Below are 144,179 nucleotides of genomic sequence, written 5' to 3'. Positions count from 1 at the left end.
CAAACAGAATGTCATCAGCATGTTATGCCCTTAGAATCCAATCATCAGTGTGTTACATACAGTGTCTTTTAGTTGCACATTATTCATATGTACACTCAGTTCTTACCTATGCCATTCTTTTTTGGGGAACAAACACACAAAATATGAACACAATTTTCAAACTCCAGAAAAGAGCCATGAGATTTATAACCAAAAATACTAGTCGAGCTCATTGTAAAGATCTGTTCAAAACACTGGTGATTTTAACAGCTCCATGTGAATACATTTACCACTCTTGTACACATCAAAAATAGTATTGGCAATTACTGCAAAAAAAGCTCTGTCAGAGACCTTGCAATAAGAGATAGACTGAATTTACATTTACCAATAAAAAATAAACATAAAAAACAGCGTTTTCTACCAAGGAAGAAAACTGTACAATAAATTACCAAAAGAGAAATGGCAAAAATACATTTATTTAAAAAAGCAGTTAAAAAGTACCAATTATGTAATACATTTTATACATTGAAGGATTACTAAGACAAAACAGAGTAGGGGTTTGATAAAAAAATTTATAGAAATAAATAATAATGATTATAAAACACCCAACATTCCACATAACATCTTCACTTTACGTTTTTCTCCCTTCTTTCCTTTCTAGAAATACTTAGCCCCAAGCTATGCATAGCACAACAGTAACACATCTTCCTCCTTCTGAGCTCAACATCTCACACATTGTGGAGGGATGTTGACTCAGTTTTTCAGGATACAAATGGGAAGCTGCAGTACAGAAAATGGCCCAGAGATCACCAGTGTGTGTGTGTGTGTGTGTGTGTGTGTGTGTGTGTGTGTGTGTGTGTTTGTTTGTTTGTTTGTTTATGTCTGCACTGAGTGAAGTATTATGAAACAATATGTGTATATTGTGTGCTGTGATTGATAGTGAGATATGAGCGAACAGTGTGGTACTACATTATTTAATAAGTTATTTGCAGAAAAAGTATTGTATGCCAGGAGTAAATCTAATGATTGTCTCTAACTAGAAGTCTGTAAATATATGTGTATACGAATTAACTTATTTTAAAGTTATCTAAACTTGTAAATACTTTGACATGTCCTATATCCTTGTAAAAAGAGATCTACAGATGAATGAAGCTACTACTACGACTACTAGTACTACTACTACTACCATTGGAAACAGCCAACTCATACAAATACCTGATTGTAACAATCTGCGAAGATATGAAAGCAATTGATGAGATAAATGCAGTTATAGTGTAAGCAAGTGAGAGACTTCAGTGGTAGAATACTGTGAAATTTCTATCTACAAAGAGATTGCTTACGAATTAGTACAAAGGAAGCACAAGTAGTCATCGATTTCTCTGACCCACGAGCTATGGAAGCACTCAAATACAACAGGCAGACACTTAAATACAAACGCTAATTAATTCGCGGAATCCTGATTACTACTTTTATGGAAACAGTATTGAGGACTCTCAGAACATAGTGGCAAATATTTATTTAGAACTAGTGCGCAATAGATTCAGGTTTCATTGTAGTTATCAGCACCGTGTACTACCCGCTACACAACGATGTGGAAGTCACAGAACACGTTCACTAGTGCAAATTGTGTTTATAGGTCAAATGAAGCGGTCTGTATAACGGTTCTGAAGTTAATGCAGCCCAATGATACATTAATTTTGAGAATCAAGCCGTGGTCACAAGGGTGTACATTTGTGAACTATGCTGGTACAGCATTTCCCTCTCCCATGTATCGAGAAAACCAGTCACAGCTTCCGCTGTAAAGCACTTGAGCATTGTTCTGCAAAATGATGGCTGAGTTTCGCAGAAAGCGTCGCCGCTTCCAGTCGCGGAAGAGCGTTAAACCTTGAGGATACTATACTGAGGAGTACATGATGTTTCCTGGTTGGTGTTTCAACTTGGTGAGCCAGTTAAAAAAGACGTGAAGAAATACGCTCTAGGGTGGTCAATATAAGCCACTTCCGAAGTTTTCTATCGCCTCTCACGTTGTGAAACGTGAGGCTATGTTTTGAGCGGCATTTTTGAAAATAAAAATTGCGGATGTTTCTAATTCAAAATATATTGAACTTAACTCCATTTTTTGATAATATTTCTCTCTTATTTGATTTCACTTACTGATTATTGGTGTGAAATAGGATAATAATATAAGAAATAGATTATTAAAGCAAGATTTTCTCGTTTGTAACATTTTAATGACTCATGTATTATATATATAAGTATACGGCCATGTTGCACCAAAATGTGGAAAAAGCCTTGCTTTCAAGAATGTGCCAACCTCTTCATCTTGCCGCGAAGAGTGGCCGCATGATTTGAGGCGTCATGTCACGGACTGCGCGGCCCCTCCCGCGGGAGGTTCGAGTCCTCCCTCAGGCATGGGTGTAAGTGTTGTTCTTAGCGTAAGTTAGATTAAGTTAGTATAAGAAGTGTGTAAGTCTAGGGACCGATGACCCAAGTAGTTTGGTCCCTTAGAATTTCACACACATTTCAATATTTTTTGAGCATTCTTCATCTTACGAACAGAATTTGAATCTAATGTCTTCGATTATTTGTTCTATATATTATTGTCTCTGTCTTTCGTTACAGTCCCTTCTACATGGAAGTTACGCCATGTTGCCTGATCACATGCACTATAATCCTCTCTCTTTTTCTTGTCAATCTTTTACACATACTCCTCGCCACGTCTCAACTGTTTCGACTCTCTTCCTTTCAGGGGTTTCCACAGTTCGTGATTAGCTTCCGTACAACGCTATGCTCCAAAAGTACATTCTTGGATACTTGTTACTGAAAATAAGATAAATGTGTGATACTAGCAGACTTATAGTAGCGCAGGCTTTCTCGGCGAATCTCGCTGATGAAGTCTGCTCAAGTTACCAACCGCGGATCGGCCCAAGATGACGAGTAGGAAATTTGTCGAAACGTTGCCAGAGAACGACACCTTGTATCTGCTCATAACAATCGTCTGGCAGTAGACTTTTCTTGGCCAGGAATGCCCTCTTCTCCTATGTTAGTCTGATTTTTATATGTTCTCCTTGTTTCTTCTGTCATGTGATACTTAGCTTGCAAGGTAGCAGAATTTCTTCACTTCTTCTACTTCGCTGTTCCTACTTTTGATATCAGTTTTATCACTTACGTAATTTCTGCTACTTCTCTTTACTTTCGTCTTTCCTCGATTTACTCACAATCCATATTCTGCTCTCAGCAGACTCTTCACTCAGATCAATATGTCCTCTTTTTTAATGACAGTAGTAATGTATCAGAGAATATTATCTTTGATATTCATTCGCCCAGAATTTTAAACGCGCTTACGAAAGTACCTTTCGTTCTGTCATTGCTTCTTCGATGCATCGATTGAACAGTGGGTGTCGATCGCCCCTGTTAATCGGAGCACAGGTCTGGATCTTTCATTATTATTGTTCCTCTCGATTTTTGTACATATAGTATATGATTCCCAATAGCTAACATTTCTTTTCTATGAATTAATATTATCTTGACCATTTTGTGTTTTCCGACGAATTTTCTACGTCGACAAATACCGCGGAGGTGTCTTAATTTTTATGAAGTTCTGCTTGCATTATCAAGCAAAACGTCAGAATTGCCCCTGACGACTCTTCTGACCATCATCTAAGACAATCTCTGTTTAGTTTTTCAACTGCCTGGTGATACTTCATGCATTTATTTTCTTTTGCTTTCTTCGGGATTGTGTGGATGATATTTTCCCGAAAGTCTGATTCTATTTCTCCTGGCTCATCGATTCTTTACATCAGTTTTAAAGATTGTCTTATTGCTACTTCCTCCACTAATTTCAACAATTCCGAAGAAATGTTACCTATCGTTTATAACGTATATGGCAGCAAGTCTTCCAAAAGTCTTTTAAATTGTAATACTGTGTCACCTAAATCCCTTTTATAGCTACTATTTCTTCTTAGTTCACGTCGTTACATAATTCCTCAGTCTCGTAGTGTCCACCACACCCTTTGCACTTATTCGCCGTTTCCACTGCGTTTAACAATGGAATTCTTCTTGAATCTTAAGTTTCCAGTTTTCTATGTAATAACTCTCTTCTACATCTACATCTACATTTATACTCCACAAGCCACCTACCGGTGTGTGGCGGAGGGCACTTTACGTGCCACTGTCATTACCTCCCTTTCTTGTTCCAGTCGCGTATGGTTCGCGGGAAAAACGACTGTCTGAAAGCCTCCGTGCGCGCTCTAATCTCTCTAATTTTACATTCGTGACCTCCTCGGGAGGTATAAGTAGGGGGAAGCTATATATTCGATACCTCATCCAGAAACGCACCCTCTCGAAACCTGGCGAGCAAGCTACACCGCGATGCAGAGCGCCTCTCTTGCAGAGTCTGCCACTTGAGTTTGTTAAACATCTCCGTAACGCTATCACGGTTACCAAATAACCCTTGACGAAACGCGCCGCACTTCTTTGGATCTTCTCTATCTCCTCTGTCAACCCGATCTGGTACGGATCCCACATTGATGAGCAATACTCAAGTATAGGTCGAACGAGTGTTTTGTAAGCCACCTCCTTTGTTGATGGACTACATTTACTAGGGACTCTCCCAATGAATCTCAACCTGGTACCTGCCTTACCAACAATTAATTTTATATGATCATTCCACTTCAAATCGTTCCGCACGCATACTCCCAGATATTTTACAGAAGTAACTGCTACCAGTTTTTGTTCCGCTATCATATAATCATACAATAAAGGATCCTTCTTTCTATGTATTCGCAAAACATTACATTTGTCTATGTTAAGGGTCAGTTGCCACTCCCTGCACCAAGTGCCTATCCGCTGCAGATCTTCCTGCATTTCGCTACAATTTTCTAATGCTGCAACTTCTCTGTATATTACAGCATCATCCGCGAAAAGCCGCATGGAACTTCCGATACTATCTACTAGGTCATTTATATATATTGTGAAATGCAATGGTCCCATAACACTCCCCTCTGGCACGCCAGAGGTTACTTTAACGTCTGTAGACGTCTCTCCATTGATAACAACATGCTGTGCTCTGTTTGCTAAAAACTCTTCAATCTAGCCACACAGCTGGTCTGATATTCCGTAGGCTCTTATTTTGTTTATCAGGCGACAGTGCGGAACTGTATCGAACGCCTTCCGGAAGTCAAGAAAAATAGCATCTACCTGGGAGCCTGTATCTAATATTTTCTGGGTCTCATGAACAAATAAAGCGAGTTGGATCTCACACGATCGCTGTTTCCGGAATCCATGTTGATTCCTACATAGTAGGTTCTGGGTTTCCAAAAACGACATGATACTCGAGCAAAAAACATGTTCTAAAATTCTACAACATATCGACGTCAGAGATATAGGTCTATAGTTTTGCGCAGCTGCCCGACGACCCTTCTTGAAGACTGGGACTACCTGTGCTCTTTTCCAATCATTTGGAACCTTCCGTTCCTCTAGAGACTTGCGCTACACGGCTGTTAGAAGGGGGGCAAGTTCTTTCGCGTACTCTGTGTAGAATCGAATTGGTATCCCGTCAGGTCCAGTGGACTTTCCTCTGTTGAGTGATTCCAGTTGCTTTTCTTCTTGCGACGACCATTTGCATTTCGATTTATTCGCATGTTTCGTTGAGCCATTTCGCTTTATCTTCCCTGCAATCCTCATTTATTTCATTCCTAATCGAGTTACAATGCTGTAACTGCTTTAACTGACTTGACTGATCATTTGCGTTCTTTCTTCTGCCGTCGATCAATTGAAGTATTTCTTCCCCTACTCAATATTTCTTCACAATTACTTCCCTTAAATCCATATTTGTATATTTGTCTGTCTACGTTCTCTGATTGCCCTTTCAGAGATGTCCAGTCTTGTTTACGTGAACTACTTATTCTGGTTTTCATTACCGCAGTATCTACAGCCTTATATTACGTCAAACGCATATATTACTTTAGTCTCCCACCTTTTTTCACACTGATTCTTCCGGATGACTCTCTTACGTTTCAGTTTGCTCTCCATAATTACTAAATGATTATTTGTCCATATTTACTTCAGGATACGGCCTGAAATCTACAACTGAGTTACAAATCTATCTCAGTATTATGAAATCTAGCTGAAATATTCCCGTATCTCCAGGCTCTTTCACGTGTAACTCCTCTTGTAATTTTTGAACACTATTAAATGTTGAAATTTATTGCAGAACTCAGATCTTCTCTTGTGTCATTCCTACTATATTTAACTCTCTCTTCTATTCCCTCCCTTCTACAGAATTCCTGTCCCCCGTGATGTCTATATTTCCATCTCCCTTTACGTGACGACATCTCCGTTCAGTGTTCTCACATACCTTTTCTGTATATTCATCTCCTGCCTGTGGTTTCAGCACGTATACCAGTACTATACTTTTGGGAGTTGGATTGCTGTCGGTTCTGATAAGTATAGTTCTACACCTGAAGGATTCACAGTTACTTACTTTCCTATCTTTCCGTTTCAGATGCATACTACTCCCGTTACAGTATTTCCTGCTGCTGTTGTTACTACCCTACTGTTGTCTGACGGTAAATGCTTTTCTTTTTCATTCCACTGAACTGACTTCCATTACATGTAGAATACGTCTTTGCATTTCCACTGCCAGGTTTCATAGCTTCCCTTCCCTAAAACACGCTTCCACGTAACCCTTGCGTTGGTTATACGATTGTTCCTCATGGTCACCTCTCCTTTGGCAGTCTCCTCTCGGAGACTAGAATAGCGGACTAATCGAGAATCTTTTGCGAATTGTGTGGTCATCATTAGACTTTTTAAATGTAGGCGAGACTCCTTGTGCATATACACTACTGGCCATTAAAACTGCTACACCAAGAAGACAACGTGCTACAGACGCGAAATTTAACCGACAGGAAGAAAGTGCTGTGATATGCAAATGATTAGCTTTTCAGAGCATTCACACAAGGTTGGCGCCGGTGGCGCCACCTACAATAATATAATTGATATTCGGGCAAATACTTCAATCAAAATTGAGATTATCTTGAAAACATAAAATGAGATAAAGTTATAATATTCACAAAGAATTGCTGCTGTTTGTACGTACATGAACATTACATTTAAAATCAGCAGGAACGAAACTTGGAATACACTGCGAATTTAGTTCTGTTATCATGTCGACATAGTATGGAATATTAATAGCACCACATTCTTTTTTAAAATCGGATTCTGCTTTTATTACATTTGGGTAATATGTATGAACGTAATGTGTATGAAGTTATTATGTTTTACTGGTGGATGGTTTGGACATTTAGACGTATAATATAGGTTTAGTACTGTGGTAGGATATTTAAGCATACATCACTGTAATCAGGATGTAAAAACATGGATATAGGTGAGCACATGTGTTGGCAATGTTGGTTGACTGATCAGTTGTTTTGAACAAGTAAGTCTTCGATACCCGAAGGAAAAATTTGTGTTTCTGTTCAGTCTGGCCATTAAATATGTAGTCACATGCTGTATTTGTGTTGACAAATATTCCAGTTTCTTCAAGAAGGTCAAGTATCAAGCCTTAGTTGGTAAGGTTAATTATTTGGAGGTTTATTCTATGCTATCTGTAGAATGATTGTGTTGAGCAGGACAAGTGGCAAAGCTGGATTTGTTTAGGTTCTTTAGTCGGAGTGCATCCATGTTCTCTCTACATTTTGTTGTAAATCTTTCACAAGTTTCTCCCTGTAGAAGCTTGGACATGAGTTGGAAACGAGTTTGTATACTCCTCACTTCTGATACTGTTTTATAGTGGTGTAGAAGCTTAGACATGAGTTACAAACGAGTTTGTATACACCTCACTTCCGATACTGTTGCATTGTGTTTATGGTAGTGCGTATGATTTTATTCTGCGTTGTTTTGTTTGAGAAGAAGGTTGAAAATGTCGGCAGTTCTGTATGAAATCTTCCATATGAAAGATTTGTTTGTGGGTAGTTGGAGACAGTTGATTTAGTAATTCATCTTTCTTTATGTCTCTCACTTGCGCCCATTGGGTTATTAAGCATGCAATTGACCATTTCCTAAAGAATGCTTTTTACATTGGTCTGGATTGCAAAAAGGGTTATGAACAGTTAAGCTGGTGGTTGTTGCTTTCCTGAAAATTTCAAAGTTATGTTTTTGATTTTCATTTGAGATTTTTAAGTTATAATAATTAAGGCCAGCTGGTCTTTTATGTTTTACAGTGATTTGAATTATGTGGTGTAATTTATCAAGTTCATTGGCTACGTTTTCTATTTCTTCCGCTGTCCGATTGAACAGAATGAGGATGTCATCAACATAGCGTTTGTAATAATGTAACTTATCTCTAAGTTAGCTTTGAGTTCTAAAAAAGTTGTTTTCAAATTGTTAACATATATGTCCGCCAATAAGCCTGTAAAAGTGCTACCTGCTGTTAGTCTAGCTTCCTGAATTTAAAACTTGTTGTTGTACATGAAATTGTTCTGTGGTAATGGTAAGTTTCAGGATCTCTTTGGTACATGTCTGTGAGTACGTTATTTCTCACAATACTGATTGTTACCTTGACAGGTTGCAGGTAAGTTGACTATGTCATGAGATACAAATCTACCTGTGGTTGGTATTGGGAAATCTTTTATGGTACTGATCAGCTCATAGCTGTTTTTGACAAAGAAATTATTTTAATAACTTGGACTGTTGATGTAATTCACAGTGAGACGTATGGGACAATATAGTTTGTGGTTCTTAGGGTGTGATCTCAATTTTCAGTTGATGAGCTCATCACGACTTGGTTCTTTGCTTCTCTTGGTGTCAAGAGGAAGTTGCAGTTCATAAATTGCATTATAATTTTACCTTAGAATTTGAGAGTAAGGTCATATTGTATTTCATACTACTTTTTCTGAAAAAACACTTGAGTTTTGTTACTATAATTTGATTCACGTGTGACAACAGCTTTATTGCTGTTCTCCACACGGAAAAGAAGAACGTTTTTGGTTGAAAGTTTTTGTATATGTCCAATGTTCCCTATGTACATTATTGATCCTATTGCACTCTTTGTTCTGATCTATATTTCTCATAATAATATTGTTTGCTCTATGAGCTATAACATTTTATTCATTGTGTTTTAGTTTAGCAGTTGCACATACAAATTTTGTACTTACTTTTATATCTCTACTACTGTTATTATTTAGTACAGGAGGAAATACTGTACTGAAGGTCTTTGTTCAAAAGCTTTAATTCATTACTGCTGAGGTATATTTCAGTACTATGTTCTACTTGACTAGAGATTTTGGGAGGCTTCACTACAATCTTTGTGATCAGACCACTTATCATTTTATTATGTCTAAGTGAGATAATAGTTCATTGCTTGTTGACATAATTTGACACATAGCAGAAAAAGCATGAATACATACACTATGAGGTTATTGTTAAGGTGCATTATTACAGCTGTGAATTGAGAAGATTTGTCTTTTTGCAAACGTATTTCATTTCAGTTCTTAACCAAATTATTTCACATTGTGCTTCTGCTTTGTTCCCTAACATGCTTGGATTCGTTCTTTTATTCTGATATAGTTCGGAGTCAAGTTTTCAGCGACACACCTTTTGTGAAAACTTATTACAAAGATGGTTTTCGTTAGTTTATGTTTACATCTCCGAAATTGGCAAATTGTCCTAACCACATGATGTGGAAGCAACACATGAACTTATGCACCAAGGATGTTTAAGAACCCGTAGCTGTTTCTTCAATGTAAGTACAGGAAACTATAACCAGTCACTTTTTAGAAATAGCTATTGATTCTATATAGCTGTCAGGTTCATCTTCAGACACTACACTGGATATGACATGACTATTTGAGAGGGTAATGCTGGGTGCTGGTGACAAGAAAATAGAAAATGATTTAATGCATCGCCGTGAGTACTGTTTGTACATTCGGGAGGACCACGGTTCAATCCCGCGTCCGGCCATCCTGATTTAGGTTTTCCGTGATTTCCCTAAATGACTCCAGGCAAATGCCGGGATGGTTCCTCTGAAAGGGCACGGCCGACTTCCTTCCCCATCCTTCCCTAATCCGATGAGACCGATGACCACGCTGTCTGGTCTCCTTCCCCAAAACAACCAACCAGTACTGTTTGTATGGTGATTTGGATCCAAAACCGAATTCTTCACTTACTGGGCTAGTATGAACGTCTTTTTTTTATTATTAATATCCATCTATAACCTTCCATCGTGCTTGACAGTTGGTAAAACATCACTCACTTTTCGCTGGATATGCATTTATTTACCGATAGTTACGAAACTTTGCGAGTACCCATAATGTGTTGCTTCTCCTTCATTGACACGGGGATCTGTACCTCATTGGAAACTTCCACCCACCTTGCCGTTGTTCTGTAAATCAATACGTATTCCCTTTCATACTCTTAAAGACATGATGGCGTTGTCGTGCTATACGTTCTCTGGCACATTCAGTTTTTATTCAATACCGTTTTTCATTTTTTCAAAATATCGTGACGACAATATTTCAGACCGTATGTTGTTCCTGTAATTCGGAGGTCCATGAGGTGGGAAGGAGGAATCCATTTGCGGTGAAGTGATGTAGATATTATTGTGTTGGCAGAAGAGCCAACACCGTGTTGCTAGAGGAGGCCGAAATGCACGCTTTTAAGCTCACGCAGGCTGGCGTGAGGTCTGGAAAATGACAATGTAATTAATATAGCCAATAAGGTACGTTGCTGCTGGAATACTTAACTTTAATCCATAATTGGTGTACATCGCTCTTGACTGTACAGGTTTTACAATCTCAATATTAACTGGTAATGGCGCCTTGCTAGGTCGTAGCAAATGACGTAGCTGAAGGCTATGCTAACTATCGTCTCGGCAAATGAGAGCGTAGTTGTCAGTGTAGCATCGCTAGCAAAGTCGTTTGTACAACTGGGGCGAGTGCTCGGACGTCTCTCTAGACCTGCCGTGTGGCGGCGCTCGGTCTGCAATCACTGACAGTGGCGACACGCGGGTCCGACATATACTAGCGGACCGCGGCCGATTTAAAGGCTACCACCTAGCAAGTGTGGTGTCTGGCGGTGACACCACAGATATAAGTAACGAACGTGTGGTACAGTCAGCATTGTTTGTTCCGTAGCGTTCCGTCTCTACGGCAGTGTTGGCCTATTAAACTTCCTACTCTCTTACTACACACTAAGGTGACAATAATCATGGGATACATCCCAATACCGTGGCAGACCTGCTTTTACCGGCGTAGGGCAGCAACCCGACAAGTCGTTGGAAGTCTCCTGCAGATATATTCAGCCAGGATGCCTCTACAGCCGTCCATAATTACAAAAGTGTTGACAGTGCAGGATTTTGTGCGCGAACTAACCATGAATGTTCAATGGAACTCGTGTCGGACGATCTGGGTTGTCAAATCATTTTCTTGAATTGTCCAGAATGTTCTCCAAACCATACACAAACAACTGTGACCCGGTGACGTGGCGCCTTGTAATTCATAAAAATTCAATCGTTGTTTGGGAACACAGTTCCAAAGTATTCGAATATATCCATTTCCAGTCACTGATCGGTTCAACTGGACCAGAGGGTCCAGTAGGTTTCAAGCAAACATGGTCCACACTATTATGGGGTCAGCACCAACTTGCACAGTACATAGCTTGCACAGTACTTTGTTGAGAATTTGGATCCATCGCTTCATCAGGTCTGCGTCACGCTCTAATCCTACCAGCAGCCCTTACGAATTAAAATCGGGACTCATCAGACCAGGTTACGGTTTTACAATCGTCTAGGGTCCAACCGATAGGGTAACGAGGCCGTGACAGGCGCTGAAGGCGATGTCGTGCTGTTAGCAAAGGCACTAGTGCCGGTCGTCCATCTGCTGCAATAGCCCATTAACGCCAAATTTTGCAGCACTGCCCTCACGGAGACGTTCGTCGTACATCCTACACTGATTTCACGCACTGGTTCTTGTCTGTTAGCAGTCAGAGCTCAACGCAAACACCACTGCTATTGGTCGTTGAGTGAAGCTCGGCGTCAGTACGTTGTCGATGGTGAAAGGTAATGTCTGAAATTTAGTTTTCTCGGCACACTCTTGATACTGTGGAATTAGGATTTTGAATTTCCTAACGATTTACGAAAGGGAAAGTCCCACGTGCCTAGGTCTAACTGCGATTCAGCTTTCACTCGTGCTGCCATAATCACGTCTGACACTTTTTCACGTGAATCACCTCCAACAATACACTGCCCTTCCATACAATCTGTATTTGTGCCTATCGTTATACCATGCTTTTTGTCACCTCATTGTAGGCTCATACGTATCACTCCCGTAAGAACCGCGAAGACGATATGAGACATTACAACGCGCACATAGACAGTTATACATTCGTTTTTTCTTCTGTGCTCCGTAGGGAACGTTACTGGATGGTGCCATCGGAAGAACCCTGTGCAAGTGGTGAGAACAGAATAGTTTTAGTAGTTATTTCTCGTTCTTTATTGTGCTTTGGTGTCCCGATTTTCACGAAGTTTCAAATTAGCGGACAATCCAATTCAGACTTGGAAATTATTCCAAGAGTACCTGTATCTGTTATGTTATGGTAGGTTTCAAAATTTGACCGTTGAATATATCCTCCTTTTCCAGTTTGTGAACATGTAGCTGAAAGTTCGGTCCGCAGCTCGCAGTCTTGAGGTAGCGTTCTCGCTTCCCGCACACGGGGTCCCGGGTTAGATTTCCGACGGGGTCAAGGATTTTCCCTGCCTCGAGATGACTGGGTGTTGTTATGTCGTCTTCATCGTCATCATTCGTCCCCATTACGGTCGCAGGAAGGCAATGGCAAACCACCTCCGCTAGGACAATGCCTATTTGACGGTGCGGGTTCCCGCACCGTCCCCCACGCTCCTCGGAGTATGGGACCTCATCATCATCATCATCATCATCACCGTTCGAAAGACGTGTAAGTCATTTTAAACGTGCTGAAACCCTCGATATTCATTTTGTTACGCGTGATTAACAAAGGTATTGGATAAGACTGGGGTTGGTAGGTGTGAGGTTGGTATGTGTAACTGGATAGTTGAGCCAGTAATGACGATCCCAGAGGAGGGGGTGGATCCGAATTTAGAAATCCCTCTGCTACATCCTATCGGGAAGTTTCAAGCACCGCGTATTTCCACGCAGATCAAAGGGCACATTCTGGGAAGAATATCTAGGTAGTGGCAATCCATTTTTCCACATCATCTGTTACGTGGAGTAACACGTCTATAGAGTGCGGAAGAGTGGTTCTATCACATTTTGGACAGTAGGAGAGACAGCTGCTGCTATAACTGAAGCTACGATATCACTGTTTAGTGTGTCATGAAGTTCCACGTCAGCACACGTTCCACCGAAGAATGATTCAGTCTTGTATATTCTGCAGTAACGTGTCCACGATAAGTCGGATGCCATGCGACAACGTCCAAAGGTCGTTATGGCACCTCATCAGGGCTTTACGGAATAACGATTCCTCTAACCCTGTCAGTAAGTGTAATCTTCATTACTTATGTAATTACCTGTTCTATTCTGTAGCTCACTGCCCATGTAAGCCACGTTCGGCCCTAGGCAACGTAAGCATTCCTTTTCTGTGTTTATTTTAATCGAATAAGGAATTCATACACAATAGTGAATAATCTTACTTCATCGAAATGCTATCCGCAGCTACAGCAGAAGGAGGTATTTGATTCTTGATAGGTAATAACGTTCATTAGATGCCGTTCTTTGCAAACTTGGGTTTTTCTAAATCAGAATGATCAGCGAAAGGGGCCTGACGACGGCGTAACAGCCGAAACCCGGTTTGTAAAACAACAAATGTTATACTATGTTAAATCAGTGCCGTGCGTCTTCTTTCATTCGTTATAAAATAGTGTACCAAGGTATAAAGGAATAGTCAATCAACAATATGTGATACACTTTTAAATAAAAAGCCATTGTGGTTTAAAAAGTTCAGATCTTGTTAGAATGGTATCGAAATGGTAAATATAAGTTCAAATGGCTCTGAGCACTATGCGACTTAACTTCTGAAGTCATCAGTCGCCTAGAACTTGGAACTAATTAAACCTAACTAACCTAAGGACATCACACACATCCATGCCCGAAGCAGGATTCGAACCTACGACCGTAGCGGTCGCTCGGTTCCAGACTGCAGCGCCTAGAACCGCACGGCCACTCCGGCCGGCGGTAAATATAAGTAGAAACTACACTGCAATAGGGTATTTTTATTCGCATATCTCACAGTAAATTAATTGGCACCATAGAAAATGCAAACAACACTATCGTACCATAACATTTAGTTTGTGAGATGTGACCAGCGGGTTTTGGGTTGTAATCAAGGTTTTTATAAATAACTGTGTAGTTGCACTCTTTTATGAAATAATTAATTTTTTCACTTACTCGCTTAGTTATTTGGCCTTTTTGCGTTCCTTTATTAATTTATTTACGGAAGACTCAGTGGAATAATTTGATTATTCGCAAACACAAAAATAAAAAGAGAGAGTTGTAGTTGTCTGGGAAATAAGAGACATTAAGTGTTTCAGAGATTAACCACTTGGCCGCACCAACACCTATGGCGCATCTTCATCGAACGTTTTAAGTAATGTACTTAAGGTGTCAGAGGCTCTTCCATTGCGCGCTGCTGTTGCCAGTTCGGTATCCTAGACCGTGGCCAATGAGAATGATAACGTATGGTGGCCAGTGAGACTCACTCTCTCTTATAATTTTGGTTATCACAAATATTTGGCTATTTTCTGAAAACAATTTTTGAGGTTGCGAATAGGCATGTACTTAATACCACAACGTAAGCTGCTACGAGTGAAACGAAATATCAGCTAACTTCATTTATGGAGCTAAGGATATTACGGACGATAATCTCAATTGAACACGATGCATCGTGTTGACTTCCATCATTCGTTGTACGAACTGTTACAGAGAGGTGGCACACAACTCTCTCACTCCAACAACAATTTCAGTCAGACTAGTGTTCATATTTCAGGTCATGATATCGGTTTACCCCAGTACTGCCTTTGGTATGTGTGGTTTATGACTTCTTACCTGAGGAAATTGGGGACAGAATGTTCGTATAACTGCATGTGTAGCCTATAGAGAACTTGTACCTAAGGGGTTGTAATGGAGGCGATGGGCAACGGGTAGAAAGATGGATAACGGGCCATAAATGCTGTGTCCAGCCAACAGGCTGGTGAGTGATTCTGGGAAGCAGCGCTCTGTGGATTGTGCCTAGAGACGTACTTCGGGTCTTGACACTCTCCTCCTCCCACTTAGGGTCAGAGCAGGAGAGCAAAACATGTCTCGTGGGCGAGGCAACAGACCGTCGCGAAGGTGGCCAGCTGGCGAAAAGTGTGTGGAGGAAGCCTTTCAGAGAGACTGTGAAACACGTATGTTGTGTGGCGGCGATGGTGAGGCATTGCACAATCTCTGACCAGAGAGCATAGAGTTCAGTACAGTTGCGAGAGAGTAATAGCGCGCGAGAGTTCAGTTTGTTGCGAGATGCAGTAGTAGTTAGTAGCGAGCCGCGAGAGTATGCAGTCGGTTGAGAGTTTGCAGTGCAGCTGCACGTAGGCGGTCAGTGATAGTAGCGCGCGAGAGACAGTCGGGTTGTGTGAGAGGAGTTGGCGGGCGCCGACATGGCTCTGGTCAAGATTCAGGACGAGGTATATTGTTAAATAAGGTAATGAAGCAGCTTTGCGCACAGCTAATAATATAATGGATCTTAAGTGTATTTAATTTGTATATTGTTAAATAAGGTAATGAAGCAGCTTTGCGCACAGCTAATAATGTAATGGATCTTAAGTGTATTTAATTTGTTCAAGAATCGCCCCAATAATAATTTTGTTTTTAAACCAAGCATTTTAACAAACAATCCTTTTTGAAATAACATTTGCCTTCGATTTCCTTAACGAAAAGTTTTACTTAATTTCAAAGAATTTTTACGAAGCATTTCCTCCAAGCTATGGCGAAAAATAAGAGCAGATGCAGTTTTACTGAGGTAAGAATTTGAGTTTAATCAGGGCCTAAACATCGACATTTCGGTCTATTTGTGTTTTCATTGTCACTGAGATTTTATTCATTTATTGAATTGACTTACATTTTGTGGGACGTTATACATGGGTCAGATTGCTAGTTCTAACATTTAATTATTTTCTTTCAAAATTTCTCTGGGAGGTTACACTATTGTCTTTTTCTCTTAGATTTTTGCGGGGAGGTTACACTTGGCTCTCCATATATATTTAATTATTGTCATTTCAAAATTCTCTGGGGAGGTTACAACTGCTGTAATCTGAGCTTTTATGGAAACGATGGGACAGTCATAAAACTTCAAGCGTTCTCATGTTAGAAGCTGTTACGATACGGACAGAAAGGCTGATGCACGTGTTTAGTGGATTCAACACTGTAACTCCACGGACGCCAGGAAGTCGCCAGGTTCTTTTATCGAGCGGCAAAAACATATATTTCAAGAGCATGACTGTCTGGGAAGCTTAACAGCCTTCTTTCAGAAGTTGGAAATGGTCGGCCTAGAAAGATTAAATCAGTCCATAAATGAGGGAGAGGGACTGGGGTCACGTCTTGGTATACATTCTTTCTTCCTTTCTCTCTTTCTTTCTTTTTTTTTCTTTTTCTTTCCGGAACAGCGCCATGCTTACCATGAGAAGGCAAGAGAGATTTTGAGTCACTGATTGGCTCTTCTCAGGATATGCAAAGCAGTGGCTTGCTCCACCAATGTGGGAATCCAGATAATGTGTTTGATTGGCTACCAGAGCGGTCAAGAAGGGAGATTCAATGAGTAGAGAATATATCGCTTGATTTATGCTACACTTGGAGGAGAGCGTTTTTTTGTTTTTTGTTTTTTTTTTGTTTTTTTGCTACTTCGACTCCCGTACCGAGGGTTGGTCAAAAGTGATTGTGATCCTTTGCCTTCTGGGTCTCATGGTCCTCCCGTGAAGGAAAGCTTCAATTTTTCCCTGGTGGGTGAGGCTTTTGGTCTGAAACTTGTTGTGGACTAAGAGCCAGTGGCAGTGTCTAGCTGTATCGACAGTGAAGCTGTAGGTCATCTTTGACACATCTTGTGTCACGAAGGTGAATTTAATCATGACAAAGCCGTCTGACGTTTGACAATACCAGCATGCACCGTCGTACCTGTGAGTCAAAGTGATTTGGCCAGACCAGACGGATGCACCTCACACTGAAATCTGCCGGAATTTTAGGGCTCTGATTAGGAAGTTCCACGCGTTCTAAAGATCAGAACGCTAGTCCACGTGTTCGCAAATTTTCGTGGACGCATCACAACATTACAGCAGCGGCAGCGGGCAGCTCCTCGCACACAGCGCACCGTTCTCTGGTGCCGTCTGAATCAATGTGAAAGGATGAAGCATTGCTGTAGCGACATAGGGTTATTAAATGATATTCACAGCTCCCTGTTCTCTGTGTACCGTAGTTTGTGGTGCACATGGCCATAGTTGATTCCTTTTGAACAGAATTGAGACTCACAGTGGAACTACGTAAACAAAGTCAAACTGCACTGTAAAAGGGATTACTTCAGGGGACAATTGGTGTAGTTTCCATCCCAATGTATGCTTTCCAGTCAAGCACCACCCCCTTCTGATCTGTGTTTGTCATTTTCTTTGTAAGATTTATCAGATTGTAATTATAGAAGGTAAAGTCGAATGCACAACTGTTCTCATTCATACTCCCTCAACTATTCGCCGTTTTTATTTATTTATTTATTTTTGCGTATGAGAATACATAGGTACACCAGACATTCAAGGTTCCATCTTATTAAAGTAGTTAATTTGATCATCAGTCTGATTTCTGAAGGTGACTGCAGACATAGGCAACAAAAATACGGGAGTAAATTCATAATTTCATATTTGAAAAATTAAGGATGTAGCTCATGATTTCAAGGTTACTGAGAAGATAATGTTTTTCTTTATGTAGAGACCGTACCGTTTAGCATCACTCGGACTATTTATGATTAAAGCAATCGTTGGTTTGCATTGCTAACACCAACATGCAGCGGAAGAAAATTCGCCGACGCCGTGAGAAGACTTTAGCCACACTTTTAATAATCACTATTTATTTATCATTATGATGTGGAAACGATAAAAATCATCGCATTTGGAACAGTGTACCACCTAAGCCCGTTTCAGCTGCATCCGTCGCTACATAGAAGTCTTTATCCATTTGGGGATGATGTAATAACGGAGCATTTATCAAGGCATTTCGAATATCATCGAAAGCTTCACTACACGCTTCCGTCCATTGCCACGGAATGTTTTTCCGTAATAATTGTAACAAACAATCCTTGTTTAGCAGTTGTTGTGACAAAAACTTTCTAAAGAAAGAGGTGAGGCCCAAATATGACATTCGTTGTCTTTTATTTTGACCATTTTTAATGGCATCCAACTTCTTAGGGTTCGGTGTAATTCCTTCTGGCATCACGATATGTCCTAAGAAATCTATCTGATTCCTACCAAATTTAGGTTTTGTTAAATTGATCGTGACTCCATACTCAAGAAATTTACTAAACACTCGATCAATTATCCACTGTATCCAAAGCGGTTATGAATACACCTTCGCTAATATTGAGACCAAACGGCATCACCTTGAAGTGGTAACTCCACCCCAGGAAAATAAATGCCGTATATTTTCTCGATTCTTTTGAGATTTCCATTTGCCAGTAGGAACTTCAAAGGTCTAGGGAGGTTCAAAATTTCACCCCGTGAAATTTTTCCAACAGTTCTTCCAAGTTTTCAGGGCGGGTTCTTACGGGTTTTATGATTTTGATAATGTCGCGAGCATTAAGAACTAGCCGAATATAGCCATTCGGTTTAGTTACTGCTAACAAAGGACTCGAATATTCAGAAGTCGTAATTTCAATTATTGCCGGCCGCGGTGGTCGTGCGGTTCTAGGCGCTCCAGTCCAGAGCCGCGCTGCTGCTGCGGTCGCAGGTTCGAATCCTGCCTCGGGCATGGATGTGTGTGATGTCCTTAGGTTAGTTAGGTTTAATTAGTTCTAAGTTCTAGGGGACTGATGACCACAGCAGTTGAGTCCCATAGTGCTCAGAGCCATTTGAACCATTTCAATTATTCTCCAATCTGTCATCATTTTTATTTCTCTGGCCACGGCTTCTCTTATTGACCAGGATACCGAGTAAAGGTGCGATTCCGAACACGACCGCAGACCGCAGACTGCCCCGACCGGCTGCAGGCGGCGCCACTGGTTGCCATTGTTTGCGATGTGAGGCGTGCTGGACGCGGCGGCGGCGTCGTCTGCCGCCGTATACCTGCTTCGGCGGCAGACCGCACATCCGGTCAGGGAACAGTAGTGCCGCTGCCGCCGAACCGCATAGCGACCGGAGACTGCTTTTACTGGCCGAATATACTCACATTTGTGCCTGGCAAACATGTTGGTGGAGGTATATTAAACTCCTTTGCGGCTATTTTCTTGCCCAGAGCCGATTTCTGAAATATACTTTTATCAGACTCTTCCGTAAACGCCGACATCAACACTAATGAATTTACATTTTGCGTCCACAATAACCAGCAGAACAATTGAAAAAAAATCTTTGTACTTAAAAAACAGAGATCCACTTTTCTCTGGTGCCCTTATGCGAACATGTTTTCCATCAATAGCGCCTACAAAATTAGGTATATTGCATTTAAGCCAAAATTCTTCTTCAATACGTCTGAAATCTGATTTAATAGAAGGTGGCATCAACATGGGCAGCAGCCTTATTCTTAATATCTTCAAAACATTTTTAACAACTTTTGATATGTAAGATGGTGATATACGATAGGCAAATGATAAATACCGGTAACTTTCGTCTGTGGCCAAGAAGCTGAAAAACGAAAACATACAGCTAATATAATTTCCATTTACGGGTGATGACTGTAAGAAGAAGTGGAAATTTTTAAGGGACGGTTACCAGAGGTTCAAGAAGAAAAGCAAATTAGGAACGTGCTCTGCTGCCTCAAAAAATTTAAAAACAAAAAGACACAAACAGCTATCGTTCCTTAACAGTGTTGCACAACATAGATCTGGAGGAACAAATATAACATTGACATCATCACAGACAACTATACAAGAAAGCCAAGAAGACAGTGGAGATAGAACTCGTCAACTGGACCTTTCGGCATCACAGGAAGAAGATACGGCAGAAACACATACAGTAGGAAATAGTGGTGAAACGTCTGTGGTAACAAACGATGAACGTTATGTGCCAGCACGGAAAACAAAGCGCAGTAAAGTTCGTAGTAATGATGGTACAATATTACAAATGTGGAAAGAAAGGGACGAAATTAGGCAAAATTTACTAAAACCGTTTATGGAACACAAAGATGATGATATTGACTTATTTTTCCGCCACATCAGCACAGTTTTAAGGAGTTTACCTCCAGTTTATAAGGCAGAAGCCAACAGAAAAATTAGTATGATCGTTTCTGATTATGAAATAATGGCTGCACAGTGCAACACACATCAGCCAAGTGATAACAGCAGCCCTTCAACCTCCTCAACTCTCTCACAGTCTTGGAACTGCAGCACAATCTAATGATGTATAACATTTTGTGGACTTACCTCAGCGTCAAATATAATTCTTCTTCTGCACGTATTGCGTTTCTTGGGCACTGTGGCATTATGCCATTTTCATAAAACTGAGCACGAAATTAAATTGTATTTTATTTAAACGACAGTAGCTCCTGAAGATATTTTCATCACCTAACAAATGTCTTTTTATCAGAGCTGTGTAACTACCTTCTTCAGTTCTACTTTTATATAAAGGGATTACCAGCTTTCATCTTTTCCTGGAATGCAACAATAAAATGTCATCGCCTTCCTGTTCCAACAACAGCGCAATAACAGCGGTGGTGTTAACAGACATCTCGCCTCGCACAGTTGTTCCCGGCAACTGCATAGCTTGTCTGTCGCTGCGTTCCGCAGCGCACCGACTGCAGGCGGCAGCGTTGCCATCTGTCTTCTGCAGCCGCGGTCGGTCGCTGTCGCCGTGTTCGGAATCGCACCTTAAGGGGTTTACAAAACGTAGAGTGTGGATACGTTTGAATACAATAATCAAAATATTTAATAACGCCTGGTTTCTTACTAAACAAAGGCGTATATCGTTGCAAAACTTTTCTCAACTCGTCTTGTTGTTCGATAGACAGACATTCCGATTCAAGTACCTATCCCATGAAGCTTGACACATTTATCTCAGCAGCGTTTCGTTCCACACAAGAAACACTTCCCAAATGTAAAGCGTTTACAGTTTGACAGTCAACAGTTACATTTAGCAATATTTCCCCAAAATAAGTTCCCTCCTTAATAAAGTTACCTTTAATGGATAGGTTTTAACCATGAAAGTACATACACCCTCCATAAAATCTATCACTGCACAGTAGTCATACAAAAATTCCATCCCCCTTATACACGGCATTGACATCCGAGATATTACTAAGAAGGTGCATTCAGTATCTACCCCTTGTAGTTCTACCGTCACCCGTGTCTGTTTAGTAATGTGTTGCGCTTTTGCGCTAAACTCTCCTAAGAACGTGCAGCCCGTTACCGGTAACGTAAGTATCTTTCTTTGATTACTAACCATGTTTAGACAACTCATTGTCATTACGCTAACAGTCGCTCCTGTGTCTATTGCTTGTAAAATGTATCCAGTCTCGGTTGTTTCCTGTACCTGTTCTAACATAAGATCCTCACGAATATCGCTCTCCTTATTCTAGTCTAATATATTTATTAGCTCACGACATGTGCCTCCCTCCTCAATACCAATCACCCGAGGAAGGCCTAATATGACTGGTATTAATTTGACCAACTTTCTTTCGGGTCATCTGCTGCTCGTGCACCTCAACTACATGAAATTCGTTCCCCGGTTTTGGATACGAAACATCTGTAACTCTACCGCTTTCATCTGATAAAGGTATGGGTCTATTGGACCCGGAAGATGCACTTGGATGGTTTGAATTTCCCCATCTTACATTATGCATCGGACAATTTTCCGAATTCTGTTGATTCTGCTGATTCATAGGCACGTAATTGTTACTACAACCATTATCATAGTATTAAGGGTTCAATGGTTTCTGCCCCCCATAATTTCTCTTCCTATTAGTGATTACAACATTAACCCGCTGGAAATTTCCCGTTCCTGGCACTTGATTGTTGGTTCCCACCAACATTCTCTTTAGAATATCGATAATTTGAGTTCCTGTTCTGACTCTTATTTTGGGAGTGACCAAAATGATTATTACCATTCTTGGAATTACCGTTATTACGCCTGAATTCCCCAGACTGATTATTAAATAGGTTACCACTATTCCAGGCGTTATTACCACGGTTTTTCTTAGCATAATATTGGTTGTTATTTTTATTCTGCACTGTTTTGCATCACCCATTAGCATATCGATTGAATTGATCACTGAGAGGAACTGCTCGACTTCTGAATCAGAAACATAAATTAATTTCTCTCGAATATTTAATGTTAGCATACCTTTAAGCATTCGGATAACTTCTCTATTCGAAATTGGTTCTGTCCAGTAGCGCATTGTATTTAAGTAGCATTCGAAATACTGCCCGAGGGTTCCCTTTTTTTGAATTATAGAATTCTGGCTCATACACCTCCTTACGCAGTTTCTCCTGTTTGCCGAGAGACCAATATTTAGCTGAAATCAATTTCTGAAATTCATAGCAGAAGCTACAGGTCTCGCTAGCTTCAGAGGCCCATAACGCTGCCTCTTCTACGATCTTTGACAATATAAACTGTAAATTGTCGTATTCCGTCCAGCTACGAGGGAACTTCTAAATGAATTGAGGAACACCTTTGGGTGAATATTATTCTTTTCATTTGAAAAAGGGGGAAACTGTCGACTTTTAAAAATGCTATGATCATCTTTCAATGATGAGATGTATCCTTCCTGAACGTAAGGATCATCAGCCTCATCTGATTGGCTGTTAGCCTCCCACGGTTCATCTACACGTGTACTATGCTGCACTCGCGGGCGTTTTATCTCGCAGTTAGATTTTACGGTATTGCACATTCGTTCGTTTTCCTCTCTGAATTTTCCCACTGATTGTTGCTCGGAATACCGGGATTTATTAGCTGTTAATTTATAACCCTTAGTGCATTCGTCAACTATCTGGTCTCCAATTTGACGGAATTTGTCAACAAAAGTCTCTAACAGAGAATTATTATTTATCGCCTGACCCTTAATTTGACTTCGCGCACTTGCAATGGCCGAATGTACTTGTCCGTTAATTTTTACTGTTTTTGTCTCTATCCATTCGGATAAATCTTCTTCCAGTTCCTTTGTCTGATTTAACATATACGCGTCCAATTTACCTAACGAATTTTTCTCCAAATCAGACATACGATCCGAAAATCCTTCTATCATTTCCGTGACACAAATATTATTATCCGATAAGGCATCTACGTTTTCAGATAAACCCCCCAAATTTTTCTGAAAACCTATTGACCTTTTCGTCGATTTTATTGACACGAACAATAACCTCAACGCCTTCCTGTTCTCGTTCTGCTAATCTTGACTCTAGGTTGTCAAACTTAGAATCAACGTTAGGCTGTTGTTCAGCTAGCTTGGCCTCCCAAATTGCAGTTAAATTGGCCTGTTGTTCAGTAAATTTAATTTCTAAGGCCTCTTGCTGATCAGTGAATTTAGCATCTATAGATGCTTGCTGTTCAGTTAACTTTGCATCTATGCCAGAGAATCTATCCTCCAACGTCGCCTGTTGTTCAGCGAATTTAATGTCCATGTCAGAGAACTAAACATTTAAAGTTGCTTGCTGTTCAGCGAACTTAGTATTCAAGGTTGTATGCTGTTCACCGAACTTAACCTTTAAATCATCCAAAATATTCAATTTTTCCATTATGGCACTAAGGACATCTACATTTCCTGACCCCGTTGGTATAACATTCGTCATGTGCTCACTGTCAACTTCATCCTTCTTATTGGAAGTCTTGTCATTAGATATTGACCCGTGCACGGCTCGCGTTTATCCCATTTATTGTTTGTCATCTCCTCTTAGGGTACTGCCGCCTCGTTTTCTTATTCTATTTACTGGCCTCACTAACTTCCTGTCATACTTGCCCGTCAGCAGCGTCAGGAGCGTGTATCGATAAGTGCACTGTCGTATCATCTCTGGAGTAACCGATAGTATTTCTGGGTCGTCGTGTGTCTAGCAATCAGTTAGGGACGGACCAGCAGCAGTGAAGTCGGGGATGGAGCGCCAGTGCTCGCCAACCGCTGGCGACACACATGAACTGTCCGACAGAGGGAGATTGGAGCAGGATGACTGCTGGTTGATTGTTCGGTTGGTCGTCTCATCGGCCGACGTATATCTTGTCCTTTCAACGTTTCCAGGCCTGGCAGTTGGTCGGCTGGCGCGGAGCAGTGAGGAAATCTCCGCGGCGTGTGATTTGGCCGGGCCTGCTGGTGGCCTCTATGCGGTTTCGGAGTGTGTGGTGCTTTCCCATTGCTGTGAGGTTCGCGGCCCACCGATCCTGGACATGAAAGTTGAGTTTTGATTTAACCTACCGGCAAGTCATGACTGTTAACATTGTGTCGGCTGTTGGGATATTCCCGTGAGCAACAATGTGTGTTTTCAAGTTGAGAAATTTTAGCCATCCTCCAGTGGAGTTTAGGTGTACTTAGTTGTTTGAATTGAAGTGCACCAGCGGAATCATCTGCCTTGTGGCCGTTAGCATTCCGGTTACCTGCCCCGGCCATTGACATAAATTCACGCAGTGTGTTTTCCTCATTGTGTTGTAGCTGTCCAGCATGATGTGTAGTTTTACAGCTCAATGTGTAATCGGTTGTGGGCGCCAAAACCTTCTACATTGTTCCATTGAACCCCCTATTGTGTGTTGGTCAGGTGAGGTGGAGGTTATCGGAAGTGGTTCAAATGGCTCTGAGCTCTATGGGGCTTAACATTTGAGGTCATCAGTCCTCTAGAACTTAGATCTACTTAAACCTAACTAATGTAAGGACATCACACACATCCATGCCTGAGGCAGTATTCGAACCTGCGACCGTAGCAGTCGCACGATTCCGGACTGAAGTGCCTAGAACCGCTCGGCCACCGCGGCCAGCGGAGTTTATCTTCTCTGTGAGTCTGTTGACTATCTGTCGGTTGAGCTGTCGTCAGAGCGACAATGGTTGGACTGACGGCCTGACTCACCTAAGCGAGCGTTAGTGTTTGGATTCCACGCTGACCCTTTGAACTTCTGAGTGCCCTTGGGTGTACTACCTTTCCCTGTTTGTTCTTGTTGTTTGTACTTGTATGGTTTGTAGCCGATTTTTAGATTAAGGTTGTTTTGCCCTTAAGGCGTTAGATGGTTTGGGCCTTCAGTCTAATTTAATAACTGTTTTACATAAAGCCTTCGGCATTTTTAAAATTAATGTTATTGAGTCTTAAGTGTTTGGCCTACAGCCGATTTTGAATTTAAGTTGTTTACTCTTAAAGTGTCAACCCAGGGTAGCTGAGTGGTCAGCACGACAGATTGTCAATCCTAAGGGCCTTGGTTCGATTCCCGGCTCGGTCGGAGATTTTCTCCACTCAGGGACTGGGTGTCGTGTTGTCCTAATCATTATCATTTCATTCCCATCGACGCGCAAGTCGCCAACGTGGCGTCAAATCGGAGGAATTGCATCCAGCGAACAATCTAACCAACGGGAGGCCCTAGTCACACGACATTTCGACTCTTAAAGTGTCAGATTCTTTGGGAGTACAGCCTAATTATGGAAATTTCTGATTTTGGTTGAGTTTTAAGTTATTGGCTTTCAGCTGTTCTTAAATCAAAGTGGTCTTGTCCTTAAGGCATGAGACTGTACGTCGCGTTCAGCCACTAATTAAGTTCCGAAACTAAAGCTGTGTTTTTCACAATTTTTCTTGGCTCTTGTAATGTTTGATCAAATAAAAAGTTGTATGTTCGAGTGTAACTGACAGCCGCTTATTTTGGCCTCTTTCCACGATTTAAACTACCTGTTCTGTCCTGTTGTTTTACCAGAGCGTCTTAGAAATTTTTTTCATTACTTTCGGGCCCAGAGTGAGATACATTAGGAACATTGGTTTTATCTGACTCGGCAAAAGATTCTACCCCAACAATAACAATCGTTTGATTATTTTCATCATTGTCAGATACCTCACTTATATCATCACGCGATTCCTGTACACGTTTTTCGAAAGCACTGCTCAACCTGCTCCCTCTCTGCGACATGATTTAAAATTTGTTACCACTATTTACTAGTACCCACAATAGTTAGTGTCACAACCGTCACGCAATACTAATCTTACGATCTACTTGACACTAGCACAATGAAATTCTTGCAATTACCAACTAGGTAAAACAACAAAATTTTACCGTACCTGGACAGTCACTTATTTTGAGTAGTGATTTCGCCATTGTTGTCTGCTTGCGTGCTGTTGGAGTCTCGCTCACGTCACTGTCGGTAGCCGTGTCGCTGTCACGACCATCGTCGACCTCTGGTTCAGTTCTCCTACGCGTTGTGTCTAAATCCTCCTGCGGGTGGGCTCGTGCGTCTCGTAGGCGCGGAGCGTCGGCCCCGCACGTTGTTGGCGCCAAATAATGCGGTGTGTGTGTGTGTGTGTATGTGTGTGTGTGTGTGTGCGCGCTTGGGCTCAATAGAAATGGATGTTCAAGTCTGGTTGACACAGGTCGGCGCCCGCTCGATCGTGACAACTCCGATCTGTAGCTGTTAAAACAAACTCCTCGCTTTGTTTGGTTAGTTTCAGACACTATCTGCCTTTAACAGATACCCGCGTATCGATGGAGCAGCACACCGAAATGTATAAGCGGCCCTCGCTTATAATTGAAGCAATGGTGTTCGAAGGATGTCTGTCTTCTTTACTGCTACACACAGAAACTGTACCACTCAGTACCGTAACAACTTCCTTTACCTGAATAAATCAAATGTCCTTCGCGTGTTCGCGACGGCCTTATAAGCTTACGCGAAACTTGATAACAGTAGTTTTTATGCCCGGTTTGAAATGAATGTCCAAACGTAGATTAATATGATAGCTCGAATTATAAATTCCACCATTGAAGCCGATGCCACATTATAGTCTTGTTAGGATGTTGATTTGTGAAGTATTATAACGTCGTTAATGCGTCAATACGGTGCTAATTCAACAACTCCTACGTCGTAAATCCAGAGATAGTGTAGTCTCTAAAAAACGTACAGAAAGCGTCGTAATACAATGTTCAGTTACTGTTCCCTGTTAATATTGTCACTCAATCATCTTTAGCTTCGGCGTTCTATCAAGAAAATATTTATTCACAGTTACACAGTAAAGTTCAATTAAATGATCTAGACGGCATGAAGTATTAAAGTTATAGCTGAGTTTATTGAACTTCTGAATTATCTAACCACTGAACTAGAAAGCACACCGATCTGTCATTCAAGGAATTGAAATTACGATTTACATCAGCAATTCTGACTTTGGCTACAGCTTCCGACAACACGGTGTACCTGTGAATTCTTCATGATCGCATGTATATGTTTCCGACTCAAGTCTATTTGTAGAGTTTATGTCGGCGTCTGCTACATTGCTGTGTCCTTCAATGTTCGTGACAATCACAGATCACGACGTCAGAATTGATTATGTATCACACGGGTTATGATTTCCTCGCGTATAGTATCTGTTCCGTTGAGTGGCTAAACGGTAAATGTTCTATCACCTGTCTTCAGAACTTTGACTAATACGTCAAGACGATACTTGAAAAACTTTAAAATTCCAGATCGTTCTGAAACAATCTAATATCGGTCAATAAGCGTGCTTCTGCCGCGACGTCTACAAGAGAGCGAATTAACATCTCCATTGAATTGTTTCATTGTAGCCGCAGCGAACTTACAGCTAGACACGGCTACAACTTCTCTTGGGTAAACGATCACTTTATTTCGTCTGGGTTTTAACCTTCGTAAAGCATATATTTTGAATTCTTCATTTAGAGTTTCGTGCTTCGTAGATTAAGTGATCATCTGATAGTCTTTCATTTAGTTCTTTCCGTGAAATAGATGTTGTTAGTTCCCTAGTATTTCTGTTGGTCAAACTTTCAATAGTGTCAATATTTTGTTGCCAGTAGCTACCGGCAACGTCAGGATACTTAATTTTTATACCTTTTGCTGTCAAAAGAGATGTCATCAGGGGCTCTATATTTGGGGTGTTAAACTGTCCAGCTTACAGTACATGACCGTTTGTAAAATACATAGAAATTCTAGTCATTATTAAAATCTCTCTCTATCTGTCTGTCTGTCTGTCTGTCTGTGTGTGTGTGTGTGTGTGTGTGTGTGTGTGTGTGTGTGAAAACATCACATCAGTATCATTTCAGAAGTGTTTGATGATCCATTCCGTAAACCAGTAATTTGGACGTAGCCTCTTAGGAGCTACAGCGGCTTGTTTTTTGTCGCTCCCTCGGTTTAGATGTGATGCAATTCACTACTGTCATGTACCGAAAGTTCTAGACTTTTTGCAAAGCTGGTTTCCCCCGTTTGGTATCGATTAACTTGCTCGCTCAACTAAATCGCCGCCTCCCTTTAGAAGCCATAAATGCGCGCAAATTAAAAAAAATATTTCACACGAACCACGTACTTCTGTTCCGATTGTGGCTAAAAGCGGAAGAGCTGAAATTTGTCAGCTATTCGCACTAAGTAGTTTCATGAACGCGCGAGCACGCAGCTCGACAGGCTTCTGTTTCCTATCAAAGTTTAGTACTTTTCACAGGCTGCACTCTGACTGGGTCCGAGAAATATCTCTGTGTAGTTACTAGTGAAGTATCGCAGAGGTCAACGACTTTGCCTTGTAAGAGCCAATCAGAATGCTTAGGTCGAATTTCCGTTATAGTGTGAACCGTCACCGGAAGGAACGCCGTTTCCTTTGATACTTGATTGGTGCTGGATCGACACGAGTCTGCTGTTTTGTCATATCGCTGTGCTTATCTGAGTGAGATCACCATATGCTCTTGGATTAAACTGAGTAATCCATATTTGTTTAATCTCTGTGCCTTGCAGGTTTCATTATCTGAACGCTATTTCTCATGGAGTAATGTCTTGCATCGAGTAATTATTAAAAAAAACAATGCAACACAGTGTTCCTCTGTGTTGGGTTGGGAAACAGCGGCCCACGTGGGTATTTACGAGACGATTTCCAACCGTTCATTTAGGACTGCCTATCATATAAACACATTATTTCAACATCAGATGGCTTTTACAAAAAAGTAGCAACTTCCGTCTCCCCGATAAATTAAAAATTCCCTTTGTGTGAAATAAAACAGCATTGCCGGCCGGAGTGGTCGAGCGGTTCTAGGCACTTCAGTCTGGAACCGCGTGACCGCTACGGTCGCAGGTTCGAATCCTGCCTCAGGCATGGATGTGCGTGATGTCCTTAGGTTAGTTAGGTTTAAGTAGCTCTAAGTTCTAGGGGACTGATGACCTCAGATGTTAAGTCCCATAGTGCTCAGAGCCATTTGAACCATTTGAACCAAAACCGCATTGTCTTGCTTCCTCATGATCAACATCGACTTTATCCTGATTCTCTGATGGTATTTAGTGGTTCTTTGGTGCAAGTAACACACTAATTATACTATATGTTTTCAGCCCTACCGTAAGTATTTGCTGTTGCAATTTGTTGCCAAATGTAGTTTCCGCCAGCAGCCATAATCAGATCACACTTCTACGTAATTTCATCGATAGCTTTTAAAGTCTTGTGTTGTTATATACTTAGATTCAGACAGTTCATATTGCAAACACATTTTTAGTTCACTAGTCTTCGTCTATAAGATGTGCCTCACTGCATGAAGAATTCAGTAGCCTCGTGTTACTAGATACTAAGATTAATTACTCAGTTTCCTTCAGAAACACATTCGTGGAACCGACGTTTTACTTTCAAAAGGTGGACAGTTGGTCGCAAAAAAGAATAAACAAATAAACTTGCCTGAAAAATGACAGGGAATGAAAAGTTGTTTGAAAATTGCTATTAGATGTTCACGAAAACTCAAAAAGACAAGGATTAGCTTTCAAACCGTCTTGTTAAAATGATTAGTGCTGTTTCAGTATGACCGATTTTTCTGTTAAATTCATTAAACTAAAACTTTCAGTTTTCTACTAGACGTAACCGCCCAGAGAGTTTTAAGTGTCCATTCATATTGCTTCCCGCTGCCTATATCGGTACGGTGCTTCCTCTGGTAGCGTAAACATAACTGTTGAAGGCAGCAAGTAACGGTTAAGTACGCATTAGTGTTGGGAGTTGCTCGTGGCCGCGTATACTCATAGTTCTGGCTTCCGCGTCAATAAAATCGCCTACAAAGGATCGCAGTAATGCTGAATGACCTGATTTTGGAATAACCGACATATATGTGCTCCTGGGGAAAAGCGTGGGAACTGTTACGAAAATAATATTGACTTTTCGAGTAAACGTTTTTTCGTGGAGTTTCTGGATCACACGTGTCGGGATGGTTTCCTGACACATGAGCACGCATGAATTTGAAGCTTTAGTGTGACTGATCAATGCAACTGACAATATTTTGGAACTGTCTGAACGTAAGATTCATTATCGTAGCGTGAAGCCTCAGGAACAGGGCGTGTCTGTTAGGCAACTTTTATGAGCTCTGCACAACTCGACAAAAAAATACAAATTAAACCTGAAGACTATCAACAGTGCAGTCCAGAAGTGACGTTTCTTTCTCTGGTCTCAATGCATGCAAAGTTTCTCAGAGTTTTATGTGACTGATTTCGAAGTCTGCCTCTGTCAGCAACCCAATAATTGACTAATTACAGGAGGACGTGGCAGAGCGTGTCGGGACAGGTCAGGCAGAACACTGATCTGCCAAAACACTAATACCACTGCCCACCGCGACGTTGGATCCCGTCTGGTGGTGTTGCGAGCACGTAACGAGCTAACAAAAGCATGTAAGCGGAACATATGGAATGCATCTGGGACGCTGTCGGGCACCGTCACTGCGTAAGCAAATCATCGGCCCCTTATTTACGTGAATTAATGGCCTGTACGTAGACATCTAATACCATACACGTCCATAAACCTACCAACTAACACTGGATCCCTGATACGAAGAATCAGTGGTGTATTTCGTTCCAAAGACAAAGAAGCTAATAAACAGATACTCATAAGTAGGGAGCAAGGTAAAAGCATCGGTGCAATTAATTAGTGTAGGTTGCCTACATTCAGGTGCAAGTATGCACTCAAGGGCAAACCTACTGTCCTCCTTTGATAGAGAGGTTCCTAACCTATTTTTCTGCTAAGAGGATTAAGACCCCATGGGAATAATTCAACCTTTTTATTGACAGTCTATGACCCCCTGGGGATAATCCACTCTTTTGATTGACAAGTCCTTAACCTATTGTTCCCCTTCCCCTTTCCCCTCCTCATCCTCCCCACTCGCCAACCTCTCAGGAAGGCCTACAAACCTCCCACTCTCCCCCTCGCTGACACAAGCACATTTTTGATATCAATTTGATTGATTAATTAATTAAATCGATCAATTAATTAAATCCACCTCTGTGAAACAACCGAACCTCCCTCTCCCCTGCCCTCTCCCGGAAATTGGTGCGAAAGAGACTCAGTTGATCAATCATTTGGACAGACTTTGATTGCAGTGTGTGGAACTTTGTTTCAATAATTTGGACAATGTGTGTAATATTGTTTATTTAAACAATTTCAGCAATTCAAGACGGTGTTTGGAATATAGTTTATTTATTTAGTTAAAGAATTTGTGGGAAAACTGACTGTAGTGAATGAAATAGTGTTTATTTAAACAATTTACAGGATGCAGGATGGTGTATGGAATACATTTAATTCAAAGAATTTGTTAGGAAATCGATCACAGCATTGAATATTTAAACAATTGCGGCATTTTTCATTCTGATCGAGCTTGGAAACGCTGAGTAGGTTTAGTTTATATCTGCTGCCGAAGTCAGGGATGTCAGTGCTTTTATTTTCCTCACTTTCTGAAGCACACTGGTGTCTAATCACAGACGGGGATATCGGAACAATTAAATATCATAAAGTTGATGACATTTTCTGCAGATGGGCAAATTACTAGAATCTCAGCGACAAATTATTTTGTACAGATCGAGAAACGTACGGTAGTCATGTTGCACTGACTGTTAAACCCTGCGAAGCGTCGTACAGTAGATGCTGTAGGGGGTTTCCCGTTCGTGTCTCTACGTCAAGGCACGCAACGAAGGTCAAAACCACTATCCTAACTAATTACAGATCACGTTACTGAATACCACCTGTCACTGAACACATTTTGGCCTCTTCTGATCTCACAGCCCACAAACAAAGCATCAAGTGGTGGCATTCTGTTGATTGAAATTCCAGACTCGCTTTCTGCCTCTTTCTCCAGAGGCCATTCCCTGATTGCCTGTGTTAACCAACGTCCCGAAACATGCAGACGGAGGTTTGCATCTCTCTTCGGAATACGGTGTTCCTATAGAACACAGTGGCTAATGCTGGAGACAAAAGGGAGAGCCGGTACAAATATCAAGAATAGAGTGAAATAAGCCATTTGCACTAGCCTTTCAAATTTATTGTTTAACAACTTAACAGCAGTCCAATAGATCTCTTAAACCACTCACCTCCACCTTACGAATATCCTTCTTCAGAATAAAACATATTCATATTCATTGAGTATTCAATGAACTGTGGATGAAGCCCGGCCATCAGGCATTACATGCGTTGATCAAAAATGATAGTGCATTGAGAATGGCTGGTTTCTAGCTGAAATCTAGATCTACCAATAAAATTTCAAAAGGACGACTGATAGCTGAAATCTATCATTTACAAGTCAATAAAACATATTTCCAACATTTGAGTATCACGCACAAATATTATGCAAATCAAGTAATGAAAATTCCACCTCAAATAGATCGTAGAGCTAAACATATCCAGTGTTTGAGAGAACAAACACCATCCTCCACCACAACGTTACACTAAACGTGTATGGTGAAAAAAAAAAAAATGCTACCACTCACACAAACCAGCGATCGCGGGGCGCGTGCGATATGCCGTCTACAGCGTGACCTCCGTCCGCATCAGATACAGAGAGATCCATACCTAAACGCAAGCATGTGCACAATACAACTATCGGAAACGCGATGGGGTTTTGAAAACTGCTATAGGATTCCTAAATTGGTTCTCTCCGCTACATTCAGAAACAGAGAGGATGTTTCTAGTGTGTGATAGAACAGGGACAACAGAAAATACCACTGCAAACGTATCCACCGCGATGTATAGAGAAGTACTGAACATGACACACTTAAACCACGATCCAGTCCATAACAATAAGTTGTCACCACTAGATGTCAGAGAAACCTAAAAACACTCACACATCCCACACACTCACCTCCCAGGCGTCTAGACGCGCCGCTCCCCGTCCCCATGTACACCGCCAGCACCGAAGTAAAGAGGCCAGTGAAAATCACCGGCGCAGCCGCATCCGCAGTCTTAGACGCGCGTCAATGCCCGAGTGCACAGACCCCGCCCATGGAGGGCATCCAAGGATGATTGAAGGGTAGGAATTCGGTTGTTATCAATACGTCCAGCACAAACGTCCATCATTTTGAAACTTCTCTCACACAACACACACACACACACACACACACACACACACACACACACACACACGCGTTTCTGTCGCGCTCATCTAAGCACAATGGTCACTTCGCCAGCCCTCGCAGCCGCAGGCGAGGTCAATAAGGTAGGGGCATTCTTTGTAAAAGTCAGAGGCTGAGCCAATCCAGTACTTCCGGTTGCCGATTCCTCGTTACCGCACTTGAAGGCAGCCGCGGTACACTGCGAAACAAGCAACTGCAGATTGGACGTGTAGAGTACTTCTACACAATCCCACCCCCGCATAGACCAACCAGTTTAAAAAATCAATCTGTTTCAGCCAATCCGAGGCAGCGATGATGCTGACCATACACCTCGAATTTCTAACGCGAAATGTGACTTCCTGCGTTTATGCGACTTATTTTCGAAGGTAGAAAAATCAGAAAATACATTCGTTTTAATATCGCTACAGTATCGTTACTTGTTGTGAAAATCGCGTACAGTACTATGGCAGAGACTACGTTCCCTCTAAATATCCTTTCATCAATTAGAAAAATATCTTTCCTTGTCTGTTACGTCATGCATCACAGGACTACAATATTAAACTCATTTTTGGCTCATGATAAAATGCTAAGATCTACCACTGTCACAGGGCGTCCCCTCACTTTCGGACTCTCTCTTAAGGTCACCAAATTTGTCGCCACTTACAAAGTCTCTTAAGGTAATCAAATGTCTTGCCACATACAAAGTCTCGTAAGGTAACAGCACAGAGAAGCTCTAAATGTAAGTTTTATACTACGTATCACGTTATAAATTCGGTAACACATCTGATTTTATTACGATGGTTATCTCTCGTTGTATACATGGTCTATTGAAATATCGTTAAAAGATATCACCACAACGAAAAAAGCACCAAGTGAAGAACCGTACCCGTGGTACTCTAGCCATCGCCTCCACCCGCCAGGCGGTATGGCACTGATATCAAATTGATAGGTTAAGTAACATGAGAGTTACATTGGACGGCGAGTAATTTTTATTTTCCAGTACTCGGATTACACTCAACAGGTAGTTCAGATGGAAATCTCTGGAGGAAAGACGATTTTTTTTTTCCAGGAACACTTCTGGATACCTACATTTGAAGCTGCCTACAGAAGGATTGTACGGCCGGCACCATACATTGAACGTCAGGAGCGTGCTATAAAACACACGATCACAATGACTGTGTCACCGCCAGCCTGCATTAAAAGCGGCCTTGTTTCTACAGGCACGAACAAGACCGGCTGATCGTGTAACGCTTTCTGGAAGAAATGCTCTCACCGACTTGGAATCATGTTTCTCCATTCAGCCACATACAGGGTGTTTCAAAAATGACCGGTATATTTGAAACGGCAATAAAAACTAAACGAGCAGCGATAGAAATACACCGTTTGTTGCAATATGCTTGGGACAACAGTACATTTTCAGGCGGACAAACTTTCGAAATTAGTTACAATTTTCAACAACAGATGGCGCTGCAAGTGATGTGAAAGATATAGAAGACGACGCAGTCTGTGGATGCGCCATTCTGTACGTCGTCTTTCTGCTGTAAGCGTGTGCTGTTCACAACGTGCAAGTGTGCTGTAGACAACATGGTTTATTCCTTAGAACAGAGGATTTTTCTTTTGTTGGAATCCCACCGCCTAGAACACAGTGTTGTTGCAACAAGACGAAGTTTTCAACGGAGGTTTAATGTAACCAAAGCACCGAAAAGCGATACAATAAAGGATCTGTTTGAAAAATTTCAACGGACTGGGAACGTGTCGGATGAATGTGCTGGAAAGGTAGGACGACCGCGTACGGCAACCACAGAGGGCAATGCGCAGCTAGTGCAGCAGGTGATCCAACAGCGGCCTCGGGTTTCCGTTCGCCATGTTGCAGCTGCGGTCCAAATGACGCCAACGTCCACGTATCGTCTCATGCGCCAGAGTTTACACCTCTATCCATACAAAATTCAAACGCGGCAACCCCTCAGCGCCGCTACCATTGCTGCACGAGAGACATTCGCTAACGATATAGTGCACAGGATTGATGACGGCGATATGCATGTGGGCAGCATTTGGTTTACTGACGAAGCTTATTTTTACCTGGACGGCTTCGTCAATAAACAGAACTGGCGCATATGGGGAACCGAAAAGCCCCATGTTGCAGTCCCATCGTCCCTGCAACCTCAAAAAGTACTGGTCTGGGCCGCCATTTCTTCCAAAGGAATCATTGGCCCATTTTTCAGATCCGAAACGATTACTGCATCACGCTATCTGGACATTCTTCGTGAATTTGTGGCGGTACAAACTGCCTTAGATGACACTGCGAACACCTCGTGGTTTATGCAAGATGGTGCCCGGCCACATCGCACGGCTGACGTCTTTAATTTCCTGAATGAATATTTCGATGATCGTGTGATTGCTTTGGGCTATCCGAAACATACAGGAGGCGGCGTGGATTGGCCTCCCTATTCGCCAGACATGAACCCTTGTGACTTCTTTCTGTGGGGACACTTGAAAGACCAGGTGTACCGCCAGAATCCAGAAACAATTGAACAGCTGAAGCAGTACATCTCATCTGCATGTGAAGCCATTCCGCCAGACACGTTGTCAAAGGTTTCGGGTAATTTCATTCAGAGACTACGCCATATTATTGCTACGCATGGTGGATATGTGGAAAATATCGTACTATAGAGTTTCCCAGACCGCAGCGCCATCTGTTGTTGAAAATTGTAACTACTGTAATTTCGAAAGTTTGTCTGCCTGAAAATGTACTGTTGTCCCAAGCATATTGCAACAAACGGTGTATTTCTATCGCTGCTCGTTTAGTTTTTATTGCCGTTTCAAATATACCGGTCATTTTTGAAACACCCTGTACTTGCGTTGGACCCTATAGAGATGTCTTTTAATGACTACAGCAACTAGTGAATCATATTCGTAGCACTCTCGTATCTCTAAACGAGTCCCTTTTTCGAACCTATCTTCCACAATAAAATTCCAGCATGGGTTTACATAGTGCCTATCCATCTCATAACTGCTTCTCAGCCTCTGTCCCGCCATCCCCGCAGCTTTGCGCATGTGACCATTCCTGTGTATGCTGGATCTGAGCAGAAGTCAGAATCTCTGTAGCTACCACATTCTGCAACCCGTGTAGAAACGAATGGGTTGAGTTAATGCCGCAGGGCCATGTTTTGACCGCTCAGTGGATATGGCAACATGTTTCCGCAGCTCCACCAACCGAGTACGATGTCTAAGATCAGCGTCAAACGAAGCATTCTAATGCAACGCTCTATAGTATAAAAGACCGTACGAAACGTTACGGTGGTGTTTCTTATCCGGAAAATTTGGAAGTCTCCGAGGCACTGCTGTCAGAAGCAGACCTGCGTCCTTCAGGGTCCATTCACATCTATCACCCAAACATTCTATCATCGTTGTTCTGTACCATGGAACAGAGAAAAATTAGGAACCATAAAAGCTCCGCTAACTTCGTCCAACGGAGAACTCGATAACACTTTTACCGCGTCTCTCTCTTCCGATGTATCGAAAACAAACACCGTCTGAATGCCGACGTCGAGCATATGTTGTGATCCTACTAAATAAACACGTATTGATCCATTGAAGAAGGCGACCAGTGATCGAAGTCGCTTGCACTGAGCAGTGTGAAGTTTCATCGCCTGTACTGTAGAAGGACCATATCCCACAGATAATCAGTAGCAAGAGAGGATCCGTGTTTTGTCGTTTGATACATTTTTTTTCTGCTGTAACTCGTTTTGTACACTGCCACACATTTTGTTTTCCCGCCACAGACTTCAATGTCTGTGTCAGGTTCTAAACTGACCTTAATACGTTCTGATTCATTGCCTCTCACAGAAAACTAGACCTCACAAAACGTCTTAAGCATTTTCGTAAATCAACTGCGCCATTAATTCTAAAGTGGTGTTCTAGTGTCTGTGATCAATAGCAAGAAGGTAGTGGTAAGAGAGAACATAAATACAAGCACTGGTAAGGCTATACTGTTCTGTACTTAAAACAGGTTATAATGTTAGGGCGCTGTGGTTTCGCCCCTATTAGTCATGTAGAATGCAATGCTGTTAACATTTGAGTGTAGGAAATATATTTCCAGCGCATGGCATACAATCTCCTTGCATGTTTCTCTGTTATAAACTATAGTGACAAACTGTAAAATGAAAAAACTACTTCTTGAAACAACGGTTCTGTGTGATACATGCACAATCTAGCTTTCCAGACGTGTATAGCGCCCACTGTTCACATCCGATCATGTTGCAGAAATTATACTATGCTCGAATCAGTCCAATATAAAATGTTCCTTAGTAACAGAGAATACCTCTTACAAAGATAAAGACAAACGCATAGCAGCGGTGACTGACATGTGAAAAAACACTTCATGCATCCGCTAACTCAATAAACAGGACATCCGTCAAGCAGATGTGTACACGAGGATTCCAGTACCTCACACTCACCTGTCGCCAACTTTGAATCACCTTTGTTATGAAACTGGAGGCTCGATTTTATGCCCCAGATGCGGCAGGGGACTGGAGTACGTCGTATAAACCTTCGTTCGTTCGGAGGAATGTGTCGAAACAGGATAGACATGTTTCATCACACATGAGCTGGAAGTCCTCTGATGACTGAAATGTTTGCTGTTAACGATCGCAAGGAGACAGAGCTCTAAATCACACAGAGAATACGCAGTTGCACACGAGTTGAACGCAGGTTACGTCACTGATGCAAACCGACAGAACAACGGAAAAAATGGTCAAATGACCTGCAGCAACATCTCCCTCTCTCTCTAGAATGCATCATCAGTCTACCATTAAATCATACCTCGTGAAAACCCCATCTCAACCGATCACTCCATTCACTCTCGGCTATCTTTCAACGCAGATACAAGTAAGTTTAGAGGCAGATGGTTCTCTTTTTTTTTCCCCTCTCTCCAGGAAAGCATCAGAGACAGCAGACAACTCACGAGTGTCACGGTTACCACAATAGACATACAGTAGAATGTTGCCTCAACGAAAATGGACTGTGTCCCTGGTTTCCACTGCTTCCATATCAATGTTTTCTCGTATTCCTCTTACTGCCGCATACTGGTTCCCATGTACAAGAATTGTTCTGCACCAACCAGGCGACATTCAAGTGCTCACTCAACTTCCCCGCGCTCGATTTTCCCTCAATTTAGTTTTTTCCCCTCAATTTTTATGTATTTTCCGTCACTTTTCGTAATTTTATCGATTTTATGTCACTCCTACCCTCGCAATCGTGACACCTCATTCCGTATACTAAAAGTGCTTGTAGTACAGTCGGAAACAGCTAGAGAAAGTGCACTATTTCTCTGGTCTGGGGGCCCAGTGTACCACTGTACTCGAATGCATGCAAAGTGACTATCACATTAATTAATTAGAGTATCTATTTGATTTCAGTCACATGCCACCTCGCTGGTGTAGGCGATGGCTAAGGCACCATGAATATGGTTCGTCATTTGGTGTTTATCTCGTTGCGGCGATATCTTTTAACGCTATTTCAATTGTCCAGCTATACAGGGTGGGACAACCATCGTTAAAAAGTCAGCTGTGTTACAGAATTTACAAAGCGATAAGTAGTGTAAAACTTACATTTACAACTCTCCTGTGCCGTTACCTTAAGAGACTTCGTATGTGGCGAGACATTTGGTTACCTTAAGAGAGAGTTCGAAAGTGAGGGGACGTCCTGTGACAGTGGTAGATCGTAGCATTTTATCGTGAGCCAAAAATGAATTTAATATTCTAGTCCTGTGATGCATGACATAACAGATAAGGAAAGAGATATTTTTCTACTTGATGAAAGAATAGTTAGAGGGGATATAGTCTTTGCCATAGTACTGTACGCGATTTTCACAACAAGTAACGACACATTAGCGATTTGAAAACGCGCTTATTGAACGATTTTTTTATATCTTTGAAAATAAGTCTTATGAACGGGGGGAATCTTCGTTTCGTGTGAGAAATTCGAGGTGTATGGTCAACAACATCGCTGCATCGGATTGGGTGAAACAGGTTTTTTGAACTGGTGGGTCTGTATTGCGGGTGGGATTGTTTAGGTGTCCTCCAAACGTCCAAGCTGCAGTTGCTTGGTTTACAGTTCACCTGCGGCTGCCCGTAAGTGCGGTCACGAGTTGTCGGCAACCGGAAGTACTGGTTTAGCTCAGCCTTTGCCGTGTACAAAGAATGCGCCTACCTTCCCGATCTTCCCTCGGCAGCAAAGTGACCATTATGATGGTGAGCACAGCAGAAACGGATGTGTGTGTGTTGCATGAGAGAAGTTTCAAAATGATGCACGTTTGCGCTGAAAGTATTGATAACATCCGAATTCCTAGCACTTCAATCATCCTCGAATGCCCTCATGGCTGGGGGCTATGCACTCGGACAGAAACGAGCGTCCACGACTGCGGTTGCGTCCGCGCCGGTGAATTTCACTGGCCTTTTTACGTCGGCATCCCCCCTGCGGGTCCGGGGATTAGAATAGGCCCGAGGTATTCCTGCCTGTCGTAAGAGGCGACTAAAAGGAGTCCATCCCCCTCACGGGGGTAGTTAGCGCCTGCGTCCGGAGACGGACGATCTTCACGACCTATAATCGTGGTCTTTTTGGTTTTAAACTTCTCGTTTCTTCCTTCCTTTTGTTGGTCCCTTTCTTTGCTCTTCTCCACCTCACTGTCTTCCTTACTCTTTCCCTTGACTTCTCCTTGCCTTCTCATTGCCTTTTTCTCCTTGCCTTCTCATTGCCTTTTTCTCCTTGCCTTCTCATTGCCTTTTTCTCCTTGCCTTCTCATTGCCTTTTTCTCCTTGCCTTCTCATTGCCTTCTTCTCCTTGCCTTCTCATTGCCTTCTTCTCCTTGCCTTCTCTGGTCTCCGCCTCGGCGTTTGAGACAGTCTGTCCTCTTTCTCCCTCTCTCTCTCTTCTTTTTCCTCTTCTTCCTTCCTCCCTGTGCGTGTCTGAAGGCCGACCCACGCGTTCGCACGCGTAGCCGGTGACGGGGTAACGCGTAAGTCCCCGCCCTGGGTAGACATGTAAGGCACGCGCGTACCCCCTGGTAAAGGCCAGGCCCGGGGAGGGGTGATTGCCTGAGCTGATACCTTCTGACCATGCCGATTGGTCCCTCCGTCTGTTTCTCGGGAGGTGTGACCTGAGGTGTAAACATTCACCTAAGGCGGGAGTGCCCTCTGAGAGGGTCCCCACAAGGAAGGAGCGCGCCATCGGAGACGCTGGCAATCATGGGGGATTCCTCCGCAATGGATTCTACTCCATCGCTTTCGACTTCGACCCAAAAACGGAAACGTGACCAGCCAACAGTGACAAAAGTACTACCGCCTGCCCCACAGTTCCTCGTAGTTTCTCGCACTGAGGACGGAAAGGATTTTTCCTCTGTCAACCCTTTTGTTATTCAGAAGGGCGTTGATGCCATAGCCGGATCTGTCAAATCTTGTACCAGGTTGCGTAACGGCACCTTATTACTAGAAACTGAGAATGCCTTTCAGGCACAAAAACTGCTTCGGGCCACACTCCTGTACACGTTCCCTGTCCGGGTGGAGGCCCACCGAACTTTGAATTCGTCTCGTGGTGTAGTGTATACTAGCTCCCTCGACGGATTGACTGACGAGGAGCTTCAATCTTTCCTCGCTGAGCAGGGCGTGACGGCTGTCCATCGGGTCATGAAAAAGGTCAACAACGACCTTGTACCGACCCGGACACTCTTCTTGACCTTCGATAGTGTTAAGCTGCCATCGCGCATCAAGGCGGGCTACGAGGTTATTTCTGTTCGCCCCTATGTCCCGACACCTACGCGCTGCTACCAGTGTCAGCGTTTCAATCACACTCGACAGTCTTGTTCCAATGCGGCTAAATGTGTCACTTGTGGCAGGGATGCCCATGAGGGTGACTGTCCACCTCCGTCTCCTCATTGTGTGAACTGTCAGGGTGACCATGCCGCATCCTCCCGCGACTGTCCTGTCTATAAGGACGAACGTTGCATCCAAGAAATTCGTGTCAAAGAGAAAGTGTCAACCTCGGCTGCTCGCAAGCTATTGGCTAGTAGGAAGCCCACGCTGCTCCCAGCGGGGAAATATAGTACTGTCCTCGCCTCTCCTCGGACTCCCCGGGAGGTCGCAACCCAGACATGCGATCTGACCTTCAGCACCACGGTCGTCCGTTCGGCCAGTGCTAAGATCGCGCGGTCGACGTCTCCTCTTCCTCCCATCACACCACAGACACCAGCCACTTCCTCAGCTTCTGCTAAGTCGAAGACACCGAAGTCAGATGCACGGTCCTTCAAGAAGGAACCATCCCGTGCAGACTTCCTCCGTCTCTCGACCTCCCAGCCTTCGACCGATACTTCCACCAAACGTCCTTCCAAAAAGGCGCATAGGAAGCACAGTTCTCCTTCCCCGCCACGGCGCATCTCTTCTCCTGCGCCACCCAGCGGTTGCCGCCCCAGGCCGTCATCCGTTTCGCCTGGCCGCACCGCCGGTAGCCGTACATCTGGCCGTTCACCGGCGGAGGAAGCTCCCCCTCCCGGCCATCCTCCCGAGATGGCCGATGACCCTATAGACCCCATGGACGATGACTGTCCGCCTACTGATAGCGGCGGCAGTGCTCGCTCGAAGCCAGGCCCTAAGCGGCCTTCGAGGTGACCCCTTCTCTCATCTTCCTTTTGTTACGATGGCACTTATTCACTGGAATATTCGCAGCATTCGCTCCAACCGAGAGGACTTGAAGTTGCTGCTCCGCTTGCATCGTCCGCTCGTCGTAGCCCTCCAGGAAATGAAGCTACGCCCATGCGATCACATTGCCTTGGCACACTACACCTCTGTGCGTTTTGACCTACCCCCTATGGTAGGTATCCCAGCTCATGGAGGGGTTATGTTGCTGGTCCGGGATGATATTTACTACGATCCCATCACGTTGCACACCGGCCTGCAGGCAGTTGCCATCCGCATTACTCTCCCCACTTTTACGTTTTCCTTTTGTACCGTTTACACTCCATCGTCATCTGCCGTTACCAGGGCAGACATGATGCAACTTATTGCTCAGCTACCTGCACCGTTTTTGTTAACTGGAGACTTCAATGCCCACCATCCACTTTGGGGTTCTCCAGCCTCCTGCCCGAGGGGCTCCTTGTTAGCAGACCTTTTCAACCAGCTCAATCTTGTCTGCCTTAATACTGGCGCCCCTACTTTTCTTTCGGACACATCTCATACCTATTCCCATTTAGACCTCTCTATATGTACTCCCCAACTTGCACGCCGGTTTGAGTGGTATGCACTTGCTGATACATATTCGAGCGACCACTTCCCGTGTGTTATCCATCTCCTGCAGCATACTCCCTCTCCGTGCTCCTCTAGTTGGACCATCTCCAAGGCAGACTGGGGGCTCTTTTCTTCCAGGGCGACCTTTCAGGATCAAACCTTCACAAGCTGCGATCGTCAGGTCGCACACCTCACGGAAGTCATTCTCGCTGCTGCTGAATATTCCATCCCTCACCCTACTTCTTCTCCACGTCGCGTACCGGTCCCCTGGTGGACCGCAGCATGTAGAGACGCTTTACGTGCTCGTCGACGTGCTTTACGCACCTTTAAACGCCACCCTACAGTGGCGAATTGTATTAATTATAAACGATTACGTGCTCAGTGTCGTCGTATTATTAACGAAAGCAAGAAAGCCAGCTGGGCTGCTTTCACAAGCACCTTCAACAGTTTTACTCCTTCTTCTGTTGTCTGGGGTAGCCTGCGCCGGCTATCTGGCACTAAGGTCCACTCCCCAGTTTCTGGCTTGAAGGTCGCGAATGAAGTCCTTGTGGCCCCTGAGGCTGTCTCCAATGCCTTCGGCCGCTTTTTCGCCGAGGTTTCGAGCTCCGCTCATTACCACCCTGCCTTCCTCCCCCGCAAACAGGCAGAGGAGGCTAGGCCACCTGACTTTTGCTCCTCGAATTGTGAAAGTTATAATGCCCCATTCACCATGCGGGAACTCGAAACCGCACTTGGCCGATCACGGTCCTCCGCTCCAGGGCCTGATTCTATTCATATTCAGATGCTGAAGAACCTTTCTCCTGCGGGTAAAGGTTTTCTTCTTCGTACATACAATCGCATCTGGATTGAGGGACATGTTCCCGCATGCTGGCGCGAGTCTATTGTTGTCCCGATTCCTAAGCCGGGGAAGGACAAGCACTTGCCTTCCAGTTATCGACCTATCTCGCTTACCAGCTGTGTCTGTAAAGTGATGGAGCGAATGGTTAACTCTCGATTGGTTTGGCTGCTTGAGTCTCGACGCCTACTTACAAATGTACAATGTGGATTTCGTAGGCGCCGCTCTGCTGTTGACCATCTGGTTACCTTGTCGACCTTCATTATGAATAACTTCTTGCGGAAGCGCCCGACCGCGGCTGTGTTCTTTGATTTGGAGAAGGCTTACGACACCTGTTGGAGGGCGGGCATTCTCCGCACCATGCATACATGGGGCCTTCGCGGTCGCCTCCCTCTTTTTATTCGTTCCTTTTTAATGGATCGACAGTTCAGGGTACGTGTGGGTTCTGTCCTGTCCGACACCTTTCGCCAGGAGAATGGGGTGCCACAGGGCTCAGTTTTGAGCGTCGCTCTGTTCGCCATCGCGATCAATCCAATAATGGATTGCCTCCCAGCTGATGTATCAGGCTCCCTTTTTGTGGACGATTTTACCATCTATTGCAGCGCGCAGCGTACACGTGTCCTGGAGCGCTGTCTTCAGCGTTCTCTTGACCGTCTTTACTCCTGGAGTGTCGCCAATGGCTTCCGTTTTTCTGCCGAGAAGACGGTCTGTATTAACTTCTGGCGCTACAAAGAGTTTCTCCCACCGTCCTTACGACTTGGTCCCGTTGCTCTCCCAATCGTGGAGACAACCAAATTTTTAGGCCTTACCTTTGACAGGAAACTTAGCTGGTCTCCACATGTGTCATATTTGGCCGCCCGTTGTACCCGTTCTTTAAATGTCCTCCGTGTTCTCAGTGGTATGTCGTGGGGAGCGGATCGAACCGTCCTACTTCGTCTATATCGGTCGATCGTCCGCTCCAAGCTGGATTATGGGAGCTTTGTATACTCCTCTGCACGGCCATCCATCTTACGCCGCCTCAACTCCATACAACATCGGGGTTTACGACTTGCGATCGGAGCATTTTATACCAGTCCCGTAGAGAGTCTTCATGCTGACGCTGGCGAATTGCCGCTCACTTACCGGCGCGATATACTGCTTTGTCGGTATGCCTGTCGGCTACTGTCAGTGCCCGACCATCCGTCTTATCGTTCCTTTTTTGACGACTCTCTCGACAGTCAATACGGGTTGTATGTCTCTGCCCTGCTACCCCCTGGAGTTCGCTTTCGTCGCCTCCTTCAACACCTTCATTTTTCACTCCCTGCAACCTTTCGAGTGGGCGAGAGCCACACGCCACCTTGGCTCCAGGCTCAGGTCCGCGTTCACCTTGACCTCAGCTCGCTCCCAAAAGAGGTCACCCCCAGTTCGGTCTACCACTCCCGTTTTTTGGAACTTCGTTCGAAGTTCATCACCATGACTTTCATTTATACAGATGGCTCTAAGACCAATGACGGGGTTGGGTGTTCCTTTATAGTCGGGGCACAAAGTTTCCAATACCGGCTCCATGACCATTGTTCGGCCTTCACAGCTGAGCTCTTTGCCCTCTACCAGGCTGTTCTTTACATCTGCCGCCACCGACATTCTGCTTATGTCATCTGCTCAGATTCCCTGAGCGCCATCCAGAGCCTCAGTGATCCGTACCCGGTTCACCCTTTCGTTCACCGGATCCAACGCTCTCTTCAGCGGCTGGTGGACGTCGGTCCGCCGGTTAGCTTTATGTGGGTTCCCGGCCATGTCGGTATCCCTGGGAACGAAGCTGCAGATGCCGCGGCCAAGGCTGCGGTCCTCCAGCCTCGGACAGCTTCTTGTTGTGTCCCTTCGTCCGATCTTAGCAGGGTCATTTGTCGGCGCGTTGTGTCGCTGTGGCATGCCGATTGGGCTGCACTTACCGACAACAAGCTTCGGGCCTTAAAACCTCTTCCCGTGGCTTGGACGTCCTCCTCACGCCCTTCTCGGCGCGAGGAGGTCGTTTTAGCAAGGTTAAGGATTGGACACTGCCGGTTCAGCCATCGCCATCTGCTGACGGCTGCGCCGGCGCCGTTCTGCCCATGTGGGCACTTGCTGACAGTTAGACACATTTTAATGTCCTGTCCCGATCTTAACCAACTGCGCCTCGATCTTAACCTGCCTATTACTTTCGATGCCGTTTTAGCGGATGACCCACGAGCAGCTGCTCGTGTTCTTTGTTTTATCAATTTGACACACCTTGCTAAGGACATTTGATGAAGTTTTTTAATCCTATGCCTGTCAGTCTGTCCTTTATTGTGTTTTTCCTTTTAGTTGTTGTTGTCAACTTGTGGCTCGCGGTGCATTTTTAGAGTAGTCAGGGCGCTAATGACCATTGAAGTTGTGCGCCCTAAAACCACAAAAAAAAAAAAAAAAAAAAAAAAAAACGTCGGCACTGATGGTGTACATGGGAACGGGGGGCGCCGCGTGTGGACGTCTGGGAGGTGAGTACGTGGAACGTGCTTGTGTTTTCAGCTGTCTCTGATATCTACCCATTACAACTTATTCCTATGGATCTGAATCGTGGTTACGTGTATCATGTTCAGTGCTTCTCTATACACCGGGATGGACTCTGCCTTGCAGGGTATGAGCTGTTGTCTCTATTCTATCACGCAGTTCAAAATGGATCAAATGGCTCTGAGCACTATGGGACTTAACATATGGGGTCATCAGTCCCCTAGAACTTAGAACTACTTAAACTGAACAGAACTACTTAAACGTAACTAACATAAGGACATCACATACATCCATGCCCGAGACAGGATTCGAACCTGCGACCGTAGCAGTCGAGCGGTTATATCACGCAGTACGACCTTCTGTCTTTCCGAAGTTAGAGGGGAGAAACAGTTTGGAATTCCATAATGCTTTAGAAACCCATTCGTGACGTCAGATTCCGGATTCATAGAGGTCTCTGACATTTAGCCATGACAACTTGTTCTAGGCGCTTCAGTCTGGAACCGCGCGACCACTACGGTTGCAGGTTCGAATCCTGCCTCGGGCATGGGTGCGTGTGATGTCCTTAGGTTAGTTAGGTTCAAGTAGTTCTAAGTCTAGGGGACTGATGATCTCAGATGTTAAGTCCCATAGTGCTCATAGCCATTTGAACCATTTAGACAATTTGTTACTTAAAAATAAAAATAAAAAATAAAAGGTGCTGTCGGCTGCAAAGCTGTGTGGGCGGATCGTCAGCCGTGCTTGGATAGCTCAGTTTGCAGAGCACTTATCTGCAAAAGCCACTGTTCCTAGGTTCTAACGTCCTCACTCAGTTATAAACTGCCAGAAAATATTATCTTGTCATGTATATTAACTTCATTCTAGCACTCCATAGGCTTGGTCGTGAAGATGTGAATAAGGAGATTTCAGAACAGAAGTAGGACACACAAGGCCCTAGATGCTGTGTCCTAATCCAAAGTAGACAGCTGTCGTTTTTGTCCGATGACTTTTTAGCCCTTCGTCTGCTTACGTAACTGTGAAACAATGTTTTGCTCAGTTCCAATACCGGTACAGCAGGGTTGTAATAAAGCATAAAATAAAACACAGCTACACTCAAATTTTACGACCGTAACAAAATAACCCCTTGCAGCAGCCATAAAATACGGAAAGCCGGAACATAGAGAGAAACTCGTAAAATCACAAAAGATGCGCTTCATGAATAACGTAAATATGCTGAGACAACGAATAAAAGAAACACAATAAATGATTTACAATAATGACTGTCAAATGTAACAGGAAAATGCTACTGGCGAATTGAATTAGCTTGGCTTAAACTGTACAGACACATATTCCTAGAAATGAAAGCTGTATGAATGCTGTCCGTAAAGCATTTACCTGATACCACTGACTGATACAGGCAGTTTCGCAGATTTTCTCATCGTCAGATATGACTGTGGTTTGAGCAAATGCGTATCAAAGTCGGTAAGAGGACTATTAATTTAACAATGAACTGCAATCAGCACTGCCACGGATTTTGTCAAATGTCATCTCCACACTGCGTTAAATATTGAAAAAACAGGTGTAGGAAAATAAATTACAGGTAGGAACAGTGAAGTAGGTCTATCACATTGCAGTTGCGGTTACGAAATACATTGATCAGCAAAAACATTACGACTGCCTACTTAATAGCTTGTTCGTCGGTATTTGGAACGAAATACATACCTAATTCTGCGTATTAGGGATCCAACTACCACAGGCCCCATGCAAGCGCAGGAGAATGTCTCCCCTAGCGTAATATTGTTCCCGACGGCCTGCGTCCGTGGCGCGCTACGCGTTTAGAGCCGACATTCACCTCGTTAACAGCGTTTATGGAGACGACCAGCCATCTACTGTACAAGAAAAACATGATTCCCCCGAAGAACCGACACGTTTCCATAGATGGACGGCAGAACCCCGATCCTCTCGTGCCTACTGCTGTCGTAATTGATGAAATCGTTGGGTCAACATTGAAATGCTTGAGCTAGCAGGACAGAGCGGATTAGGTTGAGGAAAGCGGCCAAAATAAGTTGCTGCCAGTTGCACTCAACATACAAACTTTATTCATCAACACACAATATTACAACAAGGATGCAAACCACTCAAAATTTTAATCGACCACCTTGATTAACTTTAGATCGGCTGAAGGCCACACTCAAAATCCAAGACACAAGGTCTAAGCAAGAAATTGAAATACAAGGTTCTGCTGGAGGTTTCACCCAAGAATATTTTCTAAATCTTCAATCTAAACAGGCTGAAGGGCTTAGCAATTTAATTTTAACAGAACTTGGCTAGAGGCCGCATATTAAGCAATAAAAATAGTTTCAATCAAAAGGCAGACGGCCTTATCTTAAAACACTTCATGAAAAATTCGGCTGAAGGCCCCATATAAAAGAATAACAATCTCATGCCTTAAGGGTAAGACGAGAACATTAATGTAAGAGATATTGATACTCGGTTGAAGGCCACACATCAACCAAATTACTAAAACTCAGACAGGGAAATTACTATGTAACACACAAGGAACCGCGCTCAGAAGTTTCCATGGGTCGGCGTGGGATTGTAACACTAACGCCCGTTTAGTTGGCACAGGCAGCCTGTCCAAAGACTTCTTAAACTGAAGGCAGTCCAACCGACACACAGCCAACCGACCAATCAATCAACAAAATCAGTTCCACTCCACGCAACCAGCAAAACGACCACAAGATTTCAATACAACGATACACAGAATATTGGCGCCCACAACGACCAACAACACCTCAGCTGTCGAACTACATGCCATGCTGGACAGCAACAACACGACGAGGAAAATTAACTGCCGAAAATTACGTCAACGACCAGGGCAGGTAACCGAAACGTCAATGACAACAAGATAGAAGATACCGTTGTTCAACTTCAATAACAGGGAATAAATTAAGTTAAACTCCACAGGAAAATGGCTGGAATATTAGACGAAATGAATACACACACGTTGTTGCTCGCGGGAATGTCCCAAAAGCGACAACCAGGATCAAACGAAGAAATGTAAACAGTTGAGGCTCGATAGTAGGTTAAGTGAGGACTCAACTTTCATGTCCGAGATGGGTGGGCGACGAACTTCGTAGCACTCGCAGGCAGCACCTGACACTCCGACCGCACGTGCACACCGCTAGCGGCCCTGGCCAGAGTACGCGCGACGGAGACTCCCTTGCTGCACCACGCCAACCGACGGACTGGTCAACATCGCCCAGCCGGAAACTATATCCGCCACACCAAAGATAGTACAGCAGTACTAGTATCGATAACGCTGATGCTGCCACTCACGGGGAGGACAGCAACATTATCGCGATGACCACAGGAGAAATAAAACCACAGGCCTGAAACAGGGGTTTGACCCAAGACAAACATGACTCGAGACAGCCACGGCTCAAACATGAGAACACGTAGGGGTGATTTGCTGCGTATCTTCATGTTGAACAATGTACGTTGAACGGTGTGCTCCAAAATACTAGTGCGTGCACCAGCATTGTGTTCTTTTGGCAAAGATGCCACAGATCACCATCTATCCTACTTTACAGAACAGACAAGCCTTCGTACCCAATGTTCTGTGAAGAGTCACGGACGTCCAACTATTTAGCGCCAAGTGATAGTTAAACTGTCCTTCACCTCTCTCCGTAGATGCTCACGACTGTAGCAGGTGAACATTCGACCACATTCGCCATTTCCGAGATACTCATTCACAGGGTCTACGTAATAATAATCTGCCCGTTTTCAAAGTCGCTTATCTCAATGCATTTCCCGTATCTTCGCTAGGGTGATCCCCCGTCGTGTCTGCTCTGCTTTCATACTTTGGTACCAGGTCACGTGCCCGCAACGCTACCAGGTGGAATCCAACGTCGTGGTGGGCAGCGGTCATAATGGTTTGGCTGATCAGTGTATATAGTCTTCTTGGCTCGTTATTTATAAAGAATTACCGAGTTCAAACGTACGCAAAATATATGAACGGTTCACTTACTGTGTTTGTACAAAAATATGGGAGCGCCGCCAGATTACATGTCCGAACATAAATGCAGATGCGAGCCAAGCCACCAGGCATCGTTCTTTCATTTGATCACGAACGGCACCTGTGCAGTCTCCTCAGTATGTTTCAGCTGTCAGTGGTGAAACAGTATTTCGTGTAGTTTTAGAATTATTTCGTCGAAGTTCAGTGCGTTCGAATGTGGATAAATTGTTAAGATATTAATATTTATTTCACATTTTCATATAATAATATCACATAACACAATTAAAAGAAAAATTCACATCGCATATGTAGTTTCGCATTTTTGTATGACTAGTTACATTCACGTGTTCATCTCCCACTTTAAGTCCAAAAATTATATGAACTCTGTGGGCCACGGTCCACGTTTCAGTGTGTCGCTTTGCTTTCGAAAACCGTTTCCATTAGGGTATTACAGCGTTAGGGGCGTGTATATTGCGTTTCTTCGTCCTATTTATCAATCGAGTCACATCCATTGCAGTGTTCCATATCGCGACAAATTTTGGGAACTTGGAATGATGTTCAATTGTGCTCTCCGGATTACAATTTCCATATGTGTCCGACAATATAGAGGTGTGGAGTAAGGCTATGGCCTGCTCGCTCTTGTCCAGTTACCATATTGTATCAACTCGATTTCGCGCCTTCTGGTATTATTTGCGTCCCTAAATTTTCCCACAAGATTTTTTTTAACTATTCTGAGGTAATCTCAGTTCCCATTCCATATGAACTGGATTTCCTCTGAGGGCTGTAGCCATTTTACAAATCTTCCTTCTTTTATGATTCTTTGGTATGTAACTTTTATTGAGATAATAATTTCAAACATTGATTAATAAGTGCGGGGTATTGATCATATTAACCGCCGCTAGCTCTGATGTCGGGCAATATTTATAAAACAGTACAGCAGTTGGTGAGTGTGGTCCCTTTTCTATCAGTGGCTTAGCTCTATTGACGAGTAGCGCTGCTCATTTTGCGTGGAGGTCCGTTAGTCCTAGTCCACCCTTATCTAAGCTGAGGGTACAGGTCTGCAAATAAACATTCCACCTCTCCATATAAACCAATATTCCGCTTACTGTATAGCCCTCCCTAATTCCTTGTCTCTGGGAGGACCTGAGCTAAGTACGGCACCTCTGCGAGTATTTTCGTGTTCCTTATTATCACAATGACGCTTATCCCTCGGTGTCTATTTCTGTCAGTGAACCAACCCGATTATATATTCCACTTATTGATTGTATTATGACCCCTTCCGTAACCAGGGCAGCCGAAATGATTAGTGCTTTAAGAGGCACCGTATCGAAGATTTATACTGCACACAGGGAAAGCGAAGAAACATCGTCCGCTAAGTCATGAGTGATTGTGACTGACGGTTGGTGAAGAGAAATTTGACGAACAACAAGAGAATGACAGCGGCAAGAGTCAATGCAGAACTGAATGTTGCATTCGCAAATCCTGTCAGCACCAAAGCAACGCGAAGGCAGGTGCAGAAGCAGGGAAATCCGGGGCGAACTGTATTTTCGAAACCACTCATATCATGCAAATGCCCTAAACACGAAAACATGGTACCGAAGCCATAAAACCTAGACTGAGGAGCAATGGGAGGAAATAATTTGGTCGGATGAGTCTTGAGTCAAACCGTTTACAATTTATGGTCCAGTTTACGTCCCAAGACTGAAACACTGCGGAGTTTAGTGCTGATTTGGGCAGTCATATCGTTGTACTCCTTGGGCCCCATCGCTACTCTGCAAGGTCGCCATATTGCCAAGGCCATCCTAGGTAATCAGGTCCATCCCACGTTACAATGTTTGTTCCCCAATTGTTCCCAAGAAGACGAGGTCCCTATTCACATTTCTCACATCGTCCAGGCATTTGTGAGAAAGAGAAAGAACTGTCGCATCTCCATTGGCGACCTCAGTCACAGTGTGTCAATGTTATCGAGCCTCTGTGGTAAACTTCATTACTGTTACCTGAACTTGCCACTATTTAGTAGGAAGAATGGCATAAGATTACCTGAAAACCATAAAGGATCGTATTCATCCAGTTAGAGATAACTGGAAGATGTTCTGAATGCCAGTGGATTTCCTATACCGTATTGTTGTTCTTGTTGCTCTTGTTGTTGTGGTCTTCAGTCCAGAGACTAGTTTGATGCAGCTCTCCATGCTACTCTATCCTGTTCAAGCTTCTTCATCTCCCAGTACCTACTGAAGCCTACATCCTTCTGAATATTCTTAGTGTATTCATCTCTTGGTCTTCCTCTACGATTTTTACCCTCCACGCTGCCCTCGAATACTAAATTGGTGATCCCTCGATGTCTCAGAATATGTCCTACCAACCGATCCTTTCTTCTAGTCAAGTTGTGCCACAAGCTCCTCTTCTCCCCAATTCTATTCAATACCACCTCATTAGTTATGTGATCAACCCATCTAATCTTCAGCATTCTTCTGTAACACCACATTTCGAAAGCTTCTATTCTCTTCTTGTCTAAGCTATTTATCGTCCACGATTCACTTCCATACATGGCTACGCTCCATACAAATACTTTCAGGAACGACTTCCTGACACTTAAATCTATACTCGATGTTAGCAAATTTCTCTTCTTCAGAAACGCTTTCCTTGCCATTGCCAGTCTACATTTTATATCCTCTCTACTTCGACCATCATCAGTTATTTTGCTCCCCAAATAGCAAAACTCCTTTACTACTTTAAGTGTCTCATTTCCTAATCTAATACCCTCAACATCACCCGACTTAATTCGACTACATTCCATTATCCTCGTTTTGCTTTTGTTGATGTTCATCTTATACCCTCCTTTCAAGACACTGTCCATTCCGTTCAACTGCTCTTCCAAGTCCTTTGCTGTCTCTGACAGAATTACAATTTCATCGGCGAACCTAAAAAGTTTTTATTTCTTCTCCGTGGATTTTAGTATCTACTCCCAACTTTTCTTTTGTTTCTTTTATTGCTTGCTCAATATACAGATTGAATAACATCGGGGAGAGCCTGCAACCTTGTCTCACTCCCTTCCCAACCACTGCTTCCCTTTCATACCCATCGACTCTTATAACTGCCATCTGTTTTCTGTACAAATTGTAAATAGCCTTTCGCTCCCTGTATTTTACCCCTGCCACCTTCAGAATTTGAAAGTGAGTATTCCAATCAACATTGTCAAAAGCTTTCTCTAAGTCTACAAATGCTAGGAACGTAGGTTTGTCTCTCCTTAATCTTTCTTCTAAGATAAGTCGTAGGGTCAGTATTGCCTCACGTGTTCCAACATTTCTACGAATCCAAACAGATCTTCCCCGAGGTCGGCTTCTATCAGTTTTCCCATTCGTCTGTAAAGAATTCGCCTTAGTATTTTGCAGCTGTGACTTATTAAACTGGTAGTTCGGTAATTTTCACATCTGTCAACACCTGCTTTCTTTGCGATTGGGATTATTATATTCTTCTTAAGTCTGAGTGTATTTCGCCTGTCTCATACATCTTGCTCACCAGATGGTAGGGTTTTGTGAGGACTGGCTCTCCCAAGGCTGTCAGTAGATCTAATGGAATGTTGTCTACTCCGCGGGCCTTGTTTCGACTCAGGTCTTTCAGTGCTCTGTCAAACTATTCACGCAATATCATATCTCCCATTTCATCTTCATCTACATCCTCTTCAATTTCCATAGTATTGTCCTCAAGTACATCGCCCTTATATAGACTTTCTATATACTCCTTCCACATTTCTGCTTTTCCTTCTTTGCTTAGAACTGGGTTTCCATCAAAGCTCTTGATATTCATGCAAGTGGTTCTCCTTTCTCCAAAGGTCTCTTTAATTTTCTTGTAGGCAGTATCTATCTTACCCCTAGTGAAATAAGCCTCTACATCCATACATTTGTCCTCTAGCCATCCCTGCTTAGCCATTTTGCACTTCCTGTCGATATCATTTTTGAGACGTTTGTATTCCTTTTTGCTTGCTTCATTTACTGCATTTTTATATTTAATTCTTTCATCAATCAAATTCAATATTTCTTCTTTTACCCAAGAGTTTCTACTAGCCCTCGACTTTCTACCTATTTGATCCACTGCTGCCTTCACTATTTCATCCCTCAAAGCTACCCATTCTTCTTCTACTGTATTTCTTTCTCCCATTCCTGTCAATTTTTCCCTTATGCACTCCCTGAAACTCTGTGCAACCTCTGGGTCTTTCAGTTTATCCAGGTCCCATCTCCTTAAATTCCCAACTTTTTGCAGTTTCTTCAGTGTTAATCTACAGTTCATAACCAATAGATTGTGGTCAGAGTCCGCATCTGCCCCTGGAAATGTCTTACAATTTAAAACCTGGTTCCTAAATCTCTGTCTTACCATTATATAATCTATCTGATACCATTTAGTATCTCCAGGGTTCTTCCATGTATACAACCTTCTTTCATGATTCTTAAACCAAGTGTTAGCTATGATTAAGTTATGCTCTGCGCTAAATTCTACCAGGCGGCTTCCACTTTCATTTCTTACCCCCAATCCATATTCACCTACCATGTTTCCTTCTCTCCCTTTTCTTACTCTTGAGATCCAGTCACCCATGACTTTTAAATTTTCGTCTCCCTTCACTACCTGAATAATTTCTTTTATCTCATCATACATTTCATCAATTTCTTCGTCATCTGCAAAGCTAGTTGGCATATAAAGTTGTACTACTGTAGTAGGCGTGGGCTTCGTGTCTATCTTAGCCACAATAATGCGTTCACTATGCTGTTTGTAGTAGCTTACCCGTACTCCTATTTTTTTATTCATTATTAAACCTACTCCTGTATTACCCGTATTTGATTTTGTATTTATAACCCTGTATTCACCTGACCAAAAATCTTGTTCCTCCTGCCACCTAACTTCACTAATTCCCATTATATCTAACTTTAACGTATCCATTTTCCTTTTTAAATTTTCTTCCCTACCTGCCCGATTAAGGGATCTGACATTCCACGCTCCGATCCGTTGAACGGCAGTTTCCTTCTCCTGATAACAACGTCCTCTTTAGTAGTCCCCGCCCGGAGATCCGAATCGGGGACTCTTTTACCTCCGGAATATTTTACCCAAGAGGACGCCATCATCATTTAACCATACAGTAAAGCTGCATGCCCTCGGGAAAAATTACGGCTGTAGTTTCCCCTTGCTCTCAGCCGTTCGCAGTACCAGAACAGCAAGGACATTTTGGTTAGTGTTACAAGGCCAGATCAGTCAATCATCCAGACTGTCGCCCCTGCAACTACTGGAAAGGCTGCTGCCCCTCTTCAGGAACCACACGTTTGTCTGGCCTCTTAACAGACTCCCCTCCGTTGTGTTTGCACCTACGATACGGCTATCTGTATCGTTGAGCCTCCTCACCAACGGCAACGTCCATGGTTCATGGGGGGCATGGTAATCTGCTCTATTTTTGGTGTTTCCATATTTTTGTACAGCAGTTCTACCTTCTCGAGCGCCTTCGTCAAGTAATACTAAAAAATTTGACAGCTTCCAAAGTATAGCGCCAGCATGTCTAAGCGCCGACATAGCTGTGATCATTCACTTGCAACATATAAATCCCGACCGCATCTTTCCGTTGATACTGCACGGTTACAGTGTGTCCCGCACTGATGACTGCAACTGTTTAAGAGTAGGAGCTCTTGTCACTTTATGTTCCTTGGGGAGTGTCAACAAGTGCAACACGAAACGACAGCCTTTCATCACGTTAGCAGGTCAGGCGGAAAGCAGGACATCAGCGCTTTTGCGCGAACTGAGTGGTTAGCATCAGCAGAAGATTAGTAAAGCAGAATGACTGAGAAGTATCACGTCACCTAGTTAAGTGAAATAAGAAGCCGCGTCGCTAACCCAAGCAGGGTTCGATTACTGTTACGGAGCAGTCTGTTGGTATAACAAATGTGTTAAGTAAATAGGGCGCAATATGAATCGCTGATACATTCGTATTAGGAAAGCCTATGCGGTCGTCACAAGTGACGTTGGGTCAACACCAGCCGAAATTTCACACTATAAACGCTCCAGCTCTTGAGTTCAGGAGGTTGTTGGTCAGAAGGATCGATGATGTACATGACGTGCGTACTCGATTCCCCGACATGGTATTAACGCTGGATATAAGTCTGTTGTAGATTAGCTGCTCGTACTCAACACCGCCAACAGCCACCGGAGAGATGTCTTCCTCTCCGTAAGCACCAGTCACGAGTTCGGCGCTGCTGAGAGCTTCCAACGCAGATGGGTAGACCAGGGGTTCTTCCTTGTCGACTTGGGCCAGGACACCAGCGTTCCTGGCCCTTCAGTGGAATCACAGGGCCTACCTGCACGGCAGGCGAGGGTCGGCACACTTCTCGAGCATACGACAACTGTCATTGTGGTTCAGAGAGCAGGGATGAACCACAGTTACGGGAGGGGATCGAGGACCTCCTAGGCCGGCTTGTGTAGGCTACACACGCGCCACTTTCTTCGAGTGCGGAGGGTGGAGGGTGGAGACGCAGTTTTTAAACTTCTTAGGAAATCTGCGGGAATCATATTTTTTCTGTTATTACTATTACTATGTTGAGGGTTGCTGCATAGTGTCAGAAACAATGGCGTGCAGTTGAAAAGTACATGAGACGTGATCTGAATTGTGAAATTACATTCAGGAGACCTTGTTAGGTAGGTAGCTTACTGTTCCTTCTCAGTTGTTGACAGCAGATGACATTTGGAATGGGACTATTAGGTCGTATTGGTCTTAATTTCAAATTTACTGCTAATCCTAGCCCACCCAGCTAGCTCTACGGTCTAACCCGCTGCTTCCCGAGCGGGGGCGAGCTGGTCCCCGGCACGAATCCGCCCGGCGGATTAGTGTCGGGGTCCGTTGTGACGGCCAGCCTGTGGATGGCTTTTCAGGCGGTTTTCCATCTGCCTAGGCGAATGCGGGCTGATTCTCCTTATTCCGCCTCAATTACTCTGTGTCTGTCTCCACGTACGCGTACACCATTATTACTGTACCACGTAAACATTGGTTGTGAACCACTGAGGACTACGGTGGGAGGAAGCCTCTCCGTCGTCTCTAGGTCCCCGGTTCAATACACCCATACACTACACACTGTTAATCCTGACCGGGTGTGGGGCAGCAAGAATATCGTGACTCGAACGCAGCTGCTCACAAGCAAGGCGACTGTATCATACTGGTAGCGGAAGGGATATCGGCGAAGAGCGATAATGAATGACCTACAACAAAAACTACACGCATGTTACGTACAAGTCCAATTAAGTCATTATTTCAACTTCGTCATATTTCGATGTTCGTATTTTCTTGCTACGGTGTTAGGAAAACCTTAATATCAGAAAATGACGGAATGACTCTGTAAGAGTATTGTCATATTGCTGGCTTAGTTGTGGAGTATCTTTGAGGGCAGTCGCGTCTGTAGAGAGTCGAGCGCGGGACACGGAACTTACGTTATGTGTGTGTAGCTCTGCATGTCAGAGGCATTGTTAGTATGGAAATTGAAGTGTTGTTACAAGTGCTATTACAGTAGACTGATAAAATATGCAAATAGTTCAGAGGAAAGTGCATCAAGAAATAATTGAAAAATGAGCGGTGCTGCTGATGAAGTATTTGTGTACCCTCTCGATGTGTGTCGTACCGTACAGTACCAACCATCCGGGCTGTGTTCGGTCTCCCAGAATGAACTGATGTGAATCAGTAATACTATTTTTTACAAAAGAGAGCATTTATGTACCAGTGTCTTGTAGCGAGTGTGATAACGTGCGTTCGATCATCGCGTTCCGCGTCATCAACAATCAGCCGCGCCGCGACGGTTACGCACACGCTCGTACAACTGAAGAACCTTGAAATGTAAATTTAACCTTGTGAACAGTGATAAAATTTATTACTAGTGTCAAGGAGGACTGTTAGCAAATATCTGTGTAATCGTGACCAGCGTAAGAACTTCCGTGCGACCAATCGGCTTCCGCATCATCAACAATCATCCGCGCCATGTTCGGTACGCGTACGCTCGTCCAAGAGGACAGATCATCATCAAGACTGACAGTTGGGATAAACATTTACGACTTATAGTGTAAACAGTGCAACCTGTGATTTCCATATCGTCTCAAATACAGCTGTCCATACCAGACGTAGCACAGTCTTGTGCTTAACGTTGAGTGGCTCCCCTTATTCGCTTGCATATTTCGATAGATAATTTCAGGCAAGCCAGCAGCAGTGTGGAGCAGAAGAGTACGACCACCGCGGGATTATCAGGTACGTTGAGTGGACAGGGCGCACGGTCACGAAAAGAAGCCACCAGTTTAAGGTACCCATCCCCAACCATTCGTACCCCTGGGCGTGTTACAGCTCTTTCGTTGAGCGTATGCCAAGAACTAAAGCTTTCCTCTGCTTTCACCAAACTCAGTTTATGAAGTCACTTCGTTATTGCCCAAGGGAACAAATAGTATTCGTTATGTTATTGTAATGAAAAATAAAATGATAAATCCAAGATTTATGTTATATACTATACTCACTTATATTATTGCAGTAAAGGTTGAAGCTAACACGACACAGCACGTGACAGCTAAGGGTCTAGAAAGCAGAAACAAGTATTTCTATCTTTACCTTCAGATTACAAAAGTGTGTATATGTAATGTGTGAGATCTCCTGCTATACTCGCTGGACAGGACAGATCGTTTAATTTGTGGAAAGGACCCAAAATGAGTGGCTGTCAGTTGCACTCGAAGTTACTACTTTATTCATTTGACAACCATTACAAGAGTAAAGAAAATATTACAAACAGAGCAAGCCAAACATTAAGTTCTAAAACTAATTCCCAACTAAATGCGCCATTCAATCTCACGCCTCAAAGGCAAAACAACTTTAATTTAAAACCGGCTAGAAGCCATACATAAACAAACAACAAGGACAAATAAGAAAAGGCAGCACATCAAACGATGCTCAGAAGTTTCCGGGGGTCGGCGTGGAATTCGAACACTAACGCTCGCTTAGGTGAGACAGGCAGTCGGCCCAACAATTCTCAATCTGACGACAACCCAACCGACAGACAGTCAACGGACAAAGCGACAGGATAACTTCCGCTCCACCCGACGAGCACACAACAGGGAGTTCAATGGAACAACACAGAAAGCATCGGCGCCCACAACGAATTATACATTCAGCTGTCAAACTACACGCCGTGCTGGACAGCCACAACACGAGGAGGAAAGTACACGGCCTGAATGGCCAGGGCAGGTAACTGGAACGTTAACGGCCACAAGGCAGAAGATTCCGCTGGTGCACTTCAATTCTGAAATAATCAAGTTAAGTTAAACTCCTCAGGAGGGCGGTTAGAATTTCGCCAACTTGAAAAAACACATTGTCGTTTGTGAGAATGTCCTAAGAGCCCACAACGAAATTGAAACGACACAGTGTGAACACTTGGGGCTGGCTGGTAGATTAAGTAAAGACTCAACTTTCGTGTCCGGGAACCGTGAGCCACGGACCTCGTAGGAGTGGCAACAGCCCCTCACACTCTGACGGCGCATGGACGCCGCCAGCGGTCCCCGGCCAGACACGCGCCACGGAGACATCCTCGCTGCTCCACGCCAACCGACCAACTGCCCGCACACAGCACAGCCGGAAACTATAAGCGCGAGGCCAAAGATAGTACAAGGGTGCGAATATCGATACACGCTGCTGCTGCAACTCACAGAGAGAGAGGATAACAGCATAATCGCGATAACCGCAGGAGACTAATCAGAGAATAGTAATCAACGTTTAACGCAAAGCATAACACGAGCCATCCACGGCTCAATGTGAACGTATTCTATTTACACAGATTCTACGGGTTCCAATTCGTAAGATATGATTGTTTTCATAAAATAATTTATTTGTCCCTGTTATGGTTACGAATTAAGGAAATGTCATGGAGACGATCTGCATCGATACAGCAACACTTCCGACCTACAACAAAGCCAGCCCTGCTAAAGTTTGTTTCATAGTGTTGCTGGCTGAAATAGTGCTTCTTTCTCCACTTTAAAGAGTTTGTAGAAGGCGATAGTAGTAGGGTACCACTATTTCTGGGTAAGAACGCTAACACAGCACTCTTTTTCCGTTGTCAGACGACAGCTGAGACAATTTCGCAAGTCATATTCCGCTGAAATAGCACCAGCACTTCTGTATCTCCGAGACCATTTCAGGACTCATACCATCTGGCCACAGGACAAGACCAAGGAGGGGATTGGAGGACAGGGAGGGTATCTCCTTCCTGCCCCCCATGCCGCTGAAAATTGCGTGAACCAACTCCTGCTCTCAACACGCCCGCTCTGTATTCGTGGGAGCGAGAGAAGACTGCTGTTCCCGTGCAAGTCACATTACGTTTACAACAGCGCCAGCGCTTCCTTGTCTTTTTCAGAACAACGTTCCAAGCGGACAAGAAGGAGAAGGATATGAGTATGGCGCTGGCAATCATGTCATATCATCATCAGCAGTGCCTTATATCTAAGCCATAACAGGATTAATTACATCAGCAGCAGCACATCTGGCCACATGCCAAAGGTTGTAGGGGTCGGGAGAGAGAGAGAGAGGGAACATACCCCGTGCCCTGATCAGCCACCATGTACATTACTAAAGCCAGTTCGTGAATTTCATTTTAAGATATATATCATTTCCTGTGGAATGTTGAAGTGAATAAATAGCTTACTCCTCCTCTAATAGATGAAAGCTAACATTTGCCTATAAAATGTACGGAACAAAATAGGAATTAATACATCTTGAAAATGAGGTTTACCTTAAATACTATCCCATGAACTCTGATATGTGGAATAAAAACAAGTCCTGTTTCACATCTTACTCGCTCCTGTCATCCTCAGATGGCAGTACTGTAAAATTTAGCAATGTTTAATCTCTGTGCTGCAACTTCTTACTGCCAGCATCAGACTACAGCATGTTTGAGAAAGGCAACAGAGTCGTAAATCAATTACTTTCAATATCTAACATATTGAAAAAATTCTAAAATATCTGCAAACTACATTGGCAGCGCGAAAAATACAAAGTTTACATTTCTTGTTGAGGTTAATACATGAATCAAACGCCCTAGGACACGAATCATTATAGCAACATTGCAAAAAATATGTGTGCACTGTAGAAGACACCACGAGATCATCTCCGCGGACACACATACTCGACAAAATAACGCCCAAAATTCTAAAGTATGTAACCCCAATGCCCAGCACCAGTTAACATTTGAGAATGTAGGCTTAATAATTCTATGTCATAAATTTGACATGATCAGGCTTATAAGTGCAGAAAAATACCTGATAACAAAAATACTGCGCTAAGCAGGCAAACAGATGAAATGAAAGTAAATAATTAGGCCTACACTTGATGTAAGTCACAATCCACCCTCATGACACATTTCCGCATTTAAATTGTTGTTAAGCACCATTTTAGGAGGGACAAAAATAATGCCTCACATTATTCACTAGAAAAAAAAAATAGAAACGATGCTATTGGTTTCGAGTTATTCCTATTATTAGAGATAACAAATGCCTACTGAAGGCTATGAACAATAACAGCAGCTTTCGGTCATATCAATGGAGTTGAAATGCAACAGTGCACCAACTCATTATTCCCCACATGTAAGAAACCAAAAAATCTGCAAAATAGATCAGTAGCTCGTTAGTTGCGATGTTAAAATTGATGTTTGGGTTAATATATGTAAAGATGCTGGATGACTAAATATCAGATGTCATAATATTGTACAACTACATCTGTAATTAATTTGTAATACATCATTAATTTCCACATATTCATATATTTGCCAAATTAGTCCCAAGATTGTAACATATGTACCCCTATACAAGATTTCAACGGTTAATAACCATTGACACTTGAGAATGTAGGAATAATAATTTGACGTCATAAAACTAACCTAATCAGGCTTATAAATTCAGTAAACTTCATGTTAACTAAAAATACTGCACTAAGGAGGTAAATAGACTGACTGAATGTAAATAAAAAATGGTTCAAATGGCTCTGAGCACTATGGGACTTAACATCTTAGGTCATAAGTCCCCTAGAACTTAGAACTACTTAAACCTAACTAACCTAAGGACATCACACACACCCATGCCCGAGGCAGGATTCGAACCTGCGACCGTAGCAGTCCCGCGGTTCCGGACTGCAGCGCCAGAAGAATGTAAATAATTATGCTAATCTTGATGTAAATCACAACATACCCTAAGACTGAATATTTTTGCACTTAAATTGTTCTCAAGGACCATGTTAGAAGGGACAAAGACCTTTCACCTTTTTTTCCACAGTAAAAAATTTAAACCGATGATACTGATGGCCAGCTGTAGCTATTATTACAAATGACACAAGTTTACCGAGGCCTATGTAAATAACAGAAAGTTTGCCGTCAAAGACCTTTTTAAAGGCTTTATAGACTACATTTTTCCTGTACTGTCAGTCACAATATTCTGAAAACACATCATCAGCGCGACTTTTCGATGTTTACGATGCAGTTGTATTTATATATGTAAAGCGTGTATGTGGTCTATGAAGCCGTACTTCGATCAACTATAGCACGTGAAAAAAAAACTGTAACCAACTACAACAACGCAATTGTCTTATTAATCAAGGAAGGAATAATTTGCTTTTATTACGGAAATATCACTTACATTGCAGAGGAATGCCGACTGCTTGTAAACACATTACGAATGATGGTACCTGTGTGAGGTGCGACATTTTCAAGAACAGTATTAGACTCGATTTCTCGAATCTACAATCCATAATGCTGTCTCAGCTGAAATATGCGCTTACTATCAACGACTCTACCACATCGTATATGTTAGGACTTCCAATAGGCAAAGCTTAACCAAAATGGCTGCAAATATTACAAGGTATGGTACCTCAACATTGCTTTTGGACAGACGACAGTGCAAGTCTGCAGAAGCGAAGATACCAGTGTGGAAAATGGAGGCGAAATATTTTGATTACTGCAGCAATGTCAGTGAGGTATTACCAATAGTTGCCAAAGAGACGTAGTAGTATTCCATAATGGAGCAGTCGAAAAGAAAGTTACAAGTAATCGCGTACACTTCTAAAGAGTCTTGGAAATGTGTACAGCCTGCCAATACCATGTTCTTTAGCCAAGGAAGATGTAAAAACTGTTCTATAGTCGCATGTCTGGATACTTTATAAAATCTGTAAAGTTATCACCAATAACGTAGCCCGCTAGTGGGTTTGTGGTTTGACATGTATTGTCAGACAATAATCAAAAAAAAATCAATGCAGCACGATGGAATTATCCGAATGTGACGGAAATTGGGAGATGTGATGTACATGTACAGACAAACAAATGACCATAATTTCGAAAAATGCATTGATTTTTCAGAAGAGAGAGAGAGAGAGAGAGAGAGTTACAAATTGAGCGAGTGAATGATGCGTTGGTTCACCTCTGGTCCCTGTGCAAGCAGCTATTCGAGTTGGCGCTGTAGAATTGTTTCATGCACTGGGTGTCCTGAGGACAATTCTGTCAAAATCCAGAGATGGTTGGAGGGTCCTGCCCATAACGTTCCTAACCCTGTCGATGGATTCGGCGACCTTGCTGGCCAAGGTAGGGTTTGGCAAGCTCTAAGACAAACGGTACTGGGCATTTTCGTGCTGAAATGTAAGACCAGGATAGTTTGCCATGAGCGACAACAATACAGTGCATAGAACGTCGTCGACATATAGTTGAGTTGTATGGGTGCTGTGGATAACATCCAAAGGGATCCTACTATGGAAGTAAGTGGCACACCGGGCCATAAATCTGGACTTTCAAAATTTTCATCCCTACTGTCAGCTGTAATTTCGTTATCAATTCATTGGCAATCGGTTTGGACGATACACTTCATCATCGGTCCCTCTAAATATAGTGACTGAATTTTCCAGAAAGACGTCAGAAAGTTCCACATGAAAATAATTAGTACCTGCGCCTGCTGTAATAGCAAGCACCCACCGTGTTGAACAAGGATGGATATGGCGAAATCACTCCTGGTTAATTGGCCCTGTGATGGGCGACAGTCAGGTTAGTATCACACTTCTGTTGGGGTGTCTGCAGACACATCTTCGCTGGTCATCGAGGGTCAGTTCGAAGTGGGATCCATCGCTGAAGACTATTCCAGTCAAAGGGATTCCAGGCCGAAGACATGTCTCGTTGTCCCAAACATCAGTGGGATACCAATCTGAGTACAGTCTGCAGCGCCACTTTCTTCATTACAGGCCCAGTTCATCGTCATCCATGGCAGCCTACAGGACAGCGGTACTTCGGCAACACTCTCCTCCCTGTTTCGTCGCTGTTCATAGCAAGTCATCCTGGGCTTACCCAGCAATGTCGCTGTATTTCTTCCCAACTGATTATATTTGGAGCATTACGGTTAGGGCCCAGCTACCATCTTTAACCCGTGTTAAATGACCCGTTTACCAATTGCGGAAAAGATCGATATTGTGTTGACGTATGGCTACTATGATCAAAATACCCAAGGGGCGTGTGCTATGTATGCTGCTCGGTAACCTGGACGACATCATCCAAATGTCCGGACCGTTCGCCGGATAGTTACGTTATTTAAGGAAACAGGAAGTGTTCAGCCACATGTGAAACGTCAACCACGATCTGCAACAAATGATGATGCCCAAGTAGTTGTTTTAGCTGCTGTAACGGCTAATCTTGTTTCTCGCCTGCACCAATTTTTGGGGAGACGGGGTCCTGTTGTATGAGTTCCATTCGACTTCACGTCCATTCGTTTGTGACTCAGATGATTCAGTACTGGTGCGACTGGATATTTAATGTTGCCCTGACAATATTCAACTTGCTCTCGCCTTTTGCACCTTTTATGCACAGTCCTCGTACTACGAGAGCTTCTAGCTTTGCCAGGTTTTGTGGCTTCCTGAAGGGCTAAATTTAATGTGATTACTGATTGAGCCCCTCTTTTGGTTTATTAGTATTTCTTATTAATCGGCACCTGTGCTTTCCAGTGCCTCCATAAGGGTGATTTCCTGCTTTATTTTTTGTATGTGTTATTTGGTAGCTTAATTCCAGTTACAGTGGCCAAAGGCAGTTATTGAATTAATGTTATTTATCTTTTTATTGTATTCATGATTAGTTTGAGGGTTACCATGTTTTATTTAAATGTTGGTGACCACTATCTTTTTAATGTGATATTAATTGAAGCTTAGTCCTTTATTATTCTTCAAACAATTTTGTGGTGTTAACTTAGACTGAGACTTATTGTGGATGGCTACTTGAAAATCTGATTGAACTGAAATGTTTAATTAGTCATATGAATACTTGAGTCCAAAGTCAATTAAATTTAATTGTTGTATATTGTGCTGCAGGGAATTTTAGCAGTGGCCTTTATTTTTTATTTGTGAGGGAGTTGATTTAATCCTTTTATGTCTAATAAGTATACCAATTGTGTTATAGATTTCCTTGCTTAAAGTCTTGCGTAAGCAGCTCATGGGCGTGAGAATCTGTTTGATTCCTGTTTTATAGAGGTAAGCTCGTTCCTTCGCGGCTTATTGTAACATATGCCAACAAACGGCTTGATGGGCTGACTGTTATATGCTGTATTTGTTGCTGAGCCTCTGGCTGTAATTGTGACTAGCCAGTTGATTAGAGCCTGAGGCTGCCTTCAATTCTCGTGTTCACTTTTGTTGAATAGAGATCTCCGTTACGAGAGTTACAGATAAATTACTAATATTTTTTTGTACTTTCAACATTGCACCACAGTCAGCAAACGTGATAACCTGATAGTTTCTTATATATTGATACTTTTTGGTGTGTTATTGTAAGGGATTCATTTGTAATAGTAAAACCGCTTGTTTGGGCCTCACATATTTAGTGCTTTTTTTTTTAACCTCATCAACTTGCCTTAACTTGCGACCGACTTCTCTACAACTCACGGGCACGGGGATCTGTTGATGTTACACGCCGCCTTGTTGTTTGGGAACTGCTGTGGTCGCTCACTTCATACTTCGTATGCCCTACTGCATCGGCAACACACTTCAAGTCCAACCTACACAGGATGCCAGCATCACAGGGCGTATATTCAGCAGGAAAACCTACGTCATCTGTATTGTCAACACAAATATTTACCGGCGGCCATAACACACCACAATATCAGGTCTGCACAAACAGCCGCCAGGGACCGCTACCCTTTCGTGGAGGCTGCAGAACAGGTTCACCAGAGGTTGTAGCTAGCCCAGGAACTACTTTGATACGCCAGGCATGTGATCTCAAATACTTCCGGCAGATACATCAGACAAACGGGCTTTATAGGGCGGCGCACAGCTGGCAAAAGGCAGTTCGACGCACCGCTTGGAAGTATACAGAGCCGCCACCCCGGCAGCCATGGCCAGACCCCTCTTCTAGCTGACCGATGTCTTGCAGATGGAACTGGTATAGTCGACGAACATCTTGACATTGTAGAATTGCTTATTGCGACCGCTCCACGTGAAGAGTCGGGTCTTTTCTATTGTTATTTGTTATTTTATATTTGTGTTGATACGCAGATACGCAGTTGGGATAGAGACTGTTCTTCTTTTGGAGACTGTGTTATTGATTCGTTTTGGTGAGTCCAATAAATGGTTTTCGGACTTGTGTTTCCGCATTTATATTCTGCTAGCGCAGATACTTCAGTGGCGACGAGTTGGTTTAAGAGTTTCCCGCGTCTGCTCAGTTCTTGTCCGCTATGGCAGACTGTATTCCAGGTATTGATGAACCCACAGCGCGAGTCATAGCGCTGTTGGAACGTATGCAACAAACGAACAAGCTCATTATTCAGCGTTTACAGGCGATGTCCACCCCTTCCACCCTTTTGAGGTACCTCTGCAGGGGTCCCACCCAGCTTCCCCGCTTCTGGGGCTCCGTGCAGCACCCCATGCGTTTCCCAAATTCGACAAATCCGTTGGGCCTTGGGGCAACTACGTGCCTTACCTGGAGCAACACATTATTGCTCATGATGTCACTTGTGACGTTCAGCGTCGCGCATTTTTGTCTCGCCTATGTTGGCCAGGAAGTTTATCATCTTCTGCAACAGCTGCAAATACTGAACCTAATGGTCTCTCATACGAGGCATTGACGTCCAGCCTATTGGATTATTGTGACTCTCAGTTCCATACAGCGGCGGCATGTCGCAAGTTCTTCTGTTGCCAGAATCTTCCCGCGCAGTCATACAGGGAATGGATTGCTGCACTGCAAGGTCTCTCCTGTCACTGTCGTTTTTTCTGTAACAACCCCCATTGCAAGCAGCGTTATGGTTCGGCATTCATTCGTGATATGATTCTTGTCCATGCTGCAGATGATACCTAATGGGCTGATCTTCTGAAGTTGAAAGATCCCTCTTTAGACACCTATTTATGCATTATCCACGCTCATGAGCAGTCCTTTCGCTCTGCTTCCACCCTGTAGTTCCTGGCGCAGGTCTTCGCCACCCGCCCCTCGCGACGCCGGTTCACATCACTGCAGCCGCCACAGTGGCGCCGGATGCCCCCTCCTGAGGCTGCACCCGCCCTCCAGGACCAGGGCGCCGGTCTCCGTCTGGACCAAAGACCGCCGCAAGGGCATCAGCAGCAGCAGCGACAACGGTTTCCTTTCTGTCGTCAATGCTATGTCACACACCAGAGGCAGGATTGCTGCTTCTGGAGGGTGACCTGTTCTGTCTGCGGAAAGGAGGGTCACAAAGCTGAGGTCTGTCTTTCATCGTCATTAATGGCCATGGACCACATTGCTTTGGACGCATTCGACTCGGCAGCGGATGAGACGGACCCACTGCCGCCAATTTGCTCCATGCGAATACTCTGACTGTGCGAATGAATGGCACTCCTCTCCCTTTTCAAGTGGATATGGGGTCCTCCATCACCATAATCGATGGGAATTCCCACCATCACTTCATTTCACCATTGCTTTGTCCGTTCTGTACCTCCCTGAAGAGTACAGTAATGACATCATCTGACTACAGGTTGGTTCTTGGCTAAGGTCTAGTACCTCACTCACAATGTTACAGCCCGCAACAGGGTCACCTACTTATTGGGAATGGATCTTTTCCCTTACTGGGCCTTGAGATACATGACCCGGACCTGGCTGTCCAGTCATTGTCTGCAGAAAATCACTTGCAGCTTCTGGATGACCTCCCAGATATGTTCTCTGCCACATCTCTCGGAGTCTCTGGGTTTGAAGCCCATATCAAACTCCTCCTCTCGGCAGCCCCAAAGTTTCACATGGCTTGCTTGGTACCATTCACCCTCTCTGACAAACTACAGCAGGAGCTTCGTTGCCTAGAGCCTGAGGTATCCTGACCCCAGTCTACCATAGTCGTTGTAGTCCTTGAGAAGCCGAAAACCTCTATTCACGCTTCTGAGGATTTTAAGGCCACTGTCAATGCTCAGTCTGGACTTCTATCCCATACCCAAGGTTGATGACATCCTGTCCAGATTGGCTGGCAGAAAGGTGGTTGCCACAATTTATTTGCAGGACACCTACCTCTAGTTGCCTTTGGACGAGTCATCGAAAACGATCTTGGTAAGCCTTTTAGGCTCTTCCATTACAACCACCTCCAGATTGGGATCACCAGTGCTCTGCCTACCTTGCAGCACTATTAGGAAACGCTGACAAGAGATATTCTGAGCCTGGCTAACTACCTTGATGACAGTCGCTTGTATCTCCACCCCAGATTTGGGCTGGAACCTCCAGCGCCTTTTCCATGTTCTTCGTTTGCCGGTTTACATAGCAACAAGCAGAAATGTCGTTTTTTGTTCCTCAGGTGTGCTGCTCCGGCCAAGTGTTGAGCACTAATGGCATATGACCAATGCCCCAGTATGTGGAGGCTATTCAGCGGCTGCCGCCCCCCCACCCCCCCCCCCCTGAAGAACACCTTTCAGCTCAAGTCAGTCCTGGGTCAACTCAATTACTACCGCTGTTTTATCCCACATGCTGCACCTCTGGCAGAACACCTTCACTGCTCCTCTGTAAGAATGTTTCGTGGGACTTTTTGCTGGCTATCTGAAGTCTTCTCTCCTGATACTGGCTTACTTGTCCCTTATGATCCCACCAAGCCTCTCACCTTGGCTACTGATGAGTCAGACTATGGCTTGGAGGTCGTCTTGTCTCACATCATCGACAGAGTTGAGCGCCCAAATTATGTCTATGGTCACTGCTTCACCTTATACACTGATCACAAGCCTCTTGTCTCGTTGTTCAGCGCTACATCCGCCATCCCCATGAGGACTGTTCGCCGCCTCCAGCGCTGGGCATTGTTCCTTGCAGAATATTCCTACGACATTCGTTTCGAGGCCACAGCTCTCCATGCCATCTTCTATCTCGACTCCTGATGGATGCCGACCCTGAGTTCGATGTTGACCCAAGTGCCTGTTTCCACCTGTAAGATGCCGCTGCCAAGGCAGTAGCTGATTTGCCACTGGATGCCAAGCTAGTTGCACCTTGCACGGCAGATGACTCAACCCTCCGGGTGCTGATGCACCACGTTCAGCATGGCTGGCCATCAGACTGTCGTCAGCTGCTGCACCCGGAGGTTTGGACTTCTGACACCGTGCCAGGACCTGTTTGTAAGAGATGGGGTCGTCATCTTCAATGATAATTATCGTTGGCGGATTGTGCTGCAACCCTCCCTCCTCCAGGGGGCCTTGGAGCTCCTACAGTTGGTCATTGGGGGTTGTCTTGACGAAATAGATTGCCTGTCAGAATGTCTACAGGAGGGGTATGGACCCACATCGTGGCCTCATGTCGCTCTTATCAGCAGCACCAGTCGGCGCCCCCTCACCACCTCTTCCCATGGCCTCCTGCCCCTTCTCCTTAGTCCTGTTTACACTTGGATTTCATGGGCCTGCTCCTCGGCTCCTCCTGGCTTATCTTTGTGGAAGCAGGCAGTGGGTTTTCCTATGTCTCTGTAATTTTTCCTCTCAATTCGTTCGAGCAATCAATCATTCATGATAGGAAACACAGTCATAGCTCAGTCACTCCAAAATGATTCTGAAATTTTACTTGTTAGGATGAAATCAGGCGATGATTCTTCTTCTCTGCAGGCTCGTGCTTTGCGGCAGTCTGCTAATCTGTACAAATAAAATGCCTCGTAATTTTGGGAGCGTTGTATAATCAGTCGGGAAACCTCAGATCAAGCGGATATTTGGCTTTGATGAAGTTTAACCTTCCGAAGAAGCAATGGAGCTCTTGGATTATTAAATGCAGGTTCGTATCCAGTCTTTCGGAAGTCCCTTCTGATTAACAACTACGCAATATATCGATAAATATCATTAATTCCCAAATGTCACATACACACCTTTTTTTGAAGGAGCAATATATATATATTTCCTTTTTAATCGTACAGTTCGTATCAGTTATCTTCTGTGATAAATCTGAATAATCAAATTACAGTTCTTCCAAACCAAGCTCATGCTAATCGGCACGAAGACAATCCCGGAAGCCCCCTTTCTTTTTTTTTCTAACTACCACCAGAGAGAGTACTACAAAGAATACTTATGCGCTCATGGCATAGCTGTTGTATGAAACTATTTTGCGCATGGATTCTGCGAGTATGAAGATAGAAAATTTGTAAACGTCATTCAAGGGTAGAATTGTATCAGAATAATTCATCGAATATAAAGAGATGTTACAATTGTCCCTCGCAGCGAGCAAAGTTAATGTTAATACACTTTGCGAGCTAACAGGAAAAATTTGTTGGGTTGTTTATTCAAAAGAGGAATATTTTGAATTAATAGAATTTTACTATAGAAAGTATGGTTATCATGTTAAGACAGTAAGTTCCGAGAATACCTAAGCTGTAGCTTTTACATGTACCGGGGTATACCCGCATCCCGAGTACACAACCAGGGAACATGTAGATTGGTGTAATTACGAAAAAGGTCTACCCATTTGGAACTGGCCTTCACAGGGAAACCCTGGAAAACCCGGAAGAATAGACCCCAGCTCAGGTATTAAAGAAGATAGGAAAGCCTAAATCTAGTAATTCTGAAATATATAGAAGCTCCATAGATTAGATCAAAGGAAAAGTGCCTCATAGCCCAAAAAAATTTTACAATATTGCTCAAAAAAAATTTTCAAAATTCTTCTTTCGACGATGTAGCCGGCGATCTGGTTGTGAAGTCGATGGAACAGGAACACCGGGTAGGCGACGTACAGCGTTTGGTTGAGGCGGTACGGAGGACAGGCGATGACTTATGGTACAGGACAGAAGCTGGTAATGTCCCGTAGAAACAGCAAGATGATCTCCGGAGCAGATGGTCAGGGACGTGAACATGGAACAGGTTTAAAGCGGAATAAGAAAAGGTTTTGACCGAATAAATCCCTGGAAGAGAGTGGATTAAGGCAACGAAGTCCATATTTCATCGTTGAACTCAAAATCGGAGTGGCTTCTTATATTCTTCCATCTGTACTAGACTGGAACATCCATCAGTCCTGACAATCGTAAATTTTTTTGTAGTCCTCAATACCAAATTTGTTTTGTATTACAACTGCTGATTGTCCAAAACATTGCCAAATAGACTGTGGGCATTTAAATTTTGTTGTAGCTCATATCGAATGTATTCCTCTCAAAAAAGTTTTTAGATCTAATCTTCGGTTTGTTATAGTGCAGGTGGAAGTAGAGCATTGAATCTGTCCGAGGTTTGCTTTCAATTACGAAATTATGGATAAAATTTAAGTTTACACCTGATGAAAAATTTTAAACATAGGCATATGACACTGACTCCACAAAAGGAATAATTTGAAAAATTTTCATTATTCTTATAATTAATTGATTTATAGATCCACTTGCAAATAAATATTATTAATGATGACGTATGTTCATTTAACAAATCATCCACTTGCAGAATCTTCTTCATCCTCTCATGAACATTTATGGAAATATATTTCAACAATTATGTCTATAATATGAAACACACAAACTGCTATTCTTAAAATGTTAATTAAAATTCTTAAATTAATTCTCCTAGTAAAGAAGGCATAATGAAAAATCTAAAAATTATAATAATTTTCTCTCGCGCAGCCAGAGAGTTTCTTCAATTGTTTGCAACAGTGACATTATCGACTGTTGCTTCATTTTACAGTTCATTTGGTATCTTGCGCGAACAGCGCACATCATACACACAGCGTATTTACCGACATATCCCACACTGTTCAAGTTTCGCACGCAATTCTCACATAAGTGCAGTGTCTTGAGGAAATGTAGATGCACTTTCATTATATATCACTGTGGCTTCTGCTCATAGTACACACTTACAAACACTAGTAATTAACAAATTCTTCTACCTATCTTAAAATTTTTGAGCTAAACTATCACAGGAGTAATCTCACTGTCTCTTAACCTATCACAGGAGTAATCTCACTGTCTCTTAACCTGTCACAGGAGCAATCTCACTGTCTCTTAACCTATCACAGGAGCAATCTCACTGTCTCTTAACCTATCACAGGAACAGGTATGATCCAGGATTTGGTATATTTACAATAACATATGGTCCGGTATAAATAAGATTCCATTTCTTTATGTTCTTCATCAGTTTCGAGGAATGGATGTGTCGCCTCAATAAAACCTTTTCTCCAAGATGAAACGTCTGAATCCGGTGAATCCGTTTATCATATGTCAATTTCCGTTCTATTACCTTTTTAGTTAAATTGACAAGTGCGAGTCGAATCTTTTCCTCCCATTTTAAATTCTGGTCTTCATACTTTGGTAGATGGTTTATCCAGAAGTTCTTTTCAATCTGACTAAACATAAGCTCTGTTGGAGTAAAGTTAGTTGAGGTATGTGTCAGATTATTAAATATTTCTTCAAATTCTGACAAATAATCAGCCCATGATGTTTGTTTACTGTGACAGTATGTACGCATAAATCGGTTTAATTCTCGGAAAACTCGTTCTATTGGACTACCTTGTGGATGGTAATATGATGTCAAAATTTGTCGAATACCAAGCTGTGTTAATGTTTGCTTCCATTTAAATCCAATAAAAATTCTGGCATTATCTGTAATTATGGATTTCGGTAAACCTACATGCGGAAGAGTCACGCACCAATCTCACTACAACAGCTCTGGCAGTAGCACACTTTAATGGATATAGTTTTACATATTTTGTAAACACGTCAAAGAATCCAACAATGAATTTGACTCCTCCTCTTGATCGTGGGAGAGGGCCGCAGATATCACACGAAATTAACGCCCTTGGCTCTCGTGGAATAATTGAATGCAGAACATGCTTACTACCTCTATTATCCGGTTTTGCCTTTTGACAGAGTAAACAGTTTTGTATTGTTTGGTGCACTTTTCTCCGAATATTCGGAAAATAACAGTATGCTCCTATTTTATTGGCACATTTAATTACACCAAAATGTCCCCATGATAAGTGGGTAAACCAAATTAATTTTTCCTCATATTCCTTTGGGATACATACACACCACCGTGGATTGTTGTCCTTCCCACATCTGAAGAATAATACCCCATTTACTAATTTATAATGATCTAAACTAGCCCTTGTATTTTGTTTTTCCTTTAGCTGAATTATCTTCTTCCATCGAGGGTCTTTTCGTTGTAAATTTCCCATATCTCTACAAAGATGTACATAATAAGTCTTGTAGATATTGTCCTGCAACAGTAATACTGGAAAATCCGAAGTATTTACTGATTCTATTTCCGGCGTTAAACCTTCTGGGGATCTTGACAGTGCATCCGCAATAATATTTTCTTTGCCAGACACATGAATAATTTTAAATTGGTACTGTTGTGGTGTCATTGTCAAACGTGACAGTCTAGGATGTAATAATTTACATGTTTGCAAAAAGGTTAGTGATTGATGGTAACAATACACAATCGTTTTCGTACCATATAAATAATAGTTAAACTTCTTGAATGCCCAGATAACCGCAAGTGCTTCAAGTTCTGTGGTCGTATAGGCTCTTTCACAGGGCGATAACACTCGACTAGCAAATGCTATCGGACAGAATGTTGGTACCCCTTTTATTTTCCTTATTTGGAAGAGACAAGCACCTAATACCACATCCGATGAATCCGTGGACAGACAGAACTCACAATTCATATCAGGGTGATATAATAAGGATGCGTTAACGAGTTGGTCTTTAATGTCTCGAAAAACTAGTTCACATTCTTCAGTCCATTGCCATGGCACATCCTTCCGTAGAAGCCGGTTTAATGCCTCAGAATTCATGGCTTGAGTCTTTATTAAACGACGGAAGAACGATGCCATACCTATAAATCCCTTCAGCTGTCTTTTATTCCGTGGTGATGAAAAATTTCGAATTGCACTTATCTTCTTCTCGGTAGGCAGGATACCTTTCGCATCTATCATATGTCCTAAGAACTTAATTTGTGGTAAAGCAAAATGAGACTTTTGTAAGTTTACTGTAATTCCGGTTTTCTTGAAAACAGCAAAAATCCTTTCCAAAATATGTAAATTCTCTTCCCATGTTTTCGTGGCTATTAATAAGTCGTCAACCAACACAGTTATACGACTACGTAATTCTGGTCCAAGAACATAATCCAACGCTGAAATAAATATTCCGGCGCTAATATTAAGTCCGAACGGGACAACTCTAAATTGGTAACTTCTCCCAGCATAGACAAATGCGGTATATTTCCTAGATTCTTCATCCATTTGGACCTGCCAATACGAACTTCTCAAATCAACACTAGTTAAGTACGAAACATCCTGGAAATTTTGAATTAATTCATCTATATTTTCCGGATGAGTTCTTACAGGTACTATTATTTTATTAATCTCTCTCGCATCCAGAACTAATCTAACGTTACCTCCAGGTTTTGGGACGACTAAGAGCGGAGAACAATAAGGACTAGTTGATAGCTCAATCAAGTTCCATTCTAACATTCTATTTATCTCCCTTTGAACGGATTGTTTTAAACGCCAGGGGATCGGATAGTGCATGTAACAATAAATCTGATGTGGCTTCATTTGTAGGTGACAAATATACCCTTTAATAATTCCTGGTTTCTCATCAAAAATCTCTTCATACGCTTCTAACAAATAATGAAGCTGCTGCCTTTGTTCTCCGGTAAGCTGATTTGATTCACTAGCTTTTATCATTGTTGTTTGGTTAAAGTCCTCCTGTTGTATCAAATCCTTTGAAAGCTCCTCCCAACAACCGTTTGTAGTATCAATTAATTGAATTATGGCACCGCGACAATATTTCTCATGCACCGTTTCCTTTCTATTTAAATCCAGTGCTATCTCTTCTCCATTTAATCTAAATTTAACTATTCCTTCCAAAAAATCAATCTGACAATCGTACTCCTGCATACTCCCAATACCAAGAATACAGTCCACTAATAACTTCTCCACTACAAGGAACGTGCATTTTATTGCTACATTTCCCACTTTCATCTCTAATTGTGTTTGTATTTTGACATTGGGAGAGCGTGCTCCAACAGCTCCGATGATTTTGCAGTTCTGTACCGGCAAAATTGGTACCTTCTTCTTCCTAATAATTCTCCTAAAAAGGGCGCCTGAGATGACATTGGCGGAAGCGGCGGTGTCTAAATCACATTCGTTGGAACTTCCTCTATTTCAACAAATACTTCCGATACCGGAACACTCGATCTCTCTTTATGACACGTTATTAAATCCTTTGTTAACTCTTCAGTCAACAGCTCACCATCATTATATCTTAACAATTGTAATTTTTCTGTTTCGCCCCTAACAGATCCCCTGACCGCCCCTCCGGGGCACGATGCGGTCATGTTTAGTTTGACTGACTGTTGGTCCGATTGGTATTTGTCTCTTCAGCTACTTCAGTGATTATCGGTTGTTGTGATGAATTCGGTCTATATTGTCTTGCTTGATTCGTGTAATTATTGTTGTTGTTCTGCTGGTGTTGGTAGAACTGTCCTGTGTTGCCATACATTGGATTATATCGATTAAAATTCCTACTGTTCCTAAAAAAGCCCCTAAAAAAGCCCCTGCACCATTACTAACGTTTCCATTATGGTAATAATTATTGTTTGCATTTTGTCCATTGCTAAGTCTCCTCGGAGAGTGTAGTTGGTTATGATTATTGTTACTGCTACCATTACTGCCATTCCCACTCGATTTGCAGCTCGGATTCGCTTCTATTGCTCTTCTTTGATATGACATTTCTCTTGCTCTTTTATTGTCCTCCTCAATTATATCAATATGATCAAGCGTAGTCATAAATGAGTCTATATCCTTATCATTTATATACACTCCTGGAAATTGAAATAAGAACACCGTGAATTCATTGTCCCAGGAAGGGGAAACTTTATTGACACATTCCTGGGGTCAGATACATCACATGATCACACTGACAGAACCACAGGCACATAGACACAGGCAACAGAGCATGCACAATGTCGGCACTAGTACAGTGTATATCCACCTTTCGCAGCAATGCAGGCTGCTATTCTCCCATGGAGACGATCGTAGAGATGCTGGATGTAGTCCTGTGGAATGGCTTGCCATGCCATTTCCACCTGGCGCCTCAGTTGGACCAGCGTTCGTGCTGGACGTGCAGACCGCGTGAGACGACGCTTCATCCAGTCCCAAACATGCTCAATGGGGGACAGATCCGGAGATCTTGCTGGCCAGGGTAGTTGACTTACACCTTCTAGAGCACGTTGGGTGGCACGGGATACATGCGGACGTGCATTGTCCTGTTGGAACAGCAAGTTCCCTTGCCGGTCTAGGAATGGTAGAACGATGGGTTCGATGACGGTTTGGATGTACCGTGCACTATTCAGTGTCCCCTCGACGATCACCAGTGGTGTACGGCCAGTATAGGAGATCGCTCCCCACACCATGATGCCGGGTGTTGGCCCTGTGTGCCTCGGTCGTATGCAGTCCTGATTGTGGCGCTCACCTGCACGGCGCCAAACACGCATACGACCATCATTGGCACCATGGCAGAAGCGACTCTCATCGCTGAAGACGACACGTCTCCATTCGTCCCTCCATTCACGCCTGTCGCGACACCACTGGAGGCGGGCTGCACGATGTTGGGGCGTGAGCGGAAGATGGCCTAACGGTGTGCGGGACCGTAGCCCAGCTTCATGGAGACGGTTGCGAATGGTCCTCGCCGATACCCCAGGAGCAACAGTGTCCCTAATTTGCTGGGAAGTGGCGGTGCGGTCCCCTACGTCACTGCGTAGGATCCTACGGGTCTTGGCGTGCATCCGTGCGTCGCTGTTGTCCGGTCCCAGGTCGACGGGCACGTGCACCTTCCGCCGACCACTGGCGACAACATCGATGTACTGTGGAGACCTCACGCCCCACGTGTTGAGCAATTTGGCGGTTCGTCCACCCGGCCTCCCGCATGCCCACTATACGCCCTCGCTCAAAGTCCGTCAACTGCACATACGGTTCACATCCACGCTGTCGCGGCATGCTACCAGTGTTAAAGACTACGATGGAGCTCCGTATGCCACGGCAAACTAGCTGACACTGACGGCGGCGGTGCACAAATGCTGCGCAGCTAGCGCCATTCGACGGCCAACAACGCGGTTCCCGGTGTGTCCGCTGTGCCGTGCGTGTGATCATTGCATGTACAGCCCTCTCGCAGTGTCCGGAGCTAGTATGGTGGGTCTGACACACCGGTGTCAATGTGTTCTTTTTTCCATTTCCAGGAGTGTATAACAGTTGATTCCTTATACTGGTGGGTAGTCTGACTTGAGTATCCTAACTATATCCGGCAAAGGAATCGGTACATCCCAATACAAAGATTTATTAATGTATTTCTCAAAATATCTCTTTAGAGATCCTCTAGAAAATGAGAAAGGCTCAGGATATAATACTTCCTGCCTAAGTCTTTCTTGTATTCCAGCAGACCAATATTTTGCTAGAAAAGCTTGTTCAAATTCTTTATAACATTTACAAGAAGATGTTTGTTCGGATGCCCACAATGCTCCTGATCCTTTTATATATCCAGATACAAAACTAATCTTTTGCCATTCTGTCCAAGATCGTGGAAATAGACCTCTGAATCTTCGAATAAAAACTATAGGATGAACATTCTTTTTGTAAGGGTTAAAGATTTGAAATTGTCCCTGTTTAATCATCTTCTCCTCAACGGTACTACGATTCCAAAAATCATCCTGTTCGTACTTTTCCCTGGGGCTATCCGTTATATCGAATCTAACTTGTGACGTTCCAGTTCTGTCTACATCGGATCTTGACATGGACGGAAGGTCACGCACAGATTGAGAGTTTTGTTTCCTACTTCTCGGTGTTTCTAAATCCTCCTGCGTGACATTTAGTGATCTTTCGATATTTTCTTTCCAACGCGAGAATTCTTCGCCAAGTTGTTCTCGAACTTCCTTTAACCCTTTGTTGAAAAAATTCTCCTCGGAACACTCTGAAATTGACTGTAAAGCTACTTTCACAGTTTCTTCTGCGGTTTCCGTAGGAAAATTTTGCCGCTCTAATGTCATTTCTGAAAACTTTCCCGCAAGTACATTCATTCTATGTTCCATTGTCTCCTGTTTTTCCTTCACTTCGTCAAATTGCTTCTTTAGATTATCTTGGGATTCTATAATTTCTGGTATCATAGCTACGGAACACTTTATGTCCTCTTGAGCTTGTATTACTTGAGGAAACAGTTCTACTTGTTTTTGTATCGTGTCAATTTTGACGGATACATATTCGGTTAGTTCCGCTTTTAATTTACTATTGTTTTCTTGGCATTGTTGGCGGACTTGCTCAATTTGAGCAATAAGATTCTGTTCGGTCCTTACTGCCTGTTCTTTTATTTCTTGTGCCTGGGTATTTAATCTCTGATCTCATTCGGTAAAGGTTGCTCTTAACTGATTTTGTAATTGTGTTTGATTTTCGGCTAATTGATTTTGGAGTTCATTTTGTATAGCGGATAAGTCTCGTTTTACCTCCACTTGGCCTTCGGCTAATAGAGACAACTGTTGCATAATAACAACTAATGTGTCAACAACACTCTGATCAGCTGTTGTATGAATGTTTTCTGGACCAGCGGGATTATTTATATTGCTACCGCTAGCCCCAACAGTCTCAGAATTGCTATTCGTGGCCTCTGCTTCTGCGCAAACAGCTGAAGACTGTTGCACGTCTCGTTGCTGATTCAATGACATTTTAAATGCCCCTCTAATTAATACCATTAAATAACTGTCAATATCAGGTTCTAATCATTAAATACAGTTTCAAATTTACTGTCATAGACACACTTAACTTTCAAATTACTTCACAGATGGTATAAAGTTCAATGTCCAGATACGAAAATCACACAATATACAGTTCTACAATCTAACTACTATCTGGAAAAAAGTTCTTTCTAAATTGATTTCAAACTATTTTCACTACAGGATAAAAGAAATTAGATTTCTCTGGCCTTGTTCTGTAGTCTCGGTGTTGTCCAATAGTTGAAATCGTTTCTTGGTACCAGCAATCTTTTACTAAGGGCACCGAATCTCTCTTCAGATTAGTCACCTCTCGTTCTCGTTGGTTTTCATGAAACAAAAAATACATATATTATATAACAATCCAAGAGAGTCCTGTCACACTGTCGCCACTGTAATTTTTTTTCTCCTATCTACGTAATTCCGTAGCTCTCAATTCCTTCGAGCAATCAATCATTCACGATAGGAAACACAGTCATAGCTCAGTCACTCCAAAATGATACTGAAATTTTACTTATTAGAATGAAATCACGCGATGATTCTTCTTCTGTGCAGGCTCATGCTTTGCGGCAGTCTGGTAATCTGTACAAATAAAATGCCTCGTAATTTTGGGAGCGTTGTATAATCAGTCGGGAAACCTCAGATCAAGCGGATATTTGGCTTTGATGAAGTTTAACCTTCCGAAGAAGCAATGGAGCTCTTGGATTATTAAATGCAGGTTCGTATCCAGTCTTTCGGAAGTCCCTTCTGATTAACAACTACGCAATATATCGATAAATATCATTAATTCCCAAATGTCACATACACACCTATTTTTGAAGGAGCAATATATATATATTTCCTTTTTAATCGTACATTTCGTATCAGTTATCTTCTGTGGTAAATCTCAATAATAAAATTACAGTTCTTCCAAACCAAGCTCATGCTAATCGGCACGAAGACAATCCCGGAAGCCCCCTTTCTTTTCTTTCTAACTACAAAGAATACTTATGCGCTCATGGCATAGCTATTGTATGAAACTATTTTGCGCATGGATTCTGCGAGTATGAAGATAGAAAATTTGTAAACGTCATTCAAGGGTAGAATTGTATCAGAATAATTCATCGGATATAAAGAGATATTACATCTCCTCATGTCCACCACGACATCGCTAATACCATCCAAACTCTTTCGAGCATATTTGCAATTCAGGGCCTTCTGGAGATGTTGGTGACCGACAACAGTCTGAATTTACCTACTTGTGCACCTCCCAGGGCATCGGGTTGGTTCATACTGCTCCGTTTCATCTTGTTTCTAACGGATTAGCTGAACAGCTTGTCCGTACATTCTAAGCCCAGATCTCGAAATTGGGTCTCCAATAATCCCTTGGTGACGCCCTTACCATTTTTCTGTCCGCCTACTGGTCCACTGTTAAGGGTGGGTAATCCCCTTGAGCTGTGGTAAAAATTGCTGTTTTGAAGAGAGCGCCGCAGCGTGTAGTGTGAAGCCGTCGCCCTCCGTTTCTGGCGGTGGCGCCCCTGTGACAATCGCAGTTTTGGTGTCTCCCTCTGGTGGGAAAGGGGAAAGATTGCCTGTTCACGTGCATTTAAGAGGCGCTATGAGCTCGCCAGGAGGTCAGTCTGGGTGAGTCTGGAGTCAGTCTGGGGCCAGTCTCTCGTCCCCAACTTGCTAGTCTGTATCTCGTCCGAATTTGTGAGGCAATTAGTGTCTGTCTGTCGTCCGGAGTGTTAGTATGTCTTTCGTTCGGATCAATCTTTAAAGCCGGATAAATGAGAGTCTTCCCACTCCGCCAGTAAGAGAACGCAGCGAGTGGTCGCCCGGTCGGGGTTTAGTTCCTGCATCTGAGTCTGCGCGTTAGGCCGCCAGTCTGCTCGAGTTGCTCAGGCAGTGGTCATTGGCGGTTGGATTGATCGGTTGCTCGGTCGCGCACTGAGATACGAGATGACTTTTCCGCCTTGAGCGTCGGCGCATGTGAGGTCGCCACGTGAGTCCAGTAGGCCGCGCCGTATAGCGAGGAGTAGTGGCTTCGCGGTCGACACGAGAGCAACAGGAGTCAGCCACGACATCGGTCTGGCCGATGCGACCTGCGACGCCGTGAGACGGGAGATCGGCGCGCCTTCCTGCGTCCGTTGAAGCGGCTGGCAGCGGACGGTTCGGAGGAGCGATTTGGGGGTGCTGCGCCAGGTCTTCTCCAGAAATCGCAGTTTGTTAGAAGTGATTGGTGATATGTTGTTTCATTTACTTGTTAAATTCTACTGGTTTCCTTGGTGAGGTCACCAGCCGCTTTGTTTTGGGGTCGTCCCACCATTCTTCTCCATTTGCCCACCCGCGGGAAGGTGGTTATTTATGAACTGGGTGGGCCTAATCCCTGAAATATATTTTGGTCTTGCCTATTATCTTGAGAGGCCGTATCTGTGTACTGTAGAGCATCTTAGTTTGTTTGGCCAACCTTGTAGAATTTTATATAAGATTCCATTTTAAAGGCTTTTATTTAAATGATCATATTAGTATATAAAGTTGCCATCCTTTCACTGTAAGACTTTTCTTAGAAGTTAAAATCAAGTTGCGCCTTTGGAGGCAAGTTAATATTTTAATTTTAGTGTTTGTACCATGTATATCCCTCCTACGGGGTGCATAGTTTGTGTGCTTGTGTGAATTGTTAAAACTTTAAGGTAATTTGGTGTGTTGCAGATTTGCACCAGTGTAGTCTTACAGAGGTTATTGTGAGCGGTCGCGACTACGGCCGCGTCAAAAGGGAGTGGCAAGGTTCTCAGCCCGAAAGCTCATACAGTCAAACAACTTTGTCTCTTTCTGCCTTTGAATAAATTGTAACTTCATATTTAGAGAGTGCTTTCTGATTACAATTTTAAACCTGTTTCATTAAAGAAAACGCTTTTAGGAATAAAATTCCCATTTTTAAAGCAATTTGATTATGATGTCATCAGTTACCCCCTGGCAACTACTTCCACGCCCACATAGTGTGATTAAATATGTTAATGTTCTTGATGAATCGCTAGTAAATAATTTTTAAGCGTATTCTTTGAAAATACATCCACGGTTCACCCCTGCTGAATAACTTCACAGCCGCCCTCATCAGTCCCCTTCGTCTCTCCTGTTTATGTCTTCTCCCCGCCCAGCTCCTCTGTTTTCTTCTGCAGGATCTGGTCTGGGCGATGTTGTTCATACGGAATCGTCTCCGGTGGGTACCTGCCGGGGTCTCGTCGCTCATTGGCCGTGCTATGGCGGCAGTCACTGTCAACGGCCACACAGTGCGTTGGAGGCGCACCAACCAGCTTTGCCCCCAGTGTGGTCTTTTGCCATTTCCATGGCTGTTGGTCCTTGGGGGTGAAGATGCTCCTCTCCCAACCCGACCGCCACCTCTGCCATCGCCTCCAGTCACATCGCTGGTGGACTCGCCAGTAGATGTCCCGACAGCCATGGAGGTGGATCCTGTGCCTGGTCTCCTGTCACCGATGGCTCTTGGGCCAGACGTCGAGATGAGCCTTCCACTCACCCATGGGGGAGGTGGAGGGGGAGGTCTGCTGTGGCCACCCACTTCGTACATCGTATCCCTTACTGCAGTGGCATCCCACTTCACATCAAACCAACATGGGGTGCTTGCATCACAGGGCGTATATTCATAAGGAAAACCTACTTCATCCATGTTGTCAACACAAAAATTTACTGGTGGCCACAATACACCATAACACCAGGTCTCCACCAACAGTCACCATGGACCGCTACCCGTTGGTGGAGCCTGCAGAACAGGTTCACCAAAGGTTGTAGCTAGCCCAGAAACTACTTTGATACGCCAGGCACGTGACCGCAAATAGTTCCCTCAGATACATCCGCCAAACGGTCTTTATAGGGCGGCGCACTGCCGGAAAAAGGCAGTTCGACGTAGCGTTTGGAAGTATACAGAGCTGCCACTTCTGCAGCCATGCTAGATCCCTCTTCTAGCTGACCGATGTCTTGCAGATGGAATTGGTATAGTAGACGAACATCTTGACATTATAGGATTAGTTATTGTGATCGCTCCACGTGAAGAGTCGGGTATTTTCTATTATTAATCGTTATTTTATAGTTGCGTCTATCTGCAGTTGGGATAGAGTCTGTTCCTCTTTTGGATATTGTACTATTGTTTCGTTTTAGTTAGTCCAATAAATTGTTTTCTCACTTGTGTTTCCGCATTTCTATTCTGCTAGCCAAGATACTTCAGTAACTTTTGTCATGACATGGGGGATTGGCCTAAGCACAGTAATTCAGGTCGCCTGTTGGAATGAGCAACGTAAGTTCTGTTGTGTATTTTACACCCTGCATTCTTATTCAGAATTGTATCCTTTCTCTCACAATATCTGGCTTATTAGAGTTTTAGATTTAATTAACTGTGCTGTACCAGCTTTTTCTCAACCATTCAGGATTCATAGTTTACTTGTAGGTGTTTCTTTGAACTGGCTTTCGCCTGTACTGTTGATGTACTGCTTTCACCTTGTATCATCTAGAGGCTCTATAGTGTTATTTATTTGAATTTTTTCTTAAATTAGTAAAGGGAGGCTTCTTTTCTTGGTATAACGAATTGTTAACCTTACTGTGCAATAACTTTTTGCTTCTTATGAAGTTTGTGATTGTACTATAAATTGTACCAACATAGCTTCGTCGAGTGCAGCCTGAATGTGGGAATAGGCCCTGAGACCTCGTTTTTCACGTTTTCTTAATGTGAAATGCTACTGTTGTTTGTTGTGTACATCCCTGTTAGAAATTTTTGATGTATTTGCCCTTTGGTTGTCGTCTGTTAAGAGGAAGTCTGATCATTACTGTGTTTAATATTATTTGTTGTTATTTGAATAAATATAATCAAACGACAAATGGCATTGCTACTATGGTGCGCCACGTCACGCAGATGCGGATGGTGGTGGTGCCGGCGAGCAGACTGTGGCGGTGTCGGGGTCGGTAAGGACAGCAACGGCGGCGAAAGAGGTGGAGAGATGGCTACTGCTACTGCTGCTGCTGCGGTGGTGGCGGCGGCTGCAACGTTGGGGAAGCACCCGAACACAACAGCGACGGCAACAGGCAAGGAGACGATGTACAGACACACGCGCACACACACAGACAGAACAAATGCTCTACGATGCAAGTCAACTACGTAGATGAGCAGTTTCAGTACTAATGTAACAAAATAATAATAACAAGTAGTTCTTCATTCAGTCTGACTCGGTCGCAGCGGTAGAAGTCAGATATCACGCAAGGAACGACTTCATTGCTGATACGACGCGTTTCGGAATTTATCCATCATCAGCTATCTACATAATTGTCAGATACAAAAGTACTTTGTAAAACGTATTAATTTATACTTTGATTGAAATCACTTGGCAAAAACTATAAGGCACCTACTCAGGAGCGATAGCTGCACGTAGAAGTGGCGTTTGCAGTTGTATGTGAAATAAACATTCGCCGACTGCTGACACAATCCCGCAGAGTGTGGACCACGAAGATTTTCTTGCTGCCAAGTGGCATAACAAAATCTGTTTTGGCGTCCAGTTGCATCAACTACTGAACATTTATAATAGCGTGTGTTTGGTGGCTGTCAACCAACATATTACAAAGGAAATATTCTTCTAAAATTACTGGAGAGGTGTTATTGGACTAAACGGCGAGGTCATAAGTTTCACTGAATTATTTTCTTTATGCAGATGGTAATGATTTTACATCGATACACGTTTACACAAAATATTTCTCGAATTTGTGAGTATTACGTGGCGGCACACGTCGTTAAAAGTGACACTCAGAACAACTGTTCGATATGACAAGCGACATAAAATTAAAATATTTTACAGCAATATGAATGTACACTCCCCGAAATGGAAAAAAGAACACATTGACACCGGTGTGTCAGACCCACCATACTTGCTCCGGACACTGCGAGACGGCTGTACAAGCAATGATCACACGCACGGCACAGCGGACACACCAGGAACCGCGACGTTGGCCGTCGAATGGCGCTAGCTGCGCAGCATTTGTGCACCGCCGCCGTCAGTGTCAGCCAGTTTGCCGTGGCATACGGAGCTCCATCGCAGTCTTTAACACTGGTAGCATGCCGCGACAGCGTGGACGTGAACTGTATGTGCAGTTGACGGACTTTGAGCGAGCGCGTATAGTGGGCATGCGAGAGGCCGGGTGGACGTACCGCCGAATTGCTCAACACGTGGGGCGTGAGGTCTCCACAGTACATCGATGTTGTCGCCAGTGGTCGGCGGAAGGTGCACGTGCCCGTCGACCTGGGACCGGACCGCAGCGACGCACGGATGCACGCCAAGACCGTAGGATCCTACGCAGTGCCGTAGGGGACCGCACCGCCACTTCCCAGCAAATTAGGGACACTGTTGCTCCTGGGGTATCGGCGAGGACCATTCGCAACCGTCTCCATGAAGCTGGGCTACGGTCCCGCACACCGTTAGGCCGTCTTCCGCTCACGCCCCAACATCGTGCAGCCCGCCTCCAGTGGTGTCGCGACAGGCGTGAATGGAGGGACGAATGGAGACGTGTCGTCTTCAGCGATGAGAGTCGCTTCTGCCTTGGTGCCAATGATGGTCGTATGCGTGTTTGGCGCCGTGCAGGTGAGCGCCACAATCAGGACTGCATACGACCGAGGCACACAGGGCCAACACCCGGCATCATGGTGTGGGGAGCGATCTCCTACACTGGCCGTACACCACTGGTGATCGTCGAGGGGACACTGAATAGTGCACGGTACATCCAAACCGTCATCGAACCCATCGTTCTACCATTCCTAGACCGGCAAGGGAACTTGCTGTTCCAACAGGACAATGCACGTCCGCGTGTATCCCGTGCCACCCAACGTGCTCTAGAAGGTGTAAGTCAACTACCCTGGCCAGCAAGATCTCCGGATCTGTCCCCCATTGAGCATGTTTGGGACTGGATGAAGCGTCGTCTCACGCGGTCTGCACGTCCAGCACGAACGCTGGTCCAACTGAGGCGCCAGGTGGAAATGGCATGGCAAGCCGTTCCACAGGACTACATCCAGCATCTCTACGATCGTCTCCATGGGAGAATAGCAGCCTGCATTGCTGCGAAAGGTGGATATACACTGTACTAGTGCCGACATTGTGCATGCTCTGTTGCCTGTGTCTATGTGCCTGTGGTTCTGTCATTGTGATCATGTGATGTATCTGACCCCAGGAATGTGTCAATAAAGTTTCCCCTTCCTGGGACAATGAATTCACGGTGTTCTTATTTCAATTTCCAGGAGTGTATGTCACAAATACAGGCAGTAAGACAAGGAGAAGACAATACAATATTTTCGTTAAACCTAGAACAGTCCGACTGTTACACTCAAGCCCAGTACGAGAAAATGCTTAAATCAAATACAACACCAATTAACTGATAATGAGCACAACCATTTTTTATGACACATAGGAAGTATTTAGTGCAAACAAAAATCAATCGTAGGGGATTACACGTCATTTCCTTATAAAACTAACATACATTATTTGGTTTTTGTGCCGTCAAACATAAAAATGGTTGCGTCTTTTGAAGCTTTACAAATGCTATCAGCTCAAAGTATAAAATACGAAGTGTAATCATACATCTCGAACGTTATATGGTAATATCAGACACGGGCCCGGTAGAAATTAGTGGAGATGTGGAAGTGGAGTGGGGAAGGAGCGGAGGTAACCAGTAATTTATAAAATATAGTAAATATTACTTTAGTATACATAAAAATCAGTCCTGGGAAATTACGTATAATATCTATATAAAACTAAGAAATGTTACTTGGTGCTTGTGCCTTGCATTTCCTTTTTTTTTTTTTTTGTGCTAATATTAGGAAAGTTATTTTCACTAACTGAATCTTTAGCATACAAAATATATTTGTCTAGTTGTTTGCAATATAATTGCTTAAATACCCAGGCAGTTTATTTTGTACTGCTAAGTTTTTTCTTCCAAACAGATACGTTTACACCATTCCATAAGGAGGTGCATTTATTTTTCTCACGTTAAAAGTAAGTAGAAAGCCTTGTCAGAAAACGTAGAGATACGTTTATTAAAAACAAAGTGTTTCGTTTCTTGAAATGACACCAAAATCGTGACAGCTTAGGTTTGACTTGCAATTAATGCACTATACGCTACATTCAACAAAAATTATCTGCTGTTACATATTACTATTTTGTAGCAGATTAACATACAACGTGTTCTTAAGATATCTGCAGAAAGTGTTCACATAAATTTAATAAAAAAATGGTTATAAGTCGTCGAAAATTCGACAGCATCCTCAGGAAATGAATTTTCGTATATCACCGTAATAATCTGTTACACTAAATTGAACTAAAATGAAAACATACTGCAGTTCTTCTACAACACACTGATGTCCCGTTCATGTGCCCTATGTGATCAAAAGCATCTGGACACCTGACTGAAAATGACTTACAAGTTCGTGGCGCTCTCCATCGTTAATGCAATTCAATATGGTATTGGCACACCATTAGCCTTGATGACAGCTTCCATTCTCGCAGGCATACGTTCAATCAAGTGTTGGTAGTTTCTTGGGGAAAGGCAGCCTATTCTTCACGGAGTGCTGCGCTGAGGAGGGGTATCGATATCGGTCGGTGATGCCTGGCACGAAGTCGGTGTTCCAAAACATCCCAAAGGTGTTCTGTAGGATTCAGGTCAGGACTCTTTACGGGCCACTCTATTAAAGGGATCACATTATCGGGAAAACCACTCCGCCGAAGGCCGTGCATTATCAACAGGTGCTCGATCGTGTTGAAAGATGCAATAGCCATCCCCTAATTGATCTTCAACAGTGGGAAGCAAGAAGGTGCTAAAAACAACAGTGTAGACCTGTGCTGTGATACTGCCACGCAAAACAACTGAAAGCAACCTCCATGAAAAACACGACCACACCATAATATCACCGCCTCCGAAGTTTACTGTTGGTGCTACACACGCTAGCAGATGACTTTCACCGGGCATTCGGCACCCATACCCTGCCATCGGATCGTCACATTGTGTACCGTGGTTCGTCACTCCACACAATGTTTTACCACTGTTCAATCATCAAATGTTTACGCTTCTTACACCGAGCGTGGCGACGTTTGTCATTAACCCGTGTGATGTGTGGCTTACGAGCAGCCGCTCGACCATGAAATGCAAGTTTTCTCACCTCCCGCCTAAGTTCCATAGTACTTGCAGTGGATTCTGATACAGTCTGGAATTCCTGTGTGATGGTCTGGATAGATGTCTGCCTATTACATATTACAACCATCTTCAACTGTCGGCGGTCCCTGTCAGTCAACAGACGGGGTCAGCCTGTACGCTTTTGTGCTGTACGTCTCCCTTCAAGATTCCACTTCACTATCACATCGGAAACAGTGGACCTAGGGATGTTTAGGAGTGTGGAAATCACGCCCACAGACTATGATACAAGTGACACACGACCACCTGAGCATGTTCGAAGTCCGTGATTCCTGCGGAGCGCCTCATTCTGCTCTCTCACGATGTCTAATGACTACTGCGGTCGCTGATATAGAGTACCCGGCAGTAGATGATAGCACAATACACCTAATATGAAAAACGTATGTTTTTGAGGGTGTCCGGATACCTTTGGTCACATAGTGTATATTGCACAGTTCGCGAGTTTGAGAAAATGGAAAAACGTGTAAGATTACGCTTGAGTTCGATGTGGGAGGCAGCAACTTTGCTCCATGCCTCTCAGTACCCTCCGAATGAAATCCCATACTGTTTAGCTTACAGGACTCGCTTACCGGAGCAGAAAGTTTCAAATCCACGTCCGACTACTCAGATTTAGGTTTCAGTACCTTTCCTAAGTCGCTGTAGGCAAATGCTGGCCTGGTTCCTTTGAAAGAAAAACAATCCGATCTTTTGCTCAATTACTCAGGACTTCATTGTAGACGGGACATCAAACCTCAATCTTCCCTCCTTTCTTGTTCACATGCTCCTGCCGAAGCGTCATTCCTGAAGTAACTCTGAGCAGCAACATGAAACGTCCAGTTCCAAGGCAAAAACGAACATTCCTCCATCTGAGTAATTATATAGGAAGACGGAGATACAGTAGGAGATAAACACGAAGAAGGAAGCGTACCAGAACGACGGACTTGATAAAAAGCCTGAAGAAACCTTGTTCATTTCTAAATGGAGAGGAAGGGAACAATGAGTCGTAAAGTGAGGCCGGAAGTGCATTAGGACAGAGCTGCTGTTAATAACGCTGTCACGGAAACAAAACCAGTTGGCTGCGGCGTTCACGGGCCGCGGTCAGGCCGTGTCGGATTCTGCCGACGGTTCACCGGGTTGCATACATCTCGGCGCTGACCGGAACGGCGAGGCGGTAATTCAAGTTGATGGAACGATTCGCGATCTATCACAGCTGTTCTTGCAGCCGGCTTATGCGAATGGCGGGCAGTTAAAACTTTCCGCTTCCTTCTTTCCTCGAGTACTGGTGAAAGCATGGGGTGGGCGAGCCATTGCTTTGCATTATACTCCACTGTCGATTGCCGGTATTTGTATGGACGCGTGTAATTAATGGTCCAACTTGCGGAGACGGGCACCACCCTCCGTGCCGCCCCGAGGGACGGCGCGGAGAATCGATTGCCGGATGAACAAAGGGCGCACACCCTCGCGGCCACAGCAACGAAATTCTGCCGCACTGCCTGCCGGCGAAAACCCCTCCTAAATCTTCCGCCACTTTTTTCTTCCGCGTCGCACAGTAGTTGCCCCTCTAGTTCGATTGTAGACGGGAATTCGATGGCGTTCTTTAAATATAGAGTGAGAAGCTCCTGAAGATATGTGTTATTTACTGCGGAAAACTACGAACGTAAATCAGGATGGGAGGGGACCTCGGTGATAAAGGGTTCGGGTGTAAATTTGTAGTACACCGCGGACGGCGGCGGACTGCGCGAGACGCTGGAGAAAGCGATAATTCCGGCCGCGCGGTGAGATATTGCTGCGACGGCGCAAAAGTACCGCCCTAAACTCCCGCTGTTTGTTCGCGGAGGAGTGGCGCGCCGGCGGGAAACAAATTTCGCAGATAGGCGGTCCGCCCGAGTGGGATTTCACCGCAGATTACAAGTGGCTCGAAGATATTTGCGTGCGGAGTCCGTTTCTACAGTACAGCGGCAGCTTTCCAGTGCTCATTCCGCGCGTTCTGCTACCAGCACTTCCGTTCGAGATATGCGAGCTACGGCTTGGCAGGCTCAGTGCAGGTTCGGATTACTGCTTTACTATACACAGGCATTAAGAAATGCGAGATATTGACTGCCGTAGAGACAGATCACTTCGCCAGTGCCCTACGTGTTCTATACCATTAACAGTACACAGTGGGGCAAAAACGAGGAGGAAGCACTACAACAACGAGTAGTTGAGTTGTGCAGGCAGACAGCTAAGAAATACCGTCTCCAGTGGGTGACGGGGACAAGTTTCTGCGTTGCGCATTCCCTTTATCCAGCCCCTTCCTCCGACATATCTCAATTCTCGACGATGAGCGACATTATCAGTTTATTGAGATGAACGCGACCTAACAACAAGGCAAGAAGTAAAAACTTCAATAATTCTTTTCTGTATATAGCTCTAAATGAGTAACTTACAGCTCAAAACAGCAGCGTTTCCAACAATAACGGGATCCCTTTTCATTGTTTCATTGCTGAAAAGTGTAAAGCCATATCGTACAAAATAACGAACAGAAAATATACTCTTTCCCAAAGAAAGCAGGTGTTGACAGGTGTCAAAATTATCGAGCTGTCAGTTTAATAAAACACAGCTGCAACATACTAACGCGAATTCTTTACAGACGAATGGAAGAACTGGTAGAAGCCGACCTCGGGGAAGATCAGTTTGGATTCCGTAGAAATGTTGGAACACGTGAGGCAATACTGAACCTACGACTTGTCTTAGAAGATAGATTAAGAAAAGGCAAACCTACGTTTCTAGCATTTGTAGACTTAGAGAAAGCTTTTGACAATGTTGACTGGAATACTCTCTTTCAAATTCTGAAGGTGGCAGGGGTAAAATACAGGGAGCGAAAGGCTATTTACAATTTGTACAAAAACCAGATGGCAGTTATAAGAGTCGAGGGACATGAAAGGGAAACAGTGGTTGGGAAGGGAGTGAGATAGGGTTGTAGCCTCTCCCCGATGCTATTCAATCTGTATATAGAGCAAGAAGTAGAGGAAACGAAAGAAAAGTTCGGAGTAGGTATTAAAATCCATGGTATTAAAATCCAGTTGAATGGAATGGACAGTGTCTTGAAAGGAGGGTATAAGATGAACATCAACAAAAGCAAAACGATGATAATGGAATGTAGTCGAATTAAGTCGGGTGATGCTGCGGGAATTAGATTAGGAAATGAGACACTTAAAGTAGTAAAGGAGATTTGCTATTTGGGGAGCAAAATAACTGATGATGATCCAAGTAGAGAGGATATAAAATGTAGACTCGCAATGGCAAGGAAAGCGTTTCTGAAGAAGAGAAATTTGTTAACATCGAGTATCGACTTATGGGTCAGGAAGTCGTTTCTGAAAGTATTTGTATGGAGTATAGCCATCCATGTATGGAAGTGAAACGTGGACGATGAATAGTTTAGACAAGAAGAGAATAGATGCTTTCGAAATGTGGTGCTACAGAAGAATGCTGAAGATTAGACGGGTAGATCACATAACTAATGAGGAGGTATTGAATAGAATTGGGGAGAAGAGGAGTTTGTCTCACAACTTGACTAGAAGAAGGGATCGGGTGGTAGGACATGTGCTGAGGCATCAAGGGATCACCAATTTAATACTGGAGGGCAGCGTGGAGGGTAAAAATCGTAGAGGGAGACCAAGAGATGAATACACTAAGCAGGTTCAGAAGGATGTAGGCTGCTATAGGTACTAGGAGATGAAGAGGCTTGCACAGGATAGAGTATTATGGAGAGCTGCATCAAACCAGTCTCAGGACTGGTTTGATGCAGCAGTCTCAGGACAACAACAACACTCGTTACATTACCGTTTACAAAGGTAGAATGAGTTGCTTAATCTAATAACTATCAGTAATAAACAAACGTCTTCGTTACAGTGAGACTAGCATTTTCACATCAAAATTATGGAAAGTGATGTGGCTGACACCACAAGCAGTTGACATGATAAACAGACGTCGCAGGTCTCTGTTCGTGGCAGAACTCACAGAGTGTTGGTTGAGGCGGACCTGTAGCTTTCATCTCGATGGTGCAATAAGTTTTTAACGGTGCAACCTATGTTCGCAAAGTCAGAATACGAACAATCAAGTGCTAAGTGACTTTAGTTGCTGTTCTGAAGTTATATGTTTAACTGGAACAATACCTACAGCCTCAGACGTTTCTATGTTAGATGAACAAAGTTTGTGACACATTTTTACGTCATCTCTCACCTTACTGATGGTACGTAGGACGAGTCTTAGTATCTGGTTGTGAACTTCAACAGTGATGTCTTAAATACATGAAAAGTATTCTGAGTCGCGAATATGAGCAACCACCAGCTGCATAAAGGAATAACGACAACGAAAACTAGCACCGGACCGGGACATGAACACGGATTTTCCGCTTTATGCGAGCGGTCGGATTAATTGTTTCACAGACAGGACCAAACCTTCGCATCTTCGTGGATCCATAATGGATCGTGAAACGACGGCTGGCATGAACTTCTTGACGCAATAATTTACAAACAGCACTATGTATTGTAGAAATTTATTTTATTTTATGAACTTCTACGTGCTACCAGTTTCGACATTACATTGATGCCATCTTCAGGCCCTACTCGTCGTAGTCGCCTGGCCACCGAGAGCTGTTGCAGGACGATTGAGTCACGGATCCAGTTACATGGCTCCTTCCGTGTATAGCGATTTTACGTCTATAACGGGTGGGGGCCTGAAGATGGCATCAATGTAATGCCGAAACTGGTAGCACATAGAAGTTCATAAAATAAAATAAATTTCTACAATACATACGGCTGTTCGTAAATTATTGCATCAAGAAGTTCTAACCTTCGTATGTCCCACTATCACCTTCCCCCAGTGCTTGCACAATTATGTCAGTCCTGTACTGAGAGAGACTTTTTTTTTTTTTCGCGTCAGACTGAAAGACATTAGTGTAGTGTCTGCATTTGACAGTGTCTCCAAAGTTCGAAGCAATGTCCATCACACATTCGCAGTTTGAGAATATATTTTATGATTCTATGCAGCTATAAATTATCGGCAAACATTGCGCTTTGAACCTTACGTTGTTTATTTACAACTCTACCCAGAACAGAATTATTGAAATTTTTACCTTTTACCTTAGTATTAAGTCGCGTTCACCTCAAAAATTGACAAAGAAGCTCATCATCGAGAATGGAGCTACTTCAGCAGCAGGGGCAGGATGAAGGGAAAGTGCAGAGCAGAATCTTGTCCTACTCACACCACTGGAGACGGTATTTTTTAGCTATCTTGCTGCATAACTGAACTAACTACTCGTGGTGGTCCCCCGTGCGCCCTTAACCCATTCGGTATACTGTTGGTAGTATCGGACACATAGTGATCAAAATGGCTCTGAGCACTATGGGACTTAACATCTAAGGTCAGCAGTCCCCTTGAACTTAGAACTACTTAAACCTAACTAACCTAAGGACATCACACAACACCCAGTCATCACGAGGCAGAGAAAATCCCTGACCCCGCCGGGAATCGAACCCGGGAACCCGGGCGTGGGAAGCGAGAACGCTACCGCACGACCACGAGCTGCGGACACGTAGTGATCAATCTCTACGGTAGTACGAAGGAACATTGCACCCAATACACTAATGTAATTGCTCTTACTAATTGAAATTAATTTCAATAAATTTGTTGTTGATTCTGATACTAGTTATCCTATCACAGAACTATTTACAGAATCTCCCTCTCTGCCCTACCTTCCTGTTCATAACAAATCCAATTTAAGTTACATCGTTTACTGCTGCTGTCGATATTAATCTACACTCGTCTGACCAGAAATTATGTTCTTTCCACTTCACTGCAGTGACCTCTCTTTCCAGATTTACGAGCATATATTTCTATACTCACAGCTCTGAAGTCCCCCAAAGAACTAAATATTTGAGAACTCGAATCAAGAACAACTGTCCACATGAGTAACTTACTAGATGTTCTCGGTGTAGCGAGGCAGTTTCAATCAGTACAGACAAGTCTTCCAGTGCAGACTCTATACCAGGTAGGTTTCATTCAGAGTATGCTGGTCCATATTTAGCAAACATATGCAACCTCTCGCTCGACGAAAGGCTGCCTAAAGACTGGAAACGGGCACTTGTCACAACAATGCTCAACAAAGGAAATGGAAGAAATCCTTTGAATTACAGACGCATATCACTGACGTTGATTTGCAGTAGGATTTCCGAACTGGAGTCGTGTATTACTAATTACGATCTATTGACACTTAACACGGATATAGATAATATCTTTCTTGTGAAACACAATTAGGTCTCTATTCATACGAAGTAATCAGTGCTATCGGCAGGAGATCTTTAATTGCTTCCGTATTTACAGACTGCAGAAGGCTTCTGATACCATTCCTCACAAACGGCTTACAATCCAATTACGTGACCACGGAGTCTAGCCTCAGCTGTGATGTTGGAATCGTGATTTCTCGGTGACTGACGGAAAGTCTTCTAGTAAAACAGAAGCGATATCTGGTATTCCCGGAAGTGTTATAGGCAGTCTGCTGTCCCTAATCTATGCAAATCATTTAGGGTAAAATATGGGCAGCCCTCTTAGATTGTTTTCAGATTAATATTTCGTTCACCATCAGAAGGTCGAAAACAATTAAAAAATGATATATAAAAAATATCCGTATGGCGGGAAAAGTGAGAATTTACTCTAACTAATAGAAAACGAGAGGTCATTAGTACTGAAAGGAATCCGTTAAATGTGGGTTACGCACTAAGTCACGCAAATCTAAAGGCCGCCAATACCTAGGAATAACAATCACAATCAACTTAAATCGTAAGGAAAAAAGAAAATGTCTTGAGGAAAGCGAACGATAGACTGCGTTTCATTGGCAGAACACACATAAAATGTACTAGATTTATTATAGAGACAGGCCACTCTTGCTTGACTGTCCTCTTCTGGAGCATACCAGACAGTATTAACGGAGGACAAGTTCAAAGAATTGGAGCTCGCTTTTTACTATAGCGAAATAGGGGAAAGAGTGTCAGGGATATGAGACATAAATTCAGGCGGCAATCATAAAAATGAAGGCGTTTTCATTTGCGGTGAGATCTTTTCACGAAACTGCGATCACCGGCTTTCTCCTCCGAGTGTGAAAGTATTTTAGTAACGCCCGCCTCCATACGGATAAAAGATCATCGTAATAAGAGAAATTAGAGCCCCACGGGAAGATGTAAATGTTTGTTTCCCCGCTTTCTGTTCGAGAGTGGAACGGGGGAGAAATAGTCTGAGAAGCATTTAACAGTGAAGTGCAGAGTAATCATGGAGGTAGAGATGACTAAGTATCCTAAAACATAGGGATCTTTTCAATTCGTAATCGTTTCATTAACTAACGCCGAAATTTCCACTATTTCCGCCAACAGCATGACACTATCATCTAAATGCAAATGGTCTAGGAAATAATGTTCCTGTGGCAACCCCCCCCCCTTCCTCCCGCACCAGGATGATGAATTAGCTGTGGCTCGAAGCGTAGTTCTGATGGTATAATAAATTGGTCAAATTTAAAAAGCGATTGGTTGCTTATTATGCCTACATAAACTCCCAGCGTATCATGATGCTTATAGCTGAATGCGTAATGAATGGGTCTTTATAGTCTAGAAATGACGGAAATAAAAGAAAGGTTCAAGAGTGAGATTAAAATTCAAGGTGAAGGGATATCAATGCTAACATTTGCTGATGACATTGCTATCCTCAATGAAAGTGAAGAAAAAATAACAGGATCTGTTGGATGGAAGAATACTCTAATGGATAAAGAATATGTGTTTGGACTAAATGGAAGAAAGCCGGAAGTAACGAACAACAGGAGAAATGATAACATCGAGAAACATAACGTCAGAACATCATGAAGTAGACGAAGTTAAGGAATTCTGCTACCTGGACAGTAAAATAACACGTGATGGACGGAGAAAAGTGAATATCAGAAGCAGACCAGCACTGGCAAATGGGCGTTCCTGGCTAAGGAAAAACATAGGGCTTAATTTGAGGAAGAAATGTCTGAGAATGTAATTTTGGGGCATAGCATTGTATGAAGTGGAACATGGACTGCGGGAAAACCGGGACAGAAGAGAATCGAAGCATTTAAGATTGGTGCTACAGACAAATTTTGAAAATCAGGTGGAGAGAATGAGAAGGTTCTGCGCAGAATCGGAGAGGAAAGGAATATACGGAAAACACTTACAAGAATGGACGGGATGATAGGATGTTATCATATCAAGGAGTAACTTCCATAGTGCCAGAGGGAGCTGTAGAGTGTCAAAACTGTACGGGAAGGGAGAGGTTGGAATACATCCAGCAAATAATTGAGGATGTAGGTTGTAGAAGCAACGCTGAGATGAAGTGGTTGGCACAGGAAAGGAATTCGTGGCAAGCCGAATGACGCCAGTCAAAAGACTAATGACTAAAGATAAATAAATAAAATGTACCTTAACCGCTCATTTGGTTCTGGGGGGAAGGGTGGTAACGGGGTGGGGGGGGGGGGGCTGTCTTTCAGAGTGTATTACAAAGAGGTGGTTAAAAGCTGATGCTTTGAGGCAATGCACAAGAGACGTTGCTATGTCAAAGATGCTGGATATTTATGAACAACATACTTTTCAACTTCAGTTAGGTTTTAATGACACTCTTTGGCTTGGCACTTGTGGCAGCATGCTGGCGTCAGCTGGTACCCATCTACCAGAACTAATTATGTACTAAATAGTATGATAACATTTGCCACAATGATGGACAAACTTCATTGTTGCAATTATAGACGCATGGACAATTGATGATGACACATGGCGCCAAAACGCGTAGTGACCGAACAGATACATTAAAATGTGACTCAAGCAGCAAAATCTGTCATTTTTTCAAAATTCGTAATAAAGTCATTGAACATATACAGTAAACAACTGTCCAGGGTAGAGGCCCTCTCAGGAAGACTTTTAAATTGTGACATATACTTTGCGACATTTAGTCTACACAAAAATACTATTTCCCTTTCATATTCGACCAATAATGATCATCGTGTGGAAACTATAGTCCTACTGGACAAGAATGAAGTTGAAATTCTGCCATGTAGTCGCCAAATCAATTACCCCACGTTAAGCTGAAGTGAATTAAGAAGAGCAATAAACACGCAAGTCGATATATTTAGTTCAGAATTTTAATTCTAAATTTATAAGAATTAAGATAAATTATCTTTAACGCTTCACTACGTCAGTGCGTACCAGAAAGAAAAGTGTAAGATCTCCAAGTCACTGTGTAAAGCTTACTTTGTCGAAAAATTATGTTTTCCGTCAGTAGCGATGAAATTATTGGGTATCTGGATGAGAGAAAATATTTCTTTGCATTCGAAAGCAGTTGATTCTTTTTTCTGTGCTAAATTCTGAGAAGGGCGCACACGTGAGTTAGCTTTGCCACAGCTGAGCCGCTTTTCGCCTCAAGCTTCTTACGAAGTGCGCCAAAGAGGTTTATAGTTGATGGTGGGGCGCAGATGCGCTGTTTCTCACGCCCACGCTGCCTGTTGCCGTAACTTATTTATGTTGACGAAATGGTTGGAACTATACAACTCATTACTCGACATTAAATTTGTGCATAAAACGTTTAACTATATAGTACGTACATTAATATTACTCCATGTTCCAAACCCCTTTTACAAGTAATATAATACTGTGATGTGCTGGTAACGCTAACAGGAATTTAAAAACCAAGAATACTGAAACTAAGACGGCTTGAATGCCGCAGGAATACCGAACAGACTGCAACGTCTTTCAAGACTTTTGCTTCATCAATACTGAACAAAATGTCGTGCAACAGTGGAAAAGAGACAGAACCAGAGAGATCAAAGGAGAATAACATAAGGAATGTAACGGAGAAGGGGAAAGAAAATTGTTACTATAGTGAAAAAGAAGAACGAAAGCAGTATAAGATAAGAAATTTGAAAGAGAAGGGAAAATAAATTCATACAATCCATTGCTCCGTATCAAGTGTGTATGTACAGTGTGGAAGCGTATCATCACTGCTTTAATCAGCCAATTAGTCGAGTCAGTAAAAAACGACCCCTTTCGGCAAAAGTTGCTATACAGAACAAGATGGTGAAAATTATTCATTCTGCAACATTCCTCACCCTTGCGGCAGTTGTCCTTCCGCACCGTCTCTCCAAACCACACCACACCCCTCGCAGCACTTGTGGAATGCCCAACTTTTTAAAAATTTAAATTGGTATGTAGAGACAAAAAGACTGAGAAATCCCGACATATTGCACGGATTAAGTATATGTATTTTCTGCAAATTGCATCTTTCGCGTATGTGACAGCACACCTGCCTCACAGAAGACATCTGAAAGACACAAACAGTGAATCAAGTAAGGTTCCCTCCCAAACGCGAAGGGTCACGTAGAGGGAACAGTTCTTGTTGATTTCAAGTGTGCCACGTTTCGAAACTCATGTCAAGTAATGACAGTTCTCTGTTTGTAAGAAAGCTGTTCGTTGATGTCAAAAGTTTCTCCCCTATTCGTGGTTCAAAAACATTGAGTGCAGTTTCCCACATTGTCCGAACACTACACGAAGCATGCAATTTCCGAATCTGTTGTGACTACAAACAATACCTTTGTTGACACTCCAGGTCAACTTCCTGTCCTTACCCTATTTCTGAAATTGGCTTTTCAGAGTCACCACTGAGTGAGCAGGATTTCTGATGCAAAATCAGTACATAATCCCACATTAACTATCACAAGGAGTGCATACAACGAAAAAAGTATCTTGAGGTTGAGGAATAACCATTTTAGATGTACCCCAAGGAATAATATAAAGTCAGGTCTTTTATTTCTCCGACAAAAATGGATTGTCGTCATATACTGAAGCCGTTGTTTCCTGCTGAAGGAAATATTTTTTTGCTGAAGCAAATATATTTTGGTCAATGAATGTAATGTCTGTTGGTCTGGCTTTGTACACAGTGGCTGTGTACAAAGCCAGACCAACAGGCATTACATGCATTGACCAAAAAAGGATAGTGCATTGAGAATGGCTAGTTGCTAGCTGAAATCTAGATCCACCAATAAAAATTCCAAAGGGCGACTGATAGCTGAAACCTATTATTTACAAAACTTTAATACTTTCCGGCAGCGGCCCATGCTTCTTCGTTACTCCAACTCAACTGGTCCTCACGGCATACTGCCGTGCCACGTGACATGGTGTCACCAACTCCCCACAACGACAACATCGAAAGCACGTCACGTTATAGACTGACTCGGCTCATGCGCGGACCCACTGACGCAAAGAGAATAAGGCACAGGGACAACGATCAAAGATGGAAGTAAGAATCGATATCGCCTGGCGCCAGAAACCCACCGGCTCAATGTTCATCTTGAGATGTATGTTGCAGGAACGAATAAGTTGCCTGACTCTTCACATGGATAAACATCTATTTGATATACAACCTACCTCTTGTAGAGTCTATCAGTTGAATTTATATCCATTAAGCACTCTGACTAAACAAACAAAAATGGTTCAAATGGCTCTGAGCACTATGGGACTTAACATCTATGGTCATCAGTCCCCTAGAACTTAGAACTACTTAAACCTAACTAACCTAAGGACAGCACACAACACCCAGCCATCACGAGGCAGAGAAAATCCCTGACCACGCCGGGAATCGAACCCGGGCGTGGGAAGCGAGAACGCTACCGCACGACCACGAGATGCGGGCGCTAAACAAACCCGTGACGTAAAGCGGCATTCTTCTTTGCACCTGCTACAATTTATCTAGCAATCCATAAGGCTCTCAGAGTGATGAACGGTACTGATGAATCGATCGAACCATGACTTTGCAATGTGCTTCTTTCATTGTTGAGGCACATTTCATTAAATTTAGCCAGACAAAAATCAATCTTGCATCTGCGTTTCCTACAACACGTTATGTGTCGCCGTTCCGCTTTATGTGGTTCGGAACGCATTTTTCTTGAAACTTTATGGTAGCTACTGATTCCAGTCACAGACCAGCATCTACGTTTACATCTGCATCGTATCTAATTGACAGTTAGGTACATGGGAGATAATTCTACAAAACACCTTCAGACTATTTCCCGGTCCATTCTCGAACAGCACACGGGAAACATGATCTTTCCATGCTAGCACTGATTTCTTTTATTTGAAGAAATTGGTGATTGCTCCCTGTGAAGATAAGTGTAAACAAAATAGTTTCAAATTCGGAGGGGAAATTTGGTGACTGAAATATTGTGATTATATTTCGCCGCAACGAAAAAGGCCTGTATTTTAATGGTTGGTACCCGAGCATGCGAATCACATCAGCGGCACTGCTTCCCCTATTACGCGATAATACGAAATGAGCTGCCCTTCTTTCAACTTTATCGGTGTCCTCCGTCCGTGCTATCTGGTGAGGATCCCACACTGCGCAGCAATACTCCAGAGCAGAACGCACAACTGCCGTGCAAGCAGAATCTTTAATAAAACTGCTGCATGTTACAAATGTTCTGGCAACGAAACGCAGTCTTTGGTACTCCTACCCCACAACATTTTCATTGTAATCGTTCCAAATCAAGGTATTTGTAACTGTAATCCACAGGTGATTAGTTGAATCAAGAACCTATAAATTTATACCTTTTATCGTGTAACCGAAATTAACAGATGGAATCTTTACACCAGTTATATGGAAACTTCACACTTTTTATTGTTCAGTGCCAGTTACCACTTTTGGCACCATATAGATATCTTGTTTAAATCATTTTATCTTTTGATGATTGTACTATGCGCTAAACGATAGCGTCATCTGCGTGCTATCTAAATGGGCTGTCCACATTATCTTTCGTATCGTTTACACAGAAGAAAAACAGGAGGGACTATATCACTTCGTTCGGGGACGTCGGATATGAATTCTCTTTCACTCGATGGGTTTATGCCAGTTTTCTACGAATTGTGAAGTTCCTGACATGAAATAACGAATCCAGTGGCACTACTGCGGCAGTACTCCATGGGCACGCAAAGTGATTTGAAGCCGCATATGAGAAACAGTACCAAGAGCCTTCTGAAAATCTAGAGATATGGAATTAATCTGAGATCCCCAGACAATGACACTCATTACGTAGTGTGTACAAAGAGGACACTCGTGTAATCGAGCAGTATCGATCTTTCTGTGTACAAGTATTATCTCATATTTCACACTGTGAACGCACGATTCTACCTGGTTGCAATATTACTGGCCAGACCGTGAGCCCACCCACGAGGAGGCGAGCAATGTTACTTATAATCCATCTACATTGCAAAAATGTTTATTCAGATGACCGGTGCGGTTCCTCTAGAACCATCTTCAGATCTACAGTTTCCTTTACAGGAGTAACCCGCCTACACACAGCAACCTTCGCATGCTGCGTCTCTCGTCCGTCGGCCATCGTAATTTAATTTCGTATTTATTGTTAATGTTGATTGTTGCCGACTTACGTGGTGGGCCTTAATCAAAATGATATTTCATTCAAGTTTGATTTAGAATTAAATGCTTTTGCGAAGTTCTCATTTTTAACAATATTACTCTTAGCCGGCCGGTGTGGCCGTGCGGTTCTAATCGCTTCAGTTTGGCACCACGTGACCGCTACGGTCGCAGGTTCGAATCCTGCCTCGGGCATGGATGTGTGTGATGTCCTTAGGTTAGTTAGGTTTAAGTAGTTCTAAGTTCTAGGGGTCTGATGACCTCAGTAGTTAAGTCCCATAGTGATCAGAGCCATTACTCTTACATTATTTGTTACGTTAATGAATGTTACACTCGCTGAATCTTAAAACATGAGCATATAAGTTGAACAATGGAATAAACTCTTCATATTAATTTTCTCGGATAGTCAGTTCAATTTAAAGCAAAAAATCTTTAGTTATTAATTACAATTGCGGCCCACACACGCGCGAGAGTATTTTTTCTTACCTCCGTTAACCTTTGTATTGTAGTCGGAGTCCTGGCTCTGGCTCTCGGCTGTCGTACTGAAAATAAGAATCTTAAAGCTACGTATTTTCTGCAGCGTCGGGTAGCTGTGGAGAAAAATGTATATTATGCTAATAGCGGCGAGTTTTACGCTTCCGCTAAATATTATAAGTTAGTATCGCGACGTAATGGCGTCGTTGGCTGCATCGGCCGCTGCGATTGTTGCACTGCAAATTACTCGAATGCAGGTTAATTTAAGGAAGGCGGGCATGAAATTGGGATCACCTCTTACAAATCAAAAGTCAACAGTAATATTAAATCAATATATTATTTGCTTAATTAGTACAAATATCCTTACATTTGCCAGCAGTCGCAAGAGGTCCGTCTACACGCAACCAAGACAAAAGAAGAAGTGAAGACGACTAAAAAATTAACAAAAGAGCGTATCTTGTCGTCTCTTTAGATCATTTTGTTATATTTCTTTGCCCTCGAAACGTACACAGAGAAATTATTATAAACGGATACATGAGAAAAATGTATATTATTCAATTTTTAGATGTATCTTCTTTATTAATTCTGTTTTTTAAGTCTTTTCTTATTATTTCACTGGGGACGCTATAAACGTCACATGCGCTGTGTGTGGACGGGATCTGAAGATGGTTCTAGACGAACAGAAATCGGTCATGTGAATAAATATTTTTGCAATCAAGACGGATTATAAGTAACATTGTATAACCAGTGATTGCGGTATCCCACCAGACATTATGTCTGTTTTTGCAAAGGATGCGCGCAATCGATAATTATTTTGTGTCAAATTCTGTCCGAACAGTTCTCGTTGGGCACAATCTTGCCGATGAACCACCGTGCCATACACAGCTGGTGGGCTTCACTGGATACAGGTTTGGATACTGGCCTGACAAGGGCTGAGTGCACCCCGCTTGTCAAAAGCGCTCGCTAAACTCGGACGGGCACCAATCCAGGTGCTAGCCAAGCCCAGCAGCGCTTAACTTAGGTGACCTGAAAGGAATGGTGTTACCACTGTGGCAAGGCCGTTGGCATCTTTGTTATTTATAGCTTGTATTTTCTAGAATCTCTAAACATTTCGAGACTCTTACTTTTCATGCAACTTTATTTTCCGCAACTTATGATGGAATATGTAAACTTAAATACACTACTGGCCATTAAAATTGCTACACCACTAAGATGACGTGCTACAGACGCGAAATTTAACCGACGGGAGAAGATGCTGTGATATGCAAATGATTAGCTTTTCAGAGCATTCACACAAGGTTGGCGCCGGTGGCGACACCTACAACGTGCTCACGTAAGGAAAGTTTCCAACCGATTTTTCATAAACAAACAGCAGGTGACCGGCGTTGCCTGGTGAAACGTTGTTGTGATGCCTCGTGTAAGGAGAATAAATGCGTACCGTCACGTTTCTGACTTTGATAAAGGTCGGATTGTAGCCTATCGCGATTGCGGTCTATCGTATCGCGACATTGCTGCTCGTGTTGGTCGAGATCCAATGACTGTTAGCAGAATATGAAATCGGTGGGTTCAGGAGGGTAATACGGAACGCCGTGCTGGATCCCAAGCCTCGTATCACTAGCAGTCGAGATGACAGGCATCTTATCCGCAAGGCTGTAACGGATCGTGCAGCCACGTCTCGATCACTGAGTCAACAGATGGGGGCGTTTGCAAGACAACATCCATCTGCACGAACAGTTCGACGACGTTTGCAGCAGCATGGACTATCAGCTCGGAGACCATGGCTGCGGTTACCCTTGACGCTGCATCACAGACAGGAGCGCCTGCGATGGTGTACTCAACGACGAACCTGGGTGCACGAATGGCACAACGTCATTTTTTCGGATGAATCCAGGTTCTGTTTACAGCATCATGATGGTCACATCCGTGTTTGGCGACATCGCGGTGAAAGCACATTGGAAGCGTGTATTCGTCATCGTCATACTGGCGTATCACCCGACGTGGTGGTATGGGATATCCAAGGTTACACGCCTCGGTCACCTCTTGTTCGCATTGACGGCACTTTGAATAGTGGACGTTACATTTCTGATGTGTTACGACCCGTGGCTGTACCCTTCATTCGATCCCTATGAAACCCTACATTTCAGAAGGATAATACATGACCTCATGTTGCAGGTCCTGTACGGGCCTTTCTGGATACAGAAAATGTTCGACTGCTGCCCTGGCCAGCATATTCTCCAGATCTCTCACCAATTGAAAACGTCTGGTCAATGGTGGCCGAGTAACTGGCACGTCACAATACGCCAGTCACTACTCTTGGTGAACTGTGGTATCGTACTGAAGCTGCATGGGCAGCCGTACCAGTACACGCCATCCAAGCTCTGTTTGACTCAATGCCCAGGCGTATGAAGGCCGTTATTACGGCCCGATCTATGCACCCAAATTGCGTGAAAATGTAATCACATGTCAGTTCTAGTGTAATATATTTATCCAATGAATACCCGTTTATCATCTGCATTTCTTCTTGTTGTAGGCAATTTTAATGGCCAGTAGTGTATAAACTCACCCAGTGTGTGAGTGTAGGGAGTCTTATGAGGCAGGGGATTTGGAGACCCTCAAGCGTCGCTCGCCCTTCACTTGGCTATATATCTACTCCGTTAACCTTAGCTGTTTGTCGAAAGTATTTCCTGCAGTTTTGAAACTCGCTTCTCTGTAGCTCAGACCGCTGCAGCGCTGGAGCGCAGCGCCGGGTCCGCGGTCGGTGTGTCCGCAGCTGACACGCCTCGCCGTGTGTCGCGGTGGCCCCCCGCCAGTGGTGCTGACGTGTCCACTCAGCGCCACGCAGCGTCGGCCGCCCCACAAAACGACACAGAAAAAAAGAAGTAAAAGGAAAAAAAACTCGCCGACCGGCCGACACGCCAGAAACAAAAACGAGCCGCCGTCAACATCGCATTGCTTTTAGCATTTTACTCCCGACTGCTGTTCGCCGTGTCAATTGCCACTTGTGAGTGTCTGGGCGATACGAGCCGATGTTTATGCGGACACGGCCGGCCGTAAATTGAGGCCTCGCCGCCGCGTTTCATTCACACAGTCGGCAGTGATCGCTGTTATGACGTACAGGCATTATGGTGCAGGAAAAGTGGGATGAAGGGACCAAAATATAAAAGAAGAAGCCCCGAGGACGTAAAACCACTCACCTTCAAATAAAACTGTCGTCCGGTCCGGACACAGAAAAACAAAGCTTTCATTGGTGCTGCTGTTCGTAGCGTGAACACGGATAGGGGCAAACTGCGCTGCAGATGGTAGTGCCATCTGGGGCAGCATCTCTGCAAAATGTGATCGGGTTTGTGCCAGCTAGTGCAGTTACTGAGTGAATAAGTATCGTCTCTAGTTTTTAGTCCTGCCCGTTCTGCCTAACCAGAGCGTGTTGATGTTTAATCGTCATTTTATCTAAGGACAAGGCTTAATCACTCCTTTAATCAGGCATAAAGATCGAGGACAGTAATCAAGTATAACCGAATCGTAACTCTGAAATATGATTTTTCTTAATTTATGTCTGTAACAATTCTCCTAAATTTAAGTCTGTAATGGCCGATGAGGGGTAAACGGTAGCTGAGGGCGAGTAATAACATATAACACAGGGTGGTCCATTGATCGTGACCGGGCCAAATATCTCACGAAATAAACGTCAAACGAAAAAACTACAAAGAACGAAACTTGTCTAGCTTGAAGGAGGAAACCAGATGGTGCTATGGTTGGCTCGCTAGATGGCGCTGCCATCGGTCAAACGGATACCAACTGCGTTTTTTTAAAAATAGGAACCCCCATTTTTATTACATATTCGTGTAGTACGTAAAGGAATATGAATGTTTTAGCTGGACCACTTTTTTCGCTTTGTGACACATGGTGCTGTAGTAGTCACAAACGTATGGCTCACAATTTTAGAGGAACAGTTGGTAACTGGTAGGTTTTTTTAAATTAAAATACAGAACGTAAGTACGTTTGAACATTTTATTTCGGTTGTTCCAATGTGATACTTGTACCTTTGTGAAATTATCATTTCTGAGAACGCATGCTGTTACAGAGTGATTACCTGTAAATACCACATTAATGCAATAAATGCTCAAAATGTTGTCCGTCAACCTCAATGCATTTGGCAATACGTGTAACGACATTCCTCTCAACAGCGACTAGTTCGCCTTCCGTAATGTTCCCACATGCATTGACAATACGCTGACGCATGTTGTCAGCCGTTGTCGGTGGATCACGATAGCAAATATACTTCAACTTTCCCCACAGGAAGAAATCCGGGGACGTCAGATCCCGTGAACGTGCGGGCCATGATTCGACGACCAATCCACCTTTCATGAAATATGCTATTCAATACCTCTTCAACCGCTCGCGAGCTGTGTGCCGGACATCCATCATGCTGGAAGTACATCGCCTTTCTGTCATGCAGTGACATCTTGTATTAACAACGGTAGAACATTACGTAGTAAATTAGCATACATTGCACCATTTATATTGCCATCGGTAAAATGGGGGCCAATTATCCTTCCTCCCATAATGCCGCACCATACATTAACCCGCCAAGGTCGCTGATGTTCCACTTGTCGCAGCCATCGTGGATTTTCCGTGCCCAATAGTGCATGTTATGCCGGTTTACGTTACCGCTGTTGGTGAATGACGCTTCGTCGCTAAATAGAACGCATGTAAAAAATCTGTCATCGTCCCGTAATTTCTGTTGTGCCCAATGGCAGAACTGTACACGACGTTCAAAGTCGTCGCCATGCATTTCCTGGTGCATAGAAATATGGTACGGGTGCAGTGCAATCGATGTGGATATAGCATTCTCAACACCGACGTTTTTGAGATTCCCGATTCTCGCGCAATTTGTGTGCTACTGATGTGAGGATTAGCCGCGACAGCTGCCAAAACACCTACTTGGGCATCATCATTTGTTGCAGATCATGGTTGACGTGTCACGTGTGGCTGAACACTTCCTGTTTCCTCAAACAAAGTAACTATCCGGCGAAGGGTCTGGACACTTGGATGATGTCGTCCAGGATACCGAGCAGCATACATAGCACACGTCCGTTGGGCATTTTGATCACAATAGCCACACATCAACACGATATCGACCTTTTCCGCAAATGGTAAACGGTCCATTTTAACACGGGTAATGTATCACGAAGCAAATACTGTCCGCACTGGCGGAATGTTACGTGATACCACGTTTGTGACTATTACAGCGGCATCTGTCACAAAGCGAAAAAAGTGGTCCAACTAAAACATTCATATTTCTTTACGTACTACACGAATATGTAATAGAAAATGGGGGTTCCGTTTGACCTATGGTAGCGCCATCTAGTGGGCCAACCATAGCGCCATCTGGTTTCCCCCTTCAACCTAGACGAGTTTCGTTCGTAGTAGTTTTTTCGTTTGATGCTTATTTCGTGAGATATTTGGCCCGGTCACTATCAATGGACCACCCTGTATGTGCCAAAAACGAGAGGGAACTAAAAGAATGTAACACCAAGAACTAAATGCTCAGATTAAAATATTTTACAAGGTGATTCAGTTGGCGCTATCGATTCGTTTCGTGCAACACGCTCTACGTCTGTATCAAGAATGGTATCCAGACAGGCGATAGCCACGTAATCGATGTAAGTTTCCTCTCAGAACTTCAGGCAACTGTTAGCAAACCGAATCATGCTGTAAAAAATATACGTGAGGGGTGGCCACGAGCTACACGGTAATTTTGGACCAAGATACACCTTATTTCTGCCGTACTTATCCAAATGTCTCCAACCTTTCTTTGTGTAATTAGCAGTGTACTCTTACAGGTTTTGGATGTCTCTGTACGTTTATACTGTTTATAGCACTTAATCTCTCGTAAAAGCTTTAGAGGTTATGCACCGTCAAATTGTTACTTCCACACATCTACATCTACATCACACTCCGCAAGCCACCTAATGGTGTGTGGCGGAGGATGCTTTTCATACCTCTAACTGAGCTCTCATCCACTCGCGAATAGCGCGTGGGAAGAATTATTGAAGGTAAGCATCTGTATTGGCTTTAATTTCTCGAATTTTGTCCTCGCAGTCGTTACGCGGCACGTATTTTGGTGGAATTAACATGTTGGACTTTCGAAATATCCATAGTAAATCCCTCCGTGATGTAAAACGCCTCTCTTGTAACGCCTGCCAATGGAGTTTTTTGAGCGTCTCCGTAACGCTCTAGCGCCGTCTAAACGATCCCGTGAGGAAACGCGCTGCTCTTCGTTGGATCTTTTCAATCTCTTAGATCAATCCTGTCGGGTAGGAATCGCATTTTGACGCACAATATTCGAGAATCTGTCGAAAAGCGCCTTATAAGCCATTTCCTTCGTGGATGAATTACATTTCCTTGAAATGAAATTATCGTATGGTATTGTTGGCCGGGAGGCACCATGCGGGGGGAGATCGGCCGCCGTATTGCAAGTCTTTTTTAGTAAACGCCACTTCGGCGACTTGCGGGTCAATGATGATGAAAATGATGATGAAGGACACACAACACCCAGTCCCCTGTCTTAATATTCTTCCTATGAATATGAATCTGGCATCTGCTTTACCCACTATTTGTTTTATGTCGCCTTTTCACATAAGATTGCTGTGGTTATTTTCGGTAGATACTGTTTCCAGCGGTTTGTCATCGGTAGTACCGGGCGACGTGCCGCAGTGCTTAGCACACCGCACTCGAATTCGGGAAGACGCCGGTTCAAATCCGCGTTAGTCCATCCTGATTTAGGTTTCTCGTGATTTCCTTAAATCACTTCAGGTAAATGCCGGGATGGTTCTTTTGAAAGAGCACAGCCGACTTCCTTTCCCATTCTTCCCTAACTCGTGGGACCTATGACTTCACCGTTTGGTCCTCTGCCCCAAATTAACCAACTATTAGTAGTGTAGCTGTACAGTAATGAACTTCTTTTCCTATGTATGCGCAATTAGTTACATTTATTTACGTTGAGGGTCAACTGCAAGAGCCTGCAACACTCATCAAGTTTCTGGAGGTCATTCGGCAAATCGTTACTATATTATGACGTTGCTATTTTATTATAGACAACGGCGTTATGTGCGAATAGCCTTAAAGACCATCCCACGCCTTCTATTAGATCATTTATACATATTGTAAACAGTATCGGTCCTGTCACGCTTCCTTCGGGTACTCCGTAAATTACCTTTACGTCCGAAGGTTAAATATCTTTGGGAGTGATATGTTCAGTTCGATATGCAAGGAAGTCTTGAATCCAGTCGCAAATCTGCTCCGATGCTCTATGAGCTCATTTTTTTCTTCTTCACGGTGTCAGATGCCTTCCTGATGTCAAGGAACACGGCGTCAGTCTGAGTGCCATAGTTTACGGCGCTGTGGATCTCATGGAGGAACAGAGCAAACGGATTGTCGCAGGATCTCCGTTTGTAGAATCTATGTTGATTTCTAAAGAGGAGAGTTTTATCCTCCTAAAACGTCATAATTTTTGAGCATAAAACATGTTCTATAATTCTACAACAGATTGACGTCAATGATATTGGTCTATAATTATGTGCATCTGTCCCATGGCCATTCTTAAAAACGGGAATGACCTGTGCTTTATTCCAGTCCCCAGGCACCCTTCTTTGCTAGAAAGACAGCAGATTCTTTCGCATGTTCTTTATAGTATCTTATACGTACCTTTTCTGGTCCTGACGCCTTTCCACTACTAAGTGATTGTAGCAGATCGGTTATCTCAATACCTATCATTTCGACGCCCGTACGACGATTGAAAGGAGTGACCGTGTTACGATCTTCCCGGTGAAACAGTTTTGGAAGGCGGAATTCCGTTTTTCGGCCTATTCTCTGTTATCTTCCGTTTCAGTGCCAGTATCGTCACTGAGTGAATGAATAGATCATTTAGACGCAGTTAATGATTTTACATGCGACCTAAATATGTTATTGTTTTTATTCAGATCGGTTGGCAAAGTATCGAGTCACTGAACGCTTCTCTATTGCTCTCCGTACGCACATTTTCGATTCGTTCGGTTTTTGTTTGTCTGCTACGCTTTTACTTATCTTGAATCTGTGATGAACTCTTTGTTTACGTAGCAGTTTTCTAGTACGGCTATCAAGTCATAATGAGTCTCTCCCATCCCTTACGACCTTACTAGGAACATACTTGTCTAATGCATATTGCACGAAACCATTTAATATTTTTCTTCTTCTCTCCACATCTTCGTCCTCATCAACGAATATTTGATGCTGACTGCTCAGAATCTCTGACCTTGGTACCTTCTCGTTCTTGTTAAGCAAAAATACCTTTCTGACTTTCTTATCACTAATAAAGGTAAAAATGTTCCGTAGTAGGCTGTAATGCGATGGGACAGCCTACTACGGCTGTAATGCTATGTTACTGCCTACTACGGACCATGTTTACGTTTATTACGCATCCGGAGGCTGTTTGGGTCCTCAAGAATACAACAATTGTTTTAACATTATTTGTAAGACCCGTTGTCACAGATGCTATCACGGCAATATGATCACTGAGACCTTCCTGTTCGTTAACTGATTCAATAAGTTCAGGACTGTTTGTTGCCAGGAGATTTATGACATCACCCTTCACGAGTTGGTACCCTAATTATCTGTTCAAAGTAATTTTCTGATAAGATATCCAGAACAATGTCACACGACCAGTTTTGATAGCATGGCACTGCCTGTCTATACCTAGCTGACCCTTTATTACATCGGCACGATCAGGAAAATAATTATTTACAGTATTCTGCAAGTTCTGTCCGAAGCATCCAACCCCTAGAGCTCCTGATATAGGCGGTCTATAAAAGCATCTGATTACCGATTTTGACCCCTCTATGATACTTAACTTCACTCGGATTAATTCAGAGTCGGAACCCGCGATAACGTCGCTGGATTTTTTCGAATTCTTTACTGCAATAATCACACCACCACCATTGGTGACTAACATGTCCTCACGATAACTACTCCAATCTGAACTTAGGATTTCGTTGTGATTTTCAACCATCTTTCTGTTCCTAATACGACGGGCATTATAACCTTTCCTTGGACGCTCTTGCAGTTTACTAAAATCATATTAACTTTTTCTATGGGCGACGACGAAGATTCTCTGAGGACACTGTGGCTAATTTATCAGGCAAATCGTCTTTGATCCCAAGGGAGAGTATCTCTAACCTAGAAAAAATTAATAAATAAAAAAAATAAAAAACCTGAGAACGTTTCACGTACTCCACTTCCCAGTAGCCGCTTCCTCCCTGTAGTGCACAGCTGACCTGTAATGGGGTATCCTACAGTTCTGCACCCGACAGCGGAGATCGGGAAATTCGCATTCCATACCATCGCAGAATCGTCTGTTAATTTCTTCGTATGATGAAGCAGACTGTACAACGTGTAACTCAAAGCCAGTCCTCACTTGTACTTTTACAGTATGATCCCGTTTACTAATAGTCACCCAAAGCTCTTAGAGGGAATTAATATCGATTACGCCAGTCTGTCTGCGAGCTGCATAAAGCGAATCGTCAGAGGTAACAGAATGACCCTCTGTAACACAAGGAGAAGTGTGACAAGTGCCAGAACTCGGATTTCCCGCTTTACGTGAGGGGTTGTCTTAATCGTTCCAGTCCAATCCAAATTCCCAGCTTGTCACACAGCTCTTCTGTAGAACCTCCTGTTTGCACCATCCTCATTGTTCGTAGCATTTTGCATGACTCCCACAACAGGTCGGACCTAGGGTGCATCGACACTGAAGATTGTATACAACATATACGCCTTGACGGGAGTCTGCTAAATGCTGCGAGCAATAAGGACGTTGGACAGGGAGCCCCCACGGAAGTGGTGTGTGAGAAGTTCGCAATTTTCGTTGGACGAGAAGCCGATAGCCGAAGTTGTTGACCGCCCGCGTAAAGCGGGAAAGTTGTGTTCGAGACTTGGTCCGGCACAAATTTTGACTAGTCACTAACCTCATGCGACAGCCGTCGACATGTCTGTTTCCATAAATTCTTCAAGTGTTTACATTGTCTGTGCAATTATTTACATTTCTGTAAATTGTGTTTCAGTCCTATTTTATCGAAATAACATGCCGATAAACGAAAAAAAATGCCTTTGATTTTCTAGAGTAATTACTATGATGATCCACAGCATTTTAACCACTGCCCTTCACGATATTAAATATTGCCGGTGACATCAAGAGCACGTGACGTGGTGGGATATCAGATCATATATGCGGAGCAAAGATGAGAATATCGAATGAAGAAACATTCTAACAAGGATACGAGACGCAGAAATGGAAATCCACTTACATATGCGACAAGGGCAGGTAAGTGGGAGAATTATAGCGCAGTCAGATTAGTATCTCACGTATCCTAGTTGCTGACGAAAATAATACACAGAAGAAAAGAAAAGAACATTGAGGATTTCTAAGGCAACGATCAGTTTGGCTTCATGAATTGCATGGCCACCAAACAGGCAATTCTGGCTGACAACGGAAGCAAGAATATAAAACATCAACACTGTCGACCTAGAAAACGGGTTCCAGAAGGTGCGAACTGAGAAAAATAGGAGAAACCGATAGGAAAATACGACTAATATGTGCAAGAACACAAGACGAAGGACGAAGTGCTACGATTAAATATGATGCAAGACAGGGATGCAACCTCTTACTCCTGCTATTCAATCTTTAGACAGATGAACCAGTTACAGAAATTAAAGAAACGTTCAAGGGTGGAATTAAAACTCAGGATAAAAGAATATATGTTTCGCCTACGACATTACTATCCTCACTGAAAGCGAAGAAGCACTGCATCAGGTACTGAACGGAACGAACAATCTGTTGAGCACATAATATAAATTGAGAGAAAATCTAAGAATGACTTAAGAAATGATTCAAAGCTAAAATGAGATTAGCGATGCTGGCCGGTGTGGCCGAGCTGTTCTAGGCGCTACAGTCTGGAACCGCGCAACCGCTACTGTCGCAGTTTCGAATCCTGCCTCGGGCATGGATGTGTGTGATGTCCTTAGATTAGATAGGTTTACGTAGTTCTAAGTTCTAGGGGACTGCTGACCTCACAAGTTAAGTCCCATAGTGCTCAGGGCCATTTAGATTAGCGATAAATTTAAAACTGGAGAGCACGAAGTAGCCGAACTGAAGAAACTCTACTAACTTGCATGCAAAGTAACGTATGATGGGTGAAACAAAGGGAACATAAAAAGCAGACTAACACAGTCGAAAAGGGCATTCTCGTCCAGAAGAATTATAATAGCATCCAACATTGGCCTTAATTTGAGGAAGAAACCTCCGAGAATATACGTCTGATTGATATCATTGTACGGAAGTGAATCATGGACCATGGGGAAAACTGAGGAGAAGGGGTGTGGTGGTGTAGAAGGATGCTGGAAATCTGGAGGACTAATGACAGTCGGTGAGGTTCTCTGCAGGATCGGTGAGGATAGGAACATGTAGAAAACAGTTACAAACAGGGCAGGATGATAGGATATCTGTTTACACATCACGGAGTAAATTGCATGGTAGGAGAGGGTGGTTCAAATGGTTCAAATGGCTCTGAGTACTGTGGGACGTAACATCTGTGGTTATCAGTCCCCTAGAACTTAGAACTACTTAAACCTAATTAACCTAAGGACATCACACACATCCATGTCCGAGGCAGGATTTGAACCTGCGACAGTTGCAATCGCGCGGTTCCGGACTGAGCCCCTGGAACCGCTCGGCCACCGCGGCTGGCTAGGAGAGGGTGGTACAGAGAGAAAAAATTATTGGGGAAGACAGAGATTGGAGTACATAAAAAAGTAGCTGAGGTCGTCTGATGTAAGAACAGCTCTGAGATGCAGGGGCTAGCTCAAAACAGGAAATTGTGCCGGGTCGCAAAACACCTCACCTAAAAAGTGTGTCTTGACAAAGGATAGATTGTTACGGCCAAATGCATGGTCGTTTCCTAGCCAGTTACTGTCGGGAGCAGATATAGAATGTGGTTGAAGGACGATGAAAATACTATTAGACGACAGGGTACTGGACTTCCACGCCGCATCAGAGCGATTCGGGGTCGCATCCTTGCACGCTGTTTAAAACGAGGTGGACTGTACTTTGTGATAGATGTTGTGAATCCCACGGTACATCTCTGCTGATACTACAAAGACACATTTGTAGCGTATCTGGTGAAACTTGATCCATGTACTCGTATCCCAGAACTAACCTTAGCACGTCACACTCCATCCAAAATCCTATCTTCATAGCCACCCCTAAAATTTCGACAGTGCTGTCAGAGAACAGCCAATCAATACTGAATACAATGCGTTGGACAGAACTACTTTTCGATTTTGATTATTTTTACGTCACCCACTTCCCACCTCCCTTTCCGCCTATCTCACTCTCAGAAGTGGAATGCAATTGAACCGAAAAATAAGAAGTGGACTCTCTTCTAACTGAGTTGATGCCACCCCTCTCCTATGCCAACCTCAGTTCAGAGTATAACTTGCTTCCAAAGTCCTCTATTATTTGTTGGATATTTTCCAATCCCTGTATCTCTCTATGAATTCTATGTACTCTCAAGCAGCATCGAAGTTCTTGTCAATGTTTTCCTTATGGTCCTCTGCTCGCCGTTTATGCGAAGAACTATCTCGTTTATTATATCCACCCAATTTTCAACACCTTTCTATAGGATCGCATAATAAACCCTTTGATTTCCTCCTTTTACAATCTTTGAATTCTCCATGATTCACTTCCATAGACTCTTGTGCTCCAAACGTACTTTCTCAGAAATTTGAGACCAGTATATTATATTTAGTCCGGTATGCTATCCTTTTCTGTGCTAGTCTGCTTTGTAAGTCTTCCTTTCTTCGTCAGTCATGTGTTATTTAGCTTCAGGGTTGTCTAATTTATTCATTTCGGTTACTTTTACTTTCAAATTTTTATCATTTACTTCCTTTCTGCTACTACTCACTATACTTAACATTCTTTAATTTACTCCCAATTCATTATACGTGCTTCTTAAATCGTTCATACGATGGAATAGGTCCTGCCATTCTTCCTCATAGTGATTCATGGTAACAACGTCCTGAGTTAAATGTCAGTGGACGCCCCAGTATAAGGAAACAACTAAACGGCCATGGGAATGATGCAGGCCATTTGTCACAAGTCCAACAATCTTTTGTTGCACAGATACGAAAAACACTAATAAAATACTACTGATTCCGGCAGTTACTCCAAAATTTCTTCAGCTGAACCAATGGATGATCAGTTAGTTACTTTAACATTGCACCAATTCAGGAAGGATTAACAAGCAAGCAGTACAATCAAATATAACTCAAACACGCGGTAGACGCTGGGCAAACAGCGACAGCAGTGTTGCTAAAGATTACAATTTCGACATTTGGCTGGCCAAAGGGGTTACTTAACATTAATGAATATAACTTTCAAGAAGGATAGTAACATAAAGTTACAGAAGTCAGGTATCTGACGAGCTGAGTCCCGTTAACTATTAATATTTTGTGCAACACAGATATCCAATAAGCTGGCAGAGTGGCTGTTAGGTTAAAGGCGCCATGTCACGGATTGCCCAGCCTCTCCCGCCGAAGGTTCGAGTCATCTCTCGGGCATGTGAGTGTGTGTGTTGTTCTTAGCACAAATTGGTTTACGTAATGTGTACGCCCAAGGACCAATTACCTCAGTAATCAGTCAGAGAAGCACTTTTGGTATAATGAAGATAGTGACATGGAAAAATATTAAAATATCATACAAAAAATAGAACATTACACCAATATTAAAACTATTGCGTTAAAACCAAATTTCAAATAGGGAAAACATGGAAGCAGAAGGTACGACAGGCCAGGGTCTGAATAAGGTAGTTTAAAGTAACGGGTAGCCAACGGCATGGCCGCAGTGGTAACACCGCTTCCTGCCCGATCACCGAAGTTAAGCGCTGCCGGCCTGGGCTAGCACTTGAATGGGTGACCATCCGGTCTGCCTAGCGCTGTTGGCAAGCGGGATGCACTCAGCCCTTGTGAGAGAAACTGAAGAGCTAGTTGATTGAGAAGTAGCGGCTCCGGTCTCGGAAATTAACATACGGCCGGGAGAGCAGTGTGCAGACCACATGCCTCTCCATATCCGCATCCAGTGACGCCTATGGGCTGAGGATTATACGGCGACCGGTCGGTACCGTTGGGCCTTCATGGTCTGTTCGGGAGGAGTTTAGTTAGAATAACGGGCACTACTAATTAAATTAACTTCCGATTGCTACGAGATAAAAACTGAACTTCCGAGGGTTGCCGTAGCAATCCAGGAGGTCCCAACGTCTCACTCAGATAATCTCAACATCGATTAACTTTTACAATGAATATTACACTCCTAAACCTTTTGTATTGTCATTGCTTCTTCGGTGTATAGTCTGAACTGAAGGAGTGAAAGGCTACATAAATGCTTTATGCACTATCGAATCCGAGCGCTTCGTTGTCTTTCAATTTTTACTCGTATTTTTCCCTCTCTGTTTTTGTGCATGTTGTATATTACCCTTTTCTTTCTATAGCTTCCATCTATTTTCCTAAAAAATTTGCACGATTTTACACAGTAGAACGCTTTTCTTAGTGGGCAAACCTATGGATGTATCTCAATTTTAATTTAGTCTTGCTGCCATTATCGACTGAAACATCAGAACTTCATATTTGTTGTTTTCTATTATTTTTAAACATGACTGACTTTCCAGCCCTACCATATTTGCAGTGTGTGTTGCGATCAAGACTCTTACCAATCAGGATAGGGATATCGGAAACTATGAATTCGAATCGAGTGTCGACTTTTATCTAAGACATCTTCTTCGTATCCCCGCTCCTGTTCACAGCGGTGATACAAGCGTCTTACCATCGCGTTAGCTTTACACTGAACACTAAGCAATATGTACCAAATCGACTGAAACAATTATTAAGAGTTTCAGAGTTACGCCTTACATGTCATCTAAACCAGCGCTTATAAGGATTAAATACCATCAGGACCATTACGATTCAGTTTGTGATTCCGAAAACCATAGATGTGAGAGTAATTTCGGTCGCTTTATACTGTTTATACGACTCATAGTCTTTAGTTAAACACCTCACCCCCACACTTTTTTGAACAGTCATTTGAGGCCAAGATTGGCTGAAATAATTACAGGAGCTCTTGTGACAACCAATTTTCCACTCCATAAACAGTCATGGTGGGGCCGATTTACTGTTACATAAATCGTCTCTCGTTATGTACCAAGATCGATTGAAATTGCGTCAGGTGTTCCTGAATTATGACTAAACACACACACACACACACACACACACACACACACACACACACACAAACACACACAGAGAGAGAGAGAGAGAGAGAGCACACTCAGGGTACAAAAAATTTCTGATGTTTTCAGGGATATTTTCTGAGTATTTCTTTATACAGTACAACTGTGGGGCAGGGTGGCTCGTTTCAGAGTACTTGTATTTGGTTTCATTTCCTTCTTGTCACCAATCAGGGTAGGGAGCTGCCGGTCTTGTATGGTCAAACTTGTTCTATTCACGCACGGTACTGGTAGCTGACAGCACTAGGTTCGATGTAACTCGTTAGCTGCCTTTTGTGTTGTGTAGTTCTTCCTCTACTTTGTTTTGCCACCAGTATTAATTGTACGTTAACAGTAATACAGGGAGAATGAAGAGTTGGCCAATACGTACCGTAAAATGAGGTGAATCCGATAAGATAGTGTCAATCTGATCATTTAAAGGTTTTCCGGCGTTTGGATAACTGAGCGTAGCATTTTAATAATTAAATTGCAGCTGACCATTGTCGTGAATTCTTGACTAATCTATCAACAACAATGTCGTATTGAAGTGCACGCTACCAGCATACCGCACTGTCAGTAGGTGTGTGATTCTTGTGCTACACTCGTCTAGTCAACACAACAGTGAGAAAACTTCGGCTGGTGCCTGTTACTTCCGAAGTGTAACTGGTAAGGTGCAATTTTTTGTTAATTTCTAATACTGCTTAGTCACTATGCAGGCCCAATTACACAACTGCATTTTTGTAAGGTGAATCCGATCATGGGAGTATACCAAAAGGTTCTGGGGCCAACACAGAAATCTAACTACAAACCAGAATTTCTTCTATATGCGGTGAAATCTATCAAATCAAGAAAATTAAGCATCTGGAAAGCTTCAGAGCGATACACAGTTCCATACACCACATTAAATGACAAACTCATAGGAAAGGTACAGATACAAAATAGGCGGCCAACCAACGTTAACCAATAGTTAGGAAAAAAGCCTGGTTGAGGATTATTGTTTTGTGTGAAATGGGGGTTTCCTTTGAGGAATAATGATGTGAGGGACATTGTACAGGCATATATCAATTGAGCATGGAGGATTGAAAAAAGATTTTATGGCAATCGACCTGGGCACGAGTGGGTAGAATCTTTTCCGAAAAGAAATAAGGAACTTACGGTTAGAGTAAGCGAAAATTTGAAGAGGGAAAAGGCAACAGTTAGCCGAGAAACAGTGGTTGATTATTTTAAAAACCTTGAAGTGATCGTGAGTGGTATCCCTCCCTCCAACATTATAAAGTATGACGAGACAAACTTTTGTGACAATCCTGGACAAGTGAAACCAATAGTGAAGCGAGGCACAAGACATCCTGAAAGGATAGTGAATAGTTCTAAGTCAGGTATCATTGTAATGATAGGAGCAGCTGCCGACAGCTCAGTCCTCCCACCATACACAGTTTATAGGGAAAAATATCTCTACGATACTTGGACTGAAGGGGCAAAACTGGTGCAGGTTATAATAGGAATCAAAGTGGTTCGTTTGACCTAACAATGTTTGAATCATGGTTTGTTGAAATTTTCTTGTCTCACGCCCGGGAATTAGAGGGACCTAAAGTGATTATAAGTGACAGTCTCTCGAGTCATCTGTATTATAACGTGGTTCAACAGTGCCAGGAACAGGACATTAGATTTGTGCTTCTGCCACCTAATTCTACTCCTTTTTGTCAGCCACTTGATGTTGTCTTTTTTAGACCTTTAAAACTTGCTTGGATAAATGTGCTAGATGATTCAGAAAGAAAGAATAGACGAGTAGTACCAAAATACGAATTTCCTAGGTTGTCGAAAAAAACATTTGAAAATATGGCTATGAAGTCCAAATCAAATGGAATATCTTGTTTCAGAAAAGCAGGGATTTTGCCTTTCTGTCCATTTCACAGATTTCGGAAACAACCGATAACAATGCACATGGCAGCAGCTCATTAGAAGTTTCTTGGCCAGCAGCCTTCGATATTCAATTGAAACAGGTTCGCTCTAATGAAACAAAAGGAAAACTGCGCCAAGCAAATTGTTTAGCGTTAACTCCAGGAAAAGGAATTGTTATCAGCGACTTCAATGAAAATGATAGTGATGAGGCAGCAAGCAGGGAATCCCTATCCGGAATATGTAACAGTGATTAAGAACAGCGCAAGTCAAATGAAAATGAAGAAGTGGACAAGGAGAAGGATAAAGATTGACATGAATTTAAAGAAATAATTTCTTCATAGTAAAATTTCCCACGAAAAAATGTTTAGGATATTTTTATTGATAAAATTGAGAGCATCTTTAATGATACCTATGGAGTGACATTTCTGAGAAAGAAAGTTCTTGGTGGTAATGTTTATTTTGTCTTTCCAGAAATTGATGATACAACTGAGGTGGAAAGAACGCACATTATTTAAAACGTTGTTCCAGAACGTACAAGGTGAGGTAAATTTATTTTTGAGAGGATAGATGATTATGAAGATCAGTAAATACTTCTCACATTGATCATGACATACAATAACTAGAAATTAATATTTTTTTGTAAAATATCTTGACATCAAGTGTTTTATGGCAAAAATCTCTAGTTTAATGTGCTTGTAAAAATTTGTTTAGTCTATAGACTAAACAAATTTTTACAATTGTAAAATGTTGATGCAAATACAGCAATATATTTTTAAAAATCAGAATAGTGATCGATTCACTCCACTGGAAGTCTGATTCCATTCCTGCATGCAAAGTACAATGGTGATCGGATTCGCCCTAACTGAGGAGCTGAAACCGATCAACAATGAACTTAAAATAACGACTGCAATTATAGACTAAAAATAACGTAATGCATGAATATATCACCATCAAGGTGATACTGAATTTTTATTCAGACGTCACAACAGTAAATGGACGAATTTTTTTAAAAAATGTTGTTTTTGATCAGATTCGCCTCATTTTACTATACCTACTGTATGTGCCCACTAATTGCAATCTAAAGAGGAAAAAGGATGCTAAGCTGAACTGCTCGCGCAGCGACGGCAACTACAACACAGTACATTTCGGTGATAGCGGGTTATAGGTTTTTCACTTTTGTTATAGGAAGTCCAGGATTGCAGTGGGTGTGGGTGGGTTAAGGGAATAATGCATGCTCAAACACATTTCATTTATTTTCTTTTAACAACCTTGCCTTCCAGGAAGGACTAAGACACAGATAGAATACGCTAGTACTAGCATCAAATTTGAAATAGTTGCAAAAATTTAAAAATTAGAAATAAAATACATAATGTCAATGAACATCTAAGATAGAAATTAACTATCAGTCACTTGTTTTTATTCTTAGAACATCAAATTCGAAAAGTTGCTATAATTTAAGATTAAGAAACAAAATACATAGTATCAATTCATATCCAGAATACCAATGAAGAATTAGTCCCACGTTTTCCCTCTTAGAAGATAACGGGCACTAGAATTTAACAACATCACGCGTCAGTTCAAAAATATTACAATACGTGTTACGCGGTCACAGTTCAGGGCCTGTACCATACTATTTGGTACCTACCAGCTTTCCTTAGAACAATTCAACGTATTTTGATAATTCAATTTTATACATTTTTTCGAAGCCTGTTACTAATGGCTACTAATGTCATAACAAAAAGGTAATTACAAGTACTCATATTACAGTTCAGTTTCTCAACTCTTGCGCAGTTACCAAAACTATCGGGGAAACAGATTACAAATGACAGACCGACAATAGTGATTTGGGCGGAATTTCATTCGTCGCCAACACAGCGAAATGAGCGAATGTTTCTATTTACACCCTAACCGTTGATCGGCCGAAACACAAACACATCGTATGAGCCCTAACCACTCAACACACGGTATGTGTTAGTAACATGCAAAATTACAGTTTCTTTGATCAGACGTCAACACCAGAGAAAGTGTGTAACAATAGTAATCCAGGTTAACGTGTTTAACTTCACCCAACCACCAAGGACACAAAGACATGTTCAAGCATAACTACTTATGTACCACACGCAAGGGATGAAAAATTGTAAGTAGTATCTGACATATGAAAAGACTACAACAGCTCGATATCTTAACTAGAAAGCTCAATTAGATTAACGACCTAACTAGCTGATGATGATGTTTTGTCTGTGGTGCGCTCAACTGCGCGGTTATCAGCACCCGCACAAATTCCCAACCTTTACACCGTCCCGTCTCGTCATTTTCACGAATGACGATGATATGATGAGGACAACACCAAGTCCCCGTGCGAAGAAAATACCCAACCAGGCCGGGAATCGAACCAGGGACCCCGTGATCCAGAGGCAGCAATGCTAACCATTAGACGACGAGCTGCGGACTACCTAACAAGTTAACACATTTGTCTGCAGTTTCGCCCATCAAGTCGCTGCTTCGGCATCGCTGACAAGTACCGTAAAGTCTTCACTTTCACTTTCAATGCAATGCAAGGTTCCTTTCTCCAAGCACGTAGAAGCAGAGGTACCGCGCAACACCAGCGGCAAGAAAGCCCCCAACACTTGAACTACCGCAGCAGACAAGTTCGTCAAAATCCACCCAGTTCACAAAACCCTCAGCGCCTAGGACCAGATGTTTAGACACAGTTAGAAACTTAGTATCCAAGGAAGAGTGCTTACAGCAGATGCAATATTTCATCCCAAGCGTACAGAGCGCTCTCAGCAAATGATACTTTTCACTCCAACTAACTACAACGTCATACTGCCCTACCCTCTATACGATCATTTGCCATCACATGTCCATGACCCGGACAGCCACAGCCAGTGTGCACACACGGCCTCGGTTCGCCTCACTTCACTGTGCAGGGACCGTTTACTCCCTCCTGGACGATGACCTGATTCCCCGTCTGCTCCGCCTTGCCTATCGTCATCCACCATGGCTCCGTCTTTCGTCGCTGGCGGAAAACCGCTGTTCTCCAGCGGCGTGTTTTCTCAGCTGCCGGCCGCATCGGGTTGTTCAAACACCGGCGCCAGGTGTGACGCCGTGCGACACATTTATCATTTTGACGAAGAAATGTAGTTTTGCTGGAAACGGTATAAATCGGTATTATATTACTACTCTGCAAGCTGCAGGAAATCACGAATCAGATGTCGAAAGTATCCCTGAACAGCGCCTTAAATTTTGTCGATGGAGTTCGGGATCACCGTGTTTAACATACAACGTTACTACCAGCCGTAATTCGCCCGAAGACACTTCATCTCTGCCCTCACTAACAGATTACATGTGAATGGAAGTTTACATAACAATTGAAGCATTACTCGGAACATGTTGTTCATTGCTTTTAACATCACTATTTTTTTCAGGATGTTGAGCGTGACGAAATCTAGACAGATTAAAAAAATAAATGTATGTATTTATGCAGGCCTATGTATATATGTATGTTCCACATCTCCTAGGCAACGGAATGGAAGTCAACCAAACTTGATAAATATATCAGTTAGGTCCGGAAACAATCGCTGTGGGGGTACGAACCATCTACCAATGACAGGTGTGAGGTTGGGGGTGAAAAAGCAGTGTAGCTCACTACACGCTAATATCCATAGTTTATTGGCTCTAAGCTCTAAGGCACTTAACATCTGAGGTCATCAGTTCCCTAGACATAGAACTACCTAAACCTAACTAACCTAAGGACATCACACACATCCACTCCCGAGACAGAATTCGAACCTGCGACCGTAGCAGCAGCGCAGTTCCGGACTGAAGCGCTTAGAACGGCTCGGCCGCAGCGGCCTGCCATAGTTTATTGATCCAGTATTTGAGAATAAAGCACTTAGTAACTTACAAGAAACATTACACATAATTTCAAAGCTTTACGAAACTTTCTCGTGCTCCACAAAATGATGCAAGGAAAAAAGTTTATGGCTTCAACATTTTCGCTGCTCTTGCAGTAAAACTGCCGCATGAACCATAACGATTCATTATTACTTTTTTATACTAACTGCGTTCGTGGCACCTTTTGCAGACAGTGTACCACTGAATGTACCAGCAAATTTATATCGTTGTACGAAACATATTTCAGGAGATATTACGACGTAAACATTGAGACGAGTGAAAAATTGCCGTATCGTGTATGACGTTTTAACACTATACGAAACATATTTCGCAGACAGTGTCCATGCATATCTCTGAATGTACCTAGAAAAATATATCATGTTACAGCACGTATTTCAGGAGATACGACGTCAAAAAAACTGAGCTTTGTGAAAATGAAAATTCAGAGCGAAATTCGACAGAGGTATGGGTGAAATATATGTATAAATACGTGTGAAATATTTTAATATATGTTAAATAATGTTGCCATGTGTATACACGGGCAGAACCATGGGTAAGAAGCTCTTCCTAAACCCCTGGAACGATCTCAGTCAAAATTGGTACACGTATTATCTACATTCTGCAAAGAAATACTAAGGGGTAAGAACCACCAGCAGTCTGTTGGGGCGGGGACGATAACAGAGGGAGAGGAAGGGGAACTGGACAGAGAAGGGGAGGAGGGAACTGACAGAGACAGGGGCGAGGAAGAGACAGAGAGTGAAAGAGGAAGAGATGGACAGAGGAAGTTGGAGCAGACGTAAAGTGGAGAAAGAGGTGGTGGGAATGGAGAGGGGGAGGAATATTTCGGCAGGGACAGGGGAGAGGGGCGTAGGAGATCGACAAAGAGAGAAGGAGGAGGAGATGGAGTGAGGGGAAAGACGGACAGTGAGGCAAAGAGCACATGGGCAGAAGGGGGAGGAGTAAAAGGATGGAGACAGAGAGGAGATGAAAAGAGACAGGAGCAGGAGATGGACAGGTGGGGGTGGACAGAGGGAATGGTGGAGGAGATGGACAGAGGAAGGGAGGAGGAGACGGAAAGAGAGGGAGGGTAGGAAAAGCTGGACTAACAGAAGATTAGATGGACAGAGAGTAAGGTGATATGGGACAAATTGCTTGTTGGCTTCTGTCTGTTTTTCGACCGACGTCCGTTTGATAATTTTTCTGATGTTTGCCAGCACTAATGGCTAGCATTGTCAACGCTTCACCCCACACTGCTGGATTGCTGGTGGTCATAACACTAGCAATGGCCGGTTGCTGGAGAAGCCGGGGTGGAGGGGGAGGGGGGGAGAGGGGCGCTGTTGAAGCCTTGTCTATGCCTGCCACTCATGTCCGTCGAACGAAAAACCGAGACAGAAGCCAACAGGCAATTTGTCATAAAGGGGCCACGAAAGAACAGTTATGTACTAGTGGACACTTGTGTTACCGATGATGCCGACTGGTGCTATAAACTAGTAACGGGTTCGCCAACAAGTCTATTAATATCTGAAGATGATTGCATTGGTGAGCGAAACTTGTAGATTCATCAGATAAAACGCCTTTCTTGGTTATCTGATCTGGAAAACTAAGGACGGGTTTCAGATAGATGACGAAGGCCTTAGACTCAGTCATTCTGGCAGTCGGAGTTTGTAGACTGACTTGTAAGCTATGCGCAATATTAACAATTTCAATAGTACAGATTAAAGAATACATCCATTCTTCACTTCTAACACCGTATTATACCATTGCATCTAAATGTATCCAGCGCTTGAACATCGATATAATATATGAAACTTTAATGTTTGACAATATTATAATAGTGGGATCACATGAAACCTTCTCGGGTTTGCAGCCGAGTGGCGCCGTTGTTTTGTCTTAGAAGTTGCAATGGATTCCGTGTCCATCGTCTTCAGACGAAGTGATTATGTATACAGAATCAATAGAAACTTTACGATAGGACAACAGCACCACTCGGAGGATAACCCGATAAGATTTCGTAGGTGAAATACGCCGAGAAAGCTTGTTATCACATATACCCTGGGGCTTACCCTAGTTATTACATGGTCGTTTTACATTCTTATACAATAACTTGATGCATAAATGGGCAAATATACATACAAATACGTTGTGAGTAGGCTGTTTAGGTCTTTACATTGGTAACGCCACGTAGCCAAAAAATGGTTCAAATGGCTGTGAGCACTATGGCACTTAACATCTGAGGTCATCAGTCCCCTAGAACTTAGAACTACTTACACCTAACTGACCTAAGGACATCACACACATCCATTCCCGAGGCGGGATTCGAACCTGCGACCGTAGCGGTCGCGCGGATCCAGACTGCAGCGCCTAGAACCGCTCGGCCACTTCGGCCGGCGCCACGTAGCCCTCTGTATGAAAATCACTGGCTGTGCTGTATGCAGTCTGTGGCTGGTTGGCATTGTTGTAATATTCGCTCTTGTAGTGTTGGGCAGTTGGATGTGAACAGCGGGTAGCGTTGCGCAGTTGGAGGTGAGCCACTAGCAGTGGTGGATGTGGGGAGAGAGATGGCAGAGTTTTGAGATCGGATGATCTGGACGTGTGTCCATCAAAGACAGTAAATTTGTAAGACTGGATGTCATGAACTGACATACATTTTATGACTTTTCAACACTATTAAGGTAAATACATTGTTTGTTCTCTATCAAAATATGCTAACTATGCCTATCAGTAGTTAGTGACTTCAGCAGTTAGAATCTTTTATTTAGCTGGCAGTATTGGCGCTCGCTGTATTGCAGTAGTTCGAGTAACGAAGATTTTTATGAGGTAAATGATTCATGGAAGGTATAGATTATTGTTAGTCAGGGCCATTCTTTTGAAGGGATTATTCAAAGTCAGACTGCGTTGCGCTAAAAGTATTGTGTGTCGGTTTAGTTATGATCAGACTAAGTAAAGAGAGAAATGTCTGAGTACGTTTAGTTTTGCTCAGCTGTTTGAAAATCAAATAACATAAGGGGTTTATCACCACAGTAATTCATTAATTTTTCTAAGGGGAAGTAACATATGTCGACCCTTAGCCGAGGATACCTCAATGGAATCATGTGATTTTTTTCTTGTAGTTTGTGTAATTAGTGTAGCTATTGTTTATTGCTAGAGCGTAACTGTAGAGAGAATTTCCTTTGTAGTTGTAGTTTTTCATTGTTGTACAGTAAAACAGTTGTGGCATGCATGTAGATTTGCACCAAGTATTTCGCAGCTGCGCTTGCGATTAACTAGATATTATTTTCAGTGCTATGTTAATGTGTTTTCTTATTTTTACTCTTCAAATTGTGCTTTTCTTGTTATCGTCTGTAATACGTGATAATTATGGGGTGTGAAAAACGTAACACTAGGCTCCAAAGTAAATTGAGAAATGATAGTGACGACGAACGTAGCTTATCAGCACCACCGTGTAATGAATTAACAGACATTCGAAGTAGTAATTTGGTAATTGTGCATAGGGAAATGGTGCGGGCGGCAAATAATGGTGTAGAGTGTAGACAGTGAAACAATTAGTGAACAGGGAAGCATTATCGATCGATCGGTTGGCAACAGCTCCCCTCAGGATTCCGAAATGACAGGACACAATCTTGCAAATACTGTAGATTCAGGTTTTGAGTCCTCACCGTTTTCTCAAATAAGTCAAGACACATTTTCTGCTTTTCAAAATGCGAATATTACCGGTTCAAATGCACTGCCGAATAGCACTGAGGAACATGTTTCAGATACCAGTGCATTGTTATTACAGTTAATGCAACAAATGGGCCAAAGGCTACAAAAGTTAGACACAAGGCTTGAAAAAAACCAGAAACAAATGGGACAAAAGCTTCAAAAGTTAGATACAATTGAACTTCAGCAGAGACAAACACAGCAGCAGCTTCAAATGTTAGACACCACGCTTGAACAAACACGTGAATGTTTAACTGCGGCGTTACTTAAAATCGAATCGAAATGTCAAAAAGTCTGTAATGACGTAAAAACACAAATTTGTGAACATTTCCAACCTATTTTTTCGCGTCATGAAAATGCATTACAGAATCACGAAGCAGCCTTAAAGGAACTGCAAACTATTGTTCATCAAAATCACGACACCTTGCAAGATAAAATTGACTCAGTTGCATCTACCGATTCGGTTACGCAACTTGAAAGAACTCAAGAAAACTTAAAGGACGCAATAGATACGTTTTCAACACAAATGGACACTCTGAAACTTGGTTCAGAAAAACACACTGAGAAAATCTGTTCATTATCGGAGAAAGTAGCCGAACTTTCGGATCAGTTCACTAACTTATCTACAAAGGTAGATGATGATCTGAATGACATAAGACCCGCAGCCTTCACTGACACAGAAGAGTATGAACAAATGAAGAAATTCAAACAAAATCAGAATCAATTTAATACGCAACACAAAAGAGAAATCCGGGAAGTACAAGATCAGTTGGCACAAGTAACACAAGAATACATATTTCAGAGGAGACTCAGGCTCCAACACGGGAAGAGGGACTTAGAAATACGAAAAAGCCACAAAATAATAACATAGGGTTTTTCGGAAATTATGAAAGAAATTGGCAAGGTGCACCGAATTCTGAGATGGAACCGCCGACACGACGTAATAGTGACCGATATGCGACTCGCTGACACGATGACGTTGACTATAAGCTGTTCATTACTACACGTAAATTGAAAACATTTAAGAATTCTGGCCAGGACATTCATCCACAAGCTTGGCTTCATCAATTCTCTCATTGTTTTCCTCCCAACTGGTCATTGGAGCACAGGTTAGAATTTATGTGTGGCTACTTAGAGAATGAACCAGCTGTAAGAATGCGATCGCTCATTCACGATTTTCACAGTAAAGGAGAATTTCATCATGCCTTCCTCTCAGCATATTGGTCTCAAGCTACACAAGACCGAGTAAAACATAGCATCATAATGATGAAACATTTCGAACTATCGGAATTTTCCAGTCTTGTGAAATGTTTTGAAGATATGGTGCACAAGAATCACTACCTGTCAAACCCATACAGCCCCTCAGAAATCATCCGCAGTTGCTTAATCAAATTGCCTGAACATTTACGACATATTATTTTGGCAGGACGTTGCTACGACGACATCGAAGCTTTACAGGGACTGTTACAAGGATTGGAAATTGACACTGACAATTGTGGAACGCGAAAACAGGAACACAACAATTACAAGTCACATCCGTCAGAATTCCGCGATAAAAGAAATAATAACTGGGCACGACAAGGCTATTCTTACAATGCAAATCGTGACAAAAAGAGACACCACCCTCATGACCACCGTTGGGAGAGTAGTAATAACTACAGGGAAAGATCACCTCTCCCCGATAATGAATATGACAGAGATAACCGTAGAAACAGACAATATGGGAACCAAAATAATTATTATCAAGGGAGACAGTATAACTTCAGACGCAACAGTCCACTGCACAGTTACGATTCTGGGAGAAATTCTCCACCACATGACCGACAAACAAGAAACTATGGAAACTACCGACATAACGACAGACCTGAATTTCATGAGAAGTGGCAGGATTCAAACAGGGCAGGGCCCTCTCGGCAAGGTGAATCAGTAGCAGTTAGGTCTCTTAATCCCAATAATGACAGGCGCCAACAAAGAGACAGACAATGGCTCGCAACGCAGGCAGCCACGTGTGCCGGTTGGCTCAGAGAAAAATAACATAGACGCTAACCTTGAGGAAAATTTCAGTATTCTTTTCTGATGTATACCACATGATAATTGGGTTGAATTTGAAACTCTGCGTACTAGGGAGAGTAAAGGATTGCACCACATTTCACACGTAAAACCGTTTATTGAGAGATAATCTGTTTTTTTAACTTAGTCTTTGCTATAAAATTTTTCACTTCACATTACTAGTACACTTTGACACACTTAGAAACTGTTAACACACAACAATGATTTAAAGTTAACTATCCAGTCTAGAACCTAGGGAACATATTTAGACAGTAATTACTAATGCATTTTTATAGTGAACAGACGACACAGTGTTGTTGTGTGTACATTCTTCCTTGTTTCCTGCATGATAACATAACACCTATAAGGCTTATGTACTCAGTACATATACCAGTACTGCTAATGACATTGTAATGCAACATTTTGGTTTACTTGAAAAGACATTATGGATTTAAAGTACTTTCTGAGAGATACCAGTTGACACAGTGGTTAGTTTATTTGACAGTACACAATTGTATCATGACGCTACTAATAAGTGACACAATTGATACTATTGCTTTTGCGCTGTATCTGTTTATATCTGCACAGTTTTTCCGTATTATTCTGGAACGTAAAACATGTTTTAGTAGTAACGTTTGTGGTATAGCTACAATGAGATAGCCTTTTTCGTAGCACAACAATATGTTACAGTACAGTACTTTCTTGATCATGGTAATGTACGTAATAACTACGATATCTATATGCAAAGCATTTAACTTTTGTTTATGATGAGGTGAGTACATTGACTTCTGCAGAACTTTGCCTACGGATGATGACAACTACAACACTTCCACAGAATTATCTCACAGTAAGACACACATTTAGCGCTACAGGACACGCATTTGAGTGATTAATTTTGTACTTAAAACATTTATTTTTAAAGATTTTTGAATTACAAAGGTACAAAGGTTTTCCATGATACATTTCATTCCACTGCTGTAACCTGTAACACCTGAGGGTATAATTACATTAATCCTCAAGGGGGTACACGCCTACTTTGTGTACCATGTGTTTAGCAACCACACGGAGCCCTAGCTAATACTGTATTTTTTTATTCAACTTTACACATCGGTACCATATTTCTGCAACACAGAATTACACAGCTATCTGATCATTTAACTGAGAGAGGCAAATATTTTTTTACTACGTCAGTGACACATGTTTACGCAATTACATGTTTGGATAACTTTACACTTATGAAATTGTATTTTGTCTGTACTTTGTGAACTCTTCATATTTTTTCGAAACCATTGTGATACTATGAGAGCTTTGAAGAATGTATTTGGTATGGGATCCTGATTTTTAAAGTACGTTTGAGGTGGGTGACACTATTGAAATGAGAAGAGAATTTTTTTTAGGTTTTGAAATCATTTGAGGAAGCTACAACGATTTTGAGATTTGACTGAGGTGTTATGATGTTATTATTACGACGACGATGTGTATTATGCTGTTGAATTATGTTTATGATCAATATGCTGATGCTATATGAGGAATTTCATTATGCTACATCTTTATTATGATGAAATTTTGAAGAAGTGGCGACAAATATGTATATGTGTAATAAGGTAAGGAATAATGAGTAGTGGTTAGGGACTCTGATTTGTGAAAAAGGATGTTGGAAACTAAGAATCATACTTCAAGCGTTATGAAATGTGTGTAAATGCGTGAATGTATCACAATGCCGTTGAAAATTTTTTGGACACTGTTATATTTGTAGGATTTTGTTTCTACACATTTGTAACGCAAATTCTCGACCCGTGAAATTTTTTATATGAGACTGTCACTGTAGCGCAAACTGCTGTTGTAAATATTTCGGTAAGAAAGCGAAGTGACCTTGACGTAATGCGTTATGGGCGCCCAGCTGGGCCAGTCACCTGGAGAAAAAGCCATTAGGTGAAAAAAAAGACGCCATTAACCTCACTATTGACATTTCTTTGTAGAAAGCATTTCAAATAAGACACGCTCATACTTGAAACATATGATTACAGTTTTGATCTCATACTTTCTGATATTTACTGAAATGCCTAATGAAATTATGAGAAATATTTTATGTCTATACACCTGATTATGACTACTGTCTTTCTAGTTGAGAGATATTTTTACTGCCTTATGAAATGCCATATGGCTAGTGAATGATGTTGCATGCTTTGCTTTGTATATATATTTGTCTATTTTGTTTAATATCTAGTTTCTAGCTGCACTGCAGCATTGGTTAAAATAAAATTTAATAGATGTACTAATGTAAATACACTACTTGAAATTGAAATAAGAACACCGTGAATTCATTGTCCCAGGAAGGGGAAACTTTATTGACACATTCCTGGGGTCACATACATCACATGATCACACTGACAGAACCACAGGCACATAGACACAGGCAACAGAGCATGCACAATGTCGGCACTAGTACAGTGTATATCCACCTTTCGCAGCAATGCAGGCTGCTATTCTCCCATGGAGACGATCGTAGAGATGCTGGATGTAGTCCTGTGGAACAGCTTGCCAGGCCATTTCCACCTGGCGCCTCAGTTGGACCAGCATTCGTGCTGGACGTGCAGACAGCGAGAGACGACGCTTCATCCAGTCCCAAACATGCTCAATGGGGGACAGATCCGGAGATCTTGCTGGCCAGGGTAGTTGACTTACACCTTCTAGAGCACGTTGGGTGGCACGGGACACATGCGGACGTGCATTGTCCTGTTGGAACAGCAAGTTCCCTTGCCGGTCTAGGATTGGTAGAACGATGGGTTCGATGACGGTTTGGATGTACCGTGCACTATTCAGTGTCCCCTCGACGATCACCAGTGGTGTACGGCCAGTGTAGGAGATCGCTCCCCACACCATGATGCCGGGTGTTGGCCCTGTGTGCCTCGGTCGTATGCAGTCCTGATTGTGGCGCTCACCTGCACGGCGCCAAACACGCGTACGACCATCATTGGCTCCAAGGCAGAAGCGACTCTCATCGCTGAAGACGACACGTCTCCATTCGTCCCTCCATTCACGCCTGTCGCGACACCACTGGAGGCGGGCTGCACGATGTTGGGGCGTGAGCGGAAGACGGCCTAACGGTGTGCGGGACCGTAGCCCAGCTTCATGGAGACGGTTGCGAATGGTCCTCGCCGATACCCCAGGAGCAACAGTGTCCCTAATTTGCTGGGAAGTGGCGGTGCGGTCCCCTACGGCACTGCGTAGGATCCTATGGTCTTGGCGTGCATCCATGCGTCGCTGCGGTCCGGTCCCAGGTCGACGGGCACGTGCACCTTCCGCCGACCTCTGGCGACGACATCGATGTACTGTGGAGATCTCACGCCCCACGTGTTGAGCAATTCGCCGGTACGTCCACCCGGCCTCCCGCATGCCCACTATACGCCCTCGCTCAAAGTCCGTCAACTGCACATACGGTTCACGTCCACGCTGTCGCGGCATGTTACCAGTGTTAAAGACTGCGATGGAGCTCCGTATGCCACGGCAAACTGGCTGACACTGACGGCGGCGGTGCACAAATGCTGCGCAGCTAGCGCCATTCGACGGCCAACACAGCGGTTCCTGGTGTGTCCGCTGTGCCGTGCGTGTGATCATTGCTTGTACAGCCCTCTCGCAGTGTCCGGAGCAAGTATGGTAGGTCTGACACACCGGTGTCAATGTGTTCTTTTTTCCATTTCCAGGAGTGTATTTTCTATCTACAGATCCATTAAACAATAATTTTATGATTTACTTTCTTTAAAAAAAGAGAACACAAATAGGCATTTCCCTTCACAGGAATTGCATAAATAATTTTTTAACGATTTGGTAACTTGTCTGCTGGAGTAAGTTATCGTGATGCATCACTCTAGTGTTAAGATGTGACGTAGGTATTAGACAAGGCCATCTTCACTGTAATATTTTTCCTGCTTGAGCTTTGTCATGTTCATTTGCTGCTGCTGTTTGCCAGGCATAGTGCTACTAAATTTCACTTTGTATTACTCTGTTAAGCCAGTTTTACTACTGATTTATTTTTCTTGTTGCTGCATATTGGCTCATATTAGTTGTAATGTTGCATTTGCTTTGCTAATTTAGATATACTGCTGCTTGCTTTGCCAATTTGCATTTTTTGTCATTGCTGTTTGTGTTAATTGTTTTGCGCTGCTGCATTTTCTCATGCATCTGAGCTCAGCAGATTTAAGTTAGCTTAAGATGGGGTAGGCTATATGAGAGAATGAGTTGTGATGAATTGGAAGAAATGCATTGAGAAGATATATGAAAAGGATTTGGGCCAAAATGAGTATTGTACAATGAGAAATAATTACTTTAAAAGAGAATATGAACAAAACAGTTGGATTTAAGGACAACAGGTATAGATAGGACTTTTTGGGAATAATGATGAATGAAGGGAGATATCCAAGAAGTAAAGAAAGTTTTGTTTGCAAAATACTGCAGTAAAACAAACCCTGTCCTTCCCCTTTGTGTTATTGTCACAGTGCCGTAGACACTGGCGAGCAGATTGATGCCGTATTCCTGGACTTCAGGAAGGCATTTGATACGGTTCCGCACTTACGTTTAGTGAAAAAAATACGAGTTTACGGAATATCGGACCAGGTTTGTGATTGGATTCAGGATTTCCTAGAAGAAAGAACACAACATGTCATTCTTAACGGTTCAAAATCTGCATATGTAGAGGTAATTTCGGGAGTACCGCAAGGAAGCGTGATAGGACCTTTATTGTTTACAATATACATAAATGACTTAGTTGACAACATCGGTAGCTCCGTGAGGCTATTTGCAGATGACACGGTTGTCTACAAGAAAGTAGCAACATCAGAAGACTCGTACGTACTCCAGGAAGACCTGCAGAGGATTAATGCATGGTGCGACAGCTGGCAGCTTTCCCTAAACGTAGATAAATGTAATATAATGCGCATACATAGGGGCAGAAATCCATTCCAGTACGATTATGCCATAGGTGGTAAATCATTGGAAGCGGTAACGACCGTAAAATACTTAGGAGTTACTATCCGGAGCGATCTGAAGTGGAATGATCACATAAAACAAATAGTGGGAAAAGCAGGCGCCAGGTTGAGATTCATAGGAAGAATTCTAAGAAAATGTGACTCATCGACGAAAGAAGTAGCTTACAAAACGCTTGTTCGTCCGATTCTTGAGTATTGCTCATCAGTATGGGACCCTTACCAGGTTGGATTAATAGAAGAGATAGACATGATCCAGCGAAAATCAGCGCGATTCGTCATGGGGACATTTAGTCAGCGCGAGAGCGTTACGGAGATGCTGAACAAGCTCCAGTGGCGGACACTTCAAGAAAGGCGTTACGCAATACGGAGAGGTTTATTATCGAAATTACGAGAGAGCACATTCCGGGAAGAGATGGGCAACATATTACTACCGCCCACATATATCTCGCGTAATGATCACAACGAAAAGATCCGAGAAATTAGAGCAAATACGGAGACTTACAAGCAGTCGTTCTTCCCACGCACAATTCGTGAATGGAACAGGGAAGGGGGGATCAGATAGTGGTACAATAAGTACCCTCCGCCACACACCGTAAGGTGGCTCGCGGAGTATAGATGTAGATGTAGATGTAGATGTAGATTCCACTATGTGTTTGAGTAGTCTTGTGTATTTGTGTTCCTCCTATCTTTATGTGTTTATCTGATAAGAGTTATGATGTACAGTTTTTCTTATATACGTTAATTTTATATGTAAAGATGTTTAGACATTATATATTCTGTTTTGTTTTAATGCTCATGTGTGAAATTAATGTTTCAAAACTATTCTCATAATTTTATTTGTTTACTTATGTCATAATTCCTGTAACACTGATGTACGTGTTTTATTGCTATTCTTTTGTAACGCCTGTATTACTACAAATGTTATCTGTATTATTATGTTTTTTAAAGATGTTTTCTGTACCTTTGTAATTGTATTCTCATGTTATAAAAATTGTAATTGACACCAGTTCATCAAATTACGTAACTTGTAAGCATTCATTTCAGTGCACACATTTCTGTTGGTCATAGTATATGCACTATATGTGTGAAGTTGGGACTGTTATTGTTTGCACTTGTGTTAATAATTAGCAAGGGACTGGTTAACAGCATTGCTAGTTCTAAGGACAATTCCAAAAACTCTGTGAGTGCACAAGTGGTGGTTTATGGACTTGCTATATTGTTCGCAAGACTCTTTGATGGTGCACAGTCGCAACAGATGGCTGCTGGCCGTCTCTATAAGGACTACAGTTGGTCTGCATCTTTGATGGCCCACCAATACAATTATTTCTACAAGGACTGCAGTGGGTCTGCACCTCTGGTGGCCCACCAATACTATAATCTCTGACAGGACTACAGTGGTCTGCTCTGTGATGACCTACCTGTATTGCAGTAGATTTTTATGAGGTAAGTGATTCATGAAAGTTATAGGTTATTGTTAGTCAGGGCCATTCTTTTGTAGGGATTATTGAAAGTCAGATTGCGTTGCGCTATAAATATTGTGTGTCAGTTTAGTGATGATCAGAATAAGTAAAGAGAGAAATGTGTGAGTACGTTCAGTTTTGCTCAGCTGTTTGAAAATCAAATAACGTAAGGGGTTTATCAGCACAGTAATTCCATAATTTTTCTGAGGGGACGTTTCTTCAAAACGTTGACTGACTCAGCTGTGGGTTTGCTCTGTTGTAGCCCATTACCTGTCTGCATGTCAAGAGTCAGCATTATCTTTCTGTTGGGAGGACAACACTACTTCTTCAAGACTGTATGGAAATCCACTACTTCCACATGCATTTTCTTTTACTGCTCAGACTTGGTGCATAAAATTGTAATTAATACTGTGATGAATGATCACGACTGTCTTTATGGACTGTGAGAAAATTTTAGCTTTTGACCGACATTGTATCGGTAAGTGTGTTCATTTTATATATTTGTCACCGTTAATATAAACAAATTTTAACAAATACGTATTGACCAGTGCCCAAAACAATTTGTAAAATTTTTTTGTGGGGAGCATGGGGGCTATGTAAGTAGCCTGTTTAGGTTTTTACATTTGTCACGCCATGTAGAGCTCTGTATGAAAATCACTGGCTGTGCTGTATGCAGTCTGTGGCTGGTTGGCATTGTTGTAATATTCGCTATTGTAGTGTTGGGCAGTTGGATGGGAACAGCGCGTAGCGTTGCGCAGTTGGAGGTGAGCCGTCAGCAGTGGTGGATGTGGGGAGAGAGAAAGCAAAGTTTTGAGAGCGGATGATCTGGACGTGTGCCCATCAGAGACAGTAAATTTGTAAGACTGGATGTCATGAACTGATATATATATATATATATATATATATATATATATATATATATATATATATATATATATTATGACTTTTCAACACTATTAAGGTAAATACATTGTTTGTTCTCTATCAAAATCTGCTAACTATGCTTATCAGTAGTTAGTGACTTCAGTAGTTAGAATCTTTTATTTAGCTGGCAGTATTGGCGCTAGCTGTATTGCAGTAGATTTTTATGAGGTAAGTGATTCATGAAAGGTATAGGTTATTGTTAGTCAGGGCCATTCTTTTGTAGGGATTATTGAAAGTCAGATTGCGTTGCGCTAAAAATATTGTGTGTCAGTTTAGTGATGATCAAAATAAGTAAAGAGAGAAATGTGTGAGTACGTTCAGTATTGCTCAGCTCTTTGAAAATCAAATAACGTAAGGGGTTTATCAGCACAGTAATTCCATAATTTTTCTGAGGGGACGTTTCAACATAACGTAAAGAAAGAACCTATTAAAAAATGTATGGTTGAATAGCCTAGGTCCCTTAACCGCCCACAAATTCTGTTATCACCAAATGCAATTCATTGTCTCCACCAGAAAATTTTCATGTAAACACTTTTCAATCATGTTCTTCATAGATTGTGCAGCAACCCCATAGTCGCACGCTGGGACATTATTCGTAGTATCAGGCACCTCATCTTCAAGCCCTGTACGGAATTGATCCACAGTTATCCATAGTTTCCTGAAACGCTCAAATCCGTTCACATGAATAGTGTAAACAGATTTTCCATAGGAAACTGTGGGAGTTGAAAGTGATTGGGGGCTGTGTGATCGTAATCCTTGACGGCACTGAAATACATTAGTTACTCAGTTTAAACAATGCACAGCAAATAATAACGCAACAGTAGTAGAGAACAGTGATAAGTTTTGTCCAACAATAAAAATCATTAAAATATACCCAACCAAAAGCCGATACCCTAACTAACGCTAAACAAGCAGTTAACAAGAAAATGGAGTATAAGTAACAGAACACACCAACCCAGACAAACCTTTGCTGGCCATAATAAATGAGGACAACAAGGCAGTGAAAGACAGCCGAAACGACTTCAGAGGTTCACTCAAAACTTTAAACAATAGAAAGCAGATATAAGTGCGTAGGCTTTCGCAGCCAGAGTCAGTCGACATAAAAGTTTTGTATAAAAGAACTGCTGGAGAAAACCAACGTTTCAGCCACGGTTGCAGCGGCGAAAGAAGGTCGCTGCAATCGTGGCCGAAACGTTGGTTTTCTCCAGCACTAGTTTTAATCAATATGACACGGTACCATACCCAGAAAATTTTTATGTCAAATAAAATACAGGTTCTTAGCTAGGCTTGACAACGGCCTCGTTGTAACTGTAACGTGATCTATTACACAAAGTGAATCGGCCGAGCCAGACACAGTCGCTTTCACTGCAATGGGTTGGACTAATCACAAATGGCACTTTAACTGTCGTTGCCAGACACATACCCTGTAGCTAAGACGACCTGAATCCTGGCTTTACCGCGTTCCTTGGTTCCACGAAGCCACGCACTATGCAGCGTTACATATGCCCCACGATGACAGCATGTCACCACAAGCCCAAACCGCAAATGCACCAGACCGTCCAAGTCCTCGCGCCCCTTCGCTCCACAGCTTTCTGATTCGCCTCGTCCGGCTGGCTGCACTTCTGGAAGTTTGCATCTTGCTGGTCAACCAGATTCTGCTTCACTCCATTTAATCTCCACAGTAGGAATGATAGCGACAGCCCCGTCCTGCCTACGCGATGTTGATGACACGGACAACTACCTGGGCCTGCCATGCTGGTATATAAACAATGTTGGACAGCACACCACGCATGGCCCGGGACCGAACACAAAGTTTTGTCTGGAGCTTTGACGTCTCCTGGAAAACCCTATAAAAAATAAACTAAACCTACACCAGACGTGTAAATGTGAAGTATAAAAAAAGGACAAATCTGAGGGTATTTCTGTAGATAAGAATCCTAGCTAACAAGACATGAAACCGACAACTTGTGAAGGTGACATCTTTTTGTGTTAAAAATGTTAATAAAATATATATCTTAGTATCAAAGACTAACTATACAAAATAAAGACGTTCTTTGTAACCGCGGACATCTTATCTCTTTAAGGTTAAAAAAGACTTGGTTCTTATGTCTTTAAGGTTAAAAAAGACTTGGTTCAAAGATCGAGTACTACTTTTGTCTCTGCTGTTGGAGAATTAAGTTGCTTAACTGTTCTGACGCACTAAGTATTTAATGTACGTATTTTCTGCTACACTATATGGTAACAAGTAAATTTCTCTTGCTCTTATTCAAAACTTTCCCTCCCTGTAGAAATATTTACGCGAAACTAATTACTTAAAGTGAGTTGAGGAGATTTCCCATCTGACTTTCCTTTGACATAATGGCGAACAGGCGGCCATTAGGTGGAATGTCATTAAGATATCAAATATTGGCCTCACCCTCAAGTTAACATAACAAATACTTCGAATACTGATAATAATTTTTAAGTATTAAAGTTTCCAAGGTACATTTTACAAGAATTTTTACGGAACTGCATGGATAGATCTAACTGCACTAGGCAAAGAGACTAAGGTTTGCTTCCCGATTCTTTGAGTATTTACTTCAGTCAAGGAAATCCTCAACCAAAAGTGGAGCCAGTGTCATGTCAGTTAAATCATTTATCGTAAGTGCAAATCCTTACGCTACGTAGGTGGTTACATCGCCTCTCTCTTCGCAACAATGAATATAATGGACAATAACGGTATAGGTTCATGCTAACCGCGAGTTTGGGTAACGTAAGTAAACCATTACAAGCAAAACTGTACCCATTTCAAATAATGTTTTCGTCTGCGTAGCAACTTCGACAATCGTTGGCGTATACGTACGCCGCGTGTACGAGCCTGCAGAATATTGGCGAGGCTAAAAGTGTATTAAATATCCTTCATCTGTTTCCCAAAAATCCCAACCACATCTTCTATTAAAATCAAAAGATTTTACTATCAAAGATGACAGAGGGACGATATAAGCTGCACCCTAAAGCGAAGTTCGAATCTAAGCAAATTACAAAGTTTAATGTACTGTATTGTATTTTTCTTGTATGTTTCTTTCCACATCTACTTCACATGTGCCTGATTGGGTAATTACTCCCAAAACCTTCCTTACATTGAGAGGAAATTGTAACGATGATGATTTATGTACGTGGACAAGCATACACAACATACAGCCTGCACCTATCGCAGAATGTAACTAAGATAAGGGCACTAGAGTGTGTTTCCTTCGGTTTCTGCGCTAATAAGTCAGGAAAACACTTTGATACCACGTAGTACATTTTATTATTTGATTTAGGTATTGTTTTGTACATGTGTTGTGTAGCTTAGAGCAAGAAGCTATATTCGTGTGGAGTTTTAGTTAAGATTTTACTGTATTTTGTAGCGAGCAACACTCGCAGGCGAAATAACAGTGGGCGCAACAATTAACTGTTGAACAACCGACCACATCTAGCACGAAAAATATTGCATTTATTTATACTATGCATCGTACCAGAGATAGACAGCAGTAGAGAAAGGAATCAGTATACGCCCATTGTGAATCGCTTGACAATACAGAACTACCAGGCGAAAGCAGTCACAAGACTCGGAGAAACTGATACCCAGTCGATCTGATATGTATATCTTGCCTGACGATAATAAATGGGCAGCATCGAAATCTGCAGAGGGAAGGTCAGATTCTACAGTAATGAAACAATCATCGTCAGGAAGGCCCGGTGATGACTTCTTTAAATTTTTATTTCAGAAGTTAAAGAAAAAGAGAAAGAACGAGATAAAACTATGCTCCAACTGTTTAATGAACTTCTTGAGACCAAAGAAAGAGAAAGCGAAAAACATTTAGCTCGCAAAGAAAGAGAACGCGAAAAACAGTTAGCTCTTAAAGAGGAAGAACAGGAGTAAACACTAGTTCCCAAAGAAGAAGAACGAGTAGAAAGACATGAGACCAGAAAGAAAGCACAAGATGATATCATCATCCGTCAATTAAATGAAATCTTAACAAAGTGTGACGATCTGTAAACAAACCTAGACGAGCAGCTAGAAACTATTAAAACCGAAATAACTGCTTTGAAGGAAGAATATAATGGCTTACCTGAAGCAGTATCTAAGGTTTTCAATGATGTTACAAGTGCCAGCTTGCACAAAACGCCATGGGCACTAATGTAAAGGAAATGACAAATAAATTAGACCACCTTTCTTTAGAATTAACTGAGCAGGTCTCCACCCACTGAATAACTCAGTGATAGGAGAAAAAAAGGATGTAGCGACTGAAGAACATGTGCACTGAGCTACAAAATGTGGTACAAAGAGTGACAAACGAAGCTGCATTCGGTAGTGACGATCACGCAAATGAACTGTGAATCGAACTAAAGGAGATTCAGTACACTTTAACGGAGGAACTTCCGCAATGGCAATAGGTATACAGGATAGAATTGCACTGCTAGAACGTAGTGAGTCTAGTGTACAAGATACCGTGAGAAATATGAGACAAAGTCATAGGAGTTACGGAAACGAATGTTGTTATCAGTAGCCGGCTGCTGTGACCGAGCGGTTCTAAGCGCTTCAGTCTGGAACCGCGCGACCGCTGCTGTCGCAGGCCCGAATCCTGCCTCGGGCATGGATGTGTGTCCTTAGGTTAGTTAGGTTTAAGTAGTTCTAAGTTCTAGAGGACTGATGACCTCAGATGTTAAGTACCATAGCCATTTGTTGCTATGAGTCAATTACTTTCCTTGAACGAAATGTTTATAATCTTGCTCCAGAAAGGACAGCAGCGGTAGCTGACGAAGAAAAGCCGAGATGCGCTAAGATTAAACTGCAAGAGACGTACAATCCTACCACGTACGACCCGAAGTTAGGTGGCATTGGAAAATACGTAGAGAGTTATATTAGTAAAACTCGTTACTGGGAGAACCCATGACAACGATAGAGGTGTTAAGAATATGAAAGCCGAAATTATCTATACCAGTCAGAGAGCAGTTAGTTAACGTCTCAGAGAATGACTTGTAAAGATCTCTAGCCGTAGTGGATTCATTAGATTTGATCCACGAAGATAGAAGACATGTTAGCTCGAGTGACGGTAGTTACCCCCCGCAGCACGGCGACAATGCTAAGGCAACGGCTACGGCAATAGTAACTAACGGAAATAGAAAAAGGAACGATTACCATAACGACAGTGACTATAATAACGGTGGTAATAATCAACCACAACAGAATGCGACGTACAGGAACTCAAATTGGAAAGAGTACGTCAACAATCAGCAAGGAAACCACAGGAAAAGACGCGGAGACGTCGTGGGACACAATAATCCCAACTTCCAGCAGTCTAAAACAATTCTGTCTAAAGACTACAGGTGCACGAATCAACAGACGGCTTAGCCGAGTCAAAATTGGGGGCCACCTGACGGAAATATTCAATACAGATGTAATTCCGAGCACAATAATGTGCAGCAAAGGAACACTCGTCCGATGCAGCAGCATCAGCACCAGTGAGTTAGGATAGCAATAGCACAGGTTGTGGAGGGAAGCCAACCCTGCCCATCCACGCCTTTAAACTAAAATCGACCACCGCATGCCTTCCGGTTGTAGTCAAGGAGAAAAGTGAAGGCACCTCTGTAAACATATTGCACTATGACGACGACCAGGATATGTGCAATGAACTATGCGCTAAGTCGAAAACTTGCGATAAGACAGGTAAATCCGAAGTGCAAGCTGCAGTGCACGCGAAAATAAGCAATGTACCGTTGGCTGTGATCATGGGCATAGGAGCAACAACAAGCGTTATATGATTTGTTCAAATAAGTAAGTCAGGTATGCAAGATACCGTAATTGCCACTTCAGGGATGTAGAGTGGTAGGGGCTATTAGCGCCAAGTCACAGGTGTTCCAAAACACAGGTGCAGGTCGATCTCTTAATGAGAAATGAAGCCTTTAAGTGCTCGTTCCTGATGATCAAAAATTTTTCATTGGCTTTGATCTTGGATTGGGATTTCATCAGAGGGAGGAACGCAACGGTCGACCTCTCGTTTGGAACCTGTACTGTGGACAATGTAAGAAAAAGAGTCTTGCTGGAATTAATTGTCACAGTATTAGTATACCAGACCTCAAATATTATTTCTAGACTGAAATCCACCCACTCAGGTTTACTGTACTTCACGCCTTAGTCAAAGCGACGAGGTCATTATTGCAAAAGAGCTGATTCGTCAAAATATGGTCGAATTGGAGTGCATAGATATGCAGCAAGAGACACAGTTAACACATGTTATGTATACAAAAGTGTTTTCTAAAAAAAGAGGGAATTAAGACATTAGGAAGCTGATCAAATGGGATATAATAGAGCCTTCCTGTTCTCCGCCTAGTGGTCCACTATTGGCAACAGAAAAGGCAGACAGTTTGAAGCTGGTTCTAGATGCGGGAGATATTTATAGGATAATCATACCGGTAGAAGGAATATTGAGAAGGACGGCTCCAACAGTTCTGTGGAACGACATCTTTAACAAGTATAGACCTTCGCTCGTCAAGTTGTAAAGATTTAAAGAAGTTTATTGAATAACCTTGTTTACTTGTACGGAAATGTATTCCTATTTTTTCTAGTACATACCATTAGTATGAAAGTAGTAGAGGTAAGTTTTTCACTTCATGTGTCATTTAAAATGTGGTGTTTAAGAGAATGCCTTGGGGGCACCTCAAGAAATAATTTATCAGGTAGAAATTATCTGTTGCATTTGAATAATGACTATCAATAAATTTTGCAATTATTTTAATTGTATTTTATGTAATATTATGTATAGGAACAGAAATGCATTCAGTACTCCTTGTGGTCAATAATGTATGTAGGAGGAGGGGGGGGGTAGTATTATGTTGTCTAATTCCTCCTGAAAAGTGATGTCCCGATATTTCAATATTAAATCCCTCCGTGATCCATAACGCCTCTCCTGTAACGTCTGCCATTGCAGTTTGTTTAGCATCTCCGTAACACTCTCTCACCAGCTAAACTATCCCGTGACGAAACGCGCCGCTCTTCGTTCTCTATCTCCTCTATCAAACCCACCGGATAAGGATCCCAGATAGATGAACAATACCCAAGAATCGGGCGAACGAGCGCCTTATAAACCAATTCTTTCGTGGATGAGTTACATTTCCTTAAGATTCTTCCGATGAATATGAGTCTGGTATTTGCTTTCCAGCTACCTGTTTTATATGCTCATTCCACTTAAGGTCGCTCTGAATAGTTACGCCTAGATATTTTACGACAAATAGGACAACAGAAATACTTGCAGCCGCTATAACGTGTTAATGTGTTTAATTTACCTAAAGACAGTGCAGAATCTGAAATGAAGTTCAGTGC

The sequence above is a fragment of the Schistocerca cancellata genome, chromosome 1 (genome assembly GCF_023864275.1).
Source record: "Schistocerca cancellata isolate TAMUIC-IGC-003103 chromosome 1, iqSchCanc2.1, whole genome shotgun sequence".
NCBI lineage: Eukaryota > Metazoa > Arthropoda > Insecta > Orthoptera > Acrididae > Schistocerca > Schistocerca cancellata.
Note: the sequence above shows the minus strand (reverse complement) of the source record.